At 43.4% G+C, this 138,224-nt stretch overlaps 16 protein-coding genes and 2 long non-coding RNA genes across 24 annotated transcripts; 8 read left to right on the top strand and 10 right to left on the bottom strand.

Moving 5' to 3' along the window:
- Positions 1 to 44,967: 44,967 nt before the first annotated feature.
- LOC108127917 (calcineurin B homologous protein 1-like) lies at positions 44,968 to 45,507 on the bottom strand. Its single transcript, XM_017245247.2, has one exon. It carries the CDS (start codon positions 45,505 to 45,507, stop codon positions 44,968 to 44,970), a length of 540 nt encoding a protein of 179 aa, XP_017100736.2.
- A 20,377-nt stretch (positions 45,508 to 65,884) lies between these two features.
- Positions 65,885 to 66,789, top strand: l(1)G0004 (lethal (1) G0004). Its single transcript, XM_017245309.3, has one exon. The coding sequence runs from the start codon at positions 65,894 to 65,896 to the stop codon at positions 66,704 to 66,706; it is 813 nt and encodes a 270-aa protein (XP_017100798.2). The 5' UTR covers positions 65,885 to 65,893; the 3' UTR covers positions 66,707 to 66,789.
- Positions 66,738 to 68,212, bottom strand: Syx16 (syntaxin 16). The gene is made up of 3 exons (XM_017245308.3): positions 67,978 to 68,212; positions 67,785 to 67,918; positions 66,738 to 67,727 (listed from the first exon to the last, which is right to left on the bottom strand). The coding sequence occupies exons 1-3, from the start codon at positions 68,056 to 68,058 to the stop codon at positions 66,860 to 66,862; spliced, it is 1,083 nt and encodes a 360-aa protein (XP_017100797.1). The 5' UTR covers positions 68,059 to 68,212; the 3' UTR covers positions 66,738 to 66,859.
- A 1,102-nt stretch (positions 68,213 to 69,314) lies between these two features.
- Positions 69,315 to 88,536, top strand: HERC2 (E3 ubiquitin-protein ligase HERC2). Of its 2 annotated transcripts, none has more exons than XM_017245262.3 (11): positions 69,315 to 71,800; positions 73,989 to 74,557; positions 74,619 to 75,173; positions 75,233 to 76,215; positions 76,280 to 76,436; positions 76,494 to 78,283; positions 78,345 to 78,718; positions 78,780 to 86,796; positions 86,868 to 87,351; positions 87,411 to 87,587; positions 87,648 to 88,536. In XM_017245262.3, the coding sequence occupies exons 1-11, from the start codon at positions 69,859 to 69,861 to the stop codon at positions 87,798 to 87,800; spliced, it is 15,201 nt and encodes a 5,066-aa protein (XP_017100751.3). In that variant the 5' UTR covers positions 69,315 to 69,858; the 3' UTR covers positions 87,801 to 88,536. The 2 variants fall into 2 exon arrangements, with proteins under 2 accessions (XP_017100751.3, XP_070138335.1); XM_070282234.1 differs by having other exon boundaries at positions 76,491 to 78,283.
- Positions 88,537 to 93,973: 5,437 nt separating this feature from the next.
- LOC108127924 (G patch domain-containing protein 8) lies at positions 93,974 to 95,359 on the bottom strand. The gene is made up of 2 exons (XM_017245253.3): positions 95,160 to 95,359; positions 93,974 to 95,073 (listed from the first exon to the last, which is right to left on the bottom strand). The coding sequence occupies exons 1-2, from the start codon at positions 95,214 to 95,216 to the stop codon at positions 94,084 to 94,086; spliced, it is 1,047 nt and encodes a 348-aa protein (XP_017100742.2). The 5' UTR covers positions 95,217 to 95,359; the 3' UTR covers positions 93,974 to 94,083.
- Positions 95,360 to 96,238: 879 nt separating this feature from the next.
- LOC108127928 (ATP synthase membrane subunit K, mitochondrial) lies at positions 96,239 to 96,732 on the bottom strand. Its single transcript, XM_017245257.3, has 2 exons — positions 96,573 to 96,732; positions 96,239 to 96,515 (listed from the first exon to the last, which is right to left on the bottom strand). The coding sequence occupies exons 1-2, from the start codon at positions 96,633 to 96,635 to the stop codon at positions 96,390 to 96,392; spliced, it is 189 nt and encodes a 62-aa protein (XP_017100746.1). The 5' UTR covers positions 96,636 to 96,732; the 3' UTR covers positions 96,239 to 96,389.
- A 2,897-nt stretch (positions 96,733 to 99,629) lies between these two features.
- Obp19a (Odorant-binding protein 19a) lies at positions 99,630 to 100,307 on the top strand. The gene is made up of 3 exons (XM_017245251.3): positions 99,630 to 99,713; positions 99,769 to 99,936; positions 100,008 to 100,307. Exons 1-3 carry the CDS (start codon positions 99,636 to 99,638, stop codon positions 100,209 to 100,211), a joined length of 450 nt encoding a protein of 149 aa, XP_017100740.3. The 5' UTR covers positions 99,630 to 99,635; the 3' UTR covers positions 100,212 to 100,307.
- Positions 100,308 to 100,511: 204 nt separating this feature from the next.
- On the top strand, positions 100,512 to 101,242 carry Obp19b (Odorant-binding protein 19b). Its single transcript, XM_017245294.3, has 3 exons — positions 100,512 to 100,682; positions 100,742 to 100,964; positions 101,025 to 101,242. The coding sequence occupies exons 1-3, from the start codon at positions 100,523 to 100,525 to the stop codon at positions 101,107 to 101,109; spliced, it is 468 nt and encodes a 155-aa protein (XP_017100783.2). The 5' UTR covers positions 100,512 to 100,522; the 3' UTR covers positions 101,110 to 101,242.
- A 3-nt stretch (positions 101,243 to 101,245) lies between these two features.
- Obp19c (Odorant-binding protein 19c) lies at positions 101,246 to 102,127 on the bottom strand. Its single transcript, XM_043210064.2, has one exon. The coding sequence runs from the start codon at positions 102,093 to 102,095 to the stop codon at positions 101,430 to 101,432; it is 666 nt and encodes a 221-aa protein (XP_043065999.2). The 5' UTR covers positions 102,096 to 102,127; the 3' UTR covers positions 101,246 to 101,429.
- Positions 102,128 to 104,338: 2,211 nt separating this feature from the next.
- Positions 104,339 to 105,321, bottom strand: LOC108127918 (cyclin-dependent kinases regulatory subunit-like). The gene has a single exon (XM_017245248.3). It carries the CDS (start codon positions 105,107 to 105,109, stop codon positions 104,858 to 104,860), a length of 252 nt encoding a protein of 83 aa, XP_017100737.2. The 5' UTR covers positions 105,110 to 105,321; the 3' UTR covers positions 104,339 to 104,857.
- A 1,772-nt stretch (positions 105,322 to 107,093) lies between these two features.
- On the top strand, positions 107,094 to 107,907 carry Obp19d (Odorant-binding protein 19d). The gene is made up of 4 exons (XM_017245295.3): positions 107,094 to 107,289; positions 107,342 to 107,430; positions 107,499 to 107,635; positions 107,689 to 107,907. Exons 1-4 carry the CDS (start codon positions 107,130 to 107,132, stop codon positions 107,762 to 107,764), a joined length of 462 nt encoding a protein of 153 aa, XP_017100784.2. The 5' UTR covers positions 107,094 to 107,129; the 3' UTR covers positions 107,765 to 107,907.
- A 4-nt stretch (positions 107,908 to 107,911) lies between these two features.
- Pp4-19C (protein phosphatase 19C) lies at positions 107,912 to 110,379 on the bottom strand. 2 transcript variants are annotated; one of them, XM_017245291.3, is made up of 3 exons: positions 110,223 to 110,379; positions 109,085 to 109,979; positions 107,912 to 109,009 (listed from the first exon to the last, which is right to left on the bottom strand). In XM_017245291.3, the coding sequence occupies exons 2-3, from the start codon at positions 109,876 to 109,878 to the stop codon at positions 108,880 to 108,882; spliced, it is 924 nt and encodes a 307-aa protein (XP_017100780.1). In that variant the 5' UTR covers positions 109,879 to 109,979; positions 110,223 to 110,379; the 3' UTR covers positions 107,912 to 108,879. The 2 variants fall into 2 exon arrangements, with proteins under 2 accessions (XP_017100780.1, XP_017100781.1); XM_017245292.3 differs by having other exon boundaries at positions 109,085 to 109,982; positions 110,223 to 110,374.
- Positions 110,380 to 110,498: 119 nt separating this feature from the next.
- Positions 110,499 to 112,864, top strand: LOC108127952 (uncharacterized). Its single transcript, XM_017245305.3, has 4 exons — positions 110,499 to 110,839; positions 110,894 to 111,038; positions 111,106 to 112,112; positions 112,524 to 112,864. Exons 1-4 carry the CDS (start codon positions 110,660 to 110,662, stop codon positions 112,701 to 112,703), a joined length of 1,512 nt encoding a protein of 503 aa, XP_017100794.2. The 5' UTR covers positions 110,499 to 110,659; the 3' UTR covers positions 112,704 to 112,864.
- Gip (hydroxypyruvate isomerase-like protein Gip) lies at positions 112,814 to 113,797 on the bottom strand. The gene has a single exon (XM_017245306.3). The coding sequence runs from the start codon at positions 113,697 to 113,699 to the stop codon at positions 112,905 to 112,907; it is 795 nt and encodes a 264-aa protein (XP_017100795.1). The 5' UTR covers positions 113,700 to 113,797; the 3' UTR covers positions 112,814 to 112,904.
- Positions 113,798 to 117,519: 3,722 nt separating this feature from the next.
- LOC138926604 (uncharacterized) lies at positions 117,520 to 119,596 on the bottom strand. The gene is made up of 3 exons (XR_011443182.1): positions 119,445 to 119,596; positions 119,029 to 119,376; positions 117,520 to 118,944 (listed from the first exon to the last, which is right to left on the bottom strand). It is a non-coding gene; the product is annotated as an uncharacterized lncRNA (long non-coding RNA).
- Positions 119,597 to 119,657: 61 nt separating this feature from the next.
- On the bottom strand, positions 119,658 to 125,991 carry LOC138926602 (uncharacterized). 5 transcript variants are annotated; one of them, XR_011443178.1, is made up of 8 exons: positions 125,904 to 125,991; positions 125,508 to 125,826; positions 125,406 to 125,422; positions 125,170 to 125,310; positions 124,978 to 125,110; positions 124,826 to 124,913; positions 124,632 to 124,773; positions 119,692 to 119,788 (listed from the first exon to the last, which is right to left on the bottom strand). It is a non-coding gene; the product is annotated as an uncharacterized lncRNA (long non-coding RNA). The 5 variants fall into 5 exon arrangements; XR_011443175.1 differs by lacking the exons at positions 125,508 to 125,826; positions 125,904 to 125,991 and having other exon boundaries at positions 119,658 to 119,788; positions 124,636 to 124,773; positions 125,406 to 125,484; XR_011443177.1 differs by lacking the exons at positions 125,508 to 125,826; positions 125,904 to 125,991 and having other exon boundaries at positions 125,170 to 125,325; positions 125,406 to 125,484.
- Positions 120,357 to 124,649, top strand: LOC122321051 (uncharacterized). Its single transcript, XM_070281348.1, has 5 exons — positions 120,357 to 120,804; positions 120,925 to 121,029; positions 121,160 to 121,267; positions 122,491 to 122,541; positions 122,597 to 124,649. Exons 1-5 carry the CDS (start codon positions 120,614 to 120,616, stop codon positions 124,551 to 124,553), a joined length of 2,412 nt encoding a protein of 803 aa, XP_070137449.1. The 5' UTR covers positions 120,357 to 120,613; the 3' UTR covers positions 124,554 to 124,649.
- A 2,876-nt stretch (positions 125,992 to 128,867) lies between the features above and the next one.
- Positions 128,868 to 136,545, top strand: pdgy (pudgy). The gene is made up of 5 exons (XM_017245289.3): positions 128,868 to 129,161; positions 133,381 to 133,591; positions 134,230 to 134,772; positions 135,246 to 135,360; positions 135,424 to 136,545. The coding sequence occupies exons 1-5, from the start codon at positions 128,868 to 128,870 to the stop codon at positions 136,064 to 136,066; spliced, it is 1,806 nt and encodes a 601-aa protein (XP_017100778.2). The 3' UTR covers positions 136,067 to 136,545.
- The last annotated feature ends 1,679 nt before the right edge of the window (positions 136,546 to 138,224 follow it).

Raw genomic sequence — 138,224 nt, 5'->3', positions numbered from 1 at the left:
GCGGCAAGGAATTAAAATAAAAAAGAGCCCGCTCTATCGGCTCATTTAAAAGATAATTGGCCTGTGACACTTGACCCGAAAGGGGGCAAAGGTAGGAAGATCCCTTTGAGGAACATTAAAATTAACGAGTCCCAACAAAAAAGGACAATCAATGTTATTAACGATTAAATTATTCAAAAAAGTTAACGCTGCCAGTTTACGCCGATCCTCCAACGTGCAAACATTCAGAAGAAGGCAACGGCTCTGGTATGATGGAACAGGATTCTGAAACCTTAGAGGTAGAAGTGCAAATTTTAAAAATTTTTTCTGGAGTCGCTCAATTTGGTTGGAACGAACTTTACACTCCGGACTTTACATTATCATACTCAAAGTAACAATATCCAATGTTTTTGCATGTCAACTTTTTTTCAGTCTTAAATAAAATAATAAATATTAAAACAATAATAATGCAGGTAAACGTCTAACCTAGTGTGTACCATATGTGTTATATAATACATATTTAAAGAACTAGATAGATCGAACACCATAAACTTTTAGAAAGAGTTTAGAATTTAGACTAGAAATACCCGGTAAGTAAACTTCTACTTCTTAAAGTTGATAACCAAGTTTTGAGGAAATGAGAAAAATGTGATAAGGCTAATTAGATTTAGATAATTCTTTAAATTGAATGAGGAGTTCCTTGAGCTACATATATGATTTCCTGCACTCATACTTAAGCTTTTGATTGCAATGAAAGTAATAATAGTCATTCTGAAATTTCAAGGCATGTAGTAAATAACAAAAAATAGTTATTTGGGAAATACGTGTTATACAATACCTGATAATTATCCTCTGGCTTCTAAAAGTTATTCATTTAACTAAGAATTGGTATAAGATCGTTAGTGTTTTAATAGATATCCGAGAAATGAGCAAATTTTTAGGAATGTATTAGAGAGAATATTCTTTTTTCAATATTGTATCCGGCGATAATATATACCAACCATGACTATTTAGATTTTTAGATAAAATCATACATTTGGACAAGTCGTTTTCTATACACAGTACCCAGTACCTTTTCTATAGACTTTTCGTATTTAATACAAAATAATGCAACGGTCGGTACAAAAATGTGCAAAACTAGATAGGTATCCGGGTAGGACTTTTTAAGGTTGCTTGGTAGCCTAAGACTTTCTGTTAAGAGGAGCCCCAAAATAAAGGTCGTACTCCAATGAGCTCCTTATGGAAACTGATTTTATTCGTCAAAGTTCTCTTATAAGTACGATACATGAGAATCTTAAATCTATGTAAAACTACTTGTCAACGCACTGCACGCTGACCTGCTATGCAATAAGCGCACCGATAAGCTTTCTCAAGTGCGATAAGCGCACCACTTATGTATGTGTTTGTGTTAGGCTGCAGGGGATCGGTTTTAAACCATCTGTTTGACTCGTATTTCATGGGTCCGATCCCTTGAAACTCTAACTTAAGAATTTCTATAAAAAGTAGTGTTCAATGCTTGAACACTTTCTTACAATAAACTTTTCAATTAAAACTGTAAGCTTTAGATGCTGTATATATTTTGTATGTATAGATAAAGGTGTATATATTTTAGAGGGGATTCTTGGGCTTATACGATTTATGATTGTCTGTACCTTTAAAGTATATTTTAAAGTATTAGAACCCATTCTCAACCATTTCAATTGGTTCTTGAAATTTATGATTTTCTAACGTCAATTAAACCCATTCGATTCAAAATTTCATTAGAATCAAATTTTTTATAATAATAAGCTATCTAAAATCAAATCTCTTATAGTCTTATCATAGATGTTAAACCTTTTGTAAAAGTTGTTCTAAAAGCCCAAGAATCGGCATTCATATTTAAACCTATTTGTTAAGTTTATTCTAAGTCTAATGAACTTCAAAACGTGTTGATACTTGTAATAATTATACTATAACTATTATATATAATTATAACAAAAATTAAGTAACTACTATGAGAGGGATACCAGCTTTATTTCAAATTGAAATTCAACATTTTTTTTTGTCACAAAACCAGATTCACATGTCACAAAACCTATTTTTAACCAGATTCCAAACTGCATCTACTCAGGTGTAAAAATTATGATGATTATCTCATTTGCTGCCAAAGCCTGTCCACTATTTTAATTATTTGAAAATAAAATGCGACAGGAACTGGGAAATGTTAATAATGTTCTTTGGAATTAAGTCTCTTCCTTCCCCGCCCCCCAAAAAATCACTTTACGAAAACGCTTTACAACGAAACAATTCAATTTAGTTCAGTGCCCCGACTGCCTATTTCTGTGATCTCTGTGGGTCATAGTTTGCCGACCCCCTTTGGCCTTTTTGCCGCCCCCAATCCCCGTCCCCCAGCCACCAGCCCAGGACCCCCAAGTGCCCCTGAAAACCCCACACCCCTGGCAAATCAGTGGCACAACCCTTGGGGATTTCCAAATGCGATAAGGAGGTCGTCGAGTCAGCTCCAACAACGTCGTTGTAAGTGCTCGAAAGTCAATTTTGAATTTAAAATACACCACGTAAAGCAATATGTTGATCTTTTGAATACGAATGCGAATTCGAGAGAAGGAAATCCGGGGGAGTGGGTTGGATTTTTGGGGGGTGTTTTGGGGGAATGTGGAGACCCCTCCCCGAAAATGGCAGCAGAGCACAAATACCCAGACGGATGGCACACGCACACATCTATAACGAATTTAAATAAACTTTACTAATAAAATGTCGTTTACAAGTGGCAAGTGTCGAAGCTGGCTGGTGGCCCAGACAGAATGGCAACCTGACTGAATGACTGCCTGACTGACTGACTGACTTAGTGAGTGACTGACTGAATGACTGAATGACGAGGTAGATGCTGGCAGGAGAGAATGCATGAGTTGATGCCAACAACGTATTAATTTTGTGTATCAAAATAAACTTATTCTTCTGGCATCCTGCCTGTACTTCTGCTTCTAAAAATTGAAGAAATGGAAAGAAATCGTTGGTGAAAAGATATATGGAAGTTTAGATACTCTTTTTTTATAAATTATTTATTGCTATATTTCTAGATAAGCTTGATTATTTTGATTAAAGCTAATGGAAAGGTCTTTTATTGGCTAAAACTTATACTTATTATTTAGTTGATAAATAGAAAACAAAAACCTCACTAACGGAGACTTGAACATGGCTTTTCTTACTCGGATTTCTTTTCAAATTACTTTAATATCAACAGGTAACTTTAAAAAAATAAAAGTCAATAAACTACTAATGTTTAAATTCAAAAAAAGCCACCATAAAAACATTTAAATTTAAAATTTTATGATAAACATCCTTTAAAAAACCTCGTCTAGCGGACACACGGACATGGGTCAGTATTTTTTAAAGTCCCACTACTACTAACAGTTAGTGGTGGGATTAATAAGTACTACTAACAGTTAGTAGTTGCTTAAAATAAGAATAATGCATTATAAATATTTAATTTTATAAAAATATCCTTTGCTTTACACAAAAAAACCCATTCAACGGACAAACGGACAAGCAAGCGGACATGATTAAACAAGATTACGAGCAAGTTTAAACATGTACGAAAAACTGTACAAAAACTATAATTCCTTTTTAAAGAGTATACAAAAAAGAGTATACAAAATGAAATAAACTAAAAATTAAATAAAAAAAAAAGAGAAAAAAAGCAAGCACCAGAGACAAACAATGCAAAGAAGCTGTTTGGGGGAAATCTGAAGCCGAGTTGGTTGGATATTTTGGTTGGTTGGTTGGGGTTACAGTTACAGCTATAGCTATAGCTACCGCTACAGTCACAGTTACATTCACAGTTACCCGGAGACTGGCCGAGACTACTGGGAACTACCGTTAAGGCCAAAGCAAAGGAAAAGCAAAGGCAAAAAGCAAAAATGGCGAAATGGAAAAGCAAAGCAACGAACGGCATGTATAAATATCTACATCACGTTCCAAGCTTCGGAATGCCAATGTAAATATTTTCAAACTTTGATGAAATAATCAAGGTAAACAGTAAATGTCGTTGTTGTCGTTCTTGTTGTTGCTCCTCCTTGTCCTTGTTTTCGGGCTCATCCTCGTGCTCAAAAGGAGCACCGGCAGGGCTCCCCGCCCCACGCCACCTGGCTGATACCACCTTCTGGCTGAGCTCCGGTTTTCTTTCTACCCGACGACTGCAGTTGATATGATGATGCCCCCCAGTCTGCGGCTCGTGTGGCTCGTATTTCTGGCCTGCAAGCAGGAGCAGCTCCTTCTGGGGTTTCCCGTACACATCCCCGTGTAGCCCACCCCGCCCACTCGGCATCCTTCCTTCCAGGACAATTGTTTACCCAGGCCGCCGGACCTGACCATTCTGTTTGTTTGGCAGACATAAATGTTTAACTGTCGGACGGGGCTGAGACGCCTCCGTTCTTCATTCTCCACTCTCCAAGATTCATTCCGAAAAACCGCAGTGTTGGGACAACTGCTGATGCAAGTAAAGTCACCAACGGAGCAGATCCCTGCCCAATCCAGGCGATCCCCCCGGGGGGGCGCCTCCAATTTCCAGTTCCAGTCACTGTGTCCGGTCTTTAGGCCACATCGTCAATCACTTGGCAGAGTGCTGGCCTAAGAGCTTCAGCTCTGGGCCGGCTCTGCACCTCAGCATCCTTTTGGCCGGCAAGGATAATGATGACCCTGGTTCAACCGAACCGCATCGAACTCTGAACCGCTGCTTAGTCGGGCATGAGATCGTCAAGGCTGCCGGCGACAACCTTTAAATTGCTTAACAGGGTGACCCCGTTCGACGGAGCACACACACACACGTAATGGCCCAACACACTCACACACATGTTTAGTTCAATTTACACATCTACAGACGTGTATGTCCTTTGGGAAGGTAGCAAGTAGGGTAAAAAATTTGGTGGACCTCATGAGGCAAAAAAATGGGAGTTCCTAATTGGATCCTTAATACTAAATATATATTATTCTAACAAACACAAGAAAATAAAAGAAAGAAAAGAAAATAAAGAAATTTAATGAAATATACAATTTAGTATTATTTCTTTAATATTGTAAATATTAAAATGGTATGAGTCTACTTTTTCAAGTTATAAATAAGCAAATTAATATCTTTGAGAATAAAAATATATGCGGATATTACAGTACGATCACTATAATTCGTCCTTGACAATCAAAAACGAACGAATCTTAGATCCCATTACTAACATTACCCTTGAGATTCCATCGAAGTCGAAGTCCTGAATAATATTTATACATATTATATGTACAATCGTCTGCATATTAGATATTATGATAATATTTCATATTTCATAATATTATGGTGGCAAATATATTAATACAATCCCACATATGTATGTATGTAAATCATAATTTATTAATAATAATATAAAGTTAATAATAATTTTACTTAATATAACTTGACAGAGTGATATTCCATTTATAAACAATCTTTCATAAAATTCAATAACTGATAGACATAAAGTCCACCCTTAAAAACATAAATACGACTACAACTGTAACAAGAAAAACAACAAGAACAACAAACGAGAAACCTTGCCAGGTGGCGATTGTCACTTTGGCGCCTTCCAGCGATTGGGTCGCCATTGGGGGACAGAGACAGTAGATGGGCTAAACGCTTTCGCTAACCACCTCTAGCACCTATGCGCCCGCCCCCTTCCCCCGCCTCTGGTCACACTTCTGCCCCCGCTACCGCTCCCCATCCCCATCCCTCTTCCTCATCCTCATGCACAGCCGAATGCACCGAGATAAACCACCATAAATCTGTTGCCATCATTTTAAAGCGATTACTACAAATGGATGTGCACACGGCGACTGCAGTTGGCGGCAACTAGAGACAGCGGCAGCGGCAGCGACGGCGACTGCGACGGCTGCTGCGACGCCTAGACGCGACTGCGATGACAACGACGGGCGGGAGGGCGGTAGGGCGGAAGGGAAAGTGGGAAAAAGCCAACGGTAAAAAAAAGGCGAGTGTATGAAAAGCGTGCGAAAATACAGGCAGACAGATGCTGGGCAGCCGGTAGAACGTATGAATAGCAAGTAGACCCAAGGCACTACCACTACCACACTGATAAAAATGAGGGGCTAAGACGGTAGTTACTGTATTAGATAAGAAGATTAAAGACAAACTAACTAACTATGCGTACTTAAGTAAGAAATTGGGATATCATTGCATGTTTGGGATATCATAGCATTTGAAAAATAGAAAGATAAATAGGTTAATATAATAAGAGGTAAATAGAGAGATAGATGAATAGCTAGATACGAAAATAGATAGACTAGATAGATGATTATTACAGATATTAACGAGGGAGGACGGCTTTAGTCGCGTTACTCCTTACTTGACCGATACTTAACCCGGTACTCTTCTCTTGAACAATACATTATTTTATTCCATAAGGGTTATACATGGTTTACCAATCCTTTACCATTAATATGTTCATTTAATAAAATTATATTGGACATTTTTGGGAGTTTTACCAGAAGCCTCTAAAATAGGTTAGTTGGGAAGCAGTATACAGTACATACAGCAGTATAAGTCCATAACTTCTCTAATAATTGTCCAATTTGGAAAATTATTTCCAAACAAAAAAAAACATAAATAAAAATATAACATATAAAAACAAAAATAACATAAATGTCTTAGTCTTTGGAAATAGGATTCCATCTGGGCTTTAGAAATAATTTTTTTTTAAAGAGTGGAACAAATTATGAGCTAAGTTGCATGGATATCATAGAGGAGTAAGTGCAAAATATTATAGGTCTACATATTATATTTATATTTTGTATTATATTATAAAGAATAAAGCTTTTAAGAACTCTGAGGTCTACTTTTCCAACTAAGATTTACACCTTCGGAATAAAACACAACAAATATCAATAAATTTGTTAAAAATAGTTTTGATAAATAACAAATTTTAGACCTAATTCCTAAAATCCCAAGTAGATGGCCTTTGTAACTAATTTCTATATAACTAGTAATCTATTATTAGCGTAATTATCAATTATTAAGCTTAATCATTTAAGCTAAATTTATTTTATTAAACCAATAATACAAATAAAATAAAAAAAGGATGAATAACGAAGATACTATACAACATTTTTACTAAGTTCACCCTAGATTAGTATGATCACCCCAGCAGACCCCGTTAAAAGTACTCAGTGAATATAATCAATATCATCCATCTAGTTCAATCATTTTCTTCAAGTGCAGTGAGAGAATTATAGCAGATTCTTCCCGCAGCGAAAAGGAGAGAGTCCGGGGGTGTGGACTTGGAAGGATTACCGCGGTAAGGGCAGTATGTGGATCTGGATGCGACGGCTGAATTCTGGAGGAATATTGGGTCTAACGAGAGCACAAAACGGGGACTCTCCACGGCGTGGCAACAAAAACCGCACCAAAAAAATAACCAAAAGCAACAACCAACTGCGCCAGCAACAAAGCAAGATACCAAAAAAATACCAAAAATAAAAATAAAAATAAGAAGCCGACAATAACAACAACACTAGCAGTATCATCGGCAGCGACAGGACGAAGAAAAAAAGCATCAGGAGCCAAACAGGATAGAAAAAAAAACGAGAAAAAAAAACCAAAAAATAAAAGAAACAAGTGGAAGTGAGAGAGGGCAAAGAAACAACAAAACAACTGCAGAGAACAGAACAAAAACAGAAAACAGAAAGCTGAAAAGAGAAAACAGAAAAGCACGCGAGTAAATTGCTCCGGCAGCAGCTCCACACGCCGAATGTGGAACGTTTCGATTGCAGCACGTTGCACAAACAGGGTGACCAGCAGGAATTTGTGGGGAATGTGCCACAAAGGGCTGCCCCGAAGCGAAGGATGCCAGGAAGGCAAATTCAGGCCATTCTAGGGCAAGTTATTATGATCTTAATGAAGTTTTTGGGGGTTAATCAAAACTTTCACACAGTGCGTATACTTGATTTTAGTTTCAATTTCTTAATTTTAATAGTAAATTAATTAGGAAACTTGAATTAACTTTATTAATCATGTAAGTTGTTGTTGATGATTAAGTTTTAAAGTTATTTACAAAGATTTCCGTAAATTTTGATTTAAATTTTTAAGTTCAACCGGGCGTATACTTGATTTTTGGAAAATGTTCTATTAAGAGTACAACTTTTTCAATAATTTCAATCATCCACAAAATTCATTTAATTATTTAAGTGTACTTTAAAAAGATGGAAAAATGGAAATAGATTTCCCATTTGTTTTTCCTAATTAGTTCAGTATTCTTTAAACAGTGCGTATACGTAATTTTTTAGACTATGAAATATCCATTCTTTTTATATGAAGTCTTGAATGTCTACTTTACGGGCTTTAAAATATTTAAGTTAGGGCTTTTAGTTATTGATGACAGAATATTTTCTACCTTATTTTTTTTTTAGTTTCGTATGGTTAACCGGGCGTATACTTGATATGCGAGTTGCTTCCTATTAAAGTTTTCGAAGTCTGTATTAATTTTATATTTAGCATAAGCACCTACAAGCCTTCGAGAAAATTAGAAATTCCCAAATATCTTTCATTAATTTTTGTTGAATTTTAAATTTTATAGATTTTTTTTTAGAAATATCCTATACTTGATTTCTTAATTTATTTGAAATAATCTATAATAATTTGAGATCATTTTATATCGATTTTCGAAGTTTAATAAGGATGTTTTAAGATAAAATTCTATTTAACGATTTCAATAAAATTTTTAATATTTTCAGCACGACGTATACTTAATTTGATTGTATGAGGATGTTTTATTCAAAATCTTCTTCAACCCAAAATGCAACACTGTTTTTTGGGGCACTTTTTCTGCCACACCTCCTCACACACATAATTGTCAGCCCACAATTATTCACTTTTATTCACCGTCGGGCTATAGAATGTAAATCAGTCGAAAGAAAAATAAAACAAAGGCACCCTGCCATGAATTGAGGTGTGGTGGGACAAAAAAACACTTGCCACCGTGCTACTGTGCCGCCTTGCCGCATCACTCACCTGTCAGTGGCAGTTTGCTAAATGCACGAAAAAGTGAGGCTCGAGTACAGTGGGCACTCAGGAGCGCCGACACCCTGTACGGCGGTGTCAGTTGATGTGTGGCCCGATGTGGCGCCCGAGCACAAATGAAATTTAATGAGCCAATTTAAAGCTGCACCATATTTATAAACTGTATCTGAAACGCAATTAATTGCCAGCCAACTTCAACTGCAGTTGAATGCGGCACGACGTGTGGTGGCTGGCGACTGGCAGTGTGGCGAGCGCCGTGTGGCACGGAGTGGTGGGTGGCAAGACTCAGAGTTCGACTCCTTGTTTGGCCAACTACGATTGCCCAATTATCGCCGAAATCTGTAGCTAATTGTCGGGGATTACCGAAATACCAAACTCTAGGTAGCTGCCGCTGGACTGGATGCTCGCTCGTTGGCCAAAAACTAAATGCAGCGAAATCAAGTGCATTCATCCAGAAATCGAAATAGAAAATAGAACACCAAAAAAAAATAGAACTCGACTGTAAGTACTATAAAGGTTTAGAAATAGAAATAGAAAATGATGAAAATGTTGCTCGGCGGGATGCGCTTTCCCCGAAAATTGATTCAATGCAACAAAGTGGCAAAGTGTGCGGTCAGGAGAAGGTTGCGCCAGGTGGCCCAGTTCCCAACAGGAGCTCCCTTTTCCTTTTCCCTAGTCGCCTCACCCGCAACCCACTTCTGTCTTTGAGAATGTCCGTGTCCGTGTCGGTGTCCGTGCCAGTGTCTGTGTCTGTGTCCTGGCAGTGCTTATGTTTGCATTCCTTTTTGGCATTTTTGCACTTGAATAACTTTGAAATATGGGATTAAATCGTCTCTTATGGGATTTTCTCGATTACAGCTATCATGGGGCATAGACGCAGGGTTGGGTGTTACCAGGGGGAGGGGAAAGCGGTTGGGGGTCGCGCGATGGTCGCCACTGAACCTGAAACTCAAACTCCCACGACTGGGCGCCAAGCACAAAGTGTTGGGAATCTCGCCAAGCGTGTGGCCGCCACTGGCCAGTCACGTCTCCGGACTGGCAATGAACCAGTACACTGAAAAAAAATATCTAACTAATTAGGAGAAAGGGTGGTGTAAAAATTAAAATAGAGGAGTATGTCCTTGATAGAAGACAAGAAACTACTACAGTTTGGAGAAAAGGAAAGTAAGGATAGGAAAGGAAACTATTATTAACAGTATAAAGTGTTTATAAAATTTTAAACGTATAATTAATTTTTATTACAAATTTTTTTCTTAATAAAATAACTTTTACACGGAATTTTTAGCTTAAAATTATTCAAAAATATATTACTTTTGAAATATATCTTATTTCAAACAAAGTTATTACATATACATACATATTATCTAAGCAAGTAACAGAAGTATCTAAAAGGGGAAAAGGATTATGAGGAAAAGGATTATCCCGCAAAGAAAATTCATTTCTCGCAGTGCAGTGAAGCAGCTGAGCCAGTGGCAGCAGCAGAATCAGCAACAGCGCCGCCTTCCCAGGCTTCCCAGACCGGACTTGACCAAAGCTAAGCAGTAAAACAAAGCGTCGAGCAAAAGCTTAGCACTCACACACTGGCACTGGCACTAGCGCCCGCACACGGACACGGACACGGACACATAGTTGGCCGAATTCCCGTACATGAAGTGCGAGAGCCGCAGCTGCGGACTTTTCACTTGAACGCGTCGCCGTCGCTTTTGCCGCTGACGCTCTTGCTGCTGCTACTGCTGCTGCTTCTGGTTCTGCCAGCGCTAAGCTGCAACTTTCATTGCCGGACAGCGTGATGGAGGGCAATGCTCGATGTCTGTCAGTGGGAGGCGGGGCCGCCGAAGGACTGCCGAAAAAAACAAGCACAAACCTCACCCAGAGACGCTGACAAGAAGGAGCAAAAAAAAGGAGAAACACAGCTCGCTAACAAATCGCATAACATATTCAAACGGACAGCCGGGAACGAAACCGTTTTAAAGCGTTCCAGACAGAAAGCTAAAAGGAGGTAAGTAAGGAGGCAGTAAGTAAAGCCAGAAACACAATTAAATAATAGTTATTAAAATAAAACAAACGCAGTAATTAGACTTTAATAAAGAACTGTAAAGTAATCTATTATTAACTATAAGTATCTGTTACTGAAGTTTTATTCAAATATGAATATTAAATAGGAACTTTAACTAAATATGTAAATTAAAATTAAATCAAATTAAATCTGTACTAAAAATATGATTTAATGATCTAGATATCTTATAACCATAATTTTATATCTTTTTAGTCCTTCTTTTCTTTTTAATTTTTATTCAAATATAATTAGATATAATTCTATAATATATATAGAAAACAAAATAGAAAAGCTTTGAATAGAATTCTTCTATTAATTAAATATAATTCTTAAAACTTACTTCACTTCAAAACCTAAGCCTATGGATTAAGATCTTTCATCTTTTATGATAACCTCCACTGCTACTCCTATTGGTAAGAAACCAATAGGTTGCAAGAACCAGAAGGATGCAAGAAGCATCTTTCCTTCTCCTATATAATTTATGTTGCATACTTTTTGGCTAGTTAGTTTCCCAGCTTGAAGATTACTTCTTTTAGCTCCTCACTCGAATAACTTGAAATTAAACTATTCTTTAAAGAATAAAAACAAATATAAATCATTTCAATTCTATGAGTAAATATTATGAAAAATAAAACGGTTTCAGATCGATTTGGCCTGTAGTTGGACTTTGTTTTTTTGGCCATGTGGACCGTGGGAAAGGTCAGGCGACTTCCGATGCAGAACCACCCACTGTGCTGCACCCGCTGGGCCACACCCACTGCCGCCGCCCTGTTGATATTGCCATTGCCTGCGGCAGCAATGAAAATAAATTTCCACCAACATGACGACTATGAGGCGAGACATTGCACAAAGTGCTACACCAGAAGTCTCGGCATCCTTCCACATTGTGGCACTGTGTGTGTGCGCGTCAGTGTGCCAGTATGCTGGTGTGAGGAGAGTGTCCCTTGGCGTGTCCTTTAGCATGTCCATCTGGTCGTGTGAGTGCATTTGCCATTTTGGTTGCCGCTTTATGCGCAAACGTTAAGTCAACACAATTTCAAATTTAGTTTTTATAGAAAATTGTCTCTGTCTGCAAGAGGCAGGCAGGCAGGCAGGCAGGAGCCTCTCTATCCTTTCTGCTACTTCTCCTGGCCTAGTATCCTTCTTCTTCTCTGCTCGCACTCCTCTCTCCCTCTCGCTCGCTCGCCCATTCACCCATTCGGCCCATCTCCCTCTGTGCTTTCTTTCAATTTGCAAAATCGTTGCCCGCACCAATTACCGTTTGATTATGCCCCCAATGTGCCGGAAAAGCAAGCGAAGGAGTGCCAAAGAGAGAGAGAGAGAGGAAGTCAGAGGCTTGGGGAGTGCCTGGGCTGGGGAGTGAGTGTAAGGGAGTCGGCGGGAGCGAGAGTAGGCAAAGCGTGAGGCGTCCCGGAGTCCACTTCATAAACTGTTGGCACTCCATTTCCCATTTCCCCGTTATTCCCCCTTCTCGTTTGCCTTGCCCCGCTCGCTCTTCCGCTCACTGTGTCTCGCTCTCGCCTCTACTACGCCGAACAGCATGCCAGGCAATAATTAAGGCAAGTGCGCCTCCAGGAATCGCAAGATGCAGACACACACACACACTCGCACATACGCGCACACACACAGCTCGACTTAATGAATCCGAAATGCCAGCACCGATACACTGGGAAAAAAATTTCCTATACTTATAATATTCATTATACAATACATATACATATTTATTAATTGAATAACAAAACCAAACCTAACCTTTTCTATAATTCTGATTTCATTATTATTAGTTTTTTTTATAATTCCTATAAACTTTTTTTTAATTATTATATTTTTAGATAAATTGAATTATTACAAAATACCCCTTTTCAATAATTAACCTAAAATTTCTTTAAGTGATGAGCAATTCAAAGTCAAACCCGAAGCTGCCACATCAAACACTGCAAATATTTATGTCGCCCGCCAGCCCACCTCCATCTCCACCTGCTCCACCTCCACCTCCGCCCCCTCAGAGGCATCAAAATGCAAATGCCTAAACGTTTCTGGAAAGACGAGACGGGGAGCGAGACCCCGTTAGCAGAGGCGCCGCTGGAGGGAGATTCTCCAAAAGGGGGTCGGGGGAGGAAACGCGAGGCCGCTGATTGCGCAACGCTCGAGCTCCGTTCAGCTCGAGTGTTGAATTGCAAATGTGTCAATTGTCAACTATGTGAGGCACAACCCCACCACCCCCTGCCACCGTCTAACCCCAATCCCAACCGTAGGGAAGGGGAGTAGGGGCTGGGCTGTGTGAAAACGAACGGGAAGTGCCTTTTGTTACAATTTCTTGGGCACTTTTCTTGTTCTTTGTATGCAATTAACGCTGCAATTTGTAAGAGCCAGATATGCAACATCCCCATCCTGCCACCCCCCACTGCTCTTGCCACACATACATATATCTGCCACACGAGAGGGATAACTGCTATTTTGGCAACAATTAAACGGAATTTTTTCGTCTGGCAGAGGAAAAAGGCGAGAAACTGCTGCCAAGTTCTGAGTTTTTAGTTATTAAAGCTGCCACAGAAATGAACTCGCCCGATCCTGCATCGCCAGGACACACACATGTTGCATGCCGCATGCCTCACGACAAAGTTTTCCACTCAAAAAAAAAGCGAAGAAAAAAGGAGAGAAAAAATCTGCTGGAGGAAAAGTATCTCATAAAAGAGAAAAAAAGATTTTCTTGTTGCTCCGACTCTGGAAAATAAAGTATTCGTTAAATATTTACGTTCTATGGGTTTAATATGTATGCTGTGCCCCCAACCCCCGACCCCTGGTCAGCACCATGTGTCCTGTATCAGCGCCTTGAGGCAAGCACACACACATCCTGGAGTCCTAGGATTGGACGAAGGCCAATCAAAGGCCACTCAGAAGCGGCTTAGCCAGCGACTTTTGACCTCCTGCCCCATGGCCTGTGCTCTGGCCACACGCACTGTCCACAGATTAGACTTGGCGAAGGGCAGCCATGGGAGGGTGGAGAGGGGGGCGTGGCAAGCTCATGATATAGAATATAAAAAGGATGGATGGAAACAATAGAAAAGTTCACGAGAGACTATGAAACAGGCCATTAGTCGATCAATAAATTAGAAACTCGTATTAAAATAAAGAAAGTTCCAGGGGTTCAAAGGTCAAAGCTTATGAACATAAAGCGGTAGGGGACGGGATGCCATAGATATAATTATCTGTATCGTTATACTTGATTTAATTGAAAGAACTACGAGAGGAAAAATATAAATACTTTTGAAAATAACTTAAAAAGAAAAATGTAACCTCATAACCTTATAACTTTACTTCAGACGGAGCCAATATTGATTTAACCCTGCAGATGGCTGTTTGTGTTTAAGATATATATCTAATAGTCCTTAAGACAATATTCCTATTTTTTATAACATCAATTTTAATACAAGTTTCAAGCTCCAATCCCTGATGACTCCATGATTGTGAAATTTCCGATCTTTCAATTATAAGGGAGCTATAAGATATAGAGTCTATATTATAGACAGCCGACCATTACAAAATTTTGCTAGATCGGTTTAGTTTGTCCAAAGTGAAATCCCCAAAAAGTCCCATAATTTTAACAAAAACTAAACTCTCAATGTCAGCTGTAGGATCCGATTAACATACATATGTTCTGAGTGCAAAGTTTAAAGTAGAAATCTTTAAAGCTAAGGGTCGAACATGATAAATTGACTCAGGTCCTTTTCAAGTATATAAATGTAGTTTTTTTGGAGGCTCAATAAACAAAATAATACGAAAAGTAAGGTAATTTTAGGTATTTTCAGGATTCTGAAAACAAACTTTTTCGAAAAATCCCGAAAGTACAGTAGGCCTGTTGCTCAACGTTCTACCAGTCGGTGGGAGGTCCCTTCAAAACTACCCAGTCGCTGTACAAACAACACCGATCTTAAATAGCTTCCAAAATATTAAAAAACTGTAACACATAATCGAAAATCTTTCTAATGAAAAATGTCTAATTTTAAAAATTCATTGCGATCCGACAAGAAGTGTGGATTAACTCAGAGGCTTATAACTCCCTTGGGGCTATCCAGTGAAAGTGAAAGCGATGAACTTTCCAAGCCCGAATCGCTATTAGGTTCAATGAGTAACGATAAGGATGAGGACACAAACCAAGAACCGATTAATTCGAAGTATTCTGTTAATGATTCCAAGACTCAAAGTGGTGTGGTCACCAGAGATATTGTACAAGAATGGACCAAGCTCGATGATTGTGAGGAACTCTTGCCAAAGAAAATGAATGCCCCTCATCTTCATGAGGAATCTCAGGGATTGGCCAAGAAACCCAATACTCCAGGAGGTTTGGACCCTTTTAAACCCACAATGGAGAAGCAAGGATTGGAAAATACTACTTTTTGTCATCGCATGATGGCATGCACTTGCTTTTTAGCTTAATATTTTTGGAATATGTTATAAAATGAATCTTTTATTTAGTTTGGAAATATTTCTAAATTCTGTACCATCAATACTAATGCTAAATTGTGTTGAGATTAATTAGTTCTCAATTATTTCAAATTGTGTTTTTTTTTTACCCTTGTAGCTCTATAATTTTGGCAATACTTAAGTGCAACGCAATGAAAGAGACGTCTCGATCTCTATAAAGTACTATTTATAGTATATGTATTCTTAATCAAGATCATCGCCACGGTTGATATAAGCATGTCCGTCTGTCTGATTCTACCAGAACTAATCTCCCCGATTTAAAGCTGTCGAGTTTAAACTTTGCTCACACTCTTTTTTCTTTTGCACGCAGTATACAGACGGAACAGCCGGGATGGGTTTTGTTGTATAATGATATTTGCGATTTATATTCGATCCTCACTGCAAGGGTACATCAAACTTCGGCTCTGTCCGAAGCTTAGCTTTTTCTTTCCTGTTTTTCTCAAATCAAACACATCACGGTTATAGTCAAGATTCCTGAGTATAATACCCTGCACTCTTCTACAAAGTCACCTTACACCACTTTATCTCCTCTAAAAATCTGCCGATTTGGGTTAAATCTGTTTTTCAGATACAAATAACCAATAAAAATATTTTGGCACTAAAAGTTTTTCAAAAACCATCCAGTACTGGCACTAAAAAAATTTTCAATTGATGGGTGTGGAAGGGAGCGTGGAAAAAATTTGAAAGAAGCTTGAACTGCGTGGGAATTGTAGGTGTCCCCATGCCAAATCCTATCCTATAAGTAGCTCTATAGCCTCTAAGATCATCGCGTTCATACGGACGTATGGGTAGGCGGACCGACATGGCTATATCGACTCGGCTGTTTATGCTGATCAAGAATATATATTCTTTATGGGTCGGAGATGATTCCTCCTCTATTTTACATACATTTACACGACTACAATATACTCTTGCACTATACGAATACCGATTACATTAATTCAAACAAAATAAAAAACTAGACAGGAGTTTCTAGCAAGTTCGGTTACAGAATCCAAATTATTTAAAAAAAAAAATAAATAAAGGCTATAGTTAAAATTCCCCGACTATCTTATACACGGTACTCATCTCTTTCTCCTTTTAATAAACTCTTTTTTTTTAACTCCAAAAATCAGATATAGTTAGCCGATCCCTATGAGAATATCATATTAAAACCCAATTATAACAATAAAAAATCTAAGAAAATGTCGCAAGCTTCTATCTTGATGATGATCCTGATCAAGAATACATATGGGCAATTCTCTGATGTCGAACGCGACATTTGTACGCAATCAAACTGAAAAAAAATGCGCATGGTTTATTTTCTTTTTTTTTCTAAAAGCGAATCTTAAGGCTCTTGGTTAGCACTATAATCTGTGCTAAGATAGATTTTGGGCAATTGTTTATTATCAAGATAATCACAAAAATGTGAGGCATTCGCTCACGACAAAAATAGAAGTCACTTTTTCGAAAACCAGTTCAAGCACTGATTTTAGCGAAACGTAATGGATAATTCTAATGCAATTAATTTTAAAATGTTAAGTATTGATTGTTCTTAATAATTCATTTCGTTTGACTTAAAAATATTAAGTAGTTTTTTTTTTTTAATTGAATTTGATTCACTGTCGCACGCTACATGTCGCACGCGACATTTTCTTCCACTATACTTTTTGTGTTGTTTTTGTTTCTTTTTAGGTAATGAGAAGTGCAAAGGATGTATTTAAATTATTTTTAATGCATCAATATTTTTTTATTATTTCTTAAATCAATTTTAAACTAAATATAAACAAAATATCTTCAATAAAATAAAACAAAAGCAAATATATTATTACAAAAATATATATATACATATATATATACAAAGATGAATATCTTATATGACAAACTTAACTATCTAATACGAATTTTATCATTAATCAAACCATTATCAAAAAGAAATATTTTTAAATGAATATGCTGTCCTACCAGATTCCGTTTGTTGGCCATTGCAACCAAACTAATGCATCTGGCTTATACCAGGTATACTTTGCACATCCTTCCATTTTTCATCTAACTTATAATAAGTTGACAAACTTTCAATTTGGGCAGATGGCATAAAATAAATTTTAATTCCATTTATGTTGTTTTCTGCACACTGATAAAATGCAAGGGCATCAGGTAACACTATATTTTTTGATTTGGTTATTTGCCATACTTTTCTTTTAATTACGGCTCCAACTCCGTCAACAGCTCCTTTTCCGTGAGAACTGGCTAAAAAATTCCATTCAATATTTTCACTTCCGATTTGTTTTAAAATATCGGCCAAACTGGTCAAATCAGAAAATATGAAGACTTTTGAAAAATCTCCAAACATTTTTTTAATTTCAATTATAAGGCTTAGGACAAAAATACGTATATATTTTGCTTATTATGCGTGAGCTTGTCACTAATAACTGCAAGCGTCTGTGAAGCACCAGCAAACCAAGCTACGCAGGTAAAAATTGTTACCTGGTTGTAGCTGAAATGAGCACTTTGTATTTCGTTTTGGTGTGTCAACCGGTAGTTCTCCACAAAATCGATTTGAAGAAGTAGCTCAGATGGTTTTAGGTTTCTTTTTGTTTCCTCAAAATATTGGCCGGATATAGTTGGCCGATCCTTATGAGAATATGATAGTATAACCCAATTTATTATAATACAAAATCTAAAAAAAGTCCCAAACTTCTATCTTCGAAAATACCAAAGTGGTATTTCTTCCAAAAACCATTTCCGATCGTTCAGTTATATGACAGCTATAGCATATAGTCGGCCGATCCTAATGAAATATGGTAGGTTGGATCAACTGACCAAAAATAGAATCTTTACGAAGTTCCATTGTGTGAAGTTCGATTGTTCAGGTGTATGGCAGCTATAGGATATAGTCGGCCAATCCCAGGCATTCCGACTTACTGAGTCCAAAATAAAGAAGGGTGTGTGCAAAGTTTCAAGTCCAAAGCTTTAAAACTTTATATCCGCTGCGAAGATGATCCTGATCAAGATTATATATACTTTATAGGGTAAGAGATTTCTTATTAACCGCGTTGCACACTTTTGACCAAAATTATAAAAAGGTTATAAAAAAAACAAGCATAGTAACAAAATAAATAAAAAAGGCATTTTATAAAAGGCTTTAAACAATGTTTAATGAAGCCACAAGAGGTACTATAATTCTTTATTTGAAGAGAAATAATGATTATAAAAATAAATAAAACAAGAGCTTTTAAACAAAATGAAACCTTAAGAGCTCATCCGTCGATGTCTTCAATGTGTGGGAGTCATCAAGAGACCCACTTTTATACAAACCAAAAAAAAAGAAATAAAGGCTTAATTAAAATAAAGAAATTAATATAAAAATAAAATCAGTTAAAAAATTTAAAAAATAATGAGCAAAGAAGCAAGCTCTACATGGAACCAAAATGCATTTCATTAAATGTTTTAAACACTGTTCGATGAAGCCACAGGAATTAATCCAACGATTTGGGGATCATGAAATACTGTTTTACAAAACAAAAAAAAATCAAAGAAAATAAAGGATCATACCAGCCAACATAGAGTGGGAGCGGCACATGGAGACCGATTGGTAATAAAATTAATTTAAAAAAAACATATAAAAATAAAAAGAAAAAAAAGACAAATAAAAAGAAACGGAAAAGTTAACTGGTTGGAGAGCAGTTAACGAATGATTGGGAATTGAAAGACGGCTGCCTTTTATACTGTTCATGGACAAAAAAACTCCCCCAGGGCCAACTAATTTCGATAACAAATGATTTTCAGAGTGCATGTATCGATTGTTCGTAGGGCTGCAACATGCAAGAGGCAATCCTTTCAGTCACCTGTAACCATGGCATCTGGCTATCAAAATTGTTAAGTTTTTGAAAAATATTGGTAAGAAATATTAAATACTAAATAAATGGCGACACAATCTACTGGTAGTGTCGCTAAAACTAAAGTGATTTACAAAAAAATGTGTATTTTCCCTCTGGATACCATGGTAAGGTATTTGCGTGAGTTTTTTAGTGTTGTTTGACTTCCGCAGATAATCACAATTAGCTATGAATTTCTTATGTTTATAAGGGAGTCTGTTTAAAAAACGCGTTTAAACGCGTTAATCTCAGAGACTATAACTGAGATTAACGCGTTTAAACAGACCGACGGACATGACGGAAGATCAAGTATATATAGTACATATGTATATACGCTATGTTATTATCCGATCTGAGATGATTACTTCTCATTACTTCTCTCTTTCCCTGTCCTGCTCTGTCCCTTTTGCTCATTTTTCTGTTACATTCAAATACACAACATTACATTGGGAAGATCATATTTATTAGGAAATTATTAAAGCCCTTCAAAATTAATATTTTTCATTTAAATACTCTTTAAAAATTCAATAAGAAATCCCCAACAAAATAAGTTTCCTTTTACAATTTCTCCGATATATTAACCCCTTGGCGTGGCTCCACCGGCTGTTGGAGGATCCGCTTATCGACTCTTAATAAAAATCCCATCCAATTGATGGGATTCAATCTTTTGTTTGCAACCCACCTTGGCATCCTTGCAACAATTGTTGCCATGGTTGTTCTTGTTATTGCTGCCGCTGCCGTAGCTGTTGTTGTTATTCATTATGCTGGTAATAATTGTAAAAAGATTAAAGGGCATTTTAATTAAAAATTATATTTATTTGATTTAATTTTTATTGGCGCTTTTTAAAAAGCCATTTAACGACTTGGGACATACGGACACAGACACGGACACGGCCAGGCAGCAGTGCGTTGGCCAGGCCAGAAGCGGTGCGAGGGCAGGTGGGTTGGTTGGCTCAAAGCGGTGGGCGGGGGATGGTGGCCAGGGGCGGGTGGCTGCCGGGTGGGCGGGCCACGTAGGGCGCCACATAAGTGTGAATTCAACAACGCAAGGAAATTAATCTTAAGCCGCAGACAGCGAAAAGCCAAAAATAAATCAACAATGCAATAATTTATCAGAAAATATGTGTCCGTTGCAGTCTCTCTATCTCCCTCTCACTCTCGTGCTCTATCTCTTTCCCTGTCCTGCTCTGTCCCTTTTGCTCATTTTCTGTCTCTATCACTCTATGGCTCTTGCTTTCAAAGGGGGGGAACTAATGCTATTAGAGTTCTAAAAACTGGATCACTTTTACTTAATTTTTTAAAACCCCAATACAAAAGATATTATCTATTTTAATATCATTAAATACTAAAAATAAGTAAACTTAATTATAAAAATTAAAAAAGTAAACTTAATTGTTTCTTAAAAAACCAAATTAAGACATTAGTTATTTCTCCAAAACTACAGATATGTAGACACATAGAACTATAAAGAGTTTTTAGTCTGAAAGGGATAATTTTTATAATAGTTATTGTTGTAAAAGGAGCTTTCAAACTATTTTAGAAAAAAATAATGTAAAAATTAAATTAAAATATAGTCTATAAGACAAAAATCAAGAAACATTAATACAGAAGGAAAGACTTTACATTCTAAGGAAGAAGAACTCTAGAACTCTACCTTCTCATATCCATACTATCTATATCATCTTTCATCCCGAGAAGCTATTTATTACTGCATATTATGTTGCATTTTATTTTATTGAATAAATATAAAAATACTTATATTTTTATTGATTCCTATAAAGTTCTATATAAAGAAGTAGACCTTTTAGTTGCATTTCGTACTGATACCCCCCCTTAACTGGCTGCAGCGTGGAAAAGTATGCAACAGTGTTTGCGTTTGAATTTGGAGCGTCAGCAGAATGAGTCAGCTGCATATATCAAGCGGACACACACACAGGCACACTCGCAGACTCACACACTCACAGGACACATACAGACACAGCACGCAGCACTTAAGTCTCTGTAAAATCCACTGTCATGGCAACGCAATGGACAAAAACAGCATCCATAAGCATCAGCATCTGGACGGGCATGGGCATGACCGAAACGAGACTGTGGGAAAACGAAATATGAGCTTCACACACACACATGCCTCTGTTTGTGTGTGTGAGGGTTTTTTTTTTCTCCATTTCTCTTTTTTTTCTGGTGTGTGTGTGAATTGGTGTTGGTGTACACGGATGTCCGAACATTTTGCAGGCTACTGAGGCTCTCAGGTTCAGGTTCAGGTTGGTGGCCAGTGGCCAGTGGCCACTGGGCAGGCGGCTCGTTGCCAGTTCATGAATCAGTAGCAGGACCAAGTCAGTTAGTCACTCAGACAGTGGGACGGACAAACGGACAGTGAGACAGAGGGACAGAGAGACGGATAGACAGTTTGGGGGGCCGGTACGTCAGTCGCCAGTTGGCAGTTGGCAGTCGGCAATCAACACTCCAGCATCCAGCACCCAGCTTCCAGGACACTCCACTCCCACACACTGACCGAGCCCACGCCCCCCCGGACGGTCCTTGCTGGCCCAATGTGTTTGCGCATTTGCCTGGTTAAAATGTTGCTGCTTCATTATCTGGCCAGAGAGCTGCGCTGGCTCAGCTCCGCCGGCTGCTGGCCATTGCCCATGGCCCATGCCTCATGCCTCATGCCGCATACCTCACGCCGCATGCCTCATGGCTTACGGCCCGTTGGCTGTCGGCCAGTCATATGTACACTCGCAAAAATAAACTCCACTGCGGGCAAACACACCAATAAGCGTTTAAAACAAATGTTTGACTTATAAATTGAATAGTAATCAGATAGCCAATATTGACCCTGGCCCACAATAATTCGCTTTAAAGGTAAACTCTGGCGGCAAAAATTAAGCAACAATAGACTGAAAAATAAGTTGCATTTTACTTGAAATTAATATTTGCGGTTGAAAAAAATAATACTAAAATTTAAAACAAAATTTGATGGCAAAAAGTCCTAACTCTGAAGAAAGAATCTTGGTCCATACAACAGTGCGTATGAGTAATTTCTTTAGGGTAAAATTTTTTAAATGAATTTCTTAAAAATCCCCTCAAGGATTATGATCCCTATCATTTTATATCCCTTTCTTTTAACATTCACTTAAAGTACTACATCGCGTATGAGTAATATTTTGGGGAAAACATGTCGTATGAGTGATATTTTGTTCCGAAATTATAAATAACTTTAGTTATATGTGAAAAGACAAACAAAAATCATTTGTTAGCCTGATTAATAGTAAGGCTTAAAGCTGCTTTTAAAATAAAAATTCAACCATTAAACAAATTAATTAAACTCTTAATTAATAATTCATTAATTAACCCTGATAACCTGTCCTGTGTGTTATATTTTCAGTAATTACAGTTTTTAGGCTTGTTTTAAATTTAAGAAGCTTACCTTCATGTTTATGTAAAATATTAAAATATGCTTAGCTTAGGAAATATCTTAAAAAGAAGTGCCTATTTTTTGTTGCTAGTGTAATAATGTGGAAGCAATTTGAACACCTTGCCAGTCCAGTTTGGTCCATCATCGGCAGCGTCGTCGTCGCAGTCGTCGTCGTCGTCGTCCTTGTCTCTGTCCTCGTTGTCGTTCCCGTTGTCGTTACTGGCACGGCGGTGTCCATACCCGTGGACTTCAGGACTCATGGTCAATCCTCGCCCAATTCACAACCCATCATCGTGCCCCATCCCGTGCCCCTTCCGCTGGCGTTGCACAAATTGCTTAAATTATGCAAAATATGTGCGCCACATCATTCTGGATGATGCTGATGCTGTTGCAGCTTCTCTTGCTTTTCAGCCACATGGAGACGACACCAAAAACAATAACAACAACAACAACAACAGCAACAACAACAAAAGCAAAAGCAACAGTAGCAGCAACAGCAGTAGCAGCAACGGTGGCAACACTTTCAAATTCATTTTCGAAATTGATGAAAGTTGCGTGCGAAGTGTTAGATTGTGGCTTGTGTGTGAAAGAGACACAGTTCACCAGGACAGACTGAGATAGAGAAAGAAAGAGAGAGTCGTACAGAGAAAGGGACGGAACGACAGGCTGGCCACAAAATCCATGACGAGATCTAGACTTTGAAGTTGTTAATGGGTTCGATTGGTATAGCATTCGCGTCGGACTCTGTGTATCCGCTCCACTCATTCCTCTCAAATATATCCTTATTCATATATCCCTGTTCGTCCTTGTTCGACTGCCGGCCTGTCGTCCTGCCGTCGCGCCACAGCCCCTCGGCGCGCGCTTTGTATTCACAAATCCAATCCAATTTGAGAGTGTAATTACATCAATTAAACTTAATCAAACTGTTTCAAAGTGAGAGCGCCGCGCAAATGAAAACGAAAAGGAAATCAAGATGCAAAGCGCACAGTGACACAAAAACGGAAAGTGAGCTTTAAAAATATTTAAACTAAGGGGTTCTTCGGAAAATACGTATTAAGGTACACTTAAGCCTTCTTCTATCTTCCTTTTTTAAAGATAACTCTATTAAGTTTTAAGCTTACTGCTCATTAGATAAGATTATACTTTTTTATTTATTTTAATCCATAATTATAGCTGGAAAAAAATCCAATTTTTTAATATTTTTAACTTTCAAAAAACGTCATTAGAAGAGCTCGAAAGTAATCTTTATCGACTAAAATATTTATTGAATATTTCTGGTAGCTCTGTTTTTGTCTGAACAAGAATGGTTAAGTTAAGTTTATGATTAAGTTCTAAGGCTTTATAAATTTGGTTTATTAATTAGATTTTAAAAATATTAAATCTCAGAATTCTACAGAATGTATTTCCTATCAAGTATTTTAAAATTTTAGACTTTATGACTTCTATATGATATTATATATGTATATGATATAAGACTGAAGACTTCTCGCAGCTCCGTTTTGTCTAAAAAGATATGGAAATCCTTCAATTTTTAAATACTTATGTTTTAAGGTTACGGAAAGGTTATCTATAAATATATAGCTTGAAATACTGTAAAATAACAATAATATAAACATCTGACAGATTGCAACAAATGGGTTTTAAGGCTTCTTTAAAAAATGAGATTTTATACTTGAGTTTAATGAATAAATATAGCTAGATATTATTTTTTAATGTACTCCTTTTTTTAATGAAAGAGTTTAACATAAAATATTCAAATAGTGGATTCTACAGACCATATACGTAATATTTATTAAATAAATCTATTTTGTTGGAATATGCAAAACAAACCTATGGAATAAACTCACTTAAGCTCACTTCTGATCTTAAATTTAATCTACAATTATCATAAAAATAATCTTTAATTAATTAAATATTTTGCCTTTGAAGGCCAATCATAATATATAATTTTTGTAGTTGTGAAACTAAGACACGCCTTTGACTATTTATTTATAATTTCCTGGCCAGTATTTGGCAATTTCTTCTTGGCAATTATACCCCTCCCCTTATACCCCTTCTTGGCCCTCCCTTTGGCCGCCACGTCCGTGTCCTTTTTGGCACACCCTCTATCACACACTTATGAAAATTCACGTGCTCGAAATTCGCGCAGACTAATTAAGCGCTGCCAACTAAGAAAAGTAAGTTGCCTCATGATGAGGCAAGGCAGAAAAGGGTGGCACGGATGGCACTAGGATGACTTTCTTCGTGGACGCACGGACTACTGGATACCCGGAATTCACTCTCCGTACGTCAGTCAGCTTCGTCACCTTGCTACCTTTTGCAGTCTGGCCCAAAGGATATGCCTTCTCCTTGCGACTTTGCTTCATATAATTTATGTTACATTTGCTGGCTGGCTGGCATAACTTTTCCCTACGACTTGCCCTAAGGGGGTACAGGGTTCGACCTCGTCTCCGTCTCTGTCTCTGTCTCCGTCTCCGGCTCTGTGTTGGTGGCGGGCGAGTCACTTTGAGTTCCAAATCAAGTTCCCATCTCACCTGCCAGCCGCCCAAGGTGAGAAGGCGAGGATGGGGAGAATACGGCACGTGACTTAAATAAATTGCGAAAAATCTTTCCTCGCCTTCTGCCGGCATCTCTCGCATAGTTTTTCTTACCTTGCTATTTTTTTTTTTTGTTATTTTATTTTATTTTTTTTGGAGAGTCGTAGTAGAAGCTTTTCTCTGGCCTTTTGTTGCCCCGCCAAACGGCAGCATTTATGGGAGTGAGTGTGCTTCCAGGACTTTATTAGCAAGCAGCTTGAAAAGTTCCCTCGAGCCAAGTCAAGATGGTGAAAGTGGGGGAGTGGCGGGGCAGACACACATAATCAACACCTAATCAAAGTAATAGAAACTTATTGGATTAATCGCTGTATGGAATTTCTATTTGGGCCGATGAAAGGCAGCCCGTGATTAAGACGGAAGGTTACTAATTATGCAGACAGTTATGGCCCAAAAGGAAGTCTCCAACCCCCCATCCCCCATTCGCCTCCCCCTGCCCTGCATAGTAGCGTCCTGCTAATCGTCAAAATTGGCAAATCTCTGGCCAACGATGACAGCTGTCAACGGCGGGATGACAATGCCGAATGCAATCTAGCCATCAATTTTGATTAGACTTGCCATTCGATTATCATGCGATATTGATGATGACGATGTTGAGATGCTGCTGGTTGTGGGTTCGGGACTGGAGTGGCTGGCAGGGGTGGTTTTCTACATTATGTAGGTGTATGTGGTGTGTAGGCCCATTCAATAAATGATTCAAGACCGCCCAAAAATAGTGGCGCTAACATTATGGTCCAGAAGTTAATCAAGACGGACCCACTCTAGTAATTGTTTTTAGATCAAAAGCCATAAAAGCTAATGCCTGGGGATTTCTTTCTTAGTCTTTTTTTCAAGATAAGCTTAGTATATAGGATTATTCAGTATTTTATTAAAAATACTTCTAATATTAAGACAACAGGTTAGTTCTTTTTTATCTTTAAGGTATTTTTTAATGCAAGAAGAACAGCCACTCAACGCCCATTGACTCAAGAAATACGCTATTCGGAATACAAAACTATCTGACCTAGAATTTTTAAATTTAAAAAATTTTAAAAACTACAAGTTACAAACTTATAAATAAGATGAACATAAACATGATATACACAAAAAAAGCCTCCACAAACATGACATGATCCACTGTCTAACCATCGGCTCTCTTTACAATGAACTCCCAGGCTACGCTAACTTACTCTTACTTTATCCCATATATTCTCAATTCAAGCATTTTAATCACATAGAATCTCATATTTTTAGTAAAAATGAATTGCTCTTAATTACCCTTATTCACTCTCACTGAGGATCATTTGGTTTTAGGTTTTAAACTTCGAGCTAAAAGAAAAGCGGACATCATGCCAGGGACTCTCTAACCTTAAAGACATAAAATCAAGGTCTCTTAAGATTTTAACCCAATTTAAAATCAATTACAAAATATATAAAATAGGGCCTTGTTACTTTGTTTATTAATTAATAACCCTAATAATAAAATCAGCAAAGAAAATCCCTAAAAGCCAGAGCTATCCAACCCCAAACTCAAAGACAGTGACCTAAGGATACTTAGTATCCTTGAAAACGGACTTGGAGAATGAAAGCCATAAGGTGCGGAGATCCTGGAAGCAACGAAAGACCCCGAGGACGCCACAAATTGGGTGACACGGTGAATATTGCAGCATCAGCAGATGAGTCCTGAGAATATCCTGGGTGTCCCCGGCCTTCTACCATCATCTCCATCTGGCATCTCCCATCTTCCATCTTCCGTCTCCCGTCTTCATCTCCGTTTTTGTGTCTTCGTTATGAAGTAAATGAAAAATTTATTTAGACCAAGGCATAATTATACAAATTGGGAATGCAATTAAATTTAATTGTTCCATCTTGCAGACACTCGACCAAAGTGTGTGTGTGTTTGTTGCACACGAATGTGTATGTGTGTGTGGGGGAGTGGGGGAGTGTGCCTCTGCCCCGTGTTGCTCTCTTTTTGCACACTTAGTCAATGGAATGTAAAAACGTTTTGAGCACGAACCTTATCTTGCAGACCCCTTCGGATCCACATCCATCTAGCCAAGTGCGCGGCAAGTACTGTAAATAAAACAAGCAGAAATTATAGCGAATATCCTGGCAGGAGGCGTGAGGCAGTAGGAGGCCTAGCTGCAGCTCCTTCTGCTCCTGTTCACAAGGACACCCCCACACACTCTCACACTCACACACAGAATGAACCCAGGAGCGAAACAAAAAACATCTTTTAATGATACACAACAGGAGGTGGCGGCATCAGGATCCTCTGTAATGAGGCACGAAATGTAACGAAACGAAAATCGCAAGAAATGTGCCACGTGCCGGCAGGACAATAGCTTGTAGTCCTTTGGAATCGAACTTACCTGTCCGAAGAGTCCGAGAAGAAACAAAAAAAGACAAACAGGATACCTAGGGGGTAGCCCTGCGGATGTCCTTACGGATGTCCTTACGGCTGCATTTAGTGGCCTATTCAGAGTGACAGTTTGTCCTTATCTTTCTTAGTTTACACGCCGCTGAGCGGAGCACCCGCTGTCCACCAAAGGACAATCTACGCTGTAAAACAAAGGGACTAGCTTTGGAGCTTCGTGCCCTGAAAAGTAGGCAGCAAGCTTTTATAAAGCCAAAGATTTTCTATTTCTGCTTCTGGGTTTTATTAATGCAAATATAAAAAAATTGATAGCAAATTTAGGAAATCATAGAAGATTTTAGATATTTAATTTTTAAATGCTTAATTTTTTAATGCTAATATAACAAATAATTGAAATCAACTAATATACGGTTAAAAATTTTCCACCTAAAAAAATGTTTAAAAATACCTCAAATTGTCTCAAATTAAAAATAAGTTCCTCTATCTTTAGTACACCAACCCAATAGTTTTTCAAAGTGTAAAAAATGAAGAAAGAGAAAAAGAACGAAAAGAGGCACGATTTACAGCAAAGGTTCTTGGCATAATATCTTAATTATTTCTTTACATGTGTTTTAATTTTTAGTAAGCACTTGCCGCTCCATGCTGCCTCCTCCTCCCCCCGCCCCCCTCTAAGAGCCACACACTTGGGATTTCAGTCACGTGCTGCAACTAATCCCCGGCAGTAGTTCCTGCCCCACCGGCCTCCAGTTTCCGCCACCAATCCTGAGGAGATACCAATGGCAACAGATGAGAGGCAGAATGGCAGGTGGAGAGGTCCTGGTACGGCAGGATACACTCGCCGGGAGAGCCGGGAAAAGGTAAATGCCAAAGTAACTAACTGTGTATGCACTCGAGCAGCCGAAGCTGGAAAGGATCGGGCGGGCGGATGACGGGCCGGAAAGGATGGGGCAGTCAGGAGGCTAACCAGCTCATTTGCCAACTTGCCCCAGGTTTATGCATCAAAAAGACCTTAAATCCAAATACATATATATTTTAATATATTTTTAAATCAATAGAGCATGCGGGGAGCTCATAAATGCGAGTGCATTTCAACAAACGATTTATCATCATCGGCTTTAAAATCATCAGCACAATTTTTCGAGTGAAAAATAAAGCCCAGGCTTACCATTAACAGTCCAAAAAAACCAAATCAAATAAAAGTATTTTCATATAGCAAGTAATTGCATTGATTCGTGTTAAATTTTCCCTTTTTTCGTTTTGCCTATTGGCTTTGGCCAGGAGATTTTATGGAAAAAGTCAAATAAAAAAGTTTACACTTTTTAAAAAGTGATTGTCGTGAAAATTAAAACAGAAATTAAATTTTCATAAACATTTAAAGGTGTTTCTTTATAGGACAGTTTGCATGTAATAGATATTAAACAAAATTTTAAGATATCATTGTTAATTAGGAACTGTTTTAAAAGAAAAATAGTAAATAATTATAATTTTTTATCGGGCTTAAGGTTCTAAATATTGTTTTACTCAATTAGGCGCTTTTATTTTTAGTTTTTCTTGAGAATAATTCGCACTGGTTCTAACAGATATGGATTTAAAATGGTATATTTAAGGACTATCATCTTTAAAGAGAAACAGTAAAAATTCTGAATCAAAAGTCCACTAAAAACTTAGTCCTTGTTCGCAAAATAAAACCAACGATATCTCCCAAATTTGTTCATCACCAAATAGTGGCTCGTATAAACTGTCGGCGGGCTTTCGGGACCGACACTTGCGCCGAGTTTTCTCAATTACTCGGGACGGCTCAGCTCGTCCTCTGCGTATGTTGATTAAACTTAAAAGGAGAATAGGAAACTATGCGAATGCCATAGTGCTTGTCAGTGTGTGCAGACACTGTGAGTCTATGTGTGTGTGTGTGTGCCCTTGCCAGCGCCCTCTGTTTGTATTAATCCAACATAATTAAGAAATTTAATTAAAGTGCAGCACGCACTGAATGTGGAATAGCTACTCGTACTTCCGACAAAATTGGAGTCGGACGGGGTCGGGGGGGCTAAAATCTACAAAGCTCCGACTTTCGGAATGATTAAGGTGGAAGGTGAACTTGTGGCACATGTCAACTAATATACGGTCTAGTCTCTTAAAAGATCATTTCTTTGAACTAGAAATTTGGCAATCAAAAGGTGTTTTCAAATGACTATTTGGCTCAAAAATTATAAGGTTTTCGTATATTTTAAGCTTTTAAATAGATGCTAGAAAATATGAAATTTAATTAAAATATTACTCTACAGTTATATAACTATAACTACTATCACTATAACTACTTAGTCGTGAGAAGTATGTTAGGTAGTATATAATAATAAGAATAAAAATAAGTTTTTAGTTTCAAAATATAATTATTTTCCCATTCAATAGATCCTTTAAGAACACGACCTTCGTTCATTTTAATTACACAAATTAATAAAAATTTTTAAACATTTAACCCAAAATTATACATTTTGTTGCTATATTTATCAAGTGGCTCTGAAGTTTAGGTATTTCACCCAATCTTGTAACCCAAAAAATTATTGTAAGAAATAAAGAATTTGGAAGAGTGTAAGACTATGAGGAAGAATAAAAGCCCAATAAAATAATTACAAGTAGTTTCTTTGTTGATATTTTATTCGATTTTAGTCCCTTAAAGGCCTCCCTAGAGGTGCAAATTTAAAATTAGATTTAACCTTTACTCTGTTTAAAAATAATTACTTTTCTCCCCTTTGCAAAAAATAAAACATTACTGCATATACCACATACTAAAATTTGTAAACAATTATTTTAGATTCAACATTTTCTTTACCAAAAGATCGAATAGTTCCGAAGCATTTCATATGATTTATTTAGAGAACTTTAGAGAACATTACTTGATCATATTTTAGGACGAAACTAAACCCTAGTGACCAAGTAAGGGTTAACTACACACTAGTTAGACAACACTGTTTCACGCACAACCTGTGATTTCTCAATAAAGAGACTACATTTTCTGTAAAAATAATTTAAGAAAACTATTATTTAAAAACTCTTAAATATTTCACCCAACCCTAGACCTTTTTTGTTAAGATTAAGATTTAAAAAATATATTCCTATCATTACCTATTTAATCAAGTCTTTTAGCATTTATCATTTATGTTGATGGACCTTTCAGATAAAAACTCGAAACTCTATCCGTACAAGTTTTGCACTCCAGCGGTCAGCGGTCATCGGTCAAAGGTCAGGCTGTGATTTTAACGGGTGTGCCACCCCAGCCCCCCCGTGCGAGTGCTACAAAACCAATCATCGAATCTCGGGCCTTTTTCTCCTCCTGGCTTTGCTGGTTTCGGCGAAAATGTGCGAAAATGTTGTCGGCATTTCTGCACAAAATATGCATAAATACATACATAAATAAATGTCTGAATGGGGTCCCCCCACAGCAGTCCCCCATTGCACACAGACACACATTTTTGGGGGGAATAACTGTGTCGGTTACTGTCTCTGTCAGCCCTTTCCGCCCGGGTCCCTCATCCCCTCATGGCTGCCATGAAATTTTTGATTTTTGCGGTTGGTTTGGGCCTTCGATGATTTTTGCCTGCAAGTGCGCAGCACAGCCCCCCTTCAGACCCCCTTTTCGCTCACTTAACCCCACCACCACCACCACCACCGTCGCCGCCGCCGCCATCATATCGCATTTGTTGCAATTTTTTTGCACTCACTGTTGCCAGTTTTTTAAGGGTCTGCTGGGTTTTTCATTGGCATTTTTGGAATTTCTGGTAATTATGAATAAGAATTTCATATTTTTTTATGAAAAGTATCTTTTTTAATGTTTTTAAACTCATTTTTACCTGAATTCTAGTGTAGGTGGTAAAATTATTGGTTTTAAAGGTTCAATATTCAAAACAAAGAATAATAAATATACATACGCTTTAATTATTCAAAGAAATATATAATATCATTAAATATCTTTGATTTCTAAAACAATTATTTTTTATACATAATTTTAAATTAAATCTCAAACTACCTCTTTTATTGAATCTTAGACAGTAGGGTATTAGAAAGTCGCAATAAACTGCTTTATCGAAGCGATTCTACTTGATTTTTTCGCATCTTTGTTGTTTGCATTAAAGTTGCGCATTTTACCGTTGGTCGACCCCTTTCCCCCGTCCTCCTTCCTGCCACCCAGCCTGTGTCTGTGTCTGTGTGGTGTGTCTGTGTGTGTGAGTGAAGTGTACAATAAACGCGGATTTCTCTGCCAATATTTGTCTGCAATCATTTTGGCTTGTCGGCAGTTCGCTGCGCCTGTCTGTCTGACGGTCCTTGCTCCCCCTTCACCCGTCCTCCATCCCCCGGCCCCTTGCCCCTTTGGTCCCCTTAGGGGCCGTCTAGCGTTGGCCTCTTCTTTTCAGCCAGACCAATAAACCGTCCAGACCAGCAAGCAGTGGCAACAACAATAACAGCCCAAAAGGACCCTATTTTTTAGGGAAGAAACAACCAACACATACTTAGTACTTCAGTTAAATAAAATAATAATAATAACAAAAAAATAAGTTATTTAAAAAATAATCTATTTTTAAAATTATAAATATTTAAGAAATATATATATTTTTTTTAAATTCTGGCACACTCTTATCTTTCCTGTATAATGGGTATTACAACAACACTGGCAGCAACCTTCAGTGAAGCAGCAATAACAACGCATCAAACGCTGTTGACGTTGCCACACAGACACACTCCTATACACATACACACACACGCCCAGTTACCCACACATATGCACATTTAGTGTACACCCATAATAACACACGCCCAAAGACACCAACACACACACTCACGCTCGCAGGACTCGCACATATTTTTGTTGTCCTGTGTAATACGCGACTTCTGTTTGCCTTTCACTGCCAGGACATGTCTTCACTGCCAGGACATGTCTGTGTGTGTGCTCCTGAGCTAGTGTGTGTGTGTTGCATGTGCGTCTCAATCGAGACAATTGGTCTCAACGCCATAAGCGCTTCACACATTCCATTTATGACCCCCCACTGCTCCTCGCTTCTCCTTCACTTGACGTCTCCTGTATCTGACTTTCGCTATTGCTCCTTACACCCTTTATACCCTTTTTCCCCACTTCCCATCTTCATCTTGTTGACTTGCCCTTTTCTGCTCCTTGAGCCCCTCCTTGGGCCGCCGTCTTGGCTGCATTCCTGCGGGTCATCCAAGAGCCGCAAAAAGGCTTTCGGCGATTTGGCCAGAAACTGGTTTCAAATCAAAACACATCCCGATAAAGTTTCTCTTTTTTAATTGAAAGGCTGTTTCCGAGGACTAAGTGGGGAAGGATACAAAAGGATATACCTATCAGGTATTTTCTTATTTCTGAAATCAAAACTAAACACCTTTTTATCGTTAGTACATAAATTTTCTTGTTTTTGTATTGGTATTATTTTTATACCCGGTACTCGTGAGGTGCAAGGGTATATTGACGTTGAGTGAATACATGTAATCAGCATCTCCGATGCTATAAAGTTGATATATTCTTGACCAGCATCAACAGTCAAGTCGATAAAGCCATGTCCTTCCGCCCGCTGCCCATATGAACGAGACTTTAGAGATTTTAAGAGATACTCAGAGACTTTAAGAGATAGAGCTATAGAATTTGGCATAGACACTCCTAAAATGCCCACGCAATTCGAGAAGTTAATTATATCTTAATTAGTAAAGATTTAGTATTACCTTATATATCTTTATTAGTTAATAAAAATGTTAATTTTTATCTTAAAAACACATTTTATTCAAATCGCCGATATGGAACTAAAACTCGTATGGTATTCGCGGCGACCAAGTTTGTGTCAGAAATCAGAAATCTCGTTGTAGCGCCAGTTCCTTAATGTTTATGGAAAATATTCTGATGGCATACTGTTCCAATGGCTAATCTCACCTACAAATCAAAATTCTGCTAAATCGAACAATTTGTAGAGGATTTATAGACTTTTAGTCTACTAAGTGGACTCTACTTCCCTACTGAATCTGTAGTATTGATGTAGGGGCTAGTAGGAAGGCAAAACTATGCAAAAAAATAATTCCTGAGCATCCATGCCTTTAAAGTTTAAAGTTTAAACTTTAAAAGACGCCAACGTCCAATCAACTTCCATATCAGGAAATCATTCTCCAGCGGCTAAGTTTGTAACAACTTTTAACACTTTTAACAAATAAACCAGAGTCGATTGTTTATTTTTCAAAAGGGGCTTGTCCGTTGGGGCTTATCCTGAAATTGAACATTTTGGTTTCTATCCTTAAATTTTTCCAGTAAACAAACAATAATTTCCGATTCATTATACCCTTGCACAGGGTATTATAATTTTGGTCAAAAGTGTGCAACGCAGTGAAGGAGACATCTCCGACCCTATAAAGTATATATATTCGTGATCAGGATCACCTCCTGAGTTGATATGAGCATCTCCGTCTGTCCATCTGTCCGTCTGTCTGTTTCTACGCAAACTAGTCTCTCAGTTTTAAAGCTATCGACTTGAAACTTTGCACACACCCTTCTTTCCTTTGCACGCAGTATATAAGTCGGAACGACCGGAATCGGCCAACTATATCCTATAGCTGCCATATAACTGAACGATCGGAAATGACCCAACTTTGTTTTTGAAGATAGAAAGCTGGAACTTGGTACAGATTATATTCTTGGTCAGTTAATCCCACCTACCAAATTTCATACCGATCGGCCGACTATATCCTATAGCTGCCATATAACTGAACGATCGGAAATAGTATTTGGTAGAAATATCAACTTTCGCATATTTGAAGATAGAAGCTTGGGACTTTTTTTAGATTTTTTATTTTAGTTAATTGGTTTTATTATGATCCAATCATAAGGATCGGCCAACTGTATCCGATGTTTGCGATATATATCCGATTTTAACTGCAAGGGTATATCAACTTCGGCTCCGCCCGAAGTTAGCTTTTCTTTCTTGTTTTTTGGCTATTGTTGACTCATTGAAGGGAAGCCACTGCCTCTGTTTCCACTTGTTTATTTTTAAGACCTTTAACATTTTCACCTTCCTGTTGCTTGGAAAGCAACTTCTCATATTTAACTTCACTATCTTTAAGTTTTGTCAGCACTTCCAAAAGTCTTCTCACCGAATAGTCCGAATAACCCTGTTGATATTTTAATATCTGGGCATATTTTTCTGGACCCTCGTTCTGGAAGTTGGTCTTACACTTTAAAAGCGAATTTGAACTAGAGTTACTTTTAAAAATAAAAACACTCAAAACAGCTATTACTTCTTCCGATCCCAGGGAGGCAGACATAAGAAAAAACGCAGAAAGGAGGGCTACTGGGAGAATCATCATGTATGTACTTTATGGATCGAACGGGACTGTCTTCTGAAAGAATAACTGGAAATATTTCAAACAATGCCTCGAGACTTGAAACTCCGGCTTTTTAAATCCATTCTCGGACACACACATTCTCACACACGCTTCACAGAAAAGCAAAAATATGAAAGGGATGTCCAAGGGTATTAGAGATCACATCATTCGTGTGAATGTATCTTCAACCATTGAAAACGTTATAATATATGAATTCTAAAGATAGATTTTCAAGAGATCAGACCCATGGCATGGTTTAAAACCGATCACCTGCAGCCTAAACAAATACTGTAGCATCATTAGATGCTACTATTGATCATACTGTCTAGCAGAAAAAAGTATTTTTTTTAATACTATTCAGGTTTGGGAAGCCTAAAAGAACATTTTTAAATATCCATTTAAATTTCAATCAGGGAAGTTCGCTCAAAGAATGAAAAAAGTGTAATCCATTGATAAACTGAAATCCAAGCTAATTAGAAAATAATTCAACAAACCCGAAAACTTTGCAGCTGGCATATCCTTTTCATCCCCGAAAGCGCTCTGTGAAGGGGCCACGGAACGCCGCCAGAAAAAACCCAACAGTCGGAAGCGATAACTAACTAAATAAATAACATAAATTAACTAAATTTGTAGACAATTTAGTCAGCTAAGTGTAAAAGTTTTTTGTTTTGCCCCAAACGTTGTTGTCACACTTGTTTTTTTCTGGCAATCGTTTTGTTTTGGCCAACAAATCTAGGGGAGAGGGAGGCCGGGCGGGGTGCCAAAGGCTAAAGGCATGTGAGACCCAAGTTTGGTAACGGTTTTGTGCATTTTCGGGCTTTTGGACTCCAAAAAAAAAAGGATCTGGACCTGGTCTCTGGTCTTGGCCGCTCTTATGTTACGCCTGTTCAAGGATGCGCCCATTCGAACACACACACACACACACCAGGACCCTCTCACTCAAGGACTCCACACATAGACACACACACTGAAATGAAAAGTGAAGAGGAAGAGGGCAATGTTGTGACATCAAATGTTCATGTTAACAACTTTTCCAAAACTCAATGAGCTGTTGTTTGTGTTGTTCTTTGGCACCCCGAGAGTGCGACAGAGAGGCCCACAGTTCGGGGCCAGGGAGGGGCGGGCGAGAGGTTGCAAGGTGGCCGGGGCCGGAGCAGGGGCAGGGGCAGGCAGCCAGGCGCAAACACGAGTCGAGTGTTTTGTAGCAAATAATTTTGCACAAAGTTCTCGCCTTAACGATTTGAACACATGTTAACACGAGTAGCAACAACAGTTGCAACAACACCCCGCCCCTGCCGCCCATACTCCAGCCCCCCCTTGGCATCCTGGCGAAGGCCAACAAGGATAACACTTCGACATGATAATAAATATCCTTGAGGCCCGGGATGAGCCAAATGAAAGCGACTGCAACGGCGGCAGTTCCTTCGATTTCTTCCTGATGATCTGCGGAAAATGGGTTTAAGGCCGTCGCCTACCTCGCTTTTAAAGTTACATACACCTGTAACCTGCACACCTTACCTACCTTATTTGGTATAAGGTATAATGGTTTTTCTTCGTCACTAAAATTGGTAACAGGTATTTCGGGCTATTCAGGCACTCTCACCCGGTATTTACATACACCTATGACCATTCGAATATACATTAATTTATTGCATAATTTGGTTTTTTTCCCCAAGTTAGAATATTTGTAAAAAGTATTATTTTTCTACCTTTGAATGTGTGTTTTTCTCGTCACCACAATTTGTGTCAGATATGTTCAGCTTTTCAAGCACGTTCGTCACCAAAATGTACATACACATATATGTACATATATATTTAAACCTATGGGCATTGGAATATATTATAATTAATAGCAAAATAAGACTGTTTCTAATGGGAAAATTGTTTGGATTTTGCCAACCGAGTAAGAATATTTGTAAAAGGTATCATTGGGTATAAAACCTATAAATGTTTCTTTTTTGTAATGAATTAGTTATATATGATATTCTCATAAGAATCGGCCAACTATATCTGATGTTTGGGATATATATTTGGTTTTAACTGCAAGGGTATATCAACTTCGACACCGCCCAAAGTTAGCTTTCCTTTCTTGTTTAGGTTAATTCTCTATCTCACATTCCTTTATTTAACAAGCTTTAAATTCTTAAATATATATTTTTTTTACAACTTCAGAAAAATGTATAAATTTTGTCACCTGTTTTAAATAAACACTAATAAACTAACTAAGCAAATGGGTTTATGATCACCTCACCCCCTTATTTTGAAACAGGTTTTCCAAATAAGATATTTTAAACTTTGATACTTTTTTTTACAACTTATTATATTGTTATTGCTTTTAATATTTTACTAATTATTTTATGTAATATATTTATTACGTATACTATATGTACATTCCATATTTTTTTTCATGAAAAAATTACTAATATTTTACCCCCAAATGTATTTGAAAAAAAAGTCTAAAAGTAAAATAAAAAGCTGAAAAGCGTAGACACTGGCATAACATGTTTGTACAAAGTCTAATAAAATGAAGCGCGAAAAATGCAACATTCGTATTCCGGGCAGATCCTTCAGGATGCGGCGTCTTTTTGGCCGTTTCTCGTCTCGAATCCTTTCGCTCCCGATATCCTCCAGGAGCGCCCCAGCACCCGCCCTCGGAGATGATGCAAATTTTGCATAGAAAATTCCAAGCGGCTCTCATCGAGTGGGAGGAAATTGCGTATTTGAAACACGTTTAAGCAGCTGCAGGAGCATAAAAAGGATAAGGGACTGTTGCCATTGAGTGGGCTAACAGGACGAGGGCGTTGCACATGCAACCGCAGTGGAAAACGAAAAAAAAAAATGAAGGAATTGCAACGAAGACAAAAGCGTGACACAAAATATGGCAAATTGTAAGCGAAATTATTTTGTCGGTTAAAAGGACGAAAAAAGGATAACGCCGGGGACGTGGGGGCAATGTGGATTGAATTACACCCGCGGCCCAGTTGGCCAAAATCGGCGGTTCAATCGCTGATTGCCACTGCCGCCACGATTGATCAGCAGGGCAATCAAACCCGCCAACTGACGTGGGGCAGTGGCGTAAGTGAGAAAAAGAGGTGTTTATTATTCAAAAATGGCATAAATTTATAACGTTTAATATTTTAGCATTATAAAAAATAATAAGTGATAATAAATAAACAATATAAATCCAAAATTTAGAAATTCTTTAAAACATATCAACGCATTTTCATAAAATTAATGTTATTTTAATGCCTAATTGTTATTAAAGATGTGTAAACACTCTATAATCTTGCTAAATTTTGAGATTTAATTGTTTTTGCATTAATTTCAGTCAATTAACGACATAATTTTGTGAAACTCCGTCGATAATAAGATCCGATAATAAAACAAGAAAGGAAAGCTAACTTCGGGCGGAACCGAAGTTTATATACCCTTGCAGTTAAAACCGGATATATATCGCAAACATCGGATATAGTTGGCCGATCCTTATGGGAATAGGAATATATAATCCAATTTATTACAATACAAAATCTAAAAAAAAAGTCCCAAACTTCTATCTTCCAAAATACGAAAGTTGATATTTCTACCAAATACCATTTCCGATCGTTCAGTTATATGGCAGCTATGGGATATAGTCGGCCGATCCTTATGAAATTTGGTAGGTTGGATCAACTGAAAAAAAAAAATAGATTCTATGCCTAGCCGATTTCCCTGCAAGCTGATACCCCTGCCGAGACGTGAAGTGCCTGGCCGATCTCCATGCCAAGGCCTGGAGTGTTGGCCGATCCCCCTGGCGAGGTGGGAGTGTCCGGCCGATCCATCTGCCGAGGCGAGGAGTTCCCCGCCGATTCCCCTGCCGACACGTGGAGTCCCTGGCCGATCGCCTGCCAGCTGATAACCCGCCAATACGTGAAGTGCCTGGCCGATCTCCCTGCCAAGGCCTGGAGTGCCCGGCCGATCCTCCTGCCGAGGTGGGAGTGCCCAGCCGATTCCCCTGCAAGCTGATACCCCTGCCGAGACGTGAAGTGCCTGGCCGATCTCCATGCCAAGGCCTGGAGTGTTGGCCGATCCCCCTGGCGAGGCGTGGAGTGCCCGGCCGATCCCCCTGCCGAGGTGGGAGTGCCCAGCCGATTCCCCTGCAAGCTGATACCCCTGCCGAGACGTGAAGTGCCTGGCCGATCTCCATGCCAAGGCCTGGAGTGTTGGCCGATCCCCCTGGCGAGGCGTGGAGTGCCCAGCCGATTTCCCTGCCGACGCGTGGAGGGCCTGGCCTATTCCCTGCCAGCTGATAACCCGCCAATACGTGACGTGCCTGGCCGATCTCACTTCCAAGGCCTGGAGTGCCCGGCCGATCCTCCTGCCGAGGTGGGAGTGCCTAGCCGATTTCCCTGCAAGCTGATACCCCTGCCGAGACGTGAAGTGCCTGGCCGATCTCCATGCCAAGGCCTGGAGTGGTGGCCGATCCCCCTGCCGATGCGAGGAGTGCCCAGCCGATTCCCCTGCCGACACGTGGAGTCCCTGGCCGATCGCCTGCCAGCTGATAACCCGCCAATACGTGAAGTGCCTGGCCGATCTCCCTGCCAAGGCCTGGAGTGCCCGGCCGATCCCCCTGCCGAGGTGGGAGTGCCCAGCCGATTCCCCTGCAAGCTGATACCCCTGCCGAGACGTGAAGTGCCTGGCCGATCTCCATGCCAAGGCCTGGAGTGGTGGCCGATCCCCCTGCCGATGCGAGGAGTGCCCAGCCGATTCCCCTGCCGACACGTGGAGTCCCTGGCCGATCGCCTGCCAGCTGATAACCCGCCAATACGTGAAGTGCCTGGCCGATCTCCCTGCCAAGGCCTGGAGTGCCCGGCCGATCCCCCTGCCGAGGTGGGAGTGCCCAGCCGATTCCCCTGCAAGCTGATACCCCTGCCGAGACGTGAAGTGCCTGGCCGATCTCCATGCCAAGGCCTGGAGTGTTGGCCGATCCCCCTGCCGATGCGTGGAGTGCCCAGCCGATTTCCCTGCCGACGCGTGGAGGGCCTGGCCTATTCCCTGCCAGCTGATAACCCGCCAATACGTGACGTGCCTGGCCGATCTCCCTGCCAAGGCCTGGAGTGCCCGGCCGATCCCCCTGCCGAGGAGGGAGTGCCCAGCCGATTTCCCTGCAAGCTGATACCCCTGCCGAAAAATAGAATCTGTATTAAATTCCAGCTTTCTATACTCAAAAACACGAAAGTTGGGTCATTTCCGATCGTTCAGTTATATGGCAGCTATAGAATATAGTCGGCCAATCCTTATGAAATTTGGCATGACGTAATGTTTTGCCAAAAATAGCTCTCATGTCAAATTTGAACTCTCTAACTCTAAAAACACCAAAGTTATACCATTTCCGATCAATCAGTTATATGGCAGCTATAGGATATAGTCGGCCGATCCCGGCCGTTCCGACTTATATACTGCGTGCAAAGGAAAGAAGGGTGTGTGCAAAGTTTCAAGACGATAGCTTTAAAACTGAGAGACTAGTTCGCGTAGAAACAGACAGACGGACAGACAGACGGACAGACGGACAGACGGACAGACGGACAGACGGACAGACGGACATGCTCATATCAACTCAGGAGGTGATCCTGATCAAGAATATATATACTTTATAGGGTCGGAGATGTCTCCTTCACTGCGTTGCACACTTTTGACCAAAATTATAATACCCTCTGCAAGGGTATAAAAATCTTACCTTTGAGTCTTTTCGGAATAATATCGTTTTTCACAAAAAAGTGTTTAAACTTTAAAGGAATCTTTCTTAGTTTATTAAATATTCAAATACAAAAAAATTATTTTAAATTTAAAGCCCAAACTTAAGCAAATAGAATTACAATTTTATGATACATATATGGTTTTCTTTGATTGATTAAAATAGTTTTCAATTATTTCGATTTAAAGTGACGTACGATACTTTATTTTGAAAGAAATTCGTTAGTATTCTTTCAGATTAGAGGTTAAATTTTATTTTTAATTTATTTAATTAGAAATAATGTCCTCAAAATGCTTTCATTTTTAATAACTAATCATAAAACCAGAAATAAGCTACTTATTAATAATAAAACTTAATAGGCTACGTAAACATTTAAAAGAAATTCTAAGTTCAATCTCTAAAATATATATCCATTCCAATCTTATATATAATATGTTCCCTTTCTGGTATAAGTCTTAAAAATATCAAGACTACACCCATGCTAATATTTGAGTGGCAGTGATTACCATTTTTGAGTCCGCTGCTCCAGCTCCTACTTCTGCTCCTGTGGAGGATCCTTTTTGGCTCTTATCCTTTACGCTTGATGGCTTAGGCTGCACTTTAAGCCGACAGGACGAAGGGCATGGGCATGGGCGTGGGCGTGGGCGTGAGCGATGGGTGCTAGAGGCTGGAGCTCCTGGAAGGATATGTCTTGACCGAGTAAGCCGCTAAGCTAACCTTGTTACACGCCACATCCTTGGCACATCCTCGGCGGAAGCGGAAGAAGGCGAACCGATTTGCCATATGTCAGGTGTATAAAGCGCGGCAGCCAGAGAGAGTACCGTTAACAAGTAACCCACCTGGGCACGTGTGAAGAGATTTACAGTAACAGAGGGGGAAGGGGGGTGTAAGGACAAAGTGCTGATTGGAGCCTGAGAAACTCCCACCTGTCAGACTTGCCACCTGTCTTTTTTGTTTTTTTTTGGTTTTCTTTTTTTGTAGAGCCACCTGCCACCTGGTCTCTCTGGATCTTTTGTCTTTACATTTGGTTTTGGGTTTTTGCCAAACCCACTCGACCCCCTTCCTTGGTCCTGTGGAGACCAGCCACCCCCCCTGCAGAACGCCACTGGCTGGCACTTTACCATGCGCTTTTATTATTATAAAATACGCATGAGTTAGTGTGCATATTTCATGGATTTTGTGTATAAAAGGGATAAAAATGCAATCAGTCGCAAAAACCAGCAAAGTGAAACGGACAGAGCAATGGATCCTGGAAATGTCCTGGTTATGGTCCTGCATCCTGCCATCCTGGTGCCATCCTTTATCCTCCCCACTTCACACATCCACAGTGTCATTCGCGAAATCTTCGCGAAATCTCCTGCTGAAAATCCCACTTACAAAGCGATTTGTTCATCCAATAAACTACATATTTGTATGGAAAAAGGATTTTGATCCTGGTCTAATGACGTAATAGAAAAGTCCATGGGTATAGAAGTTTTTAATTGGTTTCTGACTTTAATAAAGCTAATAAATGACGTTGTTTTTGGTTTGTGGTTTGCTTCCGTTTATTGAGTTTCAGGGGAGTCAAATACCAAAATAAAAATTAAATTAAATACTTCTATAAAAATGGTAACTATTTATTTAAATAAATACTCATTTTCTTTAAATAAAACTAATTAAAATGTTGTAATCAAAACCCTAAATTATACCTATCCTTATAAACACGTATTTGTAAGTCTTGTTTGTATGTCTCAAGAGATGCAGGTAATCCTAAGGATTTTTTTCAAAGGACATTAAGCAAAAAAAAAAAAAGGACCCCAAGCCAGACCAGACTCAACCAGACCTAACCAAACCCCAGACAAGACAAGGCCCAAAACATCTCAGGGTCAGAGGGCAATCGATCGAATTAGCCATGTGTATAATCGAACTGAGACGAGAGTTTGGATAGCGCTGGGCCAATTACTCAATATGATGAATGACCCGGGGAATGCCTAAATGAGTTGCCCGACCCAAGCCAAGGCCCCGCAGGACATTCAGATGCAGGACGAAGAACGCAAATACACACAAGCCGAAGCACAATCACCACCACATACGTGTACGTGTACGTGTACCTGGTTTTGTCCGTAACAGGTGACCTCAAGCAGAGCAAATGAGCAATCTGTCGGATTGAGGAGAACTTTGCAGGGGTTTCAAGATGTTATAGACCAGAACATACAGTAAGAGAAATTCATCGGGACTTAAGTGGTTATGGAAGTTTCATTTTTATAAGAGTATGGATATTTTTTTTATTTAAATTAGCGATGAAAACCAAAGCTAAAAAGAATTTTTGAAAGTATAGGTATTATATTTCTAGGTGAAGGCACGAATACGGGATAACATATAATTTTTATACCCTTGCAGAGGGTATTATAATTTTGGTCAAAAGTGTGCAACGCAGTGAAGGAGACATCTCCGACCCTATAAAGTATATATATTCTTGATCAGGATCACCTCCTGAGTTGATATGAGCATGTCCGTCTGTCTGTCCGTCTGTATGTCTGTTTCTACGCGAACTAGTCTCTCAGTTTTAAAGCTATAGACTATCGAAACTTTGCACACACCCTTATTTACTCTGCACGCAGTATATAAGTCGGAACGACCGGGATCGGCCGACTATATCCTATAGCTGCCATATAACTGAAGGATCGGAAATGGTATTTAGTAGAAATATCAACTTTCGTATTTTTAAAAATAGAAGCTTGGGACTTATTTTTTAGATTTTTTATTGTAATTAATTGGTTTTATTATGATGTAATCATAAGGATCGGCCAACTATATCCGATGTTTGCGATATATATCCGGCTTTAACTGCTTTAACTTCGGCTCCGCCCGAAGTTAGCTTTGCTTTCTTGTTACAAATATTTTAATAAAATCGGATTTTGTGGCCAAAAAAAATAAAAGTATTTTGCTAAAGCAGAATACTTCTGAAAGGTAGTTTAAAAATAGAATAAAAGTGCTGTGTATCATATAATTATAATATTTTCTTATATGTTATTATAAGTTATATATTACAAATAGTCATAGGTGTCTAACTATTATGTTACCTACTATGAGCTCTAATTTTAATCAAGCTATAAATATTTGTAGTCCGATTTAGTGGTCAGCAATTGAAGTGTTTTTGGAAAATTCTGGAAAATCCTAAAGAAACTTCCAATTTAGAACACGAGTACTCGATTTATTATATTATTCGATTTTATCAGTATTTTATATATTTGTATCTATTAAATTGTGATACTTAATCTTAATGTTATTCTAAATCCTTATTAAAAGAACATAGTTAATAACAAAAAAGAATTTTGGGCTTTGGAAAAAATCTGCAAAAGGTTTGAAATTTCATTTTTTTGTAAGGAATATATTTATTTTATATTTTTAAAAAATGTGATTTCATTTTTAATTATTTTTTCGCCTTTTTTTATAAAAATAAAAACCTACATTCTTGAGCAGCACATTTCATGATAATGATAAATTGGAAGGAAAACAGAAACCAATCCTGCGGCGGAAACTTTACTTTTTTTGCTTCGAGTGTCCCTGGGACATATGAAGGTATGCCGGAAGGGGGCGGAGGAGGTGTGGCCGGGAGGGATTGCGGGTTAAGGACACAAAAGTCAGGATGAGGAGCTCAAGTGCCATTGAGGAAGAAAGTGAGTGCGAGTTGCGAGTTGAGAGCTGCGAGTGCGGGTGCTCATGTTCCCAGGACCTTCTCCTGCTCCAGCTCCTCGTGCGCGCCCTCGTCCTCGTCTTGGTCCTCGGCCTCGTCCGTGTTCCTTCTTCACTTCCTCGTTTTTTATTTTTTTTTTCTGCTCAAGGCACGGGACGCAAGTGCGCGAGTAAATTCAAGAAACAATTTTCAGGAATGACTTAACTTTTGCGTTTATGTGAAAAGTTTTGCAACGTGATGTTATGCGGCGAACGGCGGATGGCGGATGGCAAATGGCGAAAGGCGTAAAGCGAAAGGCCAAAGGATATATGCAATTCTCCGGCTAAAGTGCCCATTTTGGGCATATGAGTGCGGGGCGGGCTGAGAGCGGAGCGCGGAGAGTTCAGGCGGTGGGGGCCTCAATGAAAGCGCAGCGACAGACTCTGCTCCAGATCAAGTCCCCTGGTGATGTAGGCGAAGTCCACCGTATCCAACTTACCGGAATCCGGTGACATTTCCGGTGATTTCTCAGCCAACAGCTGATTGAGTCGCCAGCGCATCGCCCGTAATTCCCGCCGCGTCGCCGGAAGGCGGGCCAGCAGGGCGTGGCACTGGTCGGCGCTCAACAGGCCGTCGCCGTCCTCGTCGAACAGCAGCAGCATGGCGGCCAGCTTCCGTTCGAGCGGCTCGCTGCGCCGGAAATGGGCCAGACCGCGCACAAAATGGCGGAAGCCGAGCGACGGATGCAGCAGCGCGTCCACCAGACGCTCCGCCAGCGGATGCCGCGCCACTGGCGGCACTCGCAACAGCTCGCTGCGCAGCACCCGATCCTCGCTGTCCCGGTCCAGCGACTGGTACTGGCCGTACAAGTAATCGATCCGGGGCAGCGAAAAGCCGGACTCCTCCTGGATCTCGATTAGCTCCTGCGCCGACAGATGGCGCGATGCAGCCGTGCCCATTCGTAGTGGCCTCCCCTTCTGACGATTGATCTTTGCTCGGTGATGGCAAAGCTTTGTGAACAAAAGAGACAGCTATAACTATTTGTAGAAACAGCGCACTTGCTTGTTGACTTGTGAGCAGCTCTCTCTCACTCTCTCTGGCTCTGTGTCCCTTTGCTTTCTACTCTCTTCGCTTTACTGATCTCAGACTTTCTTTTGTTTCCTTTTTCCTTATTTCCGGTTACTGTTCTATGTGTGGGTGTGGGTCGTATGTGTTTTTGGTTTGGTCGCAGGGAGTTTGGCCCCCAAAGTTTGGGGGCGTGTTGTCTGTTTGTGTGACTGTGATAGAAAATAAGACTTTTTTTTTGCTTTGTTAGGGAAAGTGACAACAAAGTGAAAGTGATCGAACAAAATGGCCAACTTGGGAGATTTCTTTTAATTTTTCCAAAATTTTTTAACTGTATGTTATTGTATTCAGACATTTGTACTGAATTTTCGTAGCCTAACCATGATAAAACTTAAATCTATAAATGGTATCCCTTGAAAAATTCTAGTTTTGTTCGAAAATATATTACAAAAATATCTTGGGGAAGTAAGTAGATACGTTAAAAATTATTAGGTTAAAAATGTCTAAAACAACAAAAATAAGCTAAACGAATACAATATTTATTGACATTTCTCCTTAATGAAGTTCAAACAATTAATTCGTATTTGGAAACTAGTTCTTTTGTTATGTAATAAGAAGAGTCTTTGAAGATTTTCTGGTGATTTAGTACAATGTAAAGTGAGTTCGGCTTAAATGATACCCTTAACAAAGCTTCAACAAACTGTTTCTTAATAAAAGATTGTCCCAAAATACTGACTAGTCTTATGAACTAACTTTTAAGGAAGCTCACAATAAACTTCTGTTTTTAATAATAACTACTAATAAAATATAAAATTTGAATTGAAAGTATGACTGACATTCTCCAGCTGGCTGGCACTTACCCCTGCCACTGGCCGCACTTGCCACATTCCGACACACATACTTGCCCCGAGAACGAGGAGGCTTCACTCATTGTGGCATGTGTCAAAATTAATTTCGTAGGCAATATTTTGATGGGCTTTCATTCTAAGCCAAAAAAAAAGGATGTGTGAGGATGTGTTAGCGTCATGTGGAGGTAACTTTGCCCTTTGGCTTTGATTTGTCTCGTTTCGTTACCAGTTTTCCGGCTTTTTTTGGCCAGTCATTGCCTGAATCTGGTCAAAATGGAACTTTTTCTTTTTTTTGTCCATCATCATCATCATGAGGCCAGGACCCTCGTCCTGTGATGGCATCACTTCCCCAATATGCAAATCTCATTGCCGGAGACGCATTGAGCAGAGACCACAAACTGGGACTGATGTCCTGATAGCTGACATTAAAACCATTACTCCGATACCTGGTCGAAGCCAGGTATGACCTGCCCACCAACCCCGGAGGTCCTTCTGCTGCTCAGCAAGACAACAAATTACAAAAATTAAGAGAGCATTTTTGTGTGGATGTGGATGGGGTGGAGAGGTTGGGCAGTGGGTAGTCGGCACGAAAGTGTCCAAAGTCCTGCCGAGTGTATCCTGCGACTCTGTAGGTGTGAAAATATCCTGCCCCTTTGTCCGTCTGTGTGTGGGTTTGTGTGTGCAAATTAATGAAATTAAATCGTCTTTATTTGATGGCTTTGAGAAGAAAAAAAAGGAAAAGAAAAGAGAAGTGGGAGGGGAGAGAAGGAGAACCTACCGTCACCACAGGTCGCTGGGCAAATATTCTAATGGAACTCAGTGCCCGCCCACACTGCGATAAAAAAGGAGGACCCAGCAGCCGAACGTAGTAGGTGGCTGCGAGTATAAAAGAAGGACAATTCCTTTCAAAAGGTGAAATGTAAGAAACATTGTCTAAAAACAGAAGATAAGAGGGCGTACCAAAAATAACAATAATGAAATTAAAAGGCAAGAGGACACAGTTTTTAGATGAAAGCGAAATAAATTTAAGGAAAACCCGAGATAAAAATACTTCTGGTGGATAATGCCACAAAACCTTAAAGATTTTTAACTTGGAGTTTTCAGGAAGAAAAATTAGTTTTTGAAATAAAATATCGAATTGTAGCTAAATAAGTTAACAAGTTAAGTTAACGTAAATATTAAAAAAGTCAAAAAAGTTATACATACATAAATGTATGGTATGTATGGTATAAAATAGTGACCAAAAGATATATAAATAATAATCTATTACTATCTTTAATAATCTAATAATCTTTTAGCAATATTTATAGAAACTATTGGAATCAAAACCAAAAATCACTCATTAACCCAATTGAGCTAAAAACTAAATTTCTTTCAAATAAACTTTAGAATTAATTATTATATCAACATTTCTATATGTATATTAAATGTATATTATATCTATATTACCTCCATTATATCCCTCCAGTGTTACTAAGAGTATTTACCCTTCGATTTCAAAAGTATTCCATATTTTTGGGGCTTGTTTTTTTTTTTTGAGAAATGGTTGAATGAATATTGGAGCAGGGGATCGGCCAGGCAGGGAGACTGTGTTTTCACTTTCGACATTGCATTTAATACGTATGAAATTGTTTGGTGATGGGATCCGGAACGTGATGCGAATACCCAGAATTAATTGCAATCGGAGCGACGGCAGCCAAGGAATCAAGCCGATTCCGAGGACGACAGCCATTCAGCCATCCGACCAGCCTTCCAGCTCATAATAACGTTGGATGTGCCTCCTGACTGCCGCCGCCCCCCGTTTGCTCCACCTCCTCTGCCTCCGTGCTTCGCCCTTTATCCTTTGTCCTTGATTCTGGGTACTGGGTGTTGCACTGTGAGAAATACATATATGGGAAACATATAGGGCAAAGTGAAAGAAAATAAGGGAATGAAGTGTGAAAGATTAAAGATCTTAACTGATCTTAATCAACTTTTATTTCTTTTTCATTAGACCTAGAAAATGTCTTAATATAAAACAACTATTTTAATATTTATTTCATTTACAAGTTACAATCTGAATATTTTTATTATAAATATTTAATTTTAACAGGTTCGAAGATTTTCATTTAAATATCTTTCAATATTATATGGTTAGCTTTAAGTTAGTATTGGGCTTAGCTTTAAGGTGTTTTTTTTAAATAGTTAAATTAGATACTTAGGGTGTAATAGGGGACCCGAAAAGTGCGTTTTAAGTTTAAAAATAAGAGTCAAAAATAACCGAAATTAACTATGGTGTTATTAAACTATTAAACTATAAATCATATAAACTATTTATATTCATATTAAACCTTTTTATTTTGGATTAACAAAAACGTTTTACGTTTAGAGACTTTTAGAGGACTATTGTATTTTTGAGGAAAAAAAATTCTTTTTCTTTCAAATTCAAATTTAATTTCAAATAATACGTTTTATTTTCTATGTAAATTTTTTTCAAATTTTCAAATATATCTTCAAATACAACTCCCAAACAAATGATGCCCTTCGAGATCACTTTAACCTTTTTTTAGAGTGTATTTAGTGGATTCAGTTGGTAGCAGGTAGTGCCAGTGGCTTTTCTTTTGTCGCTTGCCACACAAAAGCGTTTCAGAGGGGAGTGGGAGGGGGCGGAAAGCAATGATGAGGGAAGCGGGGGCGGTAAAGGGCACCACAACAACACAACACCTTTGGTTGCAGCACCGGTGTGGCAATCACCCGCTGATCTTTGCAAAAGGTGCTCGGCGACCCAGCGGAATGAAATCCTGCCACACCCGGCCCCCTTGCTGGAGTCCTTCCCCTCGACCCCCCCTGACACTCGCACATACACACATAGAGAGGGTATCCAATGGACAACAGAAATTAGCAACTGGAATCAACAGACAAACGACAATTAACGGATGGGGGGACTGAGCATAAGGGCTCCAAAGCCCCGGGGCACAAAATGAATAAGTGAGTGTGCCAGCTGTGGGCTTTCTCTTTCTATCTGTATGTGTGTGAGTGAGGGTGTGTGTATGTGGGGTAGTGGAAGAGAAAGAGGAGAGTCATTGCAAATTGTTTGGAACAAACACCTGAAAACGAGTAAAGTGGATACACCCCTGGACAACACCCAGCAGCCAGGAGGGATAGGAACCCCGAAAAGAACGAAAAAAGGAAAACCTTAACTGGACAGGGAAGTGAAACCGACACCTGGCGATTTTTGGTATTTAGGCGCACTTCCCCCAGTCGGCACTGCCAATTCTTTTCCTCTATTGTGGTCGCCGTTTCAAAAGAGAAAAGAAGATTTTCCACAAAGGTTAAAGAGTAAAGGTGTAGGAGGGGCCAAAAGGGGAATAGAGGGAGTACGGTGGGGAACTAGGATCAAATACACTCTCCTGCTCTACCGAGATATACCCATATACCCATACAAACTCATAGACCCATGTGCAGGCATTGTTCTTTTCTGCATTTCTTTTCCACTCCTGCTGCGGGTCACCGGATTCACAATAGAGGTCACCAGTGTAGCAACTGGGGCTCTAAAATACCATATACTGGACAATATTGAAATAGCTCAAATTTTTTATTTCTGCTTTTATTTGATGAGCTATTTATTAAAATTCTCAAAAGTTTGATGTAGTTTTTCTCCTTATCGGGGTCACCAATGTTTAGGTTTGAGACATCACTACCAAATTTACAGAGTTTCAACTAAATATTATAGATAGATAGTTTTTCTATATAGATTTTAAATATAGTAAAATATAATATATTATCTTAACGTTTTACCGTTTTAACTAATGGGCTCACACTTTAAATATATATTCGATTTATATAATAAATTAAAACTCTTGAAGATGATTTTCATTTTTAAATTGCGATCGGGGTCACCAAAATCTCGGTCCGAGGTCACCGTTTTGTAGACTAATAAGGTAATAAATAAATTATCAAAATCGAAGCTTGCCATCCTAAAGTGCTTTAGATGTAGTACGCCACATGGTGTGTCATTTTAATGTCCTTGGTGGCACTAAGCAGGATCATGTCAGAAGCACTGAAAACTACAAGAAACAGCCTCTGCTGGGTGCTGCAAATGATTTCGCAGCAAGCTTTCTCCCGCAAATCTATCAAGAACATAATACTGTGCTCTTGCTTTTTGTTTAAAAATCAGCAGGACTGCAAAGGACAATGAAAACAATGGTCTAGTTTATAAATAGATTTATACTCTTTGTATGTTATTTTTGTCTATCAAAAAACAGCTTTAAATGAGGGAAATAGAATTGAAAAGTGGCCCACGCGGCGTATGAGGAATGTGCATTGCTCATACGCCCGGTGGTCCCGCATCCGGAATCCGGAGTCCGGATGACAGTTCATTTGCCTGACGGAGTCGCACTGCAGGCAACTGCAATTACCGCGCTCCAAGGAGCTGCGGCGTTAGATTTTTCTTAGAAAACCGACAAAAAGGACGAAGATGGCGCCAGCATTCCGAAGTAAATTACAAACAAAAATGTTGCAACGAAAACGAAAACGGCAAAGCGGAAACCGCAACAGCGAAAACGAAAAATGTAAACAGAAACCAAAAGGGCAAAGGGAAAATTTAGGAAAAGGAGCGGGAGCCGACGGAACAGCAGGAGGGAGGGAGCAACACCGATGAAATGCAGGAGGAGAAGGAGCAGAAGGATCCAGCATGAAGGAGCAGGAGTAGGGTCCTTGCCGGCAAGTGACTGACGCCGTCTTTCAGTCGCCAACTATGGAACATTCATTCCTATTGCCACCGCCGTCCTTCTCATCCTTGGTTAGTCCCTGCCTTAGTCCTTCGTCCTTCGTGGCCTTGCTTATGCAATTTGGTGTGTGTTTCCCAAGAAACCTTTGTTGCATTATTGCCGCAATTTGCAGAAGTGGTGACGTGAGAGCCATCAGAGTACTGCGTCCACGAATATTGCCCTGCCCTGCCTCGTCCTTTTTGGTTTGCTTTTTTTCGTCCTTTTGCCATCGCCATCGCCAGCGCCCTCAGTCCCCTCAGCCAGACAGCCAACAAATAACAACTAAGTTGGCAATTTGAAGTCGCGCGAGCCCAGCCAAGAACAAGGCCAAGAAAAAAAAAATATTGTTCCAATGCCAGGCTATACTCTTTCTTGGGTGGGAAGGATATATGAGGTTTCTTAAACGACATGTAGGGTCTTTTTATTTCGTGGAAATTATGCAACGTTTGAAAAGTTTCATTTCTTTGCTTAAAGCTACGAAGTTTTGAAAAATTAATACCTTTAATTGAAGTAAAAATAACTGAAATAAATAATTTGTTAAATAAATATTTAAAGCTAGAAGACATTAAGCTAAAACTATATTTTAAAAAACAAAAAATAATGATTTTCAAGGTGAATAAAATGGCTTTGTAAAATGACCTTAGGTCGCTAATGCTGCATCATAATTTTGACGCTAAAAATACAAAAAACAATGATGGTATTATGGAAAACGAATCCTTTTAAACACCTTTTAAAAACTGAAACATTTTAAACTAGATAGAATAGACTACTTAGAACAGTATATTTTATAAATGAAGAAGAAATAAAGACATAAGCTTTATTTATGAAACAAATAAAATCTGTCAGCAAAAGATTCTCGTTTTGGCTTAAAAAATCTATAAAATTACAATTTATGACAATTTATTTTACTTACACAATTTACTTATGACAATTTATTATTTTTTGAATAAGATAACATTTAATATTTAAAACAAAAGAGTTGTATCCTTACAACAACATTGGGTTCATTTTTTGAAAGACATATTTCTGTCGGAAAAAGCACCATAATAAAAGAAATTAAAAACATTTTTTTAAGAGTTTTACGCTATTTATAAAAATTTTTCGAAAATATTTTGCAAATTTTCGAACAATTTAAAATATTCTTAATCTAAAATTGTTTAATTTAAACATCCAAACTAACATAACCAACTAACTTAACCATAGGGGTAGAGTAAAGCAAGTATATCACTAACAGCAGGCAGTAAGGAAGCAGCCCGAATGTAGAGCAAAGTAATGCCAGTGCAAACAGCAACAACAAAAACAACCACAACAATAATAATAACAACAACAACAAAAAAAACCAAAAAAAAAAAAGAAACAAAAACAAAAACAATGCGGAATGGCTAAGGGCAGCTCATCTCTAAAGTGGTTAGCGTTGGCCACTTCAGTTCCGGATTGAGCCGGAGATTGGCCAGGGCTAGGGAAAAGGGGTTCCACAACAGGAGGGGTGGGGGGGGAGGTAGGGAAGAGGAGGGCCGACAAGGAGCCGGGGGCGGTTGCTTGGTTGAGTGGCCAAGTGCCTGGAGAAGGACATTGGTCATAACACCTGCACAACAGTTCATAAATAAAATAAAGTTAGCAACAAGCAAAGAGCTTGATTAAATTTTAATCCGTACCAAAAAAAAAATCAAATTTTGTACTCAGGACCCCTTTCCCTACCTCCACTCTCTCTTTGGCCCTCTGGCAGCTTGATAAAACTGTAAAAGTGCCAATTACAAAAATAACAAGTTGGCCAAAAAACGTATGTTGGCTTGTTCTCCATTGCTTTGTTTATTTTCGGTTCGGTGTATTATTAAGTTCATACCCAGAAATCCGCTATACTGCAACAATTTCACGTATGTGTGCCCCTGTGTGTGTGCAGCAGTTGGCGCTTAAGTGGCAAGGACATTTACATGGTTTTCGGGCAGCAGCTACTTTTTCGTAGCATACTTTTGCGGGCACATTGATTGGCCCTTCTGCCTGTGACTTGGAAACAGTACGCCAGGACTTCAGTAGCAGGAGTCAACTTGCCAAACCAACTTGATCCGTCTACAGGCCTGCAGCCAAATCAGGGGGGGAGGGGGAGGTGCGGGGCCGGGGACACGCTACGGTCAAGGAGTGGCAACTCAAATTGACTGCAGCTGAGGCCACACAACACGAAGAAGTTTTGCAAGCGCACCCCAAAAAACAAAAAGGCCAGCAGTGGCAACTAGCTTAGAGAGCCAGGAGGGGGAGGAGGGGGAGGAGGGGTATACCAGAACATGGGGTACACTCAAAAAATATATATACGATAAAAAAAATCAAAATATGGAAAGAATAGGATATCTATTTTAAGTATTTACATTTTAATAAAATATATCATTCAGGAAAGCCATTACAGAATAATCAACAAAAGGATAACATTTGCCTTAGTAGAAAAGATCTGTGTGAAATTTTTATTTCAGAAATTATTAAAAAATATTTTATTTAATTATAATTATATACATAAAAATTATTTATATTCTTTTAAATATCAAAAATGAAATCGAGCTTTGGTTCTTTTCGGACTTTAAGGAGTTTCTGAAATGCATAACTCACAATTATTAATACAAAATACGATACTTTTGATATTTTCTGGAAAAAAAAAACAAAACACTAGTTAGAAAGAGATAGAAAAACCGAGGAGGTAAGATTTTGTGGCAAGTAGAACGACAATAATATGAAATAAATTCCAATAGGAAAGCCGAAGAATGAGAAGTTGAGTGGGCTCGAGTTGAGGCGAATTGGGGATTTTCCCCGAGATGAGTGGCTGGAGAGAGAAGGATGGGAAAGGGGGATGTGGCATGACGACACGGGGCATGGTGGCAAGGGGCCATGAGGCAGACTTCTTTGGGGCAGCTGGTTAAGTTGAAGAGCGGACCGTAAAAGGGCCAGCGAACAACAAATCCGTACAAATTGAATAAGAACTCAATCTTGGCTACTGTTTTTGGGTCGTTGGCGTTCGAGGGGAGTGACGAAATGAAAAGGACCCGTGACCAGGATGGAATGATAAAACACTAACACCAGCACACATAAACTCACACTGTTGCATTCGAAGATGCGGAAAACCCCGAAAACTCAAGAACGTTTGTAAAAACAAAGCGTATGCCCTATGTTTTCATTTAAGACTTGGATATGCTTTTTATAAATATAGTAAAATATATACTACAAAATTATTTAGAATATCTTACATTTAAACATAAAATTTCAAATTAATTTTATATATAATCTTAAGTTTTTAAACCCTAAAACTGAGCTTAGTGTTGTTTCTAAGTTTTTTTTTACTTTAAAGTCAAAAATTCTCTATAATACAATTAATTAAAATATATTTTTATATTTATATTTATATTTATTAATTAAAAACCCCTTAACTTAGCTTTTAAGTTGCAAAAATCCTAAAATCAATCAAAAAATAAACCACCTACCTCATTCAGTCTTTACCATAGCATACTTTTCAGAGCAAATAGTAAGCTAATCAAAAATCCTTTAATGTTCCTTAGTAAAATTATTAAATCTAATTTTATTAAAATTATTATTATTAACTTCCTGAACCTTTAAGTCTTCAGTAAAAACGGAAAAAATACGAATCTAAAAGTCCAGCATACCCTCAACACCCATTAATCTCAAGGGGTACGAAAAAGAATTGAATTGAATTGAAATTCCTTGGCAATTGTTTGTGTATCATTATGGTCATCATCAGGGCCGCGATGGGTGTGTTTGTGTTTGTGTTTGTGCTTGTGCCTGATATTATTATTATTATTATGGCCATCAAAGGACGGAGACGGAGTGGAGTTTTGCTTTAAAGCCATGGACTAGAAAAAGTGGGGAGTGGGGCACACGCCAGGACGATTGATTTAGGTTCACCTATCGTAGTGGTGCGGCATTCGACGTTTGTCGGCCTGTCGACGCACGCGGCACTATTAATTATCATGTTAAAATGTAATTAATTAAAGATGTCGTCAACGTGCGCTGGCACATAACTTTCAATGAAAAGTTAATAAATTACATAATGCCGAAAACGAAATTACAAACGCCATCAACGAGCCACGACAGCCGCAACGGCAACGGCAGTGGCAACAAAAATAGTAAATATCACAAAATAGCAAATAAACGATTTCTGATAACAAATCAAATAACATGTAGGTGTACATATGTATATGGGTGCGGTGTCTCTGTGTGCTTGTGTTGGTTTCATTCCAGAAAACCACAGGAAAACAAATTAATAAATACATAATAAATATGCGTAATAATAATGACTAAAGAAAAATCAGAAACAATAAATATTATTTGAGTAGTTGTCAGCCCTTCCTTCTACATACCTGAAACTGTTTCGCCAAATCAAATTAAAGGGCCAAGGCACTATGGGGAATTTGCCCGATTTCATGGTATTTAGTCATTTTATCAAAGTTTAAATATTTGGGTTTTTTTTATGTAAACATATTAAAAACATATGGCTCCATATGACTCCATACCAAAAATATTAATAAACAGTGCACTTTTAAAGCTTTGCACTGTTAAAGTCAGCTGTTGCAGCCCAAAGGCACGTGTTTGAGAAGAGGCAGTTTTTGGTTAGCTACTTTGAAAGTGCGATACTTAAAAGTTAAACAAGTTATTAATTCAATTTATGATGGAAAACAATCATACTGGCTTGTATTAAATGTTTTGTGTACTAATATTTTGCTATGTGCCTGTCTTAATAATATTTAGTCAATTTTAAAACAGGTTTAAAAGGTAATTTTTTGAAAAAAAAAATTAACTTTACGTAGACTTACAAAAAAAACATATCTTTGCAACAGTGTAAGTTTAATATATGTCGTAGAGCCATTAATTATGAATAAAAGGAAATTTGTCTCAATGTGCAAAAATGCGCACAATCTGCGTAATTTCGTTTTTTGTCAGGTATCTTCGAGTTTTCGAACGCGGAGCTTTTTGAAGTATGGCGTACGAAGACGAAGAACTCAAACCAAGAAAGATCAATTCTTGATTTTATTTCGAGCAAAATAAGTAGAAACATGGATGTTGTAAAACACAAAAACAATTTGAAAAAGAATAGCTTATTTTGCCTAAATATAAATGGTAACTGGAAGATATGCAAGAGAAAAAAAAAATTTTTTGAGAAGAAGTTTGCCAATTGCCTGCAAATTCGGAACTTAAGAGTTATATTCATTTTCTTGTCTTGTCAACTGCCAATTGATTTGGAGAAATTTGAACAATTTTGTTTTAAAACTGGGGAACAAATTGTGGATTGTTATCCATGGTTGCCAATGACGGCAACTGTTCACAAAATTATTGTCCACTCAAGGCAAATTATGGAAAATACAATACTTCCCGTTGGCTGTTTCGGAGAAGAAGCGTCGGAAGCACGCAAAAAAAGTTATAAAGAAGATAGACTGCATAACCCACGGAAGCATAGTCGTGTTAATAATTTCATGGATGTTTTCAACAGAGCCTTAGATACTTCTGATCCTGTTATTTCTTCAACAAACCCTATGAAGCGAATTCGGAAGCATAAAAGTATGGAACTTCCTTAAGAAGTTTTAAGCCTTTTATTGTGCAATTTTGAAGGCCAGGATCAAATTGAGAAAATTGGAGATGAAATTGACGATTTTTATTTTATGTCTGACGAAGACCTTGAAAATGAAAATATTTGATAAACTTATTAGTGTATTATTTGGTTTTCACTTTATCAATTTTTCTATTTGAAATAAAAAAAAATTGTTTCTAGTCCTGGGAGGGCGAATAATAAAAAAAAACCGTTTTGACAAATCTTATTTGTTTAAAAAGTTATTAATTAATTTATCCAAATGGGAGGGCGGAACCACGCCCATTTTACCAAAAAATATTTCCAACGATCTTCATAAGCCTAATGCAAAAAACCGTTTCGAAAAATCTTGTTTAGTTTAATAGTTAATAAATAATATTTCGTCAGGGAAGGGGCGGAGCCACGCCCATTTTTCTAAAAACATTCCTATCGGTGTCTATAACAATAATAAAAAAACCGTTTCGAAAAATTTTACTTAGTTTAAAAGTTATTAATTAATACCATGAAATCGGCCAAATTCCCTATAGTGCAAGGGTATTATAACAACAGCTATAATCACACACACGCACACATATGCAGCACACACACACACTCACACATGTGTGTTTATCAAAGACCCAAGCCATACAAAAACAATGCTCGACATGTCATAAACGTTTATAAATTTCCATGCGCGTAAATAAAATTGTTACAATATTAAAAGTGATGCCTTGTGCTATATTAAATAGATGTCTGTGCTTTTTTTTTTTTTAGAGAGGGGATTTGGGGGCGGGGCAGCTCTGGCGCTTTAAAATAATTTATCGCAAGCAATATTCACAAACACAAAGACACCCCAACACGCACCTCAAACATGCTTAATACGTGCGGCATGGGTTCGAGTGCGTGACGCGTTCTGGGGTTTTTTTTTTTGTTCGCCTGGGTGACGACTCCGATCTTTGGTTTTTTGGCTCCCATTTGTAAGCAAGTCAGGCAATCGCTGGCCCAATTAAGTGCGATGAAGCACCGCCATAACCCCACATCGTCCCCCTCCGGCAAGGACACACACACACAGAGGCACACACCCGCTGAGCAAGAGCCATAAATGTTATCACAATGGCTAATTCGACAAAGTCAAAGGACTCGGATTCTAACAGCCGAATAAACAGCCTGGTTCCGCCCCCCCTTTTCCATGCTCAATTAAAAAGGAGGCCGCTCCCAGCACCCGCCTCAAAAATAATGCTGGTACTTCAGGAAGCAGACTGAAGGCAGAGATTTCTCAAGGACCTTAAAGTGCGAGTTCTTAGGAAAGTAATTACCAGAAAATTAGATGCCTTAGTAAATCTTTAAGTAGGAAAACAAGCTCCCTAATTGTCTTCCAAAAACCCTCAAGAAGCCACCAGAAGCAACTCCTTGTAAAATCTGTTGCACTTCAATCCGAATGCATTTGCACTGGACACGTCCAATCGCTGACAGCTGCCACATCTTCTGGTGCAGCAGCTGGCGGCTGCCACACCATGCCTCTGCAGAATATGGCAGCCACCAGGAGACGTTGGACGGAAAAAAAAAGCCACAGTGCCCACACACATTTCTGGCGGTGCCTCCTTAATTTGTGTCCTTTTTTGTTATTTGTTGGGGCTTTCGTGGATGCACCTTTTGAGAAATTGTCTGACTTGTCAATGTCACAATGCCAGCATAGTGAACCCCTTGGAGCGCAGATACTGGAAGAAAATTTTGCATTTAAAGTGTTTTTTCAACGATTACAAATATACTATAAGTTTTTATGACAAAGCTATAATTTGTTTGGATATTTATTTTGTATTCTTAAAATTAAGAAAGTTGCTTAACTTTACCTAAGGAAACACTTCCTTGACAAAAGTAAGAAAATCCTAACATGACAAACATTGCTTTATCCTTAAGTATTTGATTTAGATTTTATGAAAATGAATACACAACATCTTCGCAGTTTTTTGTCATGATCAGATAAGAACGGACTTAGATATAGGGGGGTGCCACTCAAAACACTAATGATTTGATGAAATACCAAGCTCCAAGTAGCGGAAATACTTTCGCCCTGGCCCACAATTCGAAATGGTTTAGCTAAAATGGGGTTTTATTTTTAAAAGCTGCAAGAATAATTTTTAGTTATTAATGATGAAAAAACGTATTAAAATGAAATTAAATGAAAAATTATATTAAAGCGCTCCATAAATAAATTTGAGCTTCATTTATTACATTTAATTACATTAAACATGTACTCCAAATTTGGACTAAAAACCGTAAATCACAATCACCTTCAAAAATCTCAAATTATTTTGCCTACTGTAAGACTGCAAGGGACTGTACGAGTGTTTTACAAAAATTTTGATTTTACCAATTAAGACCACGGCATGTTTTATTTTTTAAGTTTAGTCACAAATTAAACATTCTCTATGGATCAGTCAAACTTTTCATTTAAAAACGAAGATTCATTACTGACTGACTCTAGCGAGATTTTCGCTGTTTTTGAAATCAACCCAAAAGCGAAATTTGAGTGGAAGTGTTTTGTGCAGAGCTCCTGATAGGTTAGTACACAAAATTATATTTTATTATTCCTGACTTTTCGAGGGAATATCCCCTCATCCCCTCCCCTCCATCGTTTAAGGAAAGTCATTCTAATGTATAGACAAGGTTAGTGATGAATAACCTGGAGATTTCAAGGGACTTCCAACCAAAATTGAAACAAATTAGGATGTAAATCTTTAAACCAAAAACCAAGAGTTGAAAGTAGTTTAATAGGGAATTTCATTGCAAATATGTGGTACCCCCTGAAAATCAACTGCAATAGTAAATACTTTAGTTCAATTATAAAAACTATATGTCATGAATATTTCGTTATTCAATACCTATTATTCTATTAGATAGTTCATATATCGTTATTCCGTTGGAATATTATACAGGATTAAATGAAAGATGTATGGATAATATGTATGTTGAAATTTCTATATTTTTTATAATTGTTTTTTTTTTTTTCAAGTGCCCTTGGGTGGTGCGAGGGGGAACAGGAGGCACGCCGTTTATCAAATGCGACGGCACCCCTTTTCTGGCGTTGCGTTTATCTTTGTCCCTTCAAAGCGCCCCCCTTTTGTGACACCTGCCCCCTCCCATTGCCCCTGCCCCTCCTGCTCCCACCCACCTAATCCCAATACTAACCCACTTTCATTCCATTTTGCGTTGAAGAAAAAGCGCAAATCAGCCACAATTGCCGCTGACAGACGCAAGCATCCTGCTTTGCCTTTTGTGTGTGTCTTGTCACAGGACATCTTGCATATGTGTGTGGGTATGTGTGTGAGCGTCACTTTGTGGTTGCCTTTCACACACTCGCGTATGTGTGTGTGTGCTTGGCTTTGACATTATTTGTGCTGCAAGCTGACAGATTTTCGTTACGGCAGCATTAAATTGAATTTTGACATTTCTTTGCATGCATATCGAAATAGGCGTTTGGGGGCGTGGCAGCCACCTGACCCCCCAACCCCGCCTCTTTGATGTCGCGTTTCCTGTCACATAAAGGATAAAAAAAAATGAAAGAAAAACAACTGCAGTGACCAGTACAGTTTAAAATCGCTTTAATATCACAGACTCAGTAATAATGTGATATTTCCTAAAAAGTGTTAAATTGTAATGTTAATTAAAAACAAATACCATTTTTTCTTTTAATTTTGTTATTTTTACATTTTTTTTATACTAAAAATTATTAGGTCAATTGAATTTACTACTTGAACTATAATGTTAATTATTAAGTAATTTAGCGATAAGTTTAATCGCTTAAATTTTTAACCGATCAGAATTTAAGGTGGTTTAATTTTAGACATTAATATTTTACTTAGTACATTATTTTTTGAACAAAATTAATTCAACGAAAAATAATTCCTAAAACCTTAGATATGGCACACATGTCGTATGCGTAATTTTTTAAAACATCCCCAAAAGTATATCACATTAAAATACTATTTTAAATTGTTTTCAATTATTAAAACAAAATGCCCTCCAACTCTTTATTTAAAAATATTCACAAACTAGAGTCCTTTTATCTGGACTCTATCTAAGAACTGGTACTACCTGGCGTATGAGTAATATTTATGTTCTCCCTACAAATACTCATCAAAATAAGGATTATTATTTTCGTTTTGAATTGAAATGTAATCCGGCTTCCTTGATGATTTGTGTGCTGCTTTGATTTTAAGAAACAGAGTCCTGCCAGTCTCCTCTGGCAAGGATCAAGTCTGTCTGGACTGCGACTCTGCCGTTGTGTGGCCACCTTGAAAATTAATTTCTCACGTTTCATGAACAATTTGTATGACCGGAAGTGTTTTCAATCCGTTGCGGCTTCAGCGAAGGCATTCTACGCCCACTCCCCCTGCCCCTCATCCGCCTTCTCACCCCACCGCCCGTCACTCGACCACCTTCCGCTATTCGCTAATGAAGGTTTCATATTGCTCTCGGATCTGGTGTTGCTGCTGCCTGTTGTTACTGGATGTTGTGGCACGGCATTACCCGGACACACAAATCGTCGCACGTAGCACCAGCTCAACTACATCCCCCCTCCATGACCACACCTCCTGGCTCTTTAACGGGACTGCAGCCCAGACACCGGACAACTCACACAAACATGCACACCCACAGCCCCACACTCACAAAGCATGGGCGAAGGTAAGTCGCTTTTTTCCAAAAGGGGTTTCTGGTTTGGGACTATTTTCGAGCTTTAACTAGTTTCAGTTAGTTTCAAGTTATTTAATAAATTCTTTTTAACGTTGTTATATATTTATCTTTCTCTTCTATTTAATTGTCTTTTTAAAAAATAAGTATCTGCTTTTTTAACCTGCCAACATGTTTTTTTAAGAAATAATTTTCATTCAAAATTGTAATATTTGTTAGCACATCACATAACAAATTATTTTGAATGTTCAAGTAATATACTTAAGTAGTTTAAGTAGCTCTATCATTTTATAATTTGCTTTTAAAAATATTTATAACATATCCCAATATAGGGCCACCAACTTTCTAGTTTTTCAATATTTCTTTGAATAGTGCCTCTATTTATATTTCTAAATATTTAGTTCTTTAAATGAAAACTACACTTTTTGGCCAGCTAATAACTAATTAATTAATTTTAATTTTAATTTTTTATATTTTGTGATCTAATAATGTTATAAACTATTTTTAATGTTTTCATTCAATTTAGCTGGTAGTTAGTTTGCTTTTCAGAAACTATATGCCTTTGGTAACACTTTAAAAATTATAACAGGGATGCCAACTATTGGGTCAGAGATACCTATTTTAAAGAGTAAATCCATACAAAATGTGAATAAATTTCGATTCCTTTCTTCTTTTCTATTTCTTTTTTGTAACACCCTACAAATAGAAACATGTGTCACAAAGTGAAAATAGAAAAAAATACAACCGCCCCTTTTGGGCTACGCCCCTGGCCCACGCACACATTCGTTACGTATTTGGAGCGTGTAAAGTGATTTTTGTACTGGTGTTGCTCTTGTTGTTGTTGTTGTTGTTGCTTTTCTGTTGCTTCTATTTCGGTTTTCTGGTGCCGTTAGTTTTGCCTTGCTTTGTTTTGCTTTGGTTTGGTTTGCTTTGGTTATTATTAGCTTCCACTGGGCTTCGAATTCTTTTCCTCTCCCTCCTCCATCTGCTGCTTCCCATCCTGCTTCCTCTACTCCTTCCTATGGTCCTTCCTGTTCTCCTCCTTTCCCCTATCCACCAGTCTTTCTTTTCCATTCCGTTTGCGTGTGTGTTTGTCCAAATTGCACGGGATTATGGGTCTTAATTTTATGATTGCTTCTTTAATCAGCCTCCGTAACTGCACGCCAATTATGTCCTGCTTCGTGCTAATTGTTTCTCTTTCTGTTTCTGTTTCAGCTCCATCCTTGGCATTCCTTCGACCCAGCCTCCCCGCCCACTGCCCACTGCCCACTGCTTCGGTATCCTTGTAATCGATGTGTGTTATTTGCGATTAGTCGAGCACCAAATGAGTTGGACAGCCCAAAAGGATTCGCCTCCATGTGCGGGTCCCACGTCACGTCACGTTCTCTGCTCTCAATTGAAGCCAGCGACGGCTCGACTGCGACGGCTCGGCCAACTCTATTCATTTGTCCTGCGGAAAGGATGCCAGGATATGCCAGGATTACACTTAAAAAATTTGAACTCGCATTAAAAAAAATGATTCCTTGTAGGACCTTCTTAACCTTTACCTTTTTGATTAAAGCCTTTTGGATTAAAAATATTTTACTTTATTTTTCTCAGTGTTTTTGGTTGAGAGAAACGTAATGAATCCATGCTTAACCATAATAAAATGTTGCGGCATTTCGTACAACCTGCAAAACACGGATGTGTCTGAACCTGAGATGATCCTGTGACAAGAAACCGCCTCCATGTTGCAAGGCCCTGCCTCTGCTCCTGGCAAGCCACAACAAACTACATGCAAGTGGTTAGCCCCTACAACTAATGCTCTATATCTTCGTCAGGACTGATGAACAGTGGACAAGGATACAATTATAGTGAAAGAGACTTTTAGTTTTAAGCAATTTTTTAAAACTTATTCCATTGCTTGTTGATAATATTTCTTATATTTTATATAAAAAAAATATTTAATTATGTACCATTTCAGAGCCCTAACCACTGTAGCTGATGAAGATGACAACTGGTTCCTGCCACAGGTCCTTGCCTCTGCCCACGTTCACCTCAATCTCGGCGAACAACAGAGCAATAAAATATTTTACATTCGCCCACACCGCAATAATTCTCCACACTCGGCCCCCGAGGATATGGTTATGTGGAAAAAGGCCAGCCCAAGGACGTAGATCTGGGGCATCCTTACAGGCGCTATAACCCAAAAGAGCGCATATGTTAGTAAAAACAAAAGATTGTCCGGAAAGTGTCCCTATTATGTTAATAATAAGCTAAAGCCAAAGGACTAAGACTAAGGACTAAAAGAAACCTAATATCCTGGTAGGCGAATAATATGGCGAATTAGAAACAATAATAAAAACATAATAGTATAAAAGGGAACAACATTTAAGATTATTTTTAAATCATTTTTTTGAGAATATAGGTAGACTAAACATCTATTTGGAATTTGGAGTTTGTCTTAAAAAATTGTTCATTTTAATTTTTATTGAAGCTAGAAAGGAATTCATATACAGGATACTTTGGTTATGGATCTCCCATCTCCAAGTATCTCATATAGATTATTTTATGCTTCAATCTTTCACAAATTTCGAATTTTTTTTTTCAAAAGTATGAGGTTTTTTAATCAATTATTATTTTTATCTTGAAATCTTTTCATTGAATACTTCATACAAAGTACAATTATTGGTATGAATATTTTTTGAAATAAAATAGTAATTTAAATAACAAAATAGGCACATTAAAGAGTTATATTAAAACTAAATTGCTATAAAGTCTAATGGAACTAATTCAAATTTTTAAATGGAATAATTTGGAAATCTAATTCCATAATTTGATAAACTTGTTCACTTCTCTATTCATTTATTTTTTCCATATAAATTTTCCAACATTTTCTGTATTATTTTACCAAAATTATATTTATTACATTTCCCGTGGACGAAATTTTTCAACTGTTTTAGGGACACTCGCACTCGCGAGTTTCCAGGATTCGAGGTTCCTGGAGTTGTAACCTTAACTAATTATAACTTTGATGCAGTTGACCCAAAACCTTTGAAGCGCTTACGCGTGTATTTCGCGTTTTCATTTTGTTGGTCGGTTGTCAAGGACAACAGTTCTGATGTCAAAGGACCAGTCGCCGAGGCTGGAGTGGGTGGTGGGGGTTTGAAAACTCGGCAAGCTGGAGAGAGAAGAGCTGAGCGCACTTTTCGGCGATTTCCCGGAAAATCTTGCTCAGCCAAAAGGCTTCGAGAGTCATTAAGTTTATTAAGTGGCCTAGCAGATAACCCAAATAAGTGCATGCCAAATGGAAGCCAACGAACGCAATTTGCACTCATATCGCCCCTTCAGTCCGGCCTTTTATCTGCACTGAAAAAAAATGTATATCGCAAATACTGAATTATTAGTATATTTTAATTGAATTTTTTTGTACATTTACTCTATTTTACATTTTTATAATATTTAAAATAAATGCGAACCTATTCTAATGTTTTGTGGTTTATCATTTAAAAAAATTCTCAAGGCACTCAACAAGGTTACAAATATTTTTTAAACTTAAAACATATGCAACAAAATACATAAATATATAAAAAAGTCACTATAAAATTAGTGGTAACCTCACTTGACACAATATTAAACATGGCAACCCTAGTAGTATTATCCAAGTGGTATAGTAAATTTTTCAAAAACATATCGAAAATACATTTTTAAAGTAAATAATAATGTTATAAAGATAAACCCAATAAAAAAAAAATTAAAAACTCAAAGTGAAAATAAAGAAATGAAAAGTTTTGTGATAAGGCACCGCTTATTTTCGAATTAAAGAAGATTTAAGATTCATCTTGGCTGTTTTGATGTTTTTTAAATATGCATAGACGGTCTATGGCTGTTTTGGTGCATTATTTTCCCTTTTTTTTTTGTGTTTTTTGTCGGTGTGCCTATGCAAATAGCTCAGACTGGGGAAAAGTTTTTCAGTGGCAGACTAGGGGGGAGAAAGAAAGAGGAACAGAGATAGGGAAAGAGAGAAACAGGAAAAAGCGGAGGAGATAACAAACAAATTGCCAGTGCAATTGCAAACTTGAGATTATCGCCTGGCTTTTTGGTAGCCGCATTTTACTTACTTTTACTTAAGTTTTCCATACTTAACTGCATCGCCACTCCCTCACCCCGCTAAGTTCCTTGAAAAAAGCTGCTTATCTTTGCGGTTGATGCAAAAATAATTTTCATTGTTGGCCAAGAAACTTTGTTAATGGTGATAAGTAGATAACAAGTTTACGGTAACCACAATTAAACTGGAAACTTGCCAGTGGAAGCCTACTTACCACAAGTGAAAAAAAGAGTGAAAAGTAGCTGAATTTTACCGCCTATTCGATTGGAAATACAGCAATAACGGTTTCCGATAACGATAGCGATAAGAGAAAGTGCCATATCCAACGATTTTAAGGTCAAACGTCGAATGGTCACACTGCCCTTGCATCTGGAACCGCACGTGGAAACAGCAAAGCCGAATTTTTATAAAAACAACGCAATTCCCCCAAAAATCTCAATAATGGAGGTGGAGAACATCAAGGCCGATGCCTTTGAGCCGACTAAGAGGGCTACCAAGCGCAGTGCCAACGCCGGGAGCCAGCAGGACGTTGAGATGCAGGTGGACGAGGCGACGGGCATCGAAGGATCGTCGCAAACCACACGGGCATCGGGCCCGCCCCGGGCTAAGAAGGCCAGGAGCGAGCTGCGCAAGGTGTCCGTGCCCCCGCACCGATACTCCTCTCTCAAGGAGCACTGGATGAAGATCTTCACGCCCGTGGTGGAGCACATGAAGCTGCAGATTCGCTTCAACATGAAGGCGCGTCAGGTGGAGCTGCGTGTGGGCCCGGAGACTCCGGACATTGCCAATCTGCAGAGAGGCGCCGACTTTGTGCGCGCCTTCCTGTGCGGCTTCGAGGTGGACGACGCTTTGGCTTTGCTCCGGCTGGAGGATCTCTTTGTGGAATCGTTCGAAATCAAGGATGTGAAGACGCTGCGCGGCGACCACCAGTCGCGTGCCATCGGTCGACTGGCGGGCAAGGGTGGACGCACAAAGTTCACCATTGAGAACGTGACCAAGACCCGCATCGTCCTCGCCGACAGCAAGATTCACATTCTGGGCAGCTACCAGAACATCCAGCTGGCGCGCCGAGCAGTCTGTAACCTGATTCTGGGCTCCCCGCCCAACAAGGTCTACGGAAACCTGCGGTCCGTGGCCTCGCGCCTCTCGGAGCGCATGTGATCGGGACCCGGACTGAGAACTGTGGGCAGGCTAGTGGCGTTTTTTTTATAGCTTTAGTAATAAATAATAAATATAACATGTAATTCATACATTTTTACACAATATACACACACACAGGAAACAACGATTGGAATAGATTATATTGCTGTTGGATTATCCACTAAGCTTGGTGAGGATGAGCAGCAGCAGCATGAAGAAGGTAACGGCGGCCAGGACCAGGATAACGCACATCTTGCGGTTCTTTCGCTGGTACATCTCGGCCTTATGCAATTGCCTCAGTCCCTCGGAGACCCGGGTCTGCGTCTGCTCCACGTTGTAGTCGATGCGGTCCAGCACGGTACCCTGTTCCTGCACCATATGCCCCAGATCCTTGAAAATGTCGTTCAGATCGTATATGGACTTGACTATCTTTGTGACCTCCTGCTCGCGGTGCTGGGCCAGTCGGGAGTTCTCCTCCTCGAAGAGCAGCAGTTGCTGCTGGGTCATCCGGCTGGCTGGCGGTCGTTGGAAGTGGTCGTCGATGGCTTGTTCGTCCTCCTCGAAGAGCAGCGAACCGGTTCTTACTCCAGCTCCTCCTCCGGGTGCAGCACCAGCCCCATTAACTGGCTGCAGGAAATTGTCAAAGGAATCCACAAAGTTGTCGGGCGGCTGGTCGCCCAACTCCACGTTGGTGAAGACATCGCCGCCGGCTCCGTCGTCGAAGTACTTCTGGGAGCGCTCCTCCCGCGAATTGAGCTGCAGCAGATAGGCATTCTGGCTGGAGCGGAACTTTAGCGTCAGCTCCTGCAACTGGAGCAGGGCACAGTGCACGGCGTTGGCGGTGAGGCGCTGTTCCATCTTGCTACCCACGCCCAGGCTGGAGCGCACGCACTGGATGTGCCGGTGCGTGGAGGTGATCAGCTTCGACACAATCTGACTGAGGACTTCGATGTCGCACTCGTCGTCCCGCTGGTCATCGAACGCTGGACGCAGCAGATGGCGAGCGTGCAGAGAGCCGAGCTCATCAAGCTTGGGCTTGATTCTGCAGAAAGCCAACAAGTCAATTAAACAGAAGAGTATAATTAAGAAAGAGACCTACTTGGACATGGTGTACTGCGCCTCTTCGAACTTGTCCAGCCAGGAGGGTGGTGTCCCATAGTCGTCCTGCAGCTCCAGGCCCTCCTCCGCCTCGCGTACCGAATGCTTGAGCAGGCGCTCTGCATCGCTGCCCCTCTTTGTAAATAACGTATGTTAATTAAATCAGACTTTACCCCTTTTAGTTTCCAGCTCACCCGATCGTCGTAGTGACTGCGATTCTTGGAGGCATTGTTTCGCATGATGACGAACACCTCCGTCAGGTTGCGCGACGTCATGGTGTGTGGCTGTTTCTGAGCGTTACTTGGGTGTGTTAAATGACATCCTCGACTGCTGTCCGCGTGTGGAAATTGCGAAAATATGCTTCAAAACATACGAGTTGCTATTTTCTTTTTTTTACAAACTAGAGATGGCACCCCCCTTCGCCGATAAGACATCGATATATATGCGGCGCCACTAGGTGGACAAAATTTGAACCAATTTTGCAAATTTATTTAACAATGTAATTTTTTCCAAACAAAGACAAAGGTTTATGTTTTAATTTTTTTTTTATATTTGCGTACCACTCGGCTAATACTTTAAAGTTTGAGGTAATTTATACCTTTTCGATCTTCGACATTGAGTAGAATAATTCTGTATCAATATTTTTGATACATTTTTTTAAGTTTTCAAAGCTTTTCAAGAAATATTTTGGAAAAAACTTTTAAATTTAAAGATTTTAATGCTTATTTTAATGAAAATTATATAGAATTGATGCTATGATTCAGATTTGGTATTTTGTTTACGAATCGGTTATAAAATGGTCGAGGAATTCACCAATGTGTTCTCAAGATATGTTGAATATTTTAGATTAAATTTAGATTTTAGTCTAATAAACCATAACTTGGCTTATAATTGGAATAAAGGTTGAAATATTAAAAAAATGTATATATATTCACGATATTACAATTTCTCATAGATATATTTTCAATCAAAATTTAAATAACTATAATACAACCCATAGTTTAGAAGTTCCTTAATAGGTCACAATACAACAAAACTACCGAAAATCTAAAGAACCGAAGATAGTATATGAATCAATCAGGATATAAACATTTAAATGTAAATATATTAGTTTGATTTTTTTTATGCAACCATTTACCATTAGTAACTCAAATAAACACGCTTATTTATAATATATTACAAACTACAACCCAAGAGGTATACATTTTAATCTTTCATCAGAAAAAGGAAATTACTACGCGTTTGAAAAAGGTTCGATTCGGGAATTCGAAATTCGGAGTATCTCTCTCATCCAACAAAAAAGGATAATTGTCGGATTTGCAGCGAAGACTGCCAGATTTTTAAAGCGAGGCACTTTGTTGAAATCCTTTTACAGTTAATAAAGTGTAATATTGAAAATTATTTTCCAAAAATATAGCTTCAGTATAAACCATTGGCCCGTTGTTCGATTTTCAAACCTTCCCGGGTCAACAACCCCCTCCCGAAATTTCCGTTTGGGCTGAGTGGCAGCACCGTGGGTTCTTAAGCGCATCTAGGTGGCAACACTGCTTATATCGGCCACTGGATCTAGAGAGACACATTCAAAAACATTTTGCATTTTAGACGCATTCAAAAATCGAACGAGTCGTGCGCCTGTCCGTCGAACTCCGTCGTGTCGTAACGATTGGCCACAACATTGGCCCAACAACGAACAAAGCCCCGTAGGAGAAGCAACATTCATCCTAGGCCACAGTCGCCAACAAAAAAGCGAAAAAACCGTCTCCTCTCCGAAGTGCAGTTCTGTGTTTTTGTTGTGTTTTGCTGTTTTTTTTTTACCCTGCTGCGTGCGTGAGTGACGACATTGAGACCGCCCCTGCCCCCCGCCACCCGCCACGCCCCCGTGAACCAACCAACCCCCTCCCACCCCCCCCTGGGAGGGGGCATAATGTGCCATGCTACTGTTTCTAGGCTGAGTCCAAACGAGGGTGTGGAGCACTAGAAAAATTCTCGTTCTCCACCCATCAGAGTCCTACTCCTACTAACAACCAAATCGAACAAAACCAAGAATAAAAGTCCAAAATCGAAACAGAAACGCCATGTACAACCGCCAGGCAAGTGGCCAGGGGCCTGGCCCTGGATCCGGAACGGGAACGGTAACGGGCACCGCTCCGCCACCTCCGCCGCCGCCACAGCCAGTAGTGCCTGCCCTGCAGCCCCAGCCTGCCACAGCCACGGGCAGTGGAAGTGCAACTGGATCTGGGTCTGGTTCTGGCTCGGTCATTTCGGCTCTAAGCCCATCCTTGGATCTCCACCTGCGGCCGCTTCGCTTTCTGGACGCCAAATGGCTGCGCGCCGATCTCATTGCCTCCCTGCGCCATGCCTCCGAGGGCGCCGTGCTATGGAACCACCTGATCCAGGACTGCGAACTGGTCTCCTCGCCCGCCGCCCCCATCCTGAACGCCCGCGGCCAGCTGTCCTATCTGGGCGACGACGGCAAGCACTACTGCGGTGCCCAGCAACTGAAGTGCTCCTGCTGCCAGCCAGAGTACTGCGGCCCGCACTCCGCCTGCAACTGCGACGGCTGCCGGCCCCTGGACTCTGACACCGCCATCAAGAAGCTTACCACCCAGGCGGCCGCCCAGCAGGCCCAGCACCTCAGCCAGGCCACCGAGCACGTCCTGAGCGGCTGGCTCTGGAGTCAGCCCCCCACACAGCAGGCGCGCCAAGACTGCCAGCGATCGCTGATCTCGGAGCTCCAGGAGCTGGCCCTGCGAGCGGCCGGTAACTGTTTGTCCGCCCAGCACCTGCGCCAGCAGCTCTTCGTCTACGAGCGGTATTTCGTGGCCCTGAAGCGGGAGAGGGAGCGGGAACGCTGTGTCCAGCCAGCTGCGGGAAACCCCAGTGCCAGCACCACCAACAACCTTCCCGGAGCCTCGACCGCCACCGTCAACTCAACTGTCGCCAGCACAGCCAGCCCGAATGGTGCACCAGCCGTGGAGATGCAGCGGCCTACAGAGCGCGCAGAGCACGGTGCCCTCGGCTTGGCTCGCGTGGCCACTCGGGCTGCCCTGAACTTCAGCTTTGCCTTTCTTCGACGCGCCTGGCGCTCCGGCGAGGACACGGAGATGTGCAGTGAACTGCTGACCGACGCCCTCGCCTCGCTACAAGAACTGCCGGAGGCCACAATCTTCGAGGACGCCTCGGTGTCGCCGCTCTGGGTGGAGGTCATGGAGCGCTCCACCAAGTTCCTGCGCCTGGTGGCGCTCGGCGATCCGATGGGTGGCCGCTGCACTGCGCCGCAGAACGACCGTCACTCGGCCCTGTGCCTGCTCCTGGAATTGGGTGTGCAGAAGGGCACCCTGGCCGCCACCCTGGAGTGCGTCGTCCTGCTGCTGATGCTCTGGGAGAAGGATCGTGCCGGCAACGACAACCGAGACATGCCCCGCAAGACCGGCGCCCCACTACTGCGCATCCTGCAGCGCTACCAGAAGCTCGGACCTCCCTCCGTCAAGTCGGGCCAGCTGCCTAGTGCGGAGCCAGCGCCAGTGGTCAGTGCCACGGAGACCTTCCTCCGGTTCCTGTCGCTGCCGAAGAGCAGTGCCGCCATTGTGGACTTGCGACGCGCCGCCGTAGTCATCATCTCGCACCTGGATCGCATGGCCCAGCCGCTGATGCCACGCTGCCTGCTCCGAGGCCAGGTCCCGGCCGCCTCGCCCGGCTACGGCGCCCAGCAACGCATCTACGCCATGGGCTGGCCCGCTCTCTCCAAAGACCAACAGGGATTCAGCTCCGAGCCCGCGCTGAGCTGTGGCGAGTCTGGGCCGTCGGCCCCGCTGCTGAATTGCCGGTTCCAGGTGAAGCAGGTGGCCTGCAGCGAGAGCCAGGTGCTGCTCCTCAGCCAGGAGGGCAAGCTGCATGCCTGGCGGCTGTCCAAGCCGGAGGCCGAGCCCCAGCCGTTCGAGGAGGTGGGCCACGAGACGTTCATCAGCATTGCCGGGCACTGCGAGGGACGTCACTTCTTGGCCATTGACAGCAATCGTAAGTGGGGTTGGGGGACTATCTTTATATCTTTATTAAAATATTATTCAAAATTAGAACCTCTAAGAACAGTCTCCATTAGTTTTGAATCTAAATATTGAAAACATCTTCAATGATTCACAAACAAATCAATTAGGAATCTGTTTACGGTTTGAAATCGAACCCATGCCCAGGCCCAGACCCAGACCGAGACGCAGACGAGTGATGTCTGTCAAGATCATCACTTTCAAGTTTATTCGAAGCGTCTCTTGTTTCTAGTACTCATTGAACAAATATCTGCGAGAATTCTAGAACTACATAGATTCTAGAACTGGGCCTAGAACTTGGATGTTGGCAATGAGCCATTTATTTGTTTCTAGTTTGTGTTTGGTGATTAGTTGCTACTAAAGTTGTTACAGAACTGTCTCTCTTGGGAGGTCAAACGTGTTTTAGGGAGTAACACCACTCTACACTGTCTTTTTTACGCATTTCGGCTAATTTATTCTTATAGAAGTCATGGGTAGAAATTAGCCAATTCTGGATTTATTTAAGATCAAATCTAAAACTAATCATTTAAAGAGATTAATCATGTTTTATATTTAGTTTTTTGGATTAAACAAAGCTATTTTTTTTTATTTAAAAAATCAGAAAAATTATATATTTTAAACTAAACCTAGCTACTTTTAAAAACTTTCCTAAAATCTACCTAATTTTGTAAAATTAATCACTAAAGGCATTAAAGAGATAAAGCTTTAATCTATGGTTTAAAAAATGCAGATACAAATATTCAAAACTAATCGTTTTCGAGTGGGTTTTGATTTCAAAGACCTTCTTTCGAGAAAACCTTACTTAAAGAAGCCTTTCTTTATTTTTAAATCGCTGTATAAGTTCATAACTATAAGAATATATAACTGGGATACTTATCTGAGACTTTAAGAAACTGCCAAAAAATTCAAAATTTTTAAATTCTTTCAAATGGTGTTACCCCTTAACAGAACTGCCTCTGCTTCTGAGGAGGTCAATCGATTCTTAATGCAGATATTTAGTTTCTAGCTTTGAATTATGCATTTTCCGCGGCTTAGTTTCTGTTTAAATGTTTTGTTTCTTTTTTTTTAACTTAATCAAATATATTATAGTATATTATATTATTAGTATATTTATATTAACCAAATACTTTCGTCAAACCCAAAAGACTGCAGCTGTTTTATTATATATGTACGTATTCTAATTGCTTAGTTATTGCGTTGGTTTAATGAGCAATTGTTCAGACAATGATTAAGCCTTTAGATCGATTATCTGGCAATCAATTAAATTGCCCTCCAAGCTACTACGAGAATACGCTTTACTCTCGTTTGAAGGTTTGAAGCTATTACGAATAAATATCATAAAATGGAGCTTTTCTCCACCTGTTTGCTGTGGATTCAAGAAAATAAACACGCAGCTCCAAAGGGGGTTTCGCATTTAACAAATAGTTGTTTATTTATTTTAAATTGTTTAATTTCTTAAGAGTTCTGTGTCTGCGAATCGAAGCAGAATTGAAGAAGCAGTGACTTTTTCCCATAGAGTGTCATTTTTCAAAGTCGGATAATGCTCGAAGCTCGAAAACTGCTGCCCTGATTTGTTTTGAAATTTGAAACACAATTTCTATAAACAATTTATGAGGATTAATGATGGTTAATGAGTTATTAAAGAATTTAATTAAATGGTTTATGAGTTTAATAATAATTTTGATAATTTTAGATATTATATTTTATTTATATTATTTATTAGAAATATACAGGTTTTCCTTTAAAATGTAAGAACAAGAATTTCAAAAAATTCGTTTTTTAAAAACCCTCCCAAGGATTTTTGGGAAAACCGATTTTCAAACAATATAATTTTAGTTTTTTAAGTTTTTATGCTTCCGGCAGATAATAAAAATTATATATTTAGGTTTTTCTATGGAATATTACAAATATTACTTATATAATATTCCATATTATATTATTACTTCGTTAGTTTATAAAATAAAATAAGTAAATAAAAAATAAATAAAATAAAGTTAATTAAGGTCATACCCTAATTAACAATTGCTTAAAATTTTAATTTTAAAAAATCCCCAAAAAGTGCAATTTTTCAAAGAAGTTAACATATTCCCCCCCTAAATTTAAATACAGATTATAATAAATTAATTAATTATATTAATGAATCCTCTTCTTTGCCTTTCCAGACGCCATCTACTCCTGGGGTGCCGGCGAAGATCACCGCCTGGGCCATGGCGACACCCACGCCCGCGCCGTGCCCACCAAGATCGCGGCCCTAGAGGCGCAGTGCATCCAGTCGATCTTCTGCGGATGCACCTACAGTGCAGCCATCACCTGTGGCGGCCAACTCCTCACCTGGGGCCGCGGCACCTACGCCCGCCTGGGCCACGGCAACAGCGACGACCGCTGCCTGCCCACCATAGTGGCCGCCCTGTCCGATTACATGGTGGTGGACGCGGCCCTGGGCAGCGGCGACGCCCACTCCCTGGCCCTCACCTCGACCGGTCTGGTCTTCGCCTGGGGCGACGGCGACTACGGGAAGCTGGGAAACGGCAACTGCAACGGCAGCCTGCAGCCCATCCTGGTGGAGTCGCTGCCGCGCGTGCAACGCGTCTTTGCGGGCTCCCAGTTCTCGGTGGCGTTGACCAGCGAGGGACAGGTCTACACGTGGGGCAAGGAAACCTGCCTGGGCCACCAGCTGGTGGAGCGAAACGTCCAGGGATGCAGTGTGCCGCGTCTGGTCAGCAGTCTTCAGGTGAGTGCCTGCCTTGTCGCTGATCCGCGTAGTTCCTCCTAAAATTCCAACTGCTTTCCAGCACAAACGCATCGTGGACGTGGCATTGGGCGTGGCCCACTGCTTGGCCCTGACCAGCAGCGGCGAGGTCTTCGGATGGGGTCGCAACGACAGCCAGCAGATCTGCCCTCCCTCCGTCTCCAGCGACCCCCTGCTGCGCACCCCCATCCTGGTGGCACTGCCCACGCTGCCGGCCAGTGGCATTGCCTGCACCGCCGGCCAGAGTCTGATTTGGACGCAGAGCTCCCACCAGGGTGTGCCGCTGCGGGCACCCTTCGTCATCGACCTGGGCGAGCCCACGTTCCGGCTGCTCGACCAGCTGCTGGGCATGTGCATGTGCAGCAGCCAGGACAACCGTCAGACGCCCAACCAGGAGAGCGAGTGCATCGCCGTGGCCTGCCTGAACCTGGTGCGGCTGCAGTTGCTCGCCCTGATAGCCAACGGCGTGGAGCCGCGCCAAGTGGGTCTCGCCAGCGGCAGCCGGTTGCTGAGCAGCCTCAAGACCAGGATCCTGGGTCTGGCGGGCGGCACTCAGGTGCTGCGCACCATCCAGGTGGCCGCGCAACAGGCGCTGCAGGTGAGTGCTCCGATTTCTGAAGCCTTTGCGGATAGCTAACATGTTGTGTCCCCTTCCAGGACGGCTGGAGTGTACTCCTGCCCACTGCGGCGGAGCGAGCCCAGACCCTCACCTCTCTGCTGCCCTCCGAGCCGGGCCAGGCGTCCTCCGTGGGACACCGCTTCATGACCGATCTGCTAGTCAGCTCCCTGATGGCCGAGGGCGGCCTCGAGTCGGCCCTGCAGAACGCCATCCGACTGGAGAGCAGCTCCTGCGGCGCAGACTGCGGCGACGGGGTGCACTTGCCGCTCCTGCAGCTCATCACGCGGCTGCTGGGCAACATCGCGGCCCTCACCCAGACCCGCCTCTTGCCGGCATTGCGAAAGCATCACCAGCTGGAGCAGCAGCTCTTGCTCCTGCAGCAGGAGAAGGAGGAGGAGGAGCGCGAACAGAACCGGCATCACGCCCAGGAGCCGAGCACCAGTCCCAGTCTGAGTCTGCTGCACCGCTTCCAGCGCCTGCTGCTGGCCCACATCCATCAGGCGGACCCAGAGGAGGAGACCACCGGCGCCGAGGCCCTGCTGCTCCAGTACCTGCACGCCCTCATCCCCGCCTGCGTAGCGACGCTGCAGCAAGCCCACGAACTGGCGCTCCAGTGCCGGGAGCCGGGCGAGCATCCCATCGGCCAGCAACTGGGCCACTTGGGTCGCGTCCTCCAGGCCGACGTGTCGGACGCCCTGCTCCACGAACTGCTCGTGGGCCTGGTGCTCCTGAAGCGCGATCGTCCCCAGTGCCTGGGTGGACTCCGTTGGGCGCGTCTCTTCCTGCCGCTTCTTCGAGTCCTGGACCGCTTGAACAGGGCCCTGGGCGAGGGAGAACTTCGCGACGGCGACGACATGGGCTGGCCGGGCATCATCTGCCGAGGGGGCCCCAAGAACGGAGGTCCACCGCCCGCCGACCCCGAGACCCACTACGTGCGACGCGCCGACATGGAGAATCACCTTCTGGACGGAAGTCGTTGCATCATCCTGGCCGGCTACGTCTGCGACTTGAGTGGCTACAAGTAGGTGGATCTCTTGTCCCTCGGATTCCTCCAATAATCCGCTATTTCCTCTTTCCCTTTGCAGCTGCGAGTCCGAGACGTTGCGTGGCATCCTGGACACCGGCCTGGGCAAGGATCTGACGGCGGAGCTGAGCAGTCCGGCTCACAGAAGTGCCATGGAGCAGATCCTCCAACACCACAAGCTGGGCAAGTACATGTCCCAAGCAGGAGGAGAGGACAAGGTAGGTCTCCCCAACCTATATCCACTTCAGCCACTAACCATGTCCGTTCCCTAGCAGAGCCCTCCCCCGGGACCCACTCGCCTCACCCACTTCAGCTCAGAGTGCGCCCTGGCCCAGCTCCTGGGCCTGGTGGCCAATCTGATGTGCAACGGGCCGGCGCTACAGCCGGCGGAGCTGCAATGCCGCCAGCTGGACAAGTCCAGCCTACTAAGTGGAGGCCTGCAGCTGCTCCAGCCCAGCAATCCCTTTGACGAGGAAAAGGGAGAGGCTCGCAGCAGTCACAGCTGCCACAGCACGGCCGGGAACACGCCCACGGACCAGGCGCCACCTCTGCCTATCCAGCACCTGCAGCAGCAGCAGGGTCCGGTGCAGGTGCGCGGCAAGTCCCAGCTGCAGCAACGGGCGGAGGCGTTTGTGACTGGACTGGCCGAGGCCAGGCTCTCGGAGGCGCCAGTGGCCGCCTGGGTGACCCTGACGGAGCGCTACTGCAAGGCACACAACCTGATGTGGCACCAGGAGTTCGCCACGGAACATCCCGTCCAGGAACTGGAGCGTCTGCTCAGCGCCGTGCTCATCCGACACCAGTACCTCGGCGGTCTGGTCCTGAATGCCTTGGAAACGGAGGGGGAGTCGCCGCCGCCGCGCCAGCTGGGCGAGATCATACGACTGGTGCACCAGGCCAAGTGGTCGGTGGTGCGGACCCGCCAACAGATGAACCGGAGCTACAAGGAGGTCTGCGCCCCCATCCTGGAGCGACTCCGCTTCCTGCTGTACGAAGTGCGTCCGGCGATCAGTCCACAGCAACGGGGACTGCGCCGCCTGCCCATCCTCCAGCGGCTGCCGCGCTTCCGGATGCTAGTGCGCCGCCTGCTCCAGGAGCTGCGGTCTGCAAGGCAGCCGGCCAGGCTGGAGGACCTACTGAACGCCACCATACAGCAGCAGCAGGAGCAGGAGAAGAAGCCACAGGACAAGCAGCAGGAGCAGCAGGCGGCCGAGGAGGAGGAGAGCCTGCTGCGACGGCTCAACGAGCGCCAGATCAACGGCGAGGGAGAACTGGATCCCGCCCTGATGCAGGACATCGTGGACTTTGCCCTTCAGGACAGCTGCGACGTCGAGACGGCCCGCCGAGCCATGTACTGCCAGATGCAGCGCTACCAGCTGCGTCTGGCCGGGCTGCAGCTCGTCCAGCAACTACTCGAACTGCACGGCCTCCTGGACGCCACCCAGTACAGCCTCCTGAACGGCTTCCTGGGCCTGCACCTGAAGCCCGGTACCGGCGGAGGCGCTTCTAGTCCATCGGGAAGCTCCCTGCCCGTGCTCGGCCAACTGAACATGATCAGCGCGTACCAGAAGACTCGCCTGCTCCTGGCGCAGTCCCGCGTCCTCGACTGGGCGGTTAGGGAGCTGCGCCGGCTACTCAACCAGGAGCAGCACGGCCACGCCCGCGGCAAGGACAGCAGCAACCTAGGCACCTACGTCCTTCTGAAGCGCCTGCCCCGCGCAAGATTCCTGCTGAGCGTCTTCGGGCTGCTGGCCAAGGAACTAGGCCCCAACGAGCTTGGGCTCCTCCTAAACTCTGGCCTGCTGGGCACTGTCCTGGGTCTCCTGGCCCAGACGGGCGGCGAAGGAGCAGCTGGTGGAGGCCAGCCACCCGGCGAGCTGAGTGTCCTGTACGAGGACAGCGTCCTTAAGCAGAAGTCCAGCAAGGCGCAGCTGAGTGGACCCGACCTGGCCAAGCTGATGAAGATCGGGACGCGGATTGTGCGTGGAACGGACTGGAAGTGGGGCGACCAGGACGGGAATCCTCCCGGCGAGGGTCGCATCATCAGCGAGGTGGGCGAAGACGGGTGAGTTAAAGGGGTTCACATGCTCCTCTTACCAGAGACTAACAAACTTCCTCTCCTCCAGGTGGGTGCGCGTCGAGTGGTACACCGGAGCCACCAATTCCTACCGCATGGGCAAGGAGGGCCAGTACGACCTCCAGCTGGCGGACAGTGCCCTTAACGTGGCCTCTCCCACGGAGCCGGAACGCGAGGATCTGGCCGGCAGCGAGTCCTCGCCCTCGAGCGAATCTCATCCCTCCAAGCTGCTGCGCCACTGCGCCGCCAAGCTGCTCCAGATCCTGGCCGTGGGCAGTGGCCTGCACGGCTCCCAGCTGGACAAGCACGCCCTGCGCGGCATCACCAGCATGTTCCGTGCCATCGTGGACCCCAAGCCTACCATGTCCAGTGTGGCCAACTCGCTGGGCTGGCTCAACCTTGGATTCATCCGAGCCATTGCAGGTGAGTCCTCCACTCTCAGGGAAGAAAGGCAAACACTAACTCCTTGTACTCCACTCTCCAGGTGACTCGCCGCGCTTGTGCCTGGAGCTGAGCTCCCCCGGCTGGCTGGGGCACTACCTGTCCCTGCTGGAGCAGCCGGCGGGCAGCGAATCTGGCGTCTACCGGCAGCTGCACTGCCTGCGACTGCTGCAGTGCATCCTGTCTCAGTGGGGCGTCGAAGAGGAGCCCCGCATGCCCGCGCTGGTGCGTCAACTGTTCGCCACCTTGGGGCGCATCGCCCTCCACTGCCCCGGCGACGTCAGCCTGCAACCCACCGGCGAGGGAAAGACCCGGGTGCTGCTGACCGCCTCGCACTCCGGGAGCGTGGCCGAGGAGCTGGTGGCGCTGCTGCGACGCCTGCACACGCTGCCGTCCTGGAATCCGGTGATCAACTCCTTCCTGGCCCAGAAGCTGTGCGTGGCCGCCGAGCTGTTGGCGGAGCAGTCACCGCCACCACATGCCACCCACCAACCATTGGACAGCGAGCAGGTCTTCGTGCTGGGCGTCCTCGCCGCCATGGGCGGACACGATCTCAGGCCCCGTGTGGGGCTGCACTGCTTCCACGAGGGGAGCCACATGGTCATCGCCAGCTTCACGCCCAAGGGGCGCTGCCTCCTGGCCCAGGGAGGCGCTGCCTCCGCCACAGGATTCGTCAAGGTGCCGCTTGCCGCCGTGCTGCCCCATCTGGACCACAGTGTCTTCAGTCTCAGCCGGCTGCCCATGAACGAAATGCTACTCAACGCCTGGACGGTGCTGCTCTACGGGCCGTCGCCGGAGCTGCGCGAACTGCCCGCCAGTCCGGAGGGACGTCTCGACCTGGGCCTGCTCCGCGCCCAACAGCTCCAGCTGGCCGTGCTCCACACAAACGGAGTCCTGTACCGCCACCAAGCCGCACTGCGTCGCATCCTGAAGCAGCGAGCTCCGGGCAGCATATACGGCTCCGGAGAGGGACAAGAACCCAGCAGCGATCCGGACGTGCAGCCGGAGGCCCAGGAACCAGCGGACCAGGAACAGGAACACCAGCTGTCGTCTGGCAGTGCCGGAAGCGGCGGGCAGGAGGCGCAGCTTCTCATCCAGTGCATCCTCCTGCGGGCCACCCAGGCGTCACCAGTAAAGGCCTGCTACTCGTACACGGACCTGGCCACCGCCGCCCTCAACTGCATCCAGTCTCTGGCCACCCAGGCCCACCAGGAGATCGTCGAAGACGCCGGTGGAGCTCCGGCCAACGGCCTCGCCATGGCCACGCCTCCGCAACCCACTATGGTGCATGGAGTGCCGGTGTACAACGTGAATCGCAGCAAGGAGCAGAAACCAGCGGCCAAGACCACAGAGCAGGCGGAGCAGCCGGCGAAGGGCAACAAGTGGCTGGCGGCGGCCAGCGATGACCAGCTGATTGGACAGATCATGGAGATGGGATTCACCCGGCGAACCGTGGAGCTGGCCCTGAAGCAGCTCTCCCTCCAGGCCGAGATCATGCCCACGCCAGAGCAGATAGTCCAGTGGATTCTCGAGCACCCGGACGTCTGCGCCAACACCATTGAGGAGGAGGACTCGGCGCCGCCACCGCCGCGGCCTGGCTCGGCCCACGACCCGGAAGCGGACTCCGACAACGAGTGCGCCAGCAACCATTCCTCCAGCTCCTCCAGCTCGTCCTCCTCCGCATCAAGCTCCTCCTCGTCCTCGGACACCGTGGAAGGGCAGCCGAACCAGGAAGCGGCTCCGCCACCACCGCCTCCGGTCAAGTTTGAATCTCGGAAGGACTTCCAGACCGCGGACCTCTACGCGCTGTACGTGCGCGGCCTGGTCAGGCCGGGGATGACGGTGCGCTGCTGCCGGGACTTCGAGGAGATCAAGAAGGGCGACATGGGCACCGTCCTCATCGTGGACACCGAGGGACTGCACGACCTCAACGTCCAAGTCGACTGGCGCAACCACGGCAGCACCTACTGGGTCTGCTTCGTCCACATCGAACTGGTGGAGGCGGCCCAGTCCCCGCACCAGCCACGCCCCCCGCCGATCGCGGTCGGCGCCAAGGTGCGGCTGCGCTCCTCTTCTCTGCGCCACGGACTTCTGGGCCCCCAGCTGCGCCTGGGCCGGAGCCAGGCGACGGGAGTGGTTATCTCCGTGCGGGGCAAGCAGCTGACAGTGGACTTTCCAGACCTTCCCGCCTGGCAGGGTCACATCAACGAAGTGGAACTGGTGGCCACCTCCGGCGCCGCCGCCCCCATGGCCGGGGCCCTCGGACAACCGGGAGAGTCGAGTGGGCCAACCCCCCCGCCGGCCCCGTCTGATCTCATCGAGGACTGGTCGAGATGCATCCGCTCCCTGACGGTCAGCTCCAACGAGGCGGCGGCCAAGCACCTGCTGGACGGAAGCGGACAGATCTGGCAGAGCTGCTCCACCGGGCCGTGCCGGCACTGGATACGCCTGGAGCTGCACGACCGCGTCCTGGTGCACAGCCTGGCCATCACGGTCAGTCCGGAGGACCACTCGCACATGCCCTCGCTGCTGGAGATCCGGGTGGGCGAGTGCGTGGACAGCCTGAAGGAGTACACCTGGACCCCGGTGCCGGCGGGCGCCACCCGAGTGGTGCTCATGCAGAACGTGCCCGCCTACTACCCCTGGGTGGAGATCGTGGTGAAGCAGTGCCAGAACAACGGGATCCAGTGCAAGATCCACGGTCTGCAGTTCGTGGGCCGGCGCCAGCAGCCGGACCTGCAGCACATCCTGGCCAACGCCCAGTTCCTGGCCAGCGAGTACAGCTCCGGAGTGGGTCCGGGAGCTGTAAGCTCCGCCCACGGCGAGCCGGGCGGCGGCCTGGACCAGGACCTGCCCTGCACCGTCATGGTGTGGGGCCTCAACGACAAGGAGCAGCTGGGCGGCCTGAAGGGCTCCAAGGTGAAGGTGCCCACCTTCTCGCAGACCATCAGTCGGCTGCGCCCCATCCACATAGCCGGGGGATCCAAGAGCCTCTTCATCGTCAGCCAGGACGGGAAGGTGTACGCCTGCGGCGAGGGAACCAACGGCCGACTCGGGCTGGGCGTCACCCACAACGTGCCGCTGCCCCACCAGCTCCCGGTGCTGCACCAGTACGTGGTCAAGAAGGTGGCCGTCCACTCCGGCGGGAAGCACGCCCTGGCCCTGACCCTGGACGGCAAGGTCTTCTCGTGGGGCGAGGGCGAGGACGGCAAGCTGGGACACGGCAACCGGACGACGCTGGACAAGCCGCGCCAGGTGGAGGCGCTGCGCGCCAAGAAGATCCGGGACGTGGCCTGCGGCTCCTCCCACTCGGCGGCCATCAGCAGCCAGGGCGAGCTCTACACCTGGGGCCTCGGCGAGTACGGCCGGCTGGGACACGGCGACAACGCCACGCAACTGAAGCCCAAGCTGGTGGCGGCCCTGGCCGGGCGGAGGGTCGTCCAGGTGGCCTGCGGCAGTCGGGACGCCCAGACGCTGGCCCTCACGGAGGACGGAGCGGTGTTCTCGTGGGGCGACGGAGACTTCGGCAAGCTGGGACGCGGCGGCAGCGAGGGATCGGACACCCCGCACGAGATCGAGCGTCTCTCGGGGATCGGCGTGGTGCAGATCGAGTGCGGAGCCCAGTTCAGCCTGGCCCTGACCCGGGCCGGCGAGGTCTGGACGTGGGGCAAAGGCGACTACTACCGGCTGGGCCACGGCGGCGACCAACACGTCCGGAAGCCGCAGCCCATCGGCGGCCTGCGCGGCCGCAGAGTCATCCACGTGGCCGTCGGCGCTCTCCACTGCCTGGCCGTCACGGACGCCGGGCAGGTGTACGCCTGGGGCGACAATGACCACGGCCAGCAGGGCAGCGGGAACACGTTCGTGAACAAGAAGCCCGCCCTGGTGATCGGCCTGGACGCCGTCTTCGTGAACCGGGTGGCCTGCGGCAGCTCCCACTCGATAGCCTGGGGCCTGCCCAACGCCACCATGGAGGAGGAGAAGCGCGGGCCCGTGCCGTTCGGCAGCACCCGGGACCCCCTGGGCGGCAGCAGCCTGGGCATCTACGAGGCGGAGGCAGTGCACCAGACCACCAAGCCGGACTCCAAGCCCCCGAGCCTCACCAGCCTAAGCGAGAGCCTGGCCCTGGAGAGTCCGGCCGCTCGGCAGGCCGCCCTGGCCCACGTCCTGCGTGCCATGAGCATCCTGCAGGCCCGGCAGCTGATCGTCGCCGCCCTGACGAGCCACAGCAAGGTGAACTACAAGGAGCGCGGCATAGGCGGCGGCGTCGGCGAGGAGGAGCAGCTGGCGGGAGTCAGTGGAGGAGTCGGCGCAGGAGGAGCAGTCAACAACCAAACTGGAGCAGCCACCGTGGAGCCCATTGCTCAGGGCGGAGGCGAGGCCCCGGCAGACGCCTCAGATGCAGCGCTCCAGGAGCACAGCCCCGACCTCCCACTGGAGCTGATGACCACCACAGGAGGAGGCGGAGGAGTGAGCGTAGTGGCGGGCATGTCGGCCACCTTGCCTCCCCTCACGGCCGGGCCACTGAGCGCCTTCCAGAGTCTCACGGGCTCCCTGTCCATGTCCGGATCCCTGTCCAGCAGCGCCCTGCCCGCCCAGCACAAGCACTCGCGGATGTCGGCCAGCGCCATGTCCGTCATGGCGGCCACCATGACGCAGCAGGAGGAGATACTGGCCCAGATCGGACACTGCCACGGCCTGGACGACTTTGGCGGCCTGCTCGGCGAGCCGGAGGCCAAGAGCCTGGTGGAGCTGCTGAAGCTAGCGGTGTGCGGACGATGCGGGCCACCGAGCACGGCCCAGACAATTGCCGAGACGCTGATCTCCCTGGGAGCGGGCTCGCCGGCCGTGGCGGCCATGCTGCTGGAGACCTGCATCACGGAACTGGAGGACCTCTGCACCTCCCGCCACTGCCTCGGCAAGCTGCCCAAGCCGGTGATGCAGGAGAGCAGCCACCCCTACGTGGACAACGTGAACGTGACGGGAGCAGTGAGGATTCCCGGAGCGGAGATGCTGCGCCTGGAGTTCGACAGCCAGTGCAGCACGGAGAAGCGGAACGATCCGCTGGTCATCATGGACGGAACGGGCCGGGTGCTGGCCATGCGCTCCGGCCGGGAGTTCGCCCACTGGGCGCCGGAGATCCGGGTGCCCGGCGACGAGCTGCGCTGGAAGTTCTCCTCGGACAGCTCCGTGAACGGCTGGGGCTGGCGCTTCTGGGTGCACGCCGTCATGCCGGCGGCCACTCTGGGCGAGACCGGGTCCGACCGGGCGGTGCTCTCGCAGCCGTCGATGGCCCTGGTGATGTCCCTGCTGGACTCCCGCCTAGCCCCCCGCCAGCCGGGCGTGCTGCTCCGCCTGGCCTCCGCCCTGGCCGCCTGCTCCCAGCTGGGAGCTCTGTCCACAGCGCAGAGGATCTGGTCGCTGCGCAAGCTGCACGCAGTCCTGCTGCTGGAGCAGGCTCCCCGCCCCCAGGACCCGTCGTTGGCCGGCCTGCTTCAGCCCCTGATCCCGGAACTCCTGCGGCAGTACGAGTACGAGGAGCCGCAGGTGCGAGGAGGCATTCATCTGATGCACTCGGACTACTTCAAGACCCTGGCCGCCCTGGCCTGCGACATGCAGCTGGACGCCTCGCTGCCCATGGTAACCAGCGGCAGTGCCTCCACAACGGGCGGAGCAACTAGCGGAGGAGGAGGACTCGGAGGAAGCAGCGCCTTCTGTACCATGGGCTCGTCGTCCGCCATCCTAGCCGCCGCTTGCGCAGCCACCTCTGGATCTGGATCCGGCCCAAGCTCAGTCTCGGGTGCGGCCGCGTGTAGCTCGGCCTCCGGCGGAGGCGGGGACCTCCACAAGTGGGCGTGGTTCAAGCGCTACTGCATCGCCGTGAGAGTGGCCCAGTCCCTCATCCGCCGCACAGAGCTGCCGCGCGCCTTCTGCCTGGAGGTGCGGAAGAAGTTCGCCGAGATGCTGCCCAGCTCCGCGGCCAGCTGCAGCTCCAACTCCCATCCGTGCGGCGGCCAGTCCCCCGGAGCATCGATGCTGAACTCTACCACATCGCTGTCGTCCAGCACGGCCAGCAATGTGTCGCCACCGCCGCCCCCACCACCGCTCCTCCACCAGGCGGACCACCACGAGTCCCTGATGTGCCCGGGCTCGCAACTGGACTCCTCGTCCATCCTGCTGCACGAGGACCACTCCCTGTTCCAGGCCCCGCACGACGCCCAGCTGCTCCAGTGGCTCAACCGCCGGCCCGACGACTGGGCCCTGAGCTGGGGCGGCGCCAGCACCATCTACGGCTGGGGACACAACCACCGCGGCCAGCTGGGCGGCCTGGAGGGCAGCCGCATCAAAACGCCCACCCCCTGCGAGGCCCTCAGCCTCCTCCGCCCCGTCCAGCTGGCCGGCGGCGAGCAGTCGCTGTTCGCCGTCACCCCGGATGGGAAACTCTTCGCCACGGGCTACGGCTCCGGAGGCAGGCTGGGAGTTGGAGGCAGCGACAGCTGGGCCATACCCACGCTGCTGGGCTCGCTGCAGCACGTCTTCGTGAAGAAGGTGGCCGTCAACTCCGGCGGCAAGCACTGCCTGGCCCTGACCACCGAGGGCGAGGTGTACGCCTGGGGCGAGGGCGAGGACGGCAAGCTGGGACACGGAAACCGGGTGAGCTACGACCGGCCCAAGCTCGTTGAGCACCTGCACGGGATGAGCGTGGCGGACATAGCCTGCGGCAGCGCCCACTCGGCGGCCATCACGGCCAGCGGCCAGGTCCTGACCTGGGGCAAGGGCAGATACGGCCGCCTGGGCCACGGCGACTCCGAGGACCAACTGAGACCGAAGCTGGTGGAGGCGCTGCTGGGCTACCGGGCCATCGACATAGCCTGCGGCTCCGGCGACGCCCAGACCCTGTGCATCACCGACGACGACAACGTCTGGAGCTGGGGCGACGGCGACTACGGCAAGCTGGGACGCGGCGGCAGCGACGGCTGCAAGCTGCCCTACAAGATCGAGAGCCTGGCCGGCCTGGGCGTGATCAAGGTGGAGTGCGGATCGCAGTTCTCCGTGGCCCTGACCAAGTCCGGAGCAGTCTACACCTGGGGCAAGGGCGACTTCCACCGACTGGGGCACGGCTCTGTGGACCACGTGCGGCGGCCCAAGAAGGTGGCCGCCCTGCAGGGCAAGAAGATCATCTCGATCGCCACCGGCTCCCTCCACTGCGTGGCCTGCAGCGACTCCGGCGAGGTGTACACCTGGGGCGACAACGACGAGGGTCAGCTGGGCGACGGCACGGTGACGGCCATCCAGCGACCCCGCCTGGTATCCGCCCTGCAGGGAAAGCACATCGTGAAGGTAACCTGCGGGTCGGCCCACACCCTGGCGCTCTCCACCTCACAGCTGAGCGAGCGACTGCGCCCACTGCCCAACCCGCCGCTGGAGTACGACCTGGTGAGGGACCTGGCGCCGGAGGCACTCCACGCCCGGCTCATCCTGCTGCACCACTTCTCGGAGCTGCTGTGCCCCTGCCTGGCGATGCTGCCCATTTCGGGCGACCTGAGCCTCGGCGCCCTCAAGGACGTCCTCGTGTACAACATCAAGGAGGCTGCCTTCCGTAAGGTCATCCAGACCACCATGGTGCGGGACAAGCAGCACGGCCCCGTCATCGAGCTGAATCGCATCCAGGTGAAGCGCTCCCGCAGCCGCTGCAACGGCCTGGCCGGGATCGACGGCATGAAGAGCGTGTTCGGGCAGATGGTCCAGAAGCTGCCGCTCCTCACCCAGGAGGCCCTGGCCCTGCCGCACCGCGTCTGGAAGGTGAAGTTCGTGGGCGAGAGCGTGGACGACTGTGGCGGCGGATACAGCGAGTCCATCGCCGAGATGTGCGACGAACTGCAGAACGGCAGCGTCCCGCTCCTGATCAGCACCCCGAACGGACGGGGCGAGGCGGGCGCCAATCGGGACTGCTTCCTGCTGGATCCCACCCTGTCGTCGGTGCTGCAGATGAACATGTTCCGCTTCCTGGGCGTGCTCATGGGCATTGCCGTGCGCACCGGATCACCGCTGAGCATCAAGTGAGTGCTTCGCTTCCCAATTTTGAACTCCCAACTTTAATCCAATCCCTAATCTCTGACCTATTTTCCAGCCTGGCGGAGCCCGTTTGGAGGCAACTGACCGGCGAGGTGCTCCGGCCCACGGACCTCACCGAGGTGGATCGCGACTACGTGGCCGGGCTGCTCTGCATCCGGAACATGGACGACGATCCCAAGCTGTTCAACACCCTGGAACTGCCGTTCTCCACGTCCTCGGCCCGGGGCCATGAGGTGCCGCTGTCCACCCGCTACACGCACATCTCGCCGAGGAACAGGGCCGAGTACGTACGGCTGGCCCTGGGCTTCCGGCTGCACGAGTTCGACGAGCAGGTGAAGGCCGTCCGGGACGGTATGTCCAAGGTGATTCCAGTGCCTTTGCTGTCGCTCTTCTCCGCCGCAGAGCTGCAGGCCATGGTCTGCGGCTCGCCGGACATTCCGCTGGGGTTGCTCAAGTCGGTGGCCACCTACAAGGGCTTCGATCCCGGCTCGGCCCTGGTCACCTGGTTCTGGGAGGTGATGGAGGAGTTTACCAATCAGGTGGGTCTCTGAATCAGGTCTTTGGATCTCCTAGCTCTAAATTGGACTTTCGCTTACAGGAGCGTTCCTTGTTCCTGCGCTTCGTGTGGGGCCGCACCCGTCTGCCGCGCACCATTGCCGATTTCCGGGGACGGGACTTTGTGCTCCAAGTGCTGGAGAAGAACCCGCCCGACCACTTCCTGCCCGAGAGCTATACCTGCTTCTTTTTGCTGAAGATGCCGCGCTACTCCTGCAAGGTGAGGTCTTTCTTTTTAATATCAAGATCCTGAATTTTAATCCTGCGGACCTAATTCCAGGCTGTGCTCCTGGAGAAGCTCAAGTACGCCATACACTTCTGCAAGAGCATCGACACCGACGAGTACGCCCGCGTGGCGATGGGCGAACCCACCGAGGCGACCGGCAGCGAGGACAACAGCGACCTGGAGTCGGTGGCCAGCCACGAGGGCTAGGCTCCCGCCCCCACAGAATCTGCCTTACCTGAAAGGATCTGAAGAGGAAGGAGGAGGAGAACCAACCCACTATTTATGATGATTCTCAGCTAGGATACTAGGACACATTCAACACAAAGAGCCTTCAAAGTTAGAAAAGAAAAAACGCCACTCACGCGAACACATTACACATAGATACACTTAAAAAAAAACCCACACGTATATATACATATATTTTAAAGGTAGCACATGACACAGAGCAGGATGACAATGGAAAGAAAGAGATGATGCGGTGGAAGCATGAAAGAGAAAGAGATAGAGAGAGAGAGAAAGACGGCTTGTAGAGAAAGGATATTGAAACCAAAAAGCAAAGCGTTAATGTTATTTCCATATTATATTATATATATATATGTACTCGTATATATATATTACGCATAAACATATTTAAATATAAATGTTAGTTGGAGTCCTCTCATTATAAACACAAGGCTTGAACGTTAGACGCCATCCAACTCGAACCCCATTAGCCCCATCCATTCCCGAGTCCGAATCCGAATCCGTATTACCCTGCCCGGAGAGCAGTTAAGATTATTAATGGAATAACGCTAAACACAAAGGCCTCGAGCCAAAAAAAAAACCAAATTCGTTGCTAATGATGATCAATTCAAGAGTTAGATGCGCCCTAAAGGAACCTATCTGAACTAAACTGAAAGCTAATTAAAATGCAAAACAAGCAAAAAATTATGAAAATACTAAAGATTATGGTGTTTCAATTATGGAAGGGGGTTTGGCAAGAAATCAATATTTGGCTTTAAAGTTCAAATATGGCGCGTCTTTTTATCGATAAGACAACGTTCGATGAACCAAAACAATCGTTCTTTTTGTTGTGCTCCACATATTCGCGCAGAAAAATGCGTGCAAATGTGAGGCACAATTCAAGCGATCAGATGCAGGCGTGCGCACCAGCTTAAGGCCGTGGAATCTTTTAAAAAAAAAACAATTTTAAACTTTATTTGGAGTAACTAAGGCAAAATGAATATTAAAGTAGAAGGTATGTATTTATGTACATTGTTTTATTGCAAGTTCCAGTAATTGTGCATGCTTTTTGTGACCAAAACAATAATGGTTTATGAAGACTCATTTTTGGGTTCAGCCGAACTAAGAATCAGTCTTCTTCTCCTAGTCATCCTTGATGAAAATTTGTTTAAAAAAATTAATCAATATTTAATAAGCATTATTTGTGAAATTCAACTGCGAATATGTGCGAGTCCAGTTTCAGTACGTTTTAGAAGCCATGAACCTTGTTTTGCGTTTCTGTGTCTCTGTTACGTTTGTTTTGCTTATTTATTTTATTATTCTTTTTCTAACATTTAAATTTCTTCTATTTTAGGAACATCTTACGAGTGCGAGCTTTCGCGGAATTATATATTTGATATTTGGCGCTCTAGCAAAGGCGGTATAGCTGAAAAATTGAGAGATGTCTTTAATGTAATTCAAAATTACAAAGAAAACCATGGCTACACATTTGATCATCCTCAAGTGAGAACTTTACTTAGAACTCGTTGCACGAGAATTTCTGAACTTTGGAAGAAATTCCACCGCAATAAATATCATTTGGACAGGAAATATTCAAGTTGGTTTTCAAAAGTCGAGAAAATTTCTTCCAAGGATAAAACTACGTCGTATTCAGGACCTTACAGAACTAAGTGAGGAGTCCGCTGGAGATGGTTTACATTCCGCAGGCTTACAAGAGAAGCCATCCATTTTACCAGCAAAACCCTTTTCTGTGATAGACCTTATAACAGAAGCCGATTTGACAAAGCGTCAATATACGCTAATTAGAAGCTTTATCAATACAGCAATAGACGTGGACTTTTTACCATGCTACGACAGTATTTTTAAAGAAGAATCGAAGAGCCAGCCCAACGATACTATATCCATTACAGACTCTACAGATGAAGAAGAACTTTTGGAATCTTAGGTTTTTGCCCTTATTAATTAGTTTATAAATGGTGTCATAAATAAACTGATTTGTCAGTTTTGTTTAAAAACATGTTGCCTATATGGGAGTCATATTTGTAGCTTTTACTTTTGATTATTATCATGATATTTTTTAAATAACATTGAAAAGCCATCATAGACCTAAAAAAAAATAAAGTCGATATCTCTACTAGAAGTAGAAGAAGAACCGACCACTATCCAGCCCAAAGACTTAGCCTTATTCTAACATTTTATTAGATAAATTTAATAATTTAATAAAATCTAAATATAATAATAAAGAGTGAGTTTCTGTTTATTTATTAATTCTCATTTAGCATTTATTTATTTATTCTCAGGTTATATGAAAATTGAAAACCTATGTTTTAATACTATATAACTATATAAGCTATAGCTCCTGTGTCCTTAAGCTCCGCTTATTGTATAAATATTTACATTTTTATATATTTAAATTTTTACTGTGACTAGGTTTTGTATGGGGTGGTATAACTTTATTGCCTTTATTGGAATTTCAGAGAAGTTAGGATATTTAAGGTGTTAGGGGTAAGGAACTCAGGCTGGTTTGAGGGTAGGATATTGTTTCTTTCTTCCAGGTAGAGAGGACATTCGAGGAGAATGTCTCCCAGCCTTAATCTTGAAAACTTAACCAAGTCCTGGCGGACCTGTTGGGTTCAATGTTGTAGTTCTTTATTTACAGTTTGATTCCCAATTCTCTTAAAAGTTCTTAAGAATAACTCCTTTTATAAACTGCTTCAACTTTTAAGATCTAAGCCATCTTATGGAAAGCCACAATATGGAAATTACCCTTAGCCCATCAAAGTCTATGAGAAATGATGATTATATTGCAATTTAATATGAGGGACTGTATTTATCTTTTAAATATTATGATGTTTTTTTTGTAAACTATTAATAGTAAAGCTATTGGACAATCCACTCTTTCACTAAACGATACCCAAATTCCTACCAGCACAGACTACTGTACTCCTAAGAAACGGAAAGTGAGTGAGGAAAAGTGAGGAATGCTCAAGCCCCCGACTCGAAATTAGAAGGAAGAGGTGTATACTCCGGACCACCAGGTATCAGTATCAAAAGCTGTAACGAACTGTTATTTCTGCTTCCGCTCGCCACAGTTTCGCGGATCCGATCCACCGAATTTATAGATTCGACGTGATTGCCCAAGCCCAGAAAATAATACAAATAGCTTGAGATTTCCACACTATTTATTTTGAGATCTCTTCACAATACAAAAGGTTTTCCTTCTCTCTTCCTCGTTGCTCCTTCCGTTTCTGCCGGCTCCATCGTCTGCGTCCTCTGCGGGTTGTTGAGGACACGCCGCCGCTACTCCGTCGCCGATGGTACTCCTGGGGCCGCGCTGCTAGCGATTCCGCTACCCTCCGCCCTTTTGCCTTGAAAACACCCCCTTGGGTCGACTACGACTGGTCAGATGATGGCTGCGGACTGTCGCCTCCGTTACACCGGGACATCGTGCATACGCTCCGATGCCAGGATTGGGAGTTTGTATGCAGACTGCCGCCTCCGTTACACCGGGACACCGTGCATACGCTTCGGTGCCAGGTTTGGAAGTTGCCGGGTGACGCCTTCGCTACACCGGGACACCGTGCATACGCTCCGGTGCCAGGTTTGGAAGTTGCCGGGTGACGCCTTCGCTACACCGGGACACCGTGCATACGCTCCGGTGCCAGGTTTGGAAGTTGCCGGGTGACGCCTTCGCTACACCGGGACACCGTGCATACGCTCCGGTGCCAGGTTTGGAAGTTGCCGGGTGACGTCTCCGCTACACCGGGACACCGTGCATACGCTCCGGTGCCAGGTTTGGAAGTTGCCGACTGCCGCCTCCGCTACACCGGGACACCATGCATACGCTCTGGTGCCAGGTTTGGAAGTTGCCGTGTGACTGACCGTGCGTCGCGTTCCCGCTACACCGGGACACCGTGCATACGCGCCGGTGAACCCGAGTTTGTAGTGGCGGGGCTGGTGACCGGGGTGCTCCCACTAGGTCTTTGACTTGGGCGTCAGTTCTCGAGTCGGCCGATCCTTGTTTCGCAGGACCACGCCTGTTGGTTGCGATTCCAGGAGTCGGTAAGGCGTACGCCAGACGTATCCTTTCCTCACTTCCTTGCAAGGCTACCTGCCGTGTTCGGGAATGGCCCTACTCGACTCTGACGCCCCGGGCTCGTAGAGGAAATCGTCCAGCAACGGGTCCTTGTCTCCCTTGTCCTGTACGTCTCGTGACTACCGGGCGTGTGATACCAAGTCGGCCTCCTTGTTTCGCAGGACCACGCCTGTTGGTTGTGATTTCAGGAGTCGGTAAGGCATACGCCAGACTTATCCTTTCCTCACTTCCTTGCAAGACTACCTGCCGTGTTCGGGAGTGGCTCAACTCTGTCTCCCCACCCTGGTTCTGTCTTGTGTCTCGTCCTTTACGTTTCGTGTACACCGGGCGTGCGATCCCGAGTCGATCTATCCTTGTCTCGCAGGACCACGCCTGTTGGTTGCGATTTCAGGAGTCGGTAAGGCGTACGCCAGACGTATCCTTTCCTCACTTCCTAGCAAGGCTACCTGCCGTGTTCGGGAATGGACCAACTCGACTACACTACCCGGGGTTTGTCGAGGAACCGTCCAGCAACGGATCCTTTCCTCACTTGTCTTTTCGCTCTCCTCGCGTTTGGCTGTCGGACTCTCCAAAGGCGGTCCTTCAACTCAAACAAACCGAATCCTTTTTAGAAACGCTCTAACACTTGGATGGCGGACTCTCCACAGGCGGTCCTCCAACTCAACGCTACAAGCTTCCTAAAAAGACTCGTCCCGATCCGCTCCAATGGGCCTCCTTTTATACTGATTGGGGCGCCCGTTAATCCTCCCGGATTCTGCTCCTTCCGTTAATCCTGCTTCCAGAATCACGCCACTTTCCCGTTGGCGGGTCGCTATGCGTGGCCCCCCGTTTCCCCCGGCCACGGATCTCTGCTGCAGGTATGTGGTGCACCGGTGGGCTTCCAGGGCTCGCTGCACTCTGCGTCGCAACCCCCCTTTGCTCCTTGCCACTCCTTTGATGCTCACTCCGCCATACTTTTTAAGGCACGCCTGCGCATCGTGCTGATTCCCCCATTGGACTACTTTTCCATCGTTGCTCTGGGAACCGTTACGTTCCACGTCGATTCCGTCTTCCCCCGGGTGGCGGCGTTTACCCCTTCACCGGACACCGTTACTTTCCACGTAGATCCGTCCTCCCACGGGTAGCATTATTTCGCCCTTCGCCGGAACCCACGGTAACTGGCATTCACATTCCCCCCAACCCCCCGTACTGATCCTGGCGACATTCCATTTGGCTGCCAGGTTGATGACCGGTGCTTGACCCCCTTTTTCCGCTTTCGCGCCTCCTCGGCCCCCCCCTTTGCCCACGGCTATCTGTCTTAGCGTGTGGGGAGACTAACTCTCCTCATAAAGCATCTCAATTTATACAACCTCCCACGCAGCAAAGTAAATATATAGAACTATTAAATTAAATATTAATTAAATAATTAAATAAAATAGCTATTAAATAAATAGGCTCGATCACCAGCAACTCGAAAACATTCTTAGACGGTAGATCTCTGTATGATATGTGAGATGTCAATCCTGTATGATATTAGCCCCATCTGGGTCCCTGGCCACAGGGACATCACAGGCAGGTACCACCACACCTCTCCAGTCTGAAATATAGGGTTCTGGCATACCAAAAGCCTCTTACAATCTCAATCTTAGGGAAGCCAATAAAAGAAATAATGGAAATGGGAACCTGTCCCGAATGGTCGGATGAAACGCCAACTCTGGCCCGATACCCCAAACTCAAACCCATTCTAGGCGAATGAGTTTACCCATCAACGACTACTGAAGCAGCTGTAGGGATCAAGAGGAGGAAGAAACCGTGGAGCATCATCTATGCCATTTCCCAGCCCTGCAGTCCTATCAAAACTCAGAGAAAGATTCCTAACCGACATCACAGAAGTATCAGATATAGATCCAAATAGGACAAACAAAAATTTACCAAAGCCTCAGGGTGGTGAAATTGGTAGACCATGAGTCCCTCGTATGGGGTAGATCCACATACGATATTACAAGGGACCAAACATGGTCTGTGTCGGAGCTTCCTTGGGAAGATCAACAGCCCAGAAAAGAAAAAAAACTTTTTTATGTAATGCTCTTCATAAAAGTACCCTAACGGGTTTATTTGGAAATTTTGAATTTTACAGAAGCACCCGCACAGATTGCGAGCTGAAACTGTTCCTGGTCCTGGAATTCACTCCCTCTACTGATCCTCGTCGCCAAAGAATAGCCCGGAGGCGAAGCCGTCGGTGAAGCCGCTATAATCGTTTTCATTCTGACGCGACTTGGACGATTCCGATCCGGGATGAGCTTGATTTCGGGCGGAGGCGGAGTAGGGGGACTCCTCTGGCTGCTGGTGGTAGAGGTAGTGCCCGTCCTCGAGACCCACCACGCCCGGCATGTCGTGGTTGGTCGGCACACAGGATCGGGGGGCAGTCCGCCGCTTCAGAGGCGTCTCCTCGCTGTCATCGTAGTCCAGGCCCTCATCGCGGTCCTCCTCGTCCTCCTGCTCTTCCAGCACGGAGGACGACTGGGACGTGGCCGACGGATCCGATGCCAAGCCGGCGCCTCTCGGCGTTTGGCCTTCCGCCTTGTCGCCGCTCCCCGCACTGGTCGTTGAGCCGCCGAACATGGCGCCCACTACGCCGCGGAACACCCGGTAGACAGCGTCGTGCACCTGGCCCACCAGCGCACTGGTCGGGCGCAGTTGCTCCGCCTCGGCCTGCCCGGCAGCACTGGTCTGACTGTATCGCTGCTGGTACTGATACGGTGTCTGGAACTGTTGACCCCGTCCCTTGTAGCTTTCGGAGGAGTTTCCGGTGATGTGGTGGCTACTGTGCTTTACAGATCCCTCCACACGGCGACTGGGCTCCTCGCATGGGCATTTGCGACGCGGGTGGCCGCCGGACGGAGGCGGTGGGGGATCGTCGCGACAGCCATCATCGTCTTCGTGGGCCGATCTGCGCTGCTGTTCCTTGTCGTACTCGGTCATTGCCTTCTCTGATCGCTCCCGGCAGACCGAGCAATCGGGATCCACTTCATAGATGCCAGGATCGGAGTGGGGCGCCGTGTCCGACTCGTTCTCGCAGTGGCACTTGCCGCTGGCCAGCTGGGACTGCTGCTTGGATCCACCCTTCCGCATCCGGTAGACGATGTACAGCAACGCCAACGTGCCATACGTGGCTTTGGCCACCTTTGAGAGTCAAGTTTGCGGAGATTTGGGTTAGAAAGGGGAGTAGAAGGAGGAGGAACTGGGCGGATTGCGGCATCACTACTCACATTGGCTCGCCCATTGATGGTGGTGCCATTGAAATACTTCTTGAATCCCTCGGCCATGCTCCTGTTTCTGAACTTGGCTCCTAGGGGCTCTTGACTCTGCGGTCTGGGTGCTGGCTGAGTGTACTGTCTCTGGGCGGGGTCCTGAACAAATGGGAGCTACAGGGTCCGAGGTCTGGCCTTATCAAAACGAAGCCTGTGGCCTAGCCTACCCTTCTCGGGTTCGGATTTCGACTTCCTAGCACGCTTGGGGTTTTGAATAAAATTTAATACGAATTTAATACGAACTCCTTCACGGCCCGTTTAAGTCTTGAGACAATATAATGTCTTTAATTAAATAAAACAAAAAATGTTGATAAAATATTATAAATATTGATTGGACAATTTGAAAAAAGTTGTTTGAGAAAAATTTGTTAAAGTTTTTGAGTTGGGGTCTATCCAAACTGAATCTAAATATATCTGCATCTGAATATATCTCAGAAGTCTGAGATAGGTATGCTTCCTACATAAATATCTCCTAAATATTCTTTCATATCTATCTCTCTTCATATTCCACCACTATAACCTCTAATTATGTATATCATACCCGGTACTTGAAGGAGTGCAAGTCTTTATTTAAGTTACGGTATTTTTTCAGGGAGATATAAAATATTTCCATCTTCATAAAGCATATACATATATATGTAACATACAATATTGTATATATTGTATTTTATATATATTAAAAAAACAAAAATTTATAAGAAAAAATCTTTTTCTGGGTATGTAAATCGATGTCCCTTGGTAAGGTACCCAAGTGGCCTTAGTACCTTAGTACCTTACTACTAAGGTATTAAGGAGGTACATATTTTCGAGAAGTACTTGGTATCACAAAAGAAATCATTTAGTTTCCTTTCTTGGAAGGTTTTTGCGGGTTAAAGGTTTTTCAGGGCTCTTCATTTTATTCCATTTATAGGTATGTTGGACCTACATCCATGTTTATTTAAAAGTCTTACAGAAATCTAATTTATTTTGTATCAATTATTTTTAATTTTTAATAAAATATTCCCCAAAACGAAAGAATTAAAAATCCACAGAAAAAGTTTAATTGAAACATTGCAACAGTTTTATTAGCTCGTCGAAAGTACACGAGATGGGATTTGGTGAAACGAAAGAAAACACTTGGATGGAGTGGGGAAGGTGCTCCTACCCATCAGGTAGAGCTGCGGTGATCCCCGAGGGCAGGACGTCCTCCTAGCCTAGCATGGCCTGCTGGCAGCCCTTGCAGTATAGCTTGGCCTCGCGGCGCTTAGTGTTGCGGCGATGCATCTTCACCAGCACGTAGACCAGGCCCACAGAGGCCCAGGTGGCCTTGGCTACCTGGAGGATGAGTCGGTTGGTAGGAGGAGTTTAGGATCTCTGCCACAGGATACTCACATTGGCGCGTCCGCGCACGGTCTGACTGTTAAAGGCTTCGTTGAAGCTGAACTGCTCGGACATCTTGGAGCTTTTTTTTTTAGATTCAAATTTGGAGACCTTTAGCTCGTGCTGTCGATCTGTTCAGGTTTGAGATTTACGATTGAACAACACACAACTAGACTCTAGACTCAGGGCTTCCTTGATTGACTGGGAAATAAAAGGAACAGTTGTTGATTTGATTGCTTTTTTGGGAATTATTATAAATGGTTCTGTGTGGTCTTCTTATGAAATTCTTCCATCATATTAAACTTTAGAGTAATGTAAGTAAGCCATAAACGTCATGATTTAATAAAGCCTGAACACGGCTGTTTAAGTTTTATTATTGAAATCACTTTTAGGGATAATAACAATAGGGTTTTTATCTTAGTATCGCCATCGTTAGGAGCATATGTATGTATTTATATAATTCATAATATATAATTCTATACAATGCTATTATTCCTACAAACGACCTAACGCTTCAGGAAAACTGTTTAAGTTTCTTCAATACTTTTTTTTTTAATTAAAATGATTCTTTATAATACTAGACAAAAAACTTAAATTTGGCGACCATATAAAAAACACCATTAAAAAGGTGAACATCGCGGTTCGAACTCTTTAACGCCTGCCTGAGCTTAGAAAATAAACTATTTCTATTAAGATCAATCAATAATTCCAAGCAATAATTTTTTATAGTGCACCTGTCTGGGCGATGCTGTGTCCCAGTTCTACGCCTTACTCGTGGTTTCTACTTAAGATGTCAGAATTTCACGTATCCACATTTAAACGATCTAGCCTCAGATTATAACTCTTAGTTGTAAGTTAGACCTAAATTTTTATTTTTGTAGGTTAAGAAATTGTAAGCGGGTTTTCCCGCACACTTAAATATTGGAAACACCAAACAATCTGTCACTACCCATTATCTATTCTAAGTTGATAAGGTATTTTTTCTGGACTCTTAACAATCTATTCCATATTAGTATCACGCACTTTTTGTAAATATAAATTTTTTTTAGTGAATAAATTGAGTTAAAAATGATTCTTTAAATATTACAATGCCTTAATAATTATAAAGTACATTCTATGTATGTAGTTCTCTTTCGTAATACAGCCATCTTGTCAGAATACAGAATGACACAAGTACCCCTCTAGGTCCGTCTCTAGGTCTACCCCACAGGTCTACCCCACAGTAGACCTAGACCTTTGTTAAGGGGTTCATGCCGTGTTGAAGGCGTTGTTTATTTAATATTTGGCAATTTATTTCTTTGGTCCAACAACTCAACATATATTCAACAATTCATGTATATTTTTTAAGTTTTCGATAATAGTTTTAAAAATTTTTTTAACAAGTTTTGTACAATTAGGATAGATACAATAAATGTACAATTAACATAAATGACTCCTCTTGGCTATCAGGATTCAGTTATGAATTTATGAACTAAAAGAACTATAAACATACACAACCTTATTGATGTCTTTGCATTTTAAGGATAATTACGTGTGTACGTAATTCAATAACACATTTAAGGAAAGTATGTCCTTCTGTAAGTGCAAAATAACGTAAGTATAGTTCATTACAGTTCCACAGCTTCAGCTTCATTTTCAGTTTCTTTATTCTTCACTCTAAATTCTTGAAAACTATAAACTATAAACTGCTTCTAATAAGAAGTACATCCATACATCCAATCTAGAGTTGAGAAATACCTTCTACATACGCCCTACATAACGCTTGGGAACTACTCATCAAAACGACACAATTAGGGCTTCAATAAGCAACCTAATGAAGGTCTTTTGTTGATTAACCTTCATATTAAATACCTATATAATCACAAATTATAAAGCACCCGTGTAATATTATATTTTGAATTGGATTTGCTTTTTTGTCACTCTTTCTACATGCAATCGGGCTTGGGTAATTTGTTCCAGTATCAATTATTTAAAATATAAATTGCTCTATAAAGGTAACAAAAACAGTCACCATTCAATGCTCATACCTCTTGACAATGAATTACAAAGATTATACCTCTGGTTAGAGGAATTTACAGAGGAAGTTGAGGAAGTAATATGTACCTCAGATTCCCAAGTTTTCACAAGTTGATTCTTAATAAAGAACCAAAAGAAGATGTCTTGTTACTAACCTAATAAATATATTAAATTTTAATATTTTATAATATTATGTTAAATTACTTTATAAAGAAAAAAGACTGACACGATTCCAAGGTTATACCTCTTGGCAATGAATTTCAAAGATAATACCTCTTGTTGGAGGTACCCAAAGAAGATGTCTTGTAACTAAGCCAATAAATATACACAATTTTAATGTTTTATTATATTATACCTCTCGTGTGACACTATTCCATGGTTATACCGCTTGACAATAACTTATAGAAGATTATCTATGTAATCCACTTCCGTAGTTCTGCTATAGCTTATAGGTATAGTTGACCCTTTACGAGTCAACTAATGAAGATGTCTTGTTGATTAACCTCGCCATTAAAACCCTAAAATCTTAAATATAATCACAAATTATATATCAGCCATATAATTTCATATTTCGAATTGGATTGTTTTCTGGCACTATTCGTACATGCAATGCTTCGGGTTGGGGTATTTTGTTCGAGTATTAACTACTCCATAAAGGTAGCAATAGAACCCCCATTGGAAGACCAGACCTGTTGACAATAACTTAATATGATTTGGCTTTATTTTGATTTCATATTGTTAGGCCGCCCCGCCCCATCAAATCTAGAAACGGCAATCGGATCGGCGGGTCGGATTGGGTTGCATGATCGGAAATGCGACTGTCGAACGCACTTCGCGTGATCTCGGTCCGAATGGTGACCCAACACACTCCATCCGTCCTACTTGTCAATTAATGTGACAAGATTACAGGCCCCAAGATATGGAAATTGGGCCCTGGCCCACCACTCCCACACCCACTAGCACACCCCGAGCCCCAGCCATTATATTCTCCGGTATTTGCATGTCTCCGGTCGTCTATAAAAGATATTAGCCAAAGGTCTTACCGTCTCAGTTCCAGCGATGAAGTTCGATCTGTGGATTATTACTTTTCTGTGCCTGGGTGGTGTGGCGCTCTTCTTGCCGAGGATCGATGCCGGGGTATGTGTCTCGCTTTTGCCAGGAGTCCAGGATAAACTTATAGACCATCTCTCAGGTGACAGAGGAGCAGATGCGCTCCGCCGGAAAGCTGATGCGCGACGTCTGCCTGCCCAAGTTCCCCAAAATCACTCAGGAGGTGGCCGATGGCATTCAAAATGGCAACATACCCAACAGCAAGGACACCAATTGCTACATAAACTGTATCCTCGAGATGATGCAGGCGGTACGTACATATAAGGGAGCTACTGGAAAAAAGGGTCTTAAATATTTTTAAAAACTTTAATCCCTTCGTAGATCAAGAAGGGCAAGTTCCAACTGGAACAGACCCTGAAGCAAATGGACATAATGCTGCCCGACAACTACAAGGACGAGTACAAGAAGGGCATCCAGCTCTGCAAGGACGCCACTGTGGGCCTGAAGAACGCCCCCAACTGCGATCCCGCCCACGCCCTGCTCACTTGCCTGAAGAACAACATCAGTGTGTTTCTGTTCCCCTAAGGCCAAGGAGCACCAGGATACGGATCAAGTTTTTTTTCCCCAAAATATTTTTTTTCCCAACACTTCTTAACCCTCGAGACTCGAAATAAAGGTTAAAGCGCTTCCAATAATCCCAGTTTTTTGATGAAATTTTGTGGGTCGGCGGATGGATGGTTGCATGATGCCCTGGCCCGCCAATGTCATGGCTATCGCCGGCTGGAATCTACAAGCTACTGGTGTACCGGATGCTCCGGACACACGACACCTTGGAGGGTATATATACGCCGGGTGGCATTCGCTGGCCGTTCACTTTCCAAAAGACACCCTCGGAAATGCTGCAAAAATCCAACTGCTTGGTCCTGGCGCTGGTCTGCTCCGGGTTCCTTCTGGCCCTGGTCTCCGCCGACGAGGAGGAGGTCTCCATGACCGTGGACGAGGTGGTGGAGCTAATCGAGCCGTTCGGAGACGGTTGCACCCCCAAGCCGGCCAGGGGTAAGTCTGCTTGGCGTTTGGTTAGAGAGTCCAGTCCTCGATGAGTTCCAATCCCGCAGAGAACATCGTCGAGCTGATTCTGAACAAAGAGGACCCCAAGAAGGAGTCCAAGTGCTTCCGCCACTGCATGCTGGAGCAGTTCGAGCTGATGCCCGAGGGCCAGTTGCAGTTCAACGAGGACAAGACCATCGAGATGATGAACATGATGTTCCCGGACCGCGAGGATGATGGCAGGCGCATCATCAAGAAGTGCAACGAGCTCCTCAAAGCCGAGCAGGATAAGTAAGTTCAAGGATCCTCCAAAGGCGATCTCCAATACCTTTTTTTAATCTTCCATCCCAGGTGCGAGGCTGCCCATGGCATTTCCATGTGCATGCTCCGCGAGATGCGCTCCTCCGGCTTCAAAATTCCGGAGGTCAAGCAGTAGGTTCTGGACCCTGTCCTGGAAACCCTCTTCCAAAGTTTATTTTTTTTTTCGTTAGTTTTTAAATAAAATTTCTTAAAGTTGGCGATCACGATGTGGTTCCCAAAAAACACAAATAAAGTGCCCAGCCAAGGAGAGATACTTTTCTATTTTTTATTAAATATTTAACGGCAGTTTGATATTTTTAAATTTAAAATCAAAAATTATTAGATTCCTTAATTAAGATACAATTATTTTTGGAATGAAACACATACTTCTGAGGCCATGTTATTTGGAAGCCAAATAAAGGTCAGAACTATGTCCCTGGAGGATGAGCTGCTCCTCTACCAGACCAGCTTGACGTTGTTCCTCTCCAGGTGGCGGCCAATGCATTGGTTGAACAGGTGGGCCGCCTGGCAGGGCTTCTTCTCCGTGATGGAGCGGTTGCAGTTCTGGGCCATGCTGCAGCTGATGGCAATGGCCACCTTGTTGTCCTGGGTCACCAGGCTGGTCAGCTTCTCCACCTGGGCCAGGTTCAGCTTGTTGGTGGCGTCTATCATTTTGATCTTCTTGAGGACACACTCAATCAGGCACTTCTCCTTCTCGCTGGGGTTGGGCTCCTTCATCAGGGGGCGCTGGTCCTTGGGCATGCCCAGCGACTGGATGCACTGCCTCCGGGCGGCGTCGATCATGCCCTGCACCTGCGGCAGGTTCTTGTTAATGGTCGTCCAGATGGGCTCCGATCCCCGGCTCGGTATCAGGCTGGCCAGATCGAAGGACTGGCTCTGGGCAAGGACGCACTGCATCGGCAGCAGCACTGCGATCAGGGAAACAATGGTCATCGACTTCATCTTGGTAGCTCTGGCGGTTCTCAGACTGATGCTCTTCACTTTCGCCGATTCTTGGCTTTTATACGCTCGACCCCGCGACCTTGCCACCCACTTTTCAGTCGTTTCTCCACTTTCCACTCCATTCCGCCGACGACAGCGCTTTTCCAGTGTCAAGATCATGCTGCGCTGGAAGACACTGGAAGTCACGCATGCCACACACTAGCCAGCAAAAACGGAGTAGATTTTTATTAATATAAAAAAATAAACTAACTACACAGTGCTTTTTCCGTAAATTAAATAATATACATAAATATGTATATCTTGGGGAAAAGGAACAATGTCAAGATAGGTAATAGGTAATAAATCAAGATAGGTAATATAAATATAATAATACCTATCTAAAAGATAGATAGGTAATAGTAATAGGATAGGAGGCTTATATACAAGAGGCTTTACATAAAAAACATTAAAAATTAGTAATAAATTATTATTTTCATTATTATTATTATTATAAAGAAATTACCAGCAATTATAAAGTGTGGATAATTTTTATACCCTTGCAGAGGGTATTATAATTTTGTCCAAAAGTGTGCAACGCAGTGAAGGAGAGATCTCCGACCCTATAAAGTATATATATTCTTGATCAGGATCACCTCCTGAGTTGATATGAGCATGTCCGTCTGTCCGTCTGTCTGTCCGTCTGTCTGTCCGTCTGTCTGTTTCTACGCAAACTAGTCTCTCAGTTTTAAAGCTATCGTCTTGAAACTTTGCACACACCCTTCTTTCCTTTGCACGCAGTATATAAGTCGGAACGGCCCGGATCGGCCGACTATATCCTATAGCTGCCATATAACTGATTGATCGGAAATGGTATAACTTTGACGTTTTTAAAGTTACAGAGTTAAAATTTGACATGAGAGCATTTTTTGGCAAAACATTACCAATTTCATGCCAAATTTCATAAGGATCGGCCGACTATATCCTATAGCTGCGATATAACTGAACGATCGGAAATGACCCAACTTTCGTGTTTTTGAAGATATAAAGGTGGAATTTAGTACAGATTCTATTTTTGGTCAGTTGATCCAACCTACCAAATTTCATTAGGATCGGCCGACTATATCCTATAGCTGCCATATAACTGAACGATCGGAAATGACCCAACTTTTGTGTTTTTGAAGATAGAAGTTTGGGACATTTTTAGGTTTGGTTTTTGTATTATAATAAATTGGGTTATAGTATCATATTCTCATAAGGATCGGCCAACTATATCCGATGTTTGCGATATATATCCGGTTTTAACTGCAAGGGTATATAAACTTCGGCTCCGCCCGAAGTTAGCTTTCATTTCTTGTTTGGTTTGTATTAAGCAATAGTTACAAAGGCCTTCTGCTTAAAATCTACAAGTATGTTGTAATATGTGACATTTGACTTAAATATAAATGTATATACATACATAAGTGTACTTAATTTGGTTATGTATGTACAGTCAGATTAAATTTAAATGTTAAGAAATTTGAGATTTAATTAAGAAAAGGATTTAAGAAATTGGATTGTTGTAGATGGGGTCTACTATTTCTTCTAAAGTTTGTTGAAGGAATTTCTGTCTTTGCTCAATATATGTTGGGCATTCAAGGAATATGTGAGATAGGGTAAGGTTTTGACTACATTGTTGGCATGTGGGTGGAGGCATGACACAATTATAAAAGGTAGTCCATTCATAGAATTATAGTCCCTTATTTTAATTTTAACATATTAAGTGTTGAATAGTGTGAGTGAAACGGCTATACAGTACTTCGATTAACCCGCACACGGGGCATGGCATTATTCTTGTATAATTTTGACATTATTCTTTGTATAATTGTATAATGGGTGGAGGTGTTTTGTCAAATAGGTGGTAGTGAGTCAGTTTAGTAAATTTTTAAAATTTAATGGTGTCTATTCGGGAAGTAGTTGGGTTTAAAAGATCCATATTGTTCTGTTTTTGTGTTGATCAGTTTTTAGTGAACAGATGTGTAATAAAAATAATAGAATATTATAATCTTGAGATAATAATATAAAAACATGGATTTTTTAAAACAGTTTTAAAGTAAAGTGGAATTTATATTGGTATAAAATTATATACTTATCAAGCAGGGACTGTAATATTTAAAATAATGCTTTATAATAAACAGCTATAATTAACTTTATTATTAGCTTTATAACAAATATCACTAATCATCATTAAATCATAAGATTATCATCATATAATGAGTTTTATTAAATCACCCAACAGTCATTATTTTATGAGTAATCATGTTTAATTTTATATTTAAATTTGTATACCCTTGCAGAGGGTATTATAATTTTGGTCAAAAGTGAGCAAAAACTAAAAACCTTCTAGCTTAAAATAAAAACCAAAGTTAACAATTTACATTTTTATTATTAGGTTTTATTGTTTAAGAATTTCAAGATCACAAGTCAGGGTTCTATTAAAATTTTTTTTAAAGTGCTGAAACATTATCGATTTGTTTCAGGTTCATGTTTGAAGTGGGTATTGAAAACATAAAATATTATACAATCTGTATGATGGAAAGTAATTATTCAAGGCGTTCTATATCTTTGTGATCGTCTCCATTATGGCAACTACAATTTTCGCTTCTCGGCCTAGAAGGGTATACAAATCTTGTAACTAATCTTTAGCTTTAGACGCTATTTTAAAGTAAGAGGTAGCAGGTTAAAGGTTAAAATGGCAACACTTCAAATGGATTTATGAATGATGTAGTTTCCAGAAGAATTTTCTGCTACAGATAATGATGATGATGTAGCTATTGGTGGTATTGTTTTGTCAGGAACCACCACCTCCAATCACACACAGGCAGCGGTAGCACCTGCCGGATGGGGATGCTTGTAGGCAAGTGTATCAGTAGTTGCTGTCTCCTGTGCTGCTTGAGGTGCCTCCTTTAGTCCTCCGTCTTGGGGCATCGAAAAAGCACGACATGTGACCCTGTCCTATGGATTACGAAGTGGATCCAACTGGGCGGCAGCTCCACACCGATGGACCGCCACTCGTCCTCCGTCATTGGATGTGTCTTGGGTATCATTTTCACCAGTTTCTTTGGCAGGAGCACATTTCTGTACTCGAACTGCTCATCGGAGCGTGTGTTTGAGTAGTAGATGATGTCCTGGCTCTTAGAGTGCTTCTTTCGTGGCATTATTCAGCGGTCGCTAATAAGATTCTAAAATTTAAAGGAACTCTCAGCAAAAACGCAGCGTCTTTTTACGCAGCCGGATCAATGCGGATTCCTCGGCTTTCAAATATACAATATATATAGTATCTAAAGGACAGTCAAAATATTTTGTAAGATCTACAATATTTCTACGAAATTTGAAATCGAGAACTTGGAAAGTGAGACTAGTTTGCATTTGACAGACAGATCGACGGAGAGACTATCCATCAGTCTCTCTTATTTTATAGACTTAGGAGTCCATAATCATTAGAATTCCTGATTAGGAATATAAATAATTTATAGTGGCTGTGACGTTAACCCGTTCAAACGGGGAGGCAAAATAATTCCTCCACTACAGGAAATAACTTAATATAAAAATAAAATAATTTATAGGGTCGCAGGTTAATATGTACGTCACTCTGTTACATCCTTTTTTTATTCATAAAATGTATATTTTATTTTTTTATATAAATTTAATATATAATATGATTATGGTATATTCAAATTTTGTTAAAAGCGCGGATATTGAAAACCCGCTTCCCAGTAAAAAGGAATATTTATTCTCAAGTGAAGCTCAAGCTTAACCTTTTAAAAATAAAATAATTAATTTAGAAGATAAAATGTCATTTAAAAAATAGAATAATTATGTTCTGTTAAATAGATTTTGTATAAAATTTAAAATATGTTCCAAACGTTAGCAGCTAGACTGTTTATAATTTAGCAGATAAGCATTATAATATTATTATTTGAAAATGAAACAAGAAAGAAATTTTGGTACACTTTGTAGTGCTTTTTTTTATTTAAGTGTTTCTATTCGAATTTTATTCTAAGATATAATAGTGTTTCAAATATCGGATTTAACTATCTATTCTTGTAGGAATTTTAGTCTCACATCAAACTCTGATATAATATAAATTTTCCAACAAAAACCTAGCTTCTATCTTTATAGACACCCATCTTTAGTTATAGACGTATCAGATATTCGATATACATAGTAGATCAATTTTGGGCAATATAAGTACTTCTTGCAACGAATCCAACGGAGGATACCTAAAAGACTATAAGTTTAAAAACCATTTGGTAGACTAATAAGCGTAGAAATATACAGAAATACTCATCTACCATTATCATAAGACTATAAGGTAGGAGTCTCCTTCTCTGCTCGCTTTTAACAAAAATTATAATACCCCCTGAAAGAGTATTAAAACCTTGTTTAGTTTTTAAATAATAGTTTTTAGATCTGAGATTAATCCCGATTTAATCAGAACATATCGCACTACCTCGGAAAGTCATTAAGCTCTCAAGTAGAGCTGTAATGGGAAATGAGATTCGAATATATGACAAAAATAGCCACAGATATAGTGAGAATCAAAAGTGACAAAAAAAACTGGTAGGACTGGGTACTATTGAGGCCTAAATGATCACTCTGGGCTGCCAAACTGAATGGCCAGAGAACCGATTATAAAGATAGGAATTGTTATAGTTGGGAAAACAAATCCACTGAAACCTGCCGAGTCAGAGCAGTTGATCGGCTTAATTGCAGGCGGGACTTTTTCGTTTCACATTTTTAGATTTTAGCATTTTTGCATTTTAGCATTTTTGAATTCAAATTTCCAGCGAGATCGATGTCGAGATATCGTGTTAGTCAGCAATTAAATGGATAATGGGTGATCGGTGATGGGTGATGGGTGATGGGGCGACCCCCGATCTGCTCATCCGTCCCCCGACTTGACTCCGTCCGGCAGAGGCAGAAGTGTCAGTTGTTCACACGAGACCCAGTCGAGGGCATCTCCGGTTTGGAGTACGGAGTGTCATGTGTGCTGCCCATGTAGTTCACTCTTCCCACCCGCTAATTGTCCACTAATTGCTCCCAGCCGGTCCGGCCCGGCCCAGCTGCTTGAGACGGTCCAATCACGGGACTTGGGAGCAGAGCCATGCCTAGGCCTATAAAAGCCCCGGGGCGGTCCGGGTGGAGCATCCAATTCGAAGTTAGTTTGCGTCGAAAATGCCGCGTCTCGTTAGTGCCTCGTCCGTGTTGCTGCTAGTCCTGGCCTGCCTGGTCCTGGGATCCGGGTCGGCGTCCGCCAAGCCCCACGAGGAGATGACCCAGGAACATGCCACCAAACTGGCCCACGACTGCCAAGCGGAGACGGGAGCCAGCGATGGTGGGTATTAGTGCATGGATAACTCACCAGACTCACCGTTTGTATTCTTCAGAGGATGTGGAGCAGCTGATGAAGCATGAGAAGGCCGAGAGCCATGAGGCCAAGTGCCTGCGAGCCTGTGTCCTGAAGAAATTCGAGATCGTAAGTTCAAGTGTTATGGTGTTCAAGTTCAAGACTAATACTCCTGCTCCTCTGTGGGATTCCTCCAGTTGGATGACGCCGGCAAGCTGAGCAAGAAGCACACTGTGGAGATGATCAAGGCCATGACCGAGCACGAGGAGGAGAAGGCTGAAGTGGTGGAAGAAGTGGCCGAACACTGCGAGGCCATCGAGGTCCCCGAGGATCAGTAAGTTCCCCGATTCATAAATGATTCTCCAGCTCTACAGTTCCCTCTTCCAGCTGTGACGCCGCCGACACCTACCAGAACTGCATTTATGAGCAGTTGAAGGAGCACGGCATCGACCTGAAGCACTAAGCCCCAACCCGGACCGACCATGAACCTCCAACCAAACCACAAGCGCCCCTCTGGAACACAATCTATGAATTGTAATTATTTTTTTTTTTCGGCAGATCTGTTCTGCAACTAGCCTGTAAGAATCAATAAACCGAGCAACTTCAGGCCTTGTCTTTTCTTACAATCTTTATTTAAATAAATGTATAATGTATATATAATTATTTGTGTATAATATCCCGCTCTGGGTCTTACCTAGAACTAGACTTACTGGCTACGAATTACTAAACACATCCTCAGCGATCCTCCGAAGTCCGCAACACACAATCCGCGGTGATCTGTCGGCCCTGGCCTTGTCTTGGGCTGTTTCTTGCTTGGATTGAGCTGGGAAGACCTGCCCACAGGAGCGCCAAGTCGTTACTTATGTTTCGTTTTGTTCTCTATGGTCGCTAATCAGCGACAGGCCATCCCCCCCAATTCCCGGAACATCCACTGACACGGGATACTTACTTACACACTATGTCTAAAAGTAAAATACGATCCGCTCGCGAATTGGTAGGGAATTCGTGTGAGAAAGACGGGGGTTTCTGTTCGAAGAAATTCCATCTTTGTCGGACGAGTTCCGGGGCAACTCGAGGGGGCATTAATCCTAGTAGTTATTAGCTAGATGCAAGTCAAAGGGTCCTTACACAAACATCAAAAAAATTGCAAACTGCTAGTGACGTTAAAAAAAAAAAATGTTTCAAGATGGAGGAACACGGCTGAAGGTTCAAATAAAATTTTGAAAGTAAAATAGAAGAAGGAAGTCGTGACCTTTGAGAGGAGACCCCACAGCCCCCAGTCCCTGGCTCAAAGTCGTGGCTTAGCTTACTGTTTTAAGTTATAATTGATTTTCATTCGCAATTGCAGTGGTTTGCACTCGCGATTGCTTAGGCAGGCAGGCAGTTTTCTTTTCCTTTAGATGATTTGTATCTCAGCCACCGGTGGACACTCGTTTCCCCAGCGGTACCGGGAGCAGAGCCCAGAACTGGAGCTGGTCCAGGCGCTGGGCCTGGGTCTGGATCCAGAAAAGGATCTGGAGCAGCAGCAGCATCAGGAGCAGCGGGAGGGAAACCGAGAAAGGCGGCTGTGTACTCGTCTTAGAGAAAGTAGTCAGCCTGGGGCTTCTTCGAGGGAATGCCGCGGCTCTCCTGCGGAGCCGCCTCGAAGATGACAAAATCGCGATGCAGGTACTCGTTCAGTTCCAGAATGGCGGCCACATTGCCGCATCTGTTGGCGGGGGAATACATATAATTGCCATGTTGGGTGCAAACAGCTGGAGGGCCAGCTGGAAGGTTGACTCACCGGTAGCAGTAGTTTGGTGCTGACCAGACGGTCAGGACGGTTTCGTTGAAGTGCCATTTGAAGCCCTCCATTACCAGTTGGTGCGCACGGCAGATCATGTCGATTTCGTTGGTACGATTGAACTGGGAGACGACATCCGAGCCAAAGAGGTAGCCGGCGCCGCGCGGCGACACGCCCCAGCCGGTCTGATCCTCTGGGTCGCTCCAGAGCAAGTCGCACATGGGCCCGTCGTGCGGCACCTCCTGCTTGCGATCGATGCTGCGAATTTGGTCTAGGTACTGAATGGAGGGCGAGAGGCCGCCGTGAACGCAGAATATCTTGCCGTCAATGATGGCCGAGAGGCTGAGGTAGTCGAAGATTTCGGTGCAGTAGCGCCACACCGCCGTGGAGCCGTACTTGCGCAGGCACTCGTCATAGAACCCGTACACCTGTGTAATCTGACGCGACTCGTGGTTGCCGCGGATCAGTGTTATGCGATCCGGGTAGCGCACCTTCAGTGCCAGCAACAGCAGGAACGTCTCGACGCTGTAGTAGCCGCGATCAACAAAGTCGCCCATGAAGAGGTAGTTCTTCTCGGGCACATCGCCGCCCACCTTGAACAACTCCTTCAAGTCGTAGAACTGGCCGTGTATGTCGCCGCAGACCGTCACCGGCGAGTCCACGCGCTGCACATTACCCTCCTCGACCAGGATCTCGCGAGCCTTGGCGCAGAGGGCCTTCACCTCGTTCTCCTTTATGATTTCGCAGCGCTTCAGCTGCTCAATCTGGCGATCCAGATCGCTGTAGTCCGACATACTTGTGGCGTTTGGCTGGGAGTTCCGGGACTGGGTGACTGGTCGGGGGAATACGGAAAGGCGGAACGTAGGAGATTTTCTACTTGATGGCGCTCACCAGGCTGCTTCGCGGCACAAAAAAATTACAAATCAAAAGGTTTACATTAATTGTTTGTGTTTTCGGTTTTTGCATGCACTCTGCATGTGTGTGTGGGAGTGTGCGTCTGCTTTTCGGCAGAATGCGCTAGTGTGTGTGTGGCTTGTCGCTGCTTTTTGCCGCGCGCGGGTGCCAGCGGCCAACAGTCTCAAGCCATTTACGTGCTATTTATTTATTTAATACACATTTCACAGTCTGTACCACTTACTCAACGCACTGAGGGGGCTTCACAGCAATCCTTTCGCAGTTGGCTGGGCTATCACACTCACGTTCTTGCAAAAAATTAACATTAACACTTTTTTTGTAGGGATGTCGAAATGTATTTATATCGTGATATCGATACTTGCTTGCCCCCGAATTATGTATCGTCATATGTGTCCGCACTCATACCGATACTATCGATATTATTTTGAAATATATATTTTGCCGTATTTTTTATTTGGTCACACTGGACTCGTACAATATCGTTATCGAGTTTTGTTGTTGTTATCGGTAAACAAAACGGTTACAAGGCAATTTCACAACTTGGTTTATATAAAATGCGTCTCCGGGTCCCGCCGCAATTAGATGTACTTGTGAAATTAAGACAGTTTCACCTGAGCTCACATCACTTGTGGAAAATAATTAAAATTAAGGATCGAAACCATGTCTGCCTTCGGTGCTGAAGTAAATGAAGTCTGGCCAGCGGTTTCTGGAGACTCGCAGCCCCTGACGGAGTTCGGGATGAAGCTGCTCCAGGCCTGCCGGAAAGTAAAGAAGCCGGAAGCCGACATTGATGGCCTCGTCCCCATGGTCCTGAAGAAATCCAAAGAGTTTCCCTTGCCAGTGGGTTAAGTTCTTTCAATGGAAATGTTGTTGCCTTACCACGTCTTCTTCCAGTTTGGGGTGGAGAGTGTCCGTGTCCATAAACAGTCACCACTACGGCTGGGCAGCATTTGTACGCAGATAGCTTCGGCGTATCCGGTTATCCACGAACGTACCTTGGGACTTTATTTGCAGTACTTGGAGCATAAATGCAAATGGGGTTAGTGCGTTTCTCTTTGAAAGTCTCTTTCCCCATTGACTTTGCTAACTGCGCGTACCAATTGCAGGAAATTCCATTGAGAAACCCGTCTACCAGCACCTCTCCCTCTGCGGTTTTGTGCAGCGTCTGCTGGAAAAGCGCTGTGCCAGCTTTATAGCCCGTAATGACAAGTACCTGCTCCTCAGCGGCGAGAGGGGAGCCAGCGGCTTTGAAACTGTGGGAACGCCCCAGGAGAAGGCACCCTTGGTGCTGGCCGATTTGCTCAGCTACGATGACATCAAGCTGTCCGCACTGCTATCCGTCAGCTCCCACACCATATTCATCAATGAGGGCGAGCGTGCCAACTGCGGTCGCGTTGCCTTAAATTCCAAGACCCTGGAGCCGAGTGGTGTAATCGTGGGCATGATCGGAGCCCGGCTGTCGCGGCGAAATCTGATGGAGTTCCAGGACATTGTGATTGCCCGGACGCAGAACACCCGGGAGCGGGGCTACGGCATGGCTTTGGGTGAACCGGCCACCACGAGAGAGCAGGACTACCGGCGCTTGTGGCGTGGATTCTATGCCATGCGCGACCTGGTGCACGGCCAGGCTACCATTGACCACGAACGGTTCGGTCCCTCGGGCAACAAGCAGGATGTTTTCGACAATATGGCCATGAAAAGGCGCTACGCGATCAGCTTCGACTTGCTGCTCCTGGAGGCCCAAGCCCGTGCCAAGGCAACGAACCGTCTGGCCTACCTCCATGTGGTGGGCTTTGGCTTGGGTGTGTGGAAGGTAGCCGTCCAGCAGGAGCGCATCTTCCTGGAGGCCTTTGAGCAGCGCATGCGCACGCTGGGCTCAAGGCTGGACCACTTGGGTGCCGTTCACTTCTCTTGGTTCACCATGAAGGAATGCGGCGGCTTGAAGGACGGTGCTCTGGTGGACATTCCCGGCCATCCCAAGAAGGGTATTCGTGTCCACATCTCCAAACGAAATCCAGCTGAGAAGTTGACGGGGCCGGAGAACGCCGACATGCTGCTAGTGGTGTCCTATGCCTGGGATGGTAATGCTCTGCCGGGCAACGAGTTTTGGATGGTGAGTGAAAAAGATATAGATATGTAATTAACATTTAAAATCAGAGAATGTCCACCCTTTAAAGAGCAAAAGCTGTGATGTTTAGAAACTTGCTAATTAGAAAATGAAGTCGATCTTCAACAATTAAAAGTCACGATCATGATTCCGAGTCACTATAGATATCGTAGTTAGAGGGGCTTCGCTTTATGTACTGGGTCTGTATTCAGTTTCCCGATTACCTTTAAATGTCAGAGCTCTTGATAAGAACTGATTAAGAAAAACTATAGTGCATATATTAGTGTTACAGTAGAGGTCTTGTTATCAAGACATTTCAAAAAAAAAATGTTATTTTTTTCCCACAGAAAACCGCACCTTGTGGTAACCCTGTTGCTTTGGAGATAGTACTAACCGACTTATTTGTGTCACTTCCAGAAAATGCTCAAGTCCACGGGCGACTCCTCGACGGCCTGCTCCACCCTGGTGGCTGAGCTTCATAATCCGCACATCAACACGGTGTTCTGCAATGGCGACAATCTGCACATCGCCTCCCCGGAGTTTGGCGTCCTCCACATAGCCGAGTACGCGAAGCGAGTGCTCGCGGGAGATAGCTAGAGGAGGCTTCCGTATCTAATCTGTTTTATTATCTAATCACCCAAGAGGAAAGCTACTACACCCTTGCTGTAGGTCAAATCCATGACCTTTTTCTAAGAAAACACACACTGTTCTTAGTTCGCTTTAAAAAAAAATTTGTTTAAATATATATATGCACTTTACAGATGTATAAATACAATGGGATTCTTATGGGGATCCTGGTCACAGGGTGTATCCCAGCTTGGAGACCCACGAGAGGCCCTCCACGGTCGTCGTCTTGGGCTTGTACTCGCATCCCACCCAGCCGTCGTAGCCGAACTCCTGGAGGGCCTTGAACACGTAGCTGTAGTCCAGTTCGCCGGACACGTCCGGTTCATGACGGTGCGGAACCTGGGCAATCTGGAAATGGCCAATCAGCTGCTTGTACTCCTCCAGGGTCTTGGAGACGTTGCCGTGCAGGTGCTGGAGGTGATAGAGATCGGCCAGCAGGCGGATGTTGTCAGCGCCCACCTCGGACAGGACGGCGGCGGCCTTGGCGTAGGAGTTCATGTAGTATCCGGGCACGGCGTACTTGTTGATGGGCTCAATGACGCCCACAAGCTTGTTGGCGCGGAGGCTCTCGGCGGCCACTTTCAGGTTGGAGGTATATGTCTTCGTGTAGTCGCTCTCCTGGCCGCCCTTGAACAGGCCAGCCGTGAGGTGAATCTTGCCGCAGCCCACCTGCTTGGCAAAGCCAATGGTGTCGTCCAGCTGGCTCTTGAAGAGCTGCTCCTTGCCGGGCACGCTGGTGGAACCGAATCTCAGCTGATCGTCCGTCTTGTCGAAGGCCAGGTTGACCAGACTGACCACAATGCCGGTCTCCTTGACGGCACTCACCACGGCGGCGGTCTCGCCCTCCGGATAGGGAATCTCCACGGCGCGGAAGCCGTTCTGATGGGCCAGCCGGACCCGTTCGGCGATCGTGGCCGCACGTTCGGTGAACAGAAAGTTCAGATTCGCTGCAAACTTGAGTGCCATGGTAGCCGGTTTGTTGCTTTCCTTCCTTCGATCGCCGCCAGAAGCTAATAAACAAATGGTGGCACTGCTGAGATTCCACTGTTCTTTATAACTTTTTCAGATTCTGTCAATGTCATATGGAAGCAATCGTAAAGCGGGAAAGCTCTCCAGTACGAAAGCTTTCTGGCACAGTGGAGCAGAAATAATATTTACAACACATTTCATAGTAATACAATATAATTTTTATCTCCTTATTTGTCACAATGATCTGTTAATTATTATTTAAAATAGGACTAAGCTAATTCAATAATTTTAGATTCAATTACAACTAAATACTAAAACAAAAAAAAAAAATTATTTTTGAATACTTTAAATATTAAGCTATTAAGAAATAATTTTCAAAACATTTTGGTTTTCTTGGAATATTTGAAAAACATTTTTTTTGTTTGCCTACATTTTGGCTTATTTCATCGAATATGGAAGTATAGTTATTATTTCCAAATAAAATTAAATTAAAAAAGATCATGTTTTTGATTAAAATTTATATTTAATTTAAAATAGAAAAATGGGAAATAGGAAATTTAAAATATAGAAGCTTAGAGCCCCTGACTAAAGTTTCTAGTCCCTCTATTGGGAATATTAAAAGATCTGCATCCGAGTTAAGACCTCGAAGTGAAAATGTTAAGAAATTCTTTTATGCGGATAATATGCGGTCCTGATGTAGGTTTAATTTTTTTTTCTTTTTCGCGGTTTTTCAGAATTTTTGTATTCAAAATTAGGCTTAGAGGCCCAGACGACCGAAAGGAGCTCGAGAAACGATTAATTAGTATATATTAAGCTATTTGTCATTTATTAAATTTGGAGTTAGTAAGGATTTTAAAATTCTATACTTTAAATCTGAAGGACAGGAGAGAGATGTTATAGAGTAGAGACTATTGTAGTTCGAACACAAGACCCTAAAAGGGTCGTGCATACATATGTTGAACTACAATGGCTAAGGAATAGAGGACTAAAGATTCTAGTCCTTCTATTAGGAATGTTAAAATTTAAGCGTCTGGGCATCTATATCCCCATTAATTAGGTTATGCAGAAAGACTACACCGATCATTGTCCGTCGATTTGTTAAGCTAGGTTAGTTTATAAGTAAGAGTCTACTATTATAAGATAGAAGCTAAAGATTTGCATCCCAGTTTAGACCTCTAAGAGAAAAAGTTAAGAAATTCTTTTGTACGGATTCTATGCGGTCTTTATGGACTCCATATCGGGGACTCCAGACACATGAACCGTACTCTAGTATAGGACGGACCAAGGAAATGAATAATGTTTTGGTTATATAGGGGTTATTAAATTCTTTTGACCACCTTTTAATAAAACCAAGGACTCCCTTAGCCTTATTAACCATTAAGAAAATATGGTCGGCAAATTTAAGTTTAAAGTCTCATAGGACGCCGTCTCAAAAGTTAATTTATCTAAAGCAATTCCATAGAGAGAGAACGTAACCTGCAGAGGGCAAGGACGATAAAAAGACATAAGCTTGCATTTTGATCCATTAGGTATTAAATCATTAGCTAAACACCATTCTTGAAAGTTATCAAGGTCAGACTGAAGACGGCATTGGGCAGAGATGGATTTGTACTGAAGACAAAGCTTAACATCATCTGCATACATAAGAACAAGAGAGTTCGTTAAAGCAGAGGGCAAGTCGTTTATAAAAAGCGTAAATAATAACGGGCCAAGATGACTTCCTTGAGGGACGCCAGATGTAGCACGGACCAGACGGGACTGTATGTTTTTAAATAAGACTCTTTGTGTCCTTCCATCTAAGTAGCTGGAGATCCACGTTAAGAGGTCTTTAGGAAAACCCAGCATATTCAGTTTACTCAACAAGAGTGAGTGATTAACTGAATCAAATGCTTTGCTGAAGACTGTGTTAATTACATCGGTTTGATATCCCTTACAAAAGCCATCTATGACAAAGGATGTCAACTCCAATAAGTTTGTGGTGGTGGAGCGACGCTAAAGCCATGCTGACAAGGAGTGATAATCGAAGAGCAAAGGTGTTGCAAATGCCGACAATTTAGAGATGCCTCTGTAATTGGCAGCATCGGACTTTTTCCCTTTTTTATGTAGGGGAATTATGAATGATTCCTTCCTCTTATTATGAATTATGAATGATTCCTTGAATGAGGGGAAAAATCGAGGTTTCCAAAGATAAGTTGAAAAGTCTTAGAAGAGGTTTGCACAGAGCCCTTCCACAGTACTTTAGCACACAGCCTGGTACTCCATCGGTGCCTGGCGAATAAATGGGTTTGACCCTTAGAAGATCAGATAATACATAAGTTGTTCTCAGAGACAATGGACAGAAAATAAGATTTGCTGCTTGAATGTTATATAAGGCTGTTATGTAAGGCTGATCTGTCAATTTAGGAGGAGAATAAGTTGTTCTGCGAATAGATCGGCAATGGCCTGATCAGAGGTCGCAGAGGAATTTTCAAACGTAAGCAGGGGTGAAAAAGATAAGTGTTTACAAAATTATAAAACTGCTTTGGATCCTGAGTAAATTGTATCCGGAAGCTGCGAATATAATTCCGGTAACATTCAGCGTTATGCACGGTAAAATTTGACCGAGTAGATATCTTGAAAAATCAACACTACTGCAGGTTTTTTTTATATTTAAGTAAAAGCTTATTTTAAGTATTTTTTAGGTTAGTGAGGCACCTTGTAAAACAAGGAAAATTTGTTGATGCGGACGGATATTTCCATGGCACACAGGAGTCAAAAAAGGTATTTAAAGTACTTAAGACTTAAGGTCACTTAAGATCGGTGCATGGAAGAATATCGGACCAGTTATATGTATCGAAAAGGCTATTAAGTTTCTGAAAATGAGCTTTACGGAAGCAGCGAATCTTATTTACCACGCGTGGAGACATCTGATCGATACCAGGAATAGTTTCGATAGAGACCTCCATCGTGGGGTGATAAGGATCCTCTGGGGTTGAAAGGGGAAAAGCTCTGGAGAGAGCGGTACCATCAGGATCAGATACAAAACATAAGTCTGAAAGCCGACCTAACGAATTTCTAACATGGTTAATCTGACCTAGGGTCATGTCAAACATGCCCGCGGTGAAGTCATGGTGAGTGATAAGTGACAAAGATGGTGATTTCACCACTTCAGAAGCAAGAGTGGAGTCTACCGAAATGAGGACTCCAACCCCCCTTCGCTGAGGTCGATCCCTTCTAAAAGTGGTGTACTTACTTGGAAAAACTTCGGAGCTAAAGATCTCCGGCTTTAACCAAGTTTCTGTAAAGGCTATAATATGGGATGCAAAGAAAGAACTATCAGAATATAGTTTGGGGAGTTTGCTACGTAGCCCCCTAGTATTCTGATAGGTAAGTGTTAATGACGATACTAGTTTTTTGGGTTACTGGACGAAGCAGAGGTGAAAGGTTGGTCAGTGGTTCTGATATCGGGTAGTTTAACTTCCGCTGGTTTTATAACTTTGGTTTTTTTCTTCAAAGAACTAGGCTAATGTTATTGGACGAAAATATTCTCTGGCCAAAAACTGGGTGAACAAATCGTCTTGAACATCAGCGCGGGCACACGAATCTTAAAAGAAGACGTGTGCCGTATATAATTATATTTAAATTTAGCTATGTCCTCCACCTTTATATCGGCTTTTGTTTTGGCTTTCATATAAGCCGAGATATCAATCTCCGAAGTATCAGGAGCAAGCCGAGAAACAAATATATGTTTCGATTGAGGAATCACCTGTAAGGGTGTCGCAGGTACGAGAACTGTAGCATCAGTCGGTGCCGGTGGTCCGGACTGTGGAGTGCCCTTTTGGGTGACTTTTGTGGGGGTTTAATTCACTAGGGCCTGTGGCATCACTTGAAGGGATCGCTCATTTCCCTGAGAAATTCGGACGAATTGTTCTCAGCTCTAGCCCTTGGGGTGGCCAGAGATATGAGCGGCTGCATTAATGTCGGCTGAACAGGCTGAGGCGGATCAGAAACAGCGGATTTCTTACGCTTAGGGGACTCATTTAGCAGCTGAGGGCCACTAACCTGAGTGTCAAGCGCACAGAGCTGGTCATTGATTTTAAGAAAATCAGTGATCAGCTCTTTAAATCCATTCTTGGTCTGTCTCATGAACGACCTCATTTCGCCTTGGACAGCACGACAATTTTCACAACAATAATGTATACCAGACCTACGGGAAATGGCATCCGAGACTGAGGCAGTGAACCCGCACACTTGGCGTGTACGACGTTTTCACATAGCCAGCAATGGATGGTAGGCTGGAATGAGGAAATTGTCTTGTTACAAGACTTCATAGCACAGACAAGTTTAAATTCCATATTTTTTATTAATAACGAACCAAATTAATAAATAAAAAGTAAAAAACACTATACCTTGAACCTCTGTGCCAAATAGGAAGCCGAAGCGGGAGCTTTGGAGAGTGCAAAGGAAAAGTGCAGAAATATAGATAAGACGGGGAAGAAGCAGAGCTGAGCTATGCTTGGAATTAAATTAAATTATTAACAAATTATTATTAAATTATTAATTCTCCTCCAGGAGTAAGGAGTAAGCAGGAGTAAGTGATTGACTGAATCAAATGCTTTACTGAAGTCTGTGTCAATAGAATCATCTTGAAATCCCTTTTGAAAGCCATGTATGACAAGGGATGTTATGGGGTTAAGTATTAGAGGGGATTTGAAGATTTACATTCATTTTTTTCAGATTCTACACGGTCTTGAACGAGCAGTTGAAAGTGAGGAAAGGTAAGGGATATAATGGGATAAGGTATAAAAGGTTTAAGTATTAACATATAATTCGAAAATTATCATGTTAAGCGTAGTTGGATCTTTAAGTTGTTAACTGGTAACCTAGATAACCTGGCGGATACTGTAAAAGCCAGAGATCCAGCCAACTTTCAGAGCAAACAAATGAAACTGCTTTTGAACGGATTAAATAGAGCGGGTTACAGACGCAGGAGCAGTAGTCCAAGATTTCAGTTCAAACATAATTCCCTAAACTTATCGCAATGGACACACTTCGATTTTGCTTAGAAACAAAAGGAAAAGGTTTCTGGAACGTCACATAAGCGATCCTTGTCGATTCACAGAAGGATTCCCAAAGATTTATTGCTGATTTGGGCGTAGAGGTTCTCAAAATAGTAGTTTGTAGTTGGTTCTTCAATTTTCTTCCATCGGACATCTTTATATTACTGCTGTCCGGAAACGAAGTCATACCTGACAAATAAAAACTAGCAAAGAAAATTATTATACAAATAAGATAATTAAAATCGTGTTGGAAATAAACAAAAGTAATAACAAAATGTAATACATACCGTTGTTACCAGCAGCGGGAGCCCAAAATAAGGATCTTCATTCTTCTTCCTATTTTACGTTGAAAATTTGTTGTTCTCAACAGCTTTCCGCTTTCATTTCCCAAGACAAACTTGTCGCATTTTGGGTAAATGGACCATTTTTTCAAAGTAACTGAACATGACTTATGAGGTGGACTGGTCGGAAGATTTAATCTTTCCAGTCCAATGAAGAACTCTTTGTTCAAATATTTGAATCAACGTGCGAGTTTTTTGTATGAACGATTTAATCCTTCATATTTGTGGAACAACACCTCCTAGTCAGGTTCCTTATCTTGCCCCAGGGACAAACGATTTTGAGAGGAGCTTATCCTGTGAGTTGAATTTTTTGATTGGCTGGTTTGACATTTGGTAGATTAGTTGATTAGATTTAAGCTTACATCGAGATCCAGGATATCTTTTGGATTTTTTGTTTGAAAATACCTTCATTTAAAATTGGTTTGCATGTAATTATTTTAAGACTTTGTTTTGCCTTTGATTTTAGTCATTTTATCCACTTCAGAGTAAATGAACTTTTCAGAATATTTATCATGGAGCTCTTTATGTCCTTAATACGCATCTACTTCCATATTAATGATAGGTAGTAAGTCTGTGCCTATATGAACCGAAACTAATCGTTAGCCACGAATAGGAATCCCATTAGGCTGAACCATTTCATTAAGACGTCTTAAACTACAATGTCCATTTGGCATTCCTCAGGAGTTGTACTTCAATTGGAATTCAGCTGAATTTAAAAAAAAGAATAAAAATTAACGAATGGTTTTCTCTCATTTAATATGTATGTATTTGAGTATCAATATGCACTGCTTCATTATCGAACTGCTTTATTTGGAAGTTTAGCATAGACACGAACCGTGTTTAACATGGGCGACAATATTTGAAATAAAAACTTTCTGTTAATGATTTGAATTTTTACACCTGTATAAGTATTTTGAAATATTTTTGGGTGAAGCACAAGAAATCCTTGTGAGAAAAGCTTAAGATGTATTTTCTGAGCACACTAATAGGACGGTGGTAAAGGTAAAATATACAAAACTCGATAAAAATATTAATAAATGAATGCTAATAAATTGTATCAATATATAGAACAAAGTTTTCAGTAAAGAATGAGGATCAAAGAAATCTAGTATTAGATTGAAACTTAGTGATCATTAAAAAATTAAAAATCCACTCAAGACTACTAATTATAACTAATTATATAATTCATTACATATCTTCGTGGAATTAGTGCTTAAAAACGCATAAAAATGCAATTTCGAGAAAACTTTTTTAGAAAATGGGGTGACACTTGACCAAAGGATGAACACACTAACGATTGCCAATCTCCGTGCGCTATCGAAAATTGCGAATAACGAGCTGGTCAAAAGGGTCAGAGCTTTCCCAGCCTTGTCACTTGTGTCTGAGCATTGAAAGGAACAAAATCATTGTGCCCTCGAGTGAAAAAATTCATAGTGAAGACAGGTGTAAAAAAAAAGTTTTAAAAAGTGAAGTGATTGTTGAGATATACGCGGATTAAAAACGTTTGAAGAAAGCCAAAACTGAAGGCAAAATGGCTTCGGGTCAGGAAGACTGTATCGATTTGCAGGGAGATTTTGATAATGATGACGAGTACTTCCAAAACCTCTTTCCGAGCGACTTTCCGCCGCAACCCAGCAATTCTTCTGGAAAGGCAAAAGAACAGACCGAACAGCCAGTTGTTGTAAAAAGTGAAACGGTTCCTCAGACGTTTTCTTCCAACAAGTAAGTTAATTTCTATGATTATAGCCATTTCATGTACATTTATGTGTGTAAATAAGCACATACATATGTATTGGGTTCTTTGGGTTAACAATTTTTTGTTGTTTTTTGCCGTTTGCATAGTTTTCTGGACAACTCATTGCCGATTGTCATTTCTTCTGACGAGGAAACAGAAGAGCCAGACGCCAAAGAAGCTAGACCGACTTTGCAGATTTATACTTCCGACAGGTAAGTTAAGTTACATATATTTTTTTTCATACTTGTGTTTGTAAGCACATAAGCACATCGTGCATATATGTATGTAATATTAGGTTTTTTGAGGTTAACAATTTTTTTTGGTTCCTTGTCGTTCGTATAGTTATCCGAAAAGCGCATCGCCAATGAACATTTATTCTGAAGAGGCAAAAGAAGACCACCCAGCTGCCGAAGACGATGCATCGGATGCGATGTTTTTTCCTTTCAAAGAGTAAGTCAAGTGATATTTTCATAGCTTCTTCATGCATATGTATGTGTATGTATGCAAATGTATGTATGCAGATACGCACATATGTATGTATATATGTATTAGGGTATTTTAGATTAACTTTTTTTCGAATGTTTTCGCACACATACAGACATACAAACATAAGTACATACAAGCTTTTTTCAAACTTCATTTTTAATCTTGTTTGAGGTTAAGACACCTTGACAAGAAAATATTTTCTGCCGAGTCATGTTTATGTATGTAATAGGGGGGTCTTTGAGGTTAACTTTTTTTACATACATAGTTCACACATGGAACTTCATTTTTAATCTTGTTTGAGGTTAAGGGGTTATATACCTTTTTTATTTTCAAAAAATCGAAAATTTTTTTATTGCTTTATCTTGAAGAACAACTTCTTAAGAACATTTTCATAGAGATTGGAGCAGTAGAAAAAAAGTTACAGCGCTTCTAACCGCGCGCCTCGTTGCGGCCTTGAACTGAACTTGAAACTTTAAACGCGAATATCTCGAAATGGTGTTTCTTGAAAAATGACTTTGCGGTGACATGGATTGACGGAAAACTACTGAACCGATTTACTTCAAATTTTTTTTTTAAATGTTCGTAATGAAATTCTTCTGTGCTTGAACGATCGACTTTTCACGCACAAACGTGAAAAAACGATTTTTTCGCCGAAATGAATTTTGTAGTGAAATTTCTAGAGACCAAAAAGTCCATTTTTAGCATAAAACGTTCCCGTATGCATAAAAAAAAAAATTTAAATCGATCGTTTAAGCACAAGGAATTACACTAAACTAATGAAATTTTTTTACTTTTAAAGTTGGTTTAAGTTGACCTGTTTGACCTGGGGAACTGTCACCGCAAGGCTCTAAAAAAAAAGCCTCTAAGGGAAACAGCCACCCCTTAAAAACTATTTAATATTTTTCCACCAAATTCCACAAACATTGTTAATAAAGTGTACTATCAAAAAATTAAAACATCCCTGTAATTAAATAATTACTACATACATACCTAAAAAAAAATCCGAACTTTGCTCTTTTTCTTCGACAAAGAAGGTATATAACCCCTTAAGAAACCTTAACAAGAAAATATTTTCTGCCGAGTCATAAGACAGCTTGCAATGTGCAAACTAACCACAACTACACACAATTTAAACATATTGCATACTATTCTATGTTGAAATATCTAAAGCATTAGCTTAATTGCAGTGATTTCCTATATTTCACCGAAAACGATCCTTACAACGCAGGCGAAGCCAGGTGAGTGGGTTTTCGCTTATTCTCTGGGTATAGGCATTAACGAATCTCATATTAGGCTACTATTCTACCAGCCAGATGCTGCCGAGACCAATCCCCCCCTAGAAGAAAATTCAGAATCACCAATTGTGAAATTATTATTATTTATAAAATCTATAATTGGAGATTTCAAACCAATGAGTGAAGTGGCAAAAAAACTAACTAGTGAAGCTGTAGAACAGATAACACAGAAACTAGAGATGTGGATGCAATCTTTGGGCAAAGTGGAAAAAGAGGTTTACAACGCTGACTTAAGCGTTCTCAACCACAAATTCCTGGAGTTACTTTTTAAAACGGGGAAGATTGTAAATGGCACAACGTTTATGGTGTATATAAATGACCTTTTTTGGGGGGCCATGAAGAAAGAATCGCCCGCAAAACGCAAAGAAATTAGGGATGCGTATCTAATAAGGAGAGCGGCCTTAGTGGCTGAGGAAGGTCAATCATCACAGGCGGCAAAAAAGTCGGCAACTGTATTAAAAAAAAATTCGAATGTGACTCGGTCGAAGGCCCATTCCAGTGCATCTAGGAAACCTAAAAGAAAACAAAAATATGTGTTAAAAGAAATACGAGCAAAGTTATCCCTGCGTATGCCTAGATATGTAAAGCAAAAGGGTCCGATCTCCAAAACCAATAATAACACGAATGGAGGCGTTGCAACTGGTGTGGATTCTTCAGTAGGCCCTGCCGTTACAAGTCCTGAAAACCTCCCCTCCAACTCGGCCGGAAACCCCCACGAGGTACGTGAGCCGCCAGTCGTGGAGAAGCCTTCCGGGAGATCACAGAGTCACTCTGTTTTAGTTGACGCCTCTAAGGCCTCTGACTCTGGAAATGCCAAAGGTGCTGGACCTTCTAAGGTTCCAAAAAATATAACCTTTAATTCAAGGGCCACTGGAAAAAAACGAATGGCCAACAAAGAGAATATTGCAACTTCCTTTAGAGATGAATGTAGTATGTCGAGCGCCGAAAATATTAAATCGTGGATAAGGAACTCACAGTACGATCCTAAAAAAATAGCCCAACCGGTTACATCCAACAAACGAGCACCCGAAGTGTCAGTGCGTGTTAGACCCCAAAAAACAATTTCTTCACCCAATGCTGCGATGACCAGCACAAGCGATCAAGCTGTTAGGCCCAATGCTGCCTCGAAAGCACCTTTTTCATCGCCTAATAGCCCTTTAGGTACTGCCAAGGATCTCACGACAGATCAAGCTCAGATTTGGCAATTACCAGATATGAGTGTTCCGCCACCCACGACAGATCAAGTTCAGCTTTGGCAATTACCAGATATGAGTGTTCCGCCACCCATGACAGGTCAAGCTCAGCTTTGGCAATTACCAGATATGAGTGTTCCGCCACCCCCGATCAGTGATCCCCAGATGCAAAGGATTTTGAACCCAGTGGTCACAGCAAAGAGATCTAATATAGGGAATGGAAATGGGTACGTGAATAAACAAGCGAATCATCTAAGTACCGGTGGAGTGCCAAGAGTTGTCAAGCCTCCTCCCACAGGATCCAACATGGGTCCAACACAGCATGGGTCTGGGGGACGTGCGGCACAAGCGAATCCACCAAAGAACTATAGCCCAGCATTAGAGATTCATCCAAGGATCAGTCGTGGAATGGTTGGCAGACAAAAGACAGTGCCACTAGAATACGATATCCCACCCCACAAAATTTCTAAGGTGTCGCAAGAAACAAATGGAGCATCATCCTCAAATGGAGCATCATCCTACGCCTCCACGTCTTCACAAGCGAATCGACCAAGTAACTCCAATAGAGTTTCAGCGAATCATCCACGTACCAGTCGTGGAGTGGCTCGTAGACAAGAGGCAGGACCATCATCAGCCAATGTTCAGCCACCCCAGTCATCCACACCTATGTATTCGGAAGACTGTGACCCCACGATCCAGCGAAATGTTGCCTTATTTTTAAAGGCAGTGAGCGACAGAGGGATAGACTTAAATCTTAATTAAAACCAATTCAAAACCCAGTGTCCGAGGCATCAGCCCCATATGCTGTTCTAGGGGATGGCAATAAGGACATTGACATACAAACCCAACCAATAATCCATAGTCCAGTCGCCGGCCAGGCCGTCAGAAGATGTTAGTCCGCAATCCAAAGTCTGATCCGTCGCAGCATTATAATTTAAAGCCAAGTAGAAGTACAACACAAGGAAATCGGTCCGGAGGAGACCTAAAAATAAAAAAATGTAAATAAATAAAACAAAAATTAAACAATAATTTACCATTTATCCATTAATTTGATTTTTTTTTCCATGCACTCAGATTCTGGATATCCCAAACACCTGACACTACAGAACCACATAGCCACTCCTACAAACAAGCCTAGTTAGTATCAGCGATAGTATTAGGATTAGCATTAGTATTCCAAAAACACCTTTTACAAAGCAGTGAAGCTTCCAGATCCTAGTTTTGGCAGTACCACATGTCACCATGGAGGCCTCCAGTCCAAGTGTTATTTTAAATTGCAGAACTCCAGGTATTTACAAATTCCATTCATACTCTTAGACCTTTTAAATACAAATTTTTTAATTTAAGATAGAAACTTTATTAATAGTTATATTCTTACAATTCATGATTTTCCGTTTCTCCCTTATCCTCTTCTTAGCGCTCTTTCCAGTCTCCATTTTTCCAGCCACCTGTAGTAGAGTAAGCAGTGTTAAGAGTCGATCAAGCAGTTTTCAGCAAAGCCACCTGTTGCACCTAAATGCTATGGGTTATGGAACTGATTAACTGGTATGAAACTTTAAATATTAACTTTTAATACACTAACTTTCTTAATTTTTTCAAAATTCAAAAACTTACTACTGGACCATAAGACACTATTTCCGATTGTTTTATTTTTTATTATTAAATCCATTTATTTCATTATTTATCCATTATTATTATTTATAAAGTAAAGCTTACTCGTCTTCCTCGTGCTTCATTGCACGATCGTTTTTTTTTTGTAACTCCTTTTCCAGTTACTCTTCCTTTTCCAGTGTATGTAACTAACGCCATCTTTGAATGGAAGCGCGGAATTTATGGAAATTTTGTAATACCCGCCATTACAATTTGCAATTTATCTACCCAGATTACTTTTTGGCAGATAAATCTTTAAAAAAATGCATAAATTAAATGCATAATTAAATAGTCTTTTTTGTTCTGGAACCGACACAGACGTGAAATTAAACAAAATTGTGCAATTGAAAACGATTTTAAGACAAACAAACATTCGCAACTCGATCTGGTGAGCAATAAACAAAAGATAGCACAAAAAAAAAATTAGACATAATTATTAATAATAAAGTGTAAACTGCTTACAGGTCCAACTGAAGTGTGTCTGCAATGAGAAAAGATCGAAGTGCAATAATTTTCGTGGTTTTATTGCTGCAGTCCCAGCAGCCTATAACGGTGAATGTGGATGTAGTCTGAAGAGGAATGTGAGAGAATTTGTGGAACCATTCCAGGCAAAAATTAAGACGAAAAAAGGCTCGACTTAATTTATAAGTGATTATTAATTTAATGATATATTTTGCATTTTTGAATATTTATTATAAATAGAATACATTTTTTATAACAAGCCAATTTATTGTTAAACTTAAACAAATTTAATTTATAATGGGAACAAACGAAATGTGCATATGATAAATTTTAAATAATTAAATATTTTTATGTTTACTAAAATATAGTTTTTCTATTTCAGCGTTAATATTTTCATTACTAGCCATTTAATAGCTAAAATGACACAGCTGACAACCAGAGCCACCCTCGCAGTCTCTCTCGCGCTCTTTGGCTCTCTCTTGGAGGAATGGCCCGCAGCATGCTCTCGTTGGAAGAAGCAACCACCGCTACTTGTCCTCCCCCTTGTTCCCCAGCTCTGGGTCATGTTGCGCCGTTCAAAAGCATCAAGTTGGTGGCAGAGGGCAGCAGAGTGCAGCGGAGACCTGTGGCAAATCGCGTAATAAACAAAATAAACGGCATTAACTGATAAGCATCCCAAGCCGAAAAAGCTAAGCCTTCCAGCCGAGAAATCTAAATCCCAGAAACCACACAACTCCAAGGCGGTAAACAAGTTGGAAGGGAAAACAAACGTTCGTGAATGTGAACGCCTCGAAAATGCAGATGCAACAGCAATAACACTAAAACATCATTAATGAAGTCGACTCAAACTGGTTTGCTTGGATAAACATATCGGATTTTGTTTTGGTCTCGCGCGCCGAGCTGGAGCGTGGGTACAAAGTTCAAAAACGGCCAGAAAGTGCGACTGTTGTTGTTGTTTTTGCAAAGCGAACGCGAAACGAATTTCTGCAAGCACAGTGGAGGTCATGCGAATGGTCACAGTGGAGGTCATCCGAAGAATATAAGAGGTACGATAAACATTTCCTTATTCTTAAGACTTCCATTATAAAAACTATCTTTAACAAGCTAGCTAGGTTTACAGTTATATTGGACACATGTGCAACAATTAGGCAAACGAGAGAGTAGCTAATTTTATGACCAGCACTGTCACCGTGGGTGAGTCGAGCTAGAGGGGGCTAGTGTTTTTTCAGTGTAATTGTTTGAATTTCGTTATGCGAATAAAATGGGCTCGACACGAGTAAGCGACGCATGTGGAATATCAACATGTGTATTTATATCCAGTCAGTGTTTATAATATGCAGTCTGGATGTAGAGCTGCATTGGCTTCTTATCCAACTGTTGAATAACAAGTATATATGTATATACATATGTACATATGTATATAAATGCGACATTTTTGTAGAAGATAGCAGCAGCAGCGACCAATCCCACTGTAAAATCTGCTCTCTTCTCTCTCCTCACCAGCCCGCTCGAGCAATGCACCCACAGAGAGCGTGCATGTGTGTGTGTGGGAAGCAGGGGGTGGAGAGAAATGCAAATTCATCGAGGGGGAGCTCTGGTGGCCTTGACGCTCGGTTACGTTGCTCTCTAATTGTTGTTGTTGGGGGTTTCGGATTTGTTGCTTCCACGATAAATACGTTCCTGTTACACAGTTGTTGTGGGCTTAGACTTGTCGGTTTACAGCAGTGTCCATTACAGTCGTGGAATACCGTCAGCTGGCAGAACTTGCGGCCAAGAGTGTTGAGTTTCCCATTCAAATGCCCAGCCGTACGCACCAGGCTTGTCCGAAAAAAAGGTTAATGCACTTTAAACAGTGGGAACAGAACTGGAATCTGGACTGCTAATTCTTTAGACTAAGACATTGATCCTCTGGGCTATCGTCTCTATGAAATCCCAAGGAAGTAACTCATATCACTCTTGTTTATACCGTGGAAGCAGGTGTTTGAGTCAGCGATCAAGGTTCGAATTACCAATTTTCTTCCGAACTGAATGTGATAAGTGGCGGAAAAGACCCGCAAGTCACCCACAGACCACAGACTTCGAGAAGCCGTTGCACTGCCCGATAACGATAAGAAATAATAACAAAAGTGGGGAAAAGCGGGAGCGGGAGAGGGAGGTGTCTTTTCTGAGTAATGCATTGCGGTATTGCGATTCAAAGCCACTGTTTTTCAGGTCCTCGAAAGTCCCGAGAGCCGGCTCCTTCAGGTCGAGGGGCTTCAAGTGCAATCAAAATAATTACATTTCAGACATTTGATAGTGACATTTCAGAGAGATTCTGTTGAAATTGATAGACAACCGAATGCTTGTGGAAAGCACGTTCCATTAGCGCATTGTTTTGGTCAATATACTGCTCTTCAGCCGGCAAGTACTGCAAGATACTACTAGAAAGCATATTGTCCTAGGACCTGATCCCAAAATAGTACCTTTCCAAGAGAAACTACCATTATTCCATTGCATCACTCACAGATCGTTCCATTTTCTTCGATTTACAGTTGCAGCCACCGTGTGGAAGTGGGAGTGGGAGAGAGTGCAGGACCAGCCGGCCGGTGAGAGCGGACACCCGCAGAGAGCGAGAGCGAGAGCGAGAGCTGGAGAGCGAAGGTGCAGAGTGCAGCAGCCGCGACAAGTATCAACAGGCAGCCGCAGCAGGCAGAGACAGAGATAGAAACAACGAGAAACGCCAACGCGATCGAGTCTGCTGTCTACACTGGTTGTGCGTCGGTGTGTTGGTGAGCAGCAGCAGCAGCGGCGGCAGCGGCAGAGTCAGCTCGGTGGGCATTACTTGGCGCTACGCCGCACGGCGTCGACAGTCGAGTCTCAGCACCCGACACAACAAACGGCGGCAGCTCCACCACCTCGTACTTTTCAATTCCACCGAGACCATCTCCTTGCCAACGCAGTTGCTCCACAAGTGACTCCTTTTCGATGGCCAGCATGTATCCAGCCGCTCAGCTGCTGCGCCTGCGCAGCGCCTCCGCCATGGGCAGTGCCCTGCAGGCGGCCACCCGTTCTATATCCACAAATCGCCGGGAGCGCAACTCCAGCACCGCCAGCGCCCAACAGGAGCGTCCCCAGAGCGACACCGACAAGTTCCTGCACTACAGTCCCGAGGAGGGCTACTACAAGACCTCGCCCTACGATCCCGTTACCATTCCGAATGTGCCGCTCCACGAGTACGTGTGGCGCGACTTCAAGAAGTGGGAGAGCCGTACCGCAGCGGTAAGTAGGGACCTAGTGGAGTGAGAGTTACGTGTCAAGTGTGGAGTTCGAGTTTCCCAAACTAGTATCTCGAGTATCTCGCTAATCAGAGCCCCACAAATCTCTCTGGGATTTACTGCCTCGCCGATATCTCGTCCGAATCGGTCATTATAAAGAAATTATGATTCCAACCGATAGAGCGTTAGCTGGAGGCCTGGAGCAGAGCCAGAAAGGATCGTAAATTAAGTGCCATGGCCCGTGGCAGACGTTGTCGTAGGCGCTGGTGGGAATCAAACAGAACTCGATGTTTGTTTATGGCGGTTTATTGAACCTGAACCTATGGCTATGCACGGCTATATATAAAGTTCACATATACGATCGCATATACGATCGCAGTCTGATTTGCGTCTGCGGCCCGCATTTCAATTTCGTTTGCAATTTCGCTTCGTACTCCTCCCAGTCCAAGTTCCCTACCTCTTCGACCCCCCGTGGAGGGCCTTTATTCTACTTATCGGGTGTTATCATCAGACCGAGGCCGAGGCCGAGGAGAGAGGGTAGTATTTGGGTCATTAATGCGTCCCCCCTCCGGCTGGGTCTTTGCCGGCGAGACTTATCGGACACCCGTACTGACGGGCCCCTGATAAGAACACCGCCCCGGGTCCGTGTCTTGGCCGGCCGCGATAAGAGGGAAAGTGAAATGTTGTAAACAGGCCCTCGCCGGATTCCATCCAATACGTAGTCCGGGCGTTCCGGTCTGGAGTTGGCATCGATTTTGCGATCGATTGCGTCTCCCGTTCCGGTTCGCATCTCCGTCTGCTACGGTTGGCTGGGAGCCAGCGGAGTGGTTGAGGCAATTTGCCGCGGGGATTCCAGATAATCCAGCCGCTGGACGTTCTAAATGAATCGTATCGCGTTCAAGCGATAGCCTTCCCTGGAAGCTTTTCTTTAAACAAATCCCAGAATTGGCTCTGGTTCTGCTACCGGCTTCCAAGTATATGGATTAGTAATCAGGTCTAGTTCCCTGGGCCTATAAATAACCCTCCTCACTTGCATTAGTGCGACTGATCCACCCCCGACTGACTGCCCCGGGCGACCTTGCCAATTGTGTTTACACTTTTCACTTTCCTGGGCAGTGGGCGGTGGGCAGTGGGTGGTGGGCAGAGGGCAGTGTTGGGGTTCTGAGGCAAATCAAAGTGCAAATAATTCTCATTGAAATTCATTGCCGCATCACTAGTGCAGTGGCGGCGTAACCAGAACCCTCGCAATTGTTGAATTAAATGCAATTAAAAGCTTTGGAGCCTTGCTCGCCGCCAGCTCCCGGTGCAAAGATCGCCTTTTGTTTCAAGCTTTATTGTTGTTGTTGTTATTGTTGTGGGTTGTTAACTAGGAGCAATTGATGTAGCCACGCCTTTAGACTTCCATAGCCCCCATAGCCCCCATAACCAAGTGCCAAGTTTGAGAACAAGTGTGGAAAACAACTATCCCCCCAGAGAGGGTCTGGTCAGATAAGATATAGGTTTCAGTCGTGTCATCGTTATGGTGGCAATTCCTTATGATTTATACCGATCTATATATATAGTCTACTAGAACACCACTTGTCCGGGCTACTGGTTGAGCTAAAAACCGATAAAAAGTGCATTCTTAGTCATAAGCTTCGGCTTCAATGGCGACTCATTATTGCCAATCTGTTTAATATTTAGTGGCTTCGGGGGATCAAAACCCAACCCTGCCGGATCCCCTGATACGGTTGTCCATATAATGCGCTTTTAATTGCGCTGCCAATTATTTTTCGGCCATTCCCCATCCATTCCGTTTGTTTTTCTTCTGATTATTTTGATTTTGTTGCTCTTTTCGCCAAACGACGTCAGCATTCGGTTTTGGTTTTCGGGTCCAGCCTCCTCTGGTATTTTTGGCCGTTCTCTGCTTGTTTTGTTTTTATTTTTCTTGAAGAGGGATGACAAATTAGCTTTATAAATTTTTTATGAATATGGAATAATGAACAAAATATGAATCATGAATATTCATTTTTATTTGGAAAAATATGAAAAAGTTTACCAAAGTTTTCAAAACTAAATGAAATATTTTTATAGTCTGGAAAAGAGTAGTTTGTTTATTGGTTTTTTATTTGAGAAGGCATTTATTAGCTATTTTTTCTAATTTTTCATAATTTTTTTGAAACCTTTTTGTTCATTAATAACTTTATTAGTTAATTATTACTTATTTCTCTCTTTTTGCTATGAAATGGTTTTTTAAAAACTTGAAACTTTAAATTTGAAGAAATATTTGACGGTTTTTTTTAAACTTATTTCTTTAAGAACTGTTCAAAATTAGTTTCTAATAGAATAATAGAATATAGAAATAATAGAATAACTCGCATAGAATAAAGATTGTTTGGGGATTGTTTTGAATTTAAGATTGTATTTGACAAAAATTCTTAAAAAATGCTTGTGGTTTTTTTAAATATTATTTTTTAAAACAAAGTGTGGATAATATATTTTTTTTAAGACATGGATAGCCTTGGAAAAGACTGCTTATTAGATTATTTTTAACTTTGAAATAGTATTTTGTTTAAATTCTTTTTAAATTTGATAGTTTTTAGGAACATAATTCTTTAAAAAAACCGAGTTTATCTTAGGCTTTGCTTTAAATATTTCCATACAGTTAAGAATGCGTTTTTTTTACTTTTTTCGAAGTTTTAAAATTAAATTCCAATACTTGAATAGAATGAACTATTCAATGAATTTGAAAGATTTTTAAGACTTAAGATCGTATTAAGATATTTTTTGGAAATTCTTTCAACTACGGATGATAAGGTCTTTTAAAATTTTTTTATTAGGTCTTTTAATAATTTTTCTTTAAAAACTTTTAAAAATTTATTTGTTATACTTTCTAAGAGTAATGATGGTTTTTTCAAGTTTTTTGTTTGTTTGAGATTTGTTTGTATTAAAAAAAAGGCAAATACTTGACTTGGAATTATATTGTTTGGTAATTTTTAATTTTATTATTTAAAAAAAAAAGTCAACTAATGTCAGTGTCTGGAGAAGACTGTTTTTAAGTTAATTTTTCAATTTTAAATAATATTTTTTTGAAATCTTTTCAAAACCAGAATAGTTTTTGAAATCCCATTCCTAAAAACCAAAATATTCCGAATGCATTGTTAGTCTTGACGTCTTGAATGCCTTATAGGCTTACAAGTAGTGTCTAAGACCAGTCTTTGATTAGTGAACTTGCCACCGAAAAGAAAGTGTACAATCTTAGCTTGAAAAAGCATCTAAAAGTGTGCATAGGAAATGGCTAAATTTTTGATCGGTGTCTCCGGCCAAGCCAGCACTGGTTGTTGATGTTGCCCGGGGTCTTTGCCGCTCGAAAGTCAACAAACGCCGCAGAGTAAATGACAAATGCGAGAGATAGACAAAGACAGATAGACATAGGAGGGGATTGGGGAACAGAGACGGAGCACGACGACTCGTTTAGACTCTGCAGACTTTGTACTTTGCCCCACTGAACTTTGGACCGGCCGCCGGCCAAATGAAGCCGAAGCCGAAGCCGGAGCGGTGCGGTGCGGTGTGGTTTTCGAGGGGATCGTCAAATGCACGAAATGATTCTCTTATTTTTTAGCCGCTTATTTATTTATTTTATGATGTGGTGTGGTGTGTGGTATGGGTGGGGGCGCACTGGTGTGTTGTTTTCTTCAATTTGTGCAAAGTGCTATTTATATGGCTTATTTTTAACCGCATGCGATGTGTGACTGCGCAGATTCGAGGGGCGCAGACCCCCAAGCTGGCAAAAAGCGGGCCCTCGTACCGCTCCCCGCAACGACCTTCACCTTAGCCCTCCTCCCACCAGGCCAGAGCAGAGCCAAGGTCGCGATAGAGCCCCGCTTCGAGCAAGAACTACCAGTACCATCCGTAGTAGCTCGGGCAGGGGGCCATAACTGACCTAAGACCACGTCTTTTCGGAAGAGCTAATGGCCTGATTTTGGCAATGTAGTGCCGCGAGGCCCGAAACTAATCTAATCGCGCGGCTAAGAATGTGTATGACCCGGCTAATAGTGAGCTAAGCCGTTTAACCCCCTATCGGAGGTCCCCTATCAGCCACCAGCTCCTCAATAATTTCACAATAATCGCACCACCTGCTGGCACTTACTGGTCTTTCTAAGTTTATGGATGCCACTTGAAGATTGGCCAGCATTCTCGAGATAGGACTGATTTTCTAAACGGTGTTCTTGGGGTTTTTCCAGGTGTGTGTCATCACCGACCGGCAGTATACGTTTGCCCAGATGCGCGATGCCAGCGCCGCCTTCGCCGTGCGCCTGCAGACCCAGTTCAAGCTCTTCAAGCCGGACGTGGTGGGCGTCTGCCTGCCCAACTTGCCGGAGTATCCCATCGCCACCTTGGGCGCCATTGAGGCCGGCCTCACGGTGACCACCGTGAATCCCATCTACACGCCGGGTAAGTCCACTTTCCATTCTCCGTTCTTGGGGTGTTTTGTTTTCCAAGTGCCGGCAATGATAAGATACTTGTACTTGTGTAGCATTAGCAGCTGTTGTTTTGTCCGAAAAAGGCGCCTAATCTGGAGACAAAGTCTAAAGGTTTGTTTACACAGACCCCGCCGGGGGAGCTGTAAAGATTCGGGAGAGCAATTGGATTATAGCTCTGGCCATAAGTCCCCATCTCCAGAGGGGAGTCAGCAAGGTGATCAGTTAACGAAACACCTGCTTATAAACCCCACTCCATAAAGAGGTGCATTCGGGCATATGAGCCCGGGCATTTATAGTAATTATACAGATTGGCATTACGACATCGTCGTTATGATTGGAGAATTGCCTTAGGCGCACCCCCATAACCCAATTGGAGGCAATGCTGTGCAGCCTATTGGCCAAATACGCACTGGCCGGTTATGGCTATTTGGACGGACACGGCTGCTCCTAAATGGTCTACATATACTTTATTGGGGGGGCCTCTTGAGTGCGTCAAGACTCACTGCGCCTTATCTGGCCGGGGGGGTGGCGACATCTGGCATTAGCAGCCATCGGGTTCCAAAGTCGAAAGATCGCCCCTGATTGTGCCAATTACCATTTCCATTGCAGACGAGATCGCCCGCCAGCTGACCTTCAGCGGAGCCAAGTTCCTGGTCGGCACTGCGGCCGTCTTTCCCACCCTGAGCCAGGCCTGCCAGCTGGCCGGCAAGAAGCTGCCCATCGCCGTCATCCGCACCAGCCCGGGCGAGGCCCTGCCCGAGGGCGCCATCGACTTCAGCGAGCTGACCAGCACCCAGAACATCCGCTACGACGATCTGCAGTCCCCGAAGGACGCCACCCCCAACGACATGGTCTTCCTGCCCTTCTCCTCGGGCACCACCGGCCTGCCCAAGGGCGTCATGCTCTCCCACAACAACATCAGCAGCAACTGCGAGCAGGTCCAGGCCTCGCTGCCGCTGGACATCAACGGGCCGCAGGTCACGCTGCCGGCGGTGCTGCCCTTCTTCCACATCTACGGCCTCACAGTGGTGATGCTCTCCAAGCTGGGCCAGGGCTGTCGCCTGGCTACGATGCCCTGCTTCAAGCCGGACGATTTCATGCGCTCCCTGGACAAGTACAAGGGCAGCTTCCTCAACCTGGTGCCGCCAATTGGTAAGTAACGGGTACTTCTAGTCTTATAGCTTCGTATCTCAAAGTTCTAAGTAATTCCAGTAATTATAAAAGCTATCTTAAGGATACATTTTGAAGAAAGAATAACAAACAGGTTTCTGTGCTGAAACGGTGCTACTATAATTTATTTAAACAAATCAAACATTGCTATAATTAAATGCTTGCCTGCTCGCATAGTCCAAAAACCGGCTTTAATTGAAATGAGCTTCTAACAACCTTGCTGAACCGGTTCAGAAGGCTTTTTCCAATTAAAGTGCAAAACAAAAAGACTGAGAAATTGTTTATACAAATTAAGATTAGTTCATTCTGATAAAGGTATTTCCAAAATACCACTTTTATGGGCAACCAGGAATAGCATTATCTTTTGTTATCGAAAGTCATTTCATTTGGGGGGGCCAATCCACTTCTCATAGCTTGGATGGTTTGTAATATTCATCGTTCTCTCATATTCGCAGCCCTGTTCATGATCAACCATCCCAAGCTGACCCAGGAGACGGCCCCTGAACTGAGGGTGGTGATGAGCGGAGCTGCTCCGATTGGAGAACACGATGTGGAGCGCTTCCTCAAAAAGTAAGTCCACATTTTGTATGTATTTCCTTTACTTGCTCACATGGAGCTTCTCCCTTCTCCCAGATTCCCGAAGACCGTCTTCAAGCAGGGCTACGGCATGACCGAGGCCTCGCCCGTGGTGTTGCTTACTCCCGATGGTAACACCCGGTATGCTTCTACCGGCGTGCTGCCTTCCAGCACGGAGGCCAAGATCGTGCCCCTCGATGGCAGCGATTCCAAGGGCGTGGGTCCCCGGTCCAGCGGCGAACTGTGCATTCGCGGCCCTCAGGTGATGTCTGGATACCTCAACAACGAGGAGGCCAACAAGGTCACCTTCTATCCCGGCAACTGGCTGCGCAGCGGCGATGTGGCCTACTACGACGAGGAGGGCTTCTTCTACATCACCGACCGCATGAAGGAGCTGATCAAGGTTAAGGGCTTCCAGGTGCCACCCGCCGAACTGGAGGCCGTGCTCCGGGATCACCCCAAGGTTTTGGAGGCGGCTGTTTTTGGCATTCCCCACGAGCTGAACGGGGAGGCGCCACGTGCCATAGTGGTGCTGCGTCAGGGCCAGAAGGCCACCGCCGAGGAAATCGCCGCCTATGTGGCCGAGCGCGTGGCTCACTACAAGAAGCTAGAGGGCGGCGTCATCTTTGTCGACGAGGTGCCCAAGAATCCCACCGGCAAGATCCTTCGCCGGGAGCTCAAGGAGAAGTTCTCCGACTAAACAGGATCTGTTAGCTTCTAAGTTTCGTTTGTGATTTTTTTTTTTTTTTTCACTCTCGGAGATCCGCTGGGAGGCTTCGATTGTTACACACAATGACCATCAATTTTGGCTCAAGATTAGGCCTTTCTTAGAGTTAGAATTGCATTTATATAAGAATTTGGAAATATTTAGTCCTTAGGCATACATATAGGTCTCGATTAGTCGCTCGATTGGTCCATATCTTATAAGATTTAGAGTAGTTAGTGACCGATATCAATACACGCATAACAGAACATATAATTATACTTAATGCCGGACCGATTTCGCAGTCGAGTGTTGAAGATTTCACAGGACGAATCTATGATATTCCCTCTACTCGTCCTTTTAAACATTTTTTTTTTCATTAGTTATGTAAGATATTTGATTGTTAAACGCATTGTAAGCGGCGGCCCACATGCCAGCCCCCGTGTTGATAAATAAAGACGGAATGGACGTTTAAACAGGCCATTTAAAATTTTTAATATAATTTTTAAGGCGTTTCCTGAACGCCTCATTTCCCTCATTCTTCAAGGGTTTCTCCAAGTTCCTTACGTCTCTTCTCCTTACGGAGGTGAAGTTAAGAGCTGCCCTTGTCAGCGGGTGTGGGGTACAAGTACCACTTGAAAGTTTCGACTAATTTCATAAGGTAACCCAAGGGCCGTTTCCGAAACCGGGAGCACCTGTTAAGAGCCCTGTTTCCTGGGACAGCAAACCATTGGATCTCAACTGCATACTTTAAAGAGCTCCTGAAATTCTTCAAGACAATCTGGTGGGGCATACTTCAGGGCAGGGCACTAATAGTATCGACTACCTTAACTGAAGCAGGATCGAAATTCTTGGAAATTCGATTATGGAGGAATATGGAGGAACCACTTCTGGAGGAAGATTGCCAACCTACAGGCTCAGTGATGACATCAACTGCCGGACGAAGTACTTATCCACTCACGAATACAAAAATTGGAGGAGTATGCTCCACTTCAAGCATATTGACCCATACCAGTACATCAGAAACTGCATCCAAGAGTATTCTGGAACAAGCTCTGCCAACTACACGAAAATGGCGAACGGCTGTTTTAAAAACGGAAGCTGCAAACTCAGTTTCAAAAGACTTCCACGCCGGTCATCGAATCCGATCCGGGAAGTACCAACGTCATCGAACGGATCCATACCAACGTCTTCGTTATTAGCAAATGAGGAAGAACCTGTAACAGATCATGAACTTGCTCTGGCTGAGGAACCAGCTGACGAGATGACCAAGAGATGCCCATCGTAAGTCTCAAACTAAAAAAGCATCCGCCAATTTTTATGGAAAATACCTCATGGAGAAATCATGGATGTACCTATAGAAAGAGAAAGAAATGGAGGCGTCATTGGTCCTGAAAACTGTATGTTTAAAGTTGAAGGCGTTTTTGAAGGAAGGAAAAAAAACGCATTACATTTCTCAGCTTAAAGAAGACAAAGCTTATCGAGTGATAGTACGTCACTTGGCTAACTCTACACCAGAGGTCGGCACGGCCCTATCTCGGGGGGCATAGGAAATTTCTCTGCCCGAGCTCTGCCACACACACACAGTATACATGTGTGAAAATGAAAACATAAGATAATATCACTGCATTATTGGGATCAAATGGCCGTTACTTATGAAATTTCTAGGAACCGTTCCTTAGAGTGGACAGATCACCCTTGTGTACCTTGGCGTGCAAGAAATGTACAATAGGTGGCGCTACGAAAACTAGGTGTTACCGGTTAAGATAATAGACTACCCTAGTTGGAATAATAATCAGGGAAAATAAGCGGGAGGTTCTTAAATATGGAGGGACGTTTAGATTGGGGTCATTTCTTAAAAGCTGTGATGTGAGCGGTCTTTTTATGATTGATTTAAACTCGGGTATTTTTAAATTCAAACCCCAGTCGGGATTATATTCTGTTGGAAGAAGTCTCCACCGGCGGGTGGTCTCCACCACCCCTTGGTCGGCCAACCGGCCCATAACAGCTATACTTTTGAGGGGCAGGAACCCTAGGAAAATGTTGAAAATATGAACAGCGCGGATCGGTGCTCCCTAACATTAGGGAGATATTATTTTTTTGTTGCAGTTTTTACCCTCAGTCCCGAGTTAATAAAAACCGGGATCAAAGAGGG

This window comes from Drosophila bipectinata, chromosome XL (assembly GCF_030179905.1).
Source record: "Drosophila bipectinata strain 14024-0381.07 chromosome XL, DbipHiC1v2, whole genome shotgun sequence".
Lineage (NCBI taxonomy): Eukaryota > Metazoa > Arthropoda > Insecta > Diptera > Drosophilidae > Drosophila > Drosophila bipectinata.
The sequence above is the reverse complement of the archived record's forward strand: the minus strand, read 5'-3'. Positions and strand labels throughout refer to the sequence as shown.

What these genes read in the sequence shown, in the direction of transcription:
- LOC108127917 (XM_017245247.2), bottom strand. Translation starts at nt 45,507, where the DNA reads ATGGGCACGGCTGCATCGCGCCATCTGTCGGCGCAGGAGCTAATCGAG.
- Syx16 (XM_017245308.3), bottom strand. Translation starts at nt 68,058, where the DNA reads ATGACGTCGCGCAACCTGACGGAGGTGTTCGTCATCATGCGAAACAAT. An exon ending in GCAGTCACTACGACGATCGG is followed by an intron (nt 67,919 to 67,977) that starts GTGAGCTGGAAA and finishes TTATTTACAAAG; the next exon opens with AGGGGCAGCGATGCAGAGCG. An exon ending in GCGCAGTACACCATGTCCAA is followed by an intron (nt 67,728 to 67,784) that starts GTAGGTCTCTTT and finishes GGCTTTCTGCAG; the next exon opens with AATCAAGCCCAAGCTTGATG.
- HERC2 (XM_070282234.1), top strand. Translation starts at nt 69,859, where the DNA reads ATGTACAACCGCCAGGCAAGTGGCCAGGGGCCTGGCCCTGGATCCGGA. An exon ending in TGCGACTTGAGTGGCTACAA is followed by an intron (nt 76,216 to 76,279) that starts GTAGGTGGATCT and finishes TTCCCTTTGCAG; the next exon opens with CTGCGAGTCCGAGACGTTGC. An exon ending in AAGCAGGAGGAGAGGACAAG is followed by an intron (nt 76,437 to 76,490) that starts GTAGGTCTCCCC and finishes TCCGTTCCCTAG; the next exon opens with CAGAGCCCTCCCCCGGGACC.
- LOC108127924 (XM_017245253.3), bottom strand. Translation starts at nt 95,216, where the DNA reads ATGGCCGAGGGATTCAAGAAGTATTTCAATGGCACCACCATCAATGGG. An exon ending in CCATCAATGGGCGAGCCAAT is followed by an intron (nt 95,074 to 95,159) that starts GTGAGTAGTGAT and finishes TGACTCTCAAAG; the next exon opens with GTGGCCAAAGCCACGTATGG.
- LOC108127928 (XM_017245257.3), bottom strand. Translation starts at nt 96,635, where the DNA reads ATGTCCGAGCAGTTCAGCTTCAACGAAGCCTTTAACAGTCAGACCGTG. An exon ending in CCGTGCGCGGACGCGCCAAT is followed by an intron (nt 96,516 to 96,572) that starts GTGAGTATCCTG and finishes CTCATCCTCCAG; the next exon opens with GTAGCCAAGGCCACCTGGGC.
- Obp19a (XM_017245251.3), top strand. Translation starts at nt 99,636, where the DNA reads ATGAAGTTCGATCTGTGGATTATTACTTTTCTGTGCCTGGGTGGTGTG. An exon ending in TGCCGAGGATCGATGCCGGG is followed by an intron (nt 99,714 to 99,768) that starts GTATGTGTCTCG and finishes ACCATCTCTCAG; the next exon opens with GTGACAGAGGAGCAGATGCG. An exon ending in TCCTCGAGATGATGCAGGCG is followed by an intron (nt 99,937 to 100,007) that starts GTACGTACATAT and finishes ATCCCTTCGTAG; the next exon opens with ATCAAGAAGGGCAAGTTCCA.
- Obp19b (XM_017245294.3), top strand. Translation starts at nt 100,523, where the DNA reads ATGCTGCAAAAATCCAACTGCTTGGTCCTGGCGCTGGTCTGCTCCGGG. An exon ending in CACCCCCAAGCCGGCCAGGG is followed by an intron (nt 100,683 to 100,741) that starts GTAAGTCTGCTT and finishes CCAATCCCGCAG; the next exon opens with AGAACATCGTCGAGCTGATT. An exon ending in CTCAAAGCCGAGCAGGATAA is followed by an intron (nt 100,965 to 101,024) that starts GTAAGTTCAAGG and finishes CTTCCATCCCAG; the next exon opens with GTGCGAGGCTGCCCATGGCA.
- Obp19c (XM_043210064.2), bottom strand. Translation starts at nt 102,095, where the DNA reads ATGATCTTGACACTGGAAAAGCGCTGTCGTCGGCGGAATGGAGTGGAA.
- LOC108127918 (XM_017245248.3), bottom strand. Translation starts at nt 105,109, where the DNA reads ATGCCACGAAAGAAGCACTCTAAGAGCCAGGACATCATCTACTACTCA.
- Obp19d (XM_017245295.3), top strand. Translation starts at nt 107,130, where the DNA reads ATGCCGCGTCTCGTTAGTGCCTCGTCCGTGTTGCTGCTAGTCCTGGCC. An exon ending in TCCTGAAGAAATTCGAGATC is followed by an intron (nt 107,431 to 107,498) that starts GTAAGTTCAAGT and finishes GGATTCCTCCAG; the next exon opens with TTGGATGACGCCGGCAAGCT. An exon ending in ATCGAGGTCCCCGAGGATCA is followed by an intron (nt 107,636 to 107,688) that starts GTAAGTTCCCCG and finishes TCCCTCTTCCAG; the next exon opens with CTGTGACGCCGCCGACACCT.
- Pp4-19C (XM_017245291.3), bottom strand. Translation starts at nt 109,878, where the DNA reads ATGTCGGACTACAGCGATCTGGATCGCCAGATTGAGCAGCTGAAGCGC. An exon ending in GCACCAAACTACTGCTACCG is followed by an intron (nt 109,010 to 109,084) that starts GTGAGTCAACCT and finishes CCCCGCCAACAG; the next exon opens with ATGCGGCAATGTGGCCGCCA.
- LOC108127952 (XM_017245305.3), top strand. Translation starts at nt 110,660, where the DNA reads ATGTCTGCCTTCGGTGCTGAAGTAAATGAAGTCTGGCCAGCGGTTTCT. An exon ending in GGAGCATAAATGCAAATGGG is followed by an intron (nt 111,039 to 111,105) that starts GTTAGTGCGTTT and finishes TACCAATTGCAG; the next exon opens with GAAATTCCATTGAGAAACCC. An exon ending in CGGGCAACGAGTTTTGGATG is followed by an intron (nt 112,113 to 112,523) that starts GTGAGTGAAAAA and finishes TGTCACTTCCAG; the next exon opens with AAAATGCTCAAGTCCACGGG.
- Gip (XM_017245306.3), bottom strand. Translation starts at nt 113,699, where the DNA reads ATGGCACTCAAGTTTGCAGCGAATCTGAACTTTCTGTTCACCGAACGT.
- LOC122321051 (XM_070281348.1), top strand. Translation starts at nt 120,614, where the DNA reads ATGGCTTCGGGTCAGGAAGACTGTATCGATTTGCAGGGAGATTTTGAT. An exon ending in CAGACGTTTTCTTCCAACAA is followed by an intron (nt 120,805 to 120,924) that starts GTAAGTTAATTT and finishes CCGTTTGCATAG; the next exon opens with TTTTCTGGACAACTCATTGC. An exon ending in TACAACGCAGGCGAAGCCAG is followed by an intron (nt 122,542 to 122,596) that starts GTGAGTGGGTTT and finishes ATCTCATATTAG; the next exon opens with GCTACTATTCTACCAGCCAG.
- pdgy (XM_017245289.3), top strand. Translation starts at nt 128,868, where the DNA reads ATGGCCAGCATGTATCCAGCCGCTCAGCTGCTGCGCCTGCGCAGCGCC. An exon ending in GAATCCCATCTACACGCCGG is followed by an intron (nt 133,592 to 134,229) that starts GTAAGTCCACTT and finishes TTTCCATTGCAG; the next exon opens with ACGAGATCGCCCGCCAGCTG. An exon ending in GTGGAGCGCTTCCTCAAAAA is followed by an intron (nt 135,361 to 135,423) that starts GTAAGTCCACAT and finishes CCCTTCTCCCAG; the next exon opens with ATTCCCGAAGACCGTCTTCA.